General features: G+C 41.3%; 3 protein-coding genes across 4 annotated transcripts; 2 read left to right on the top strand and 1 right to left on the bottom strand.

The window, feature by feature from the left end:
* Nucleotides 1-22042: 22042 nt before the first annotated feature.
* On the top strand, nt 22043-35401 carry sc5d (sterol-C5-desaturase). The gene is made up of 5 exons (XM_079247204.1): nt 22043-22068; nt 22768-22985; nt 25693-25825; nt 25901-26001; nt 34558-35401. The coding sequence occupies exons 2-5, from the start codon at nt 22776-22778 to the stop codon at nt 35008-35010; spliced, it is 897 nt and encodes a 298-aa protein (XP_079103330.1). The 5' UTR covers nt 22043-22068; nt 22768-22775; the 3' UTR covers nt 35011-35401.
* Nucleotides 35402-35748: 347 nt separating this feature from the next.
* Nucleotides 35749-69355, bottom strand: plekhb1 (pleckstrin homology domain containing B1; the record flags this gene model as incomplete). Its single annotated transcript, XM_079247087.1, has 6 exons — nt 35749-35963; nt 48532-48622; nt 48701-48740; nt 48819-48921; nt 66758-66910; nt 69319-69355. 6 exons carry the CDS (start codon nt 69353-69355, stop codon nt 35830-35832), a joined length of 558 nt encoding a protein of 185 aa, XP_079103213.1. The 3' UTR covers nt 35749-35829.
* Nucleotides 69356-84206: 14851 nt separating this feature from the next.
* LOC306761399 (tubulin-specific chaperone cofactor E-like protein) lies at nt 84207-114153 on the top strand. 2 transcript variants are annotated; one of them, XM_079247532.1, is made up of 10 exons: nt 84207-84285; nt 84914-85029; nt 85126-85191; nt 91087-91225; nt 91302-91441; nt 96384-96565; nt 96708-96964; nt 97047-97173; nt 97254-97370; nt 111507-114153. In XM_079247532.1, exons 4-10 carry the CDS (start codon nt 91093-91095, stop codon nt 111868-111870), a joined length of 1320 nt encoding a protein of 439 aa, XP_079103658.1. In that variant the 5' UTR covers nt 84207-84285; nt 84914-85029; nt 85126-85191; nt 91087-91092; the 3' UTR covers nt 111871-114153. The 2 variants fall into 2 exon arrangements, with proteins under 2 accessions (XP_079103658.1, XP_079103659.1); XM_079247533.1 differs by lacking the exon at nt 84914-85029 and having other exon boundaries at nt 84231-84285.
* The last annotated feature ends 17898 nt before the right edge of the window (nt 114154-132051 follow it).

Raw genomic sequence — 132051 nt, forward strand, 5'->3', positions numbered from 1 at the left:
CTCATTTACACACAAAGGAAAATTAAAATAAATCAAAGTTAAATTACTGCCACCATTTTCTGTCATTAAAAAATATTTTTGTGTCTTTTTGTGGAACAATGACATCAGTAATTAGATAAACTTGGCATATGTAGTTGCCAGGCAACGGAGGACAGGAGCACTTCTGAAGGAAGCTGAGATGGTTTAACGTCTGCACCAAGATGTTGCATATCTTCTATAAGTCTGTTGTGGAGAGTGCAGTCAGCTTTGCAGCATCTGCTGGGGTAGTAGCATCAGAACCAGAGACTTGAAGAGAATCAACAAACTGATCCAGAAAGCTGCTTCTGTGCTTGGAGTAACTCTGGAGCCGCTGGAGCTGATTGTCCAAAGAAGAATGCTGCACAAGCTGATGAAGATGATGGAGGATTCTTCACACCCTCTCCACAACACAGTGATGAAACAACAAAGTGTGTTCAGTGAGAGGCTTCTTCAGGTCCGATGTAAGACTGAAAGATACAGAAGATCATTCCTGCCAGCAGCCATCAGCCTCCGGAACAAGACCTCCTCTAGTTAATTATTATCTACTACAATACTGAATATTTCACATTTCATACGATGTATGAGTTTAGCAGCTACGCAAAGATCTCCTCCTGAGATATGTACACTCTTTTCCTTAAGAAAGAATCTTCAATTCTAACTTGAATCCTCTGACTTGGTCTTTTTTCTCATTTCAACCAGATTTGAATTCTGTAACCTTCTGATCAATGGTTTAGTGTGTTTGCATGCCATGATTTCTGCTCTGCCCTTGACAAGCTGCACTCACCCTTCCTGATTGTGGATTGTCCTCGCCTCGGCTGCCCTCTATTTAAACACCTGCCCTAGATTTGCTTAGCGTCAGATTGTCTGTCTTTCCACAGTCTTCAAGTGTTGTTCATGTGTGTGACTCTGGGAAAAATACCTGGTCTTGACCGTGCCTGTCCCATACCACCGTCTTTCCTGCATCCTTTTTGGTATGAATCGACCACCTGTTGCTGAACCTTGCCCGATCCTGACCCTCCCTCTTGCTTGTTCCTTGGATTTCTTCAACTCTTGTGTTTTTTGGTGTGGACCCTGGACTGTTTTTGGACCTTGTTATTCTGGATTGTGGAGATGGCTTTTCCTGCTCTGGAGGACCACGCTGAGACTGCCTGTTCTCCTATCACCTGGTAAACATTCATATTTTGGTCTCTCCAGTGTCATCTCACTCCTGGATTTTTGGCTCACCTCTGTCTTTTGTGTTCCAGACCTACTGATGACCAGACTAAGCAAGAACACCATCTCTATTTCAATAAATCTGTAATACCTTTTTTTTTGTTTGAGCTTTGTGTTCTAGCTTCTTTACTTGTCCTCTGTCCTACCAGGGTATTGTGGAGGGGGATGTTTGTTTGTTATCCAAAATACCCTGAAGTTTTCTCCACATCCTCTGCTCCACCACAGCTCTGACAGGGTCCAAACTTCAGCCGAGGACAGAACCAGCCTTCCTGACCAGTTTGTCCAGATGTTTGAGGTCCTTGTTTGTAATGCTGCTCCACCAGCAGACACCAGCGTAAAACATCACCCTTGCGATGACTGTGACCCTATTGAACATCTGCAGCAGGTCACTGCAGACATCAAAGTTTCTGAGGAAGAAAAGGCGACTCTGTTTGCTGACCATTCTAACCCTGGTCCACAACCCCCCCCTCTCTTCCTCTCCATCAATACAGACTAGCTGTAACAATGGAGAGGAAATAGAGAATGTGAATGGCTTTCTGTGTGATGTGGATCTCCTGAAATCCAGAAACACTTCTCCCCATCCTGACATATTGTGGTCTTGATGTTAGATAATCCAGGATGTCAGGGAGGGAGCCACCCCCATATGTAAAAGTTTATCTTTCAGTATGGGAGGCCTGATGGTGTTAAAAGCATTGGAGAAGTCAAAGAACATGATCCTGCCCAATATCAGTAGTTGATAAACACAGATGGAGCAGCTCAGCGGGTTCATTATCAGCAGAGGTAGAAGCAACAGCTGCAGTGGTGGAGACATCAGCTACATATGTGGAGGAACCAGCAGTAAAGGTCCACTAAAGCGGATAGAGTATTGTTCGACCTGACGTAGTACTGGTTGAGGGGGTTGGCTCTGTCTACATCATCCTCTGTAGAATGACAGTTGTCCAACTTGTAACCAGTGATGGTCTTCATTCCCCTCCACACCTTCTTGATGTCTTTGTTTTCCAGTTGCTTTTCCACCAGATTGGCATGCTATAGAGACCTTTTAAGCTCCTGCTGCACATTCTTCTGCTTTTCCTTGTCCCCTGACTGGAATGCCCTCTTCTTTGGTTCAGGATATCTTTGATGGCACTGGTTATCCATGGTTTATTATTAGGATAGCACCTAACAGTCCTGACTGGAATCACAGTGTCTCTACAGAAACTCATGTATTCTGTGGCGGTATCAACACTCCTGTCCAAGTCCTGCTCCTCCAGCAGTGCAGCCAAAACAGACCCTCAGTGCACCCACTGCCTCCAGTGACCACTTCCTGAAGGTCCTGGTGGTAAAAGGAAGTTTTTATACAGAAGGATTGTATGTGGGTTGAACACAGACCATGTTGTGATCAGATCTGCCCAGTGGTGGAAGGGCTACAGCCCGGTATACTTCCTTCCAGTTTGCATACAGCAGATCTAGAGTCTTATCTCCATGTGGTGGACAGTCCACATACTGTACAAAATCAGTCAGGCAGGAAGTCAGAGAGACTTGGTTAAAATCTCCCGTATAACAATGAACGCCTCCGGGTGTTGATTCTGTATCCAAGCAACCGCCTCATGTATGACGTCACATGCCACTGCTCTGTGGGGGAATATAAACCAAAACATCATCGACGTATGGAATCTCCTTTGCCATGCGGTATGCTCCTAAACCAACGGAAAGCAGTTCAATGTCCGGACTGCAAACTTTCTCTCTGACTGTCACATTACGGAGATTTCCCCATCTCTCATCAAAAAACAACATCCCCACCTCTCCTCTTTCTGCTCCTCTTCGTGTCCCTGTCGGCACCCACAGATGTGAAGCCTGGTCGATCCACACGAGTCGAGCATGTGTGGATTTATTCAGCCAGGACTCCGATAAACAAATCTGTACAGCTGTTGGTTCCTCACAAGCGCCTCCAGTTCATTACACTTAAGCTGCAGCGCATTGGCGTTTCCGATTGTTATGCTGGGCAAGAAAGGCTTGTACCTCCACCTGTTCTGATTTCTCTTAGCCTTCCTCATTACTCCTGCTTTGCCTCCACAAAACGGCCTCCTCAGTTCAGCTGGAATTAGATGTTTTTGTCCGTATCCATGACCCATCTTCACTAGCTCCAACAGTCGATCTTTTGTATAAACATAAAACTCTGGACTTGGTGCACATTGCAAAAAGCAAAATACTGAAGACAAAAGGATACTAATACAAACACCGAGAAAATAAAAACAGATGATAAAAATGTCTAAAAGTGTCTAAAATATTTTTTAAAAAACTGAATAACGGATCAGAAGCTGCAAGAACTTGCTGCCAATGGCCCCGCCGGCTACTGCATAGCAATGCAACTTTTAAATAACATTTTAAATAACAGTCAACGTGCAAAACGAAACTAAAAAGAAGAAATTACTTCATTTTATCTACAATAAAACATACTAATACAAACATGTATGACAATAAAACCAGCATGACCACGACGTATGTTTACTTGAAGTTTTAGTAAGTCTAAAGGTTCAGGGTGTTCAAAATTATTATCAAATATCGGTTTAATGAGTTTACTCATAAACTTTATAAATATTTAATAAACTGGACTTGTTTAGATATAGATTTTATTTTCCACTCAAATTTTCTGCAGTCTGTCTTTAACTTTGACCTAATGGACATGATAAAGCAGTCAGCAAAGCCAGACCAATAATCGTTTGTCAGAGGTGATCTGTTTAGAGTTTGGACTTTGTGATAGAGTTGCACAGGAATCCACGGCCAACATAACGGGTACACAGAGACATAGATGAAAGCAGATTAATTGTCTACGTTAGACTGAAAAGTGTTCAACAACTGAAAGCCTAAGTAAAGCTGAAGGGATGAAGTCACAGGTGCAGCAGGAAAGAAGCTTTTTGTTAGTTTTTGTTAGTCTGTTGGAGTTTCCTCCAGAACATTCCAGGCCTCAGATGTTTAACTCATGGGTTTCTTTTCCCTTTGGCCTTAATATATCTACTATAAGCCAGGCACCAGTGCTATCTACCATAGGATCCCATGTGACTCTCCTTATGGGCTCCCTGTCTTTCTGCAGAATAAGTACTTTTATAAGTGCAACTAAACCAAGCACTGATATAATGGGTAAATTTGCTGCTGCGGGGTAGCAGAGGGCAAGGGCATAGCCATCATTTTAGAGGGGACAAATTGCTTCGATCTATAGAATGATTTATCATCCTCTTGTATTCAATCAATCACTCAAAACCTTATTTGTAGAGCACTTTCACATACCACGAGGTAACCAAAGTGCTGTACAGGTAGAAAAAAATAAATCAACATTAGTAGCATAAAAATAAAAACAGTTGAAAGACAATAAAATAGTTCAAAAGACAAAAAAAGACAGAAAAGACCTTGTGGTCCTGCTCTCTGGAGTTAAAAGTCAACGTAAAAATATGAGTTTTTAAAAGAGACTTCAATTGCATCCATTCTTAGCGGCTACAGAACCACATAAATACAAACAGCACAGGACCAGGGAACCAACTTTAGTTCTTTAGGATGATAAACTATCAAACTCTAAAGTCAAAATCTAAAATCTAAAGCTGCTAAACTGGTTGAGTTGACAGAGAATGACCCTGGAGCGTCTACAGGGAGAGTAGGCAGATTATTATGTGCCAAATGACGAGACTGAAAACAAAAAGTCTGAAAACAAAAATTAATCAGTTAGACACAATATTATGACCAATGCCTGATGCAGCGAATGAAGAAGGAATGGGTTTATTCCTGGGGGGTAAATTAGCAAAATTCAACATGGGTATTGCTTCATTAGAACAATGTTGCTTCCATAGAAGTAAAAAGTACCCATCCAAGTAATTACTTGAGTGAGAGTAAAAAATGATCTAGAAAAAAAACTAATGAAATGCTGTGTAGCCTGACATCTGATTTTATTAATCAAATAAAATTATTGAAGTCATTCAATCAAAATAATAACCAGCAGTCGTAAAACTCATTTCCTTTAAACTTTAACGACCACAAAACTTAATTAAATCTTTACAAATATAACAGTCAAAGGACAACAAATAAATTTATATTATTTTCTACCCATAAGTGAGTCATCTCAGAGCAGCCTAGAAACAGAAGACTAACTTTACTTGAGTAAGCGCCGCTTATTATTACTTTTAGAATAATACTCTAGTAAAAACATTTTTGCAACACAATAACTCCCAAGAGTACAACTGACCAAAAAGTAAATATAAATACCACTAAATATAATACCACTACAAGTAAATATAGATACCACTACCTCTGCTTTAACTAGCCAGCTTAGCTAATTTAATTGACATCTATTTGTCATCTTTTAAAATCCACATGGTGACAAAAACATTACAGAACGTCTCTGTTTCTGCTCAACAGCGTCTACATTCAGCACCATGAATCATCTGACGCGATTTGTTTAGAAGAAACTCTTAGTTCTTTGTCTCTTAGCTTGTCTGGTGAACATGTTAAAAGATGGGAATAACACCGAAGACAGGTTCCTCCATTACCACACGGTGTTTGTTATTAGCCGCCATAGCTTCGCCTGCTCGCGATGTGTTTAGGTGCGGCTAGGAAAAACACGTTTCAGCGTGTAAAAAAAGTAATCAAGCGGTTATAATGGCTGTTAAAAGTACGAGGGACAGAGGACAGAGATGTAGTAAGTGCGGGGGACATGTCCCCCGTGTACCCCGCGTCCGCTACGCCCATGGCAGAGGGCTACCCTCTGCTACATTTAATTATTCTTAAATGTTTTTTTATTATTATTATTATTATTATTATTATTATTATTATCATTATTATTATTAATAATAATAATGATAATAATAACAATAATAATAACTATTTCATGAAGATTATTATTGTGCCAATGCTGTAAGCACTGAGGCAGTCTGAGCCCATGGGACTGGTCAGGCTCAGCCCAAAATGGTTCCATGGGCCCCTGCTCCTGTGGTCTCACCACTCACAGGAGGGGCCGTGGGGGTCGGGTGCAGTGTGAGCTAGGAGGCAGCTGAAGGTGGGGACCCTGCTGTTAAAGCTGGGGTAGATAATCTTGCTCAGACTTTTTTTTTTTACTCTGGATGAAGTGGTTCCTCGTCCTGATAGTAGTCTATACATTCTGTAATCATGAACAATAAGAAATATAGTTAGACCCCTCAGTTTACTGTAAATCTGTAAAAACTCTGACCAATCCAAACGTTCAGACCCAAATGGAGTTGTTCATTTCTTATATTTCGTAAGCTTCTTCTTCTTCTCCCCTCCTCCCCCTCCAGCAGCACATACCTGATAGCCACACCCTGCATATAAACAGCGTGTTAGGATGAAAATACAAAGTAGTGAAGAAGAAACTCGGAAGGCAAACATGGCTGAGAAAATGCAGGAAGGATTTATTTGCCTTCTCCCGCTAAACAGCCAAGAAAGAGAACATTGTTGGTGGGAAAAAGCTGCGAATAAAAAAACTTTGAATCATGTAAGGAGCAGAACCAGAGGGGGAGGAGCCAAGACAGGGCGTATGGATCCTTGCTCAGGGGTAAAGTTGCTAGCTCCTCAACATTACCGACCCCAGCTTTAAATAAAGACCACTAGAATCGTTTAAAAAGACCTGACTGAGATCAACACTATATGAACCACTGCCACACTATGCATATTTTTATATATATAATGTGTGTGTGTATGAATACACAGTACAACTCTGCTGATTTCAACTTTTTTTAATAAAAAAAAATGTTGCACTGTGTCACTCTTATGCTCAGTTCATATTTCCTTTTATTGTATTTACTTTTAGTTCCATCTTGAATGTATTGCTATAACAACTGCTTTCCTGCAATGATAAATAAGGTTTTCTGAATTTTATTCTCATTAGAACTGACTTTCACACCCCTGTAGTAGTCCAGAAAGTAGTTTTATCCATGATGAACCTATTAGATTTACAGCAGAGACAGTGTCAGCCTCCTGAGCTGGAATTTGGCTACTGTACCCCAGTCAAAAATCTGTCACATGATATTAGCAGTTATGAATGCAATAAGGTTTTATTTCCATTTTAAGCTCCTGTGTGATAATTTCTCTCTTTTCATTGTGTTTTTTTTTTTTAAGATTTTGAAAACTGGAGCACTTTTAGTTGGAAGAAATCCTAATTTTCTATAAATGTTTAAGTTATTATTTTGTTTCTCAGACCTCCACTCAGTGCCTCTGAGAGGTACCACAGCGCCTTCCTGTGGACAGATGAAGAAATGCTCACTAAATACATTCAGTGACTATAAACTTGAATGAAAGTGATAGTGTGATTCATAATGTACAAAATTGCACTGAAGTTGGCTACCCAAATGAGCAATTTCAGCAATCAGTTGGCTCCAAGCTTTTTGTGTACTGAAAGCCTCTACCGGCAGGACTGAAAAAGCTCCATCTAAATTAGATAGTTATACCCACTGTGCAAATTGTTGGAATTTGAGTTGATCATTACTAATTGGTGTCGCTAAATGTAAAGATTTTAATTAGCCTCAGTGTAATTAACCTTTCAAAAGATCTAGCCTGTTTCTTTTTGACATATAGCTAAACACATAAGAACTGTGAAAATCATAATAATGGATCTTATTCTCTATGTCCTCCAGACCAAGGTGAATTAATCAAAGCACACTTGATTTATATACCCCACCCTTTCATTTCTTCTTAGTGCATCTCTCCTCCCTTCTCTTTGTGTTTCTTTGCTCTCTCATGCTGAGCCAGCTGGGGATTCATTTGTGATGCTGATTAATGATGAGAACCATATCCTCCACAACACAAATAAGTTAAAAGAGATTGGGGACAGAGAAAAATCATCAAGGCCCATTCATCCCAATCAATTTTCACACTATATCCAATTCATCCTCAGCTTCAATTGTGTAGTGTGTTCCACAAACACAAAGTGCCTGGTGCATTTGCTCTCGCCTCTAAAACCCTTTCTGGCACTCTTCACACTCTGTTGTACAGTCAATCATTTTTGCTGCTGACTGTACAGCTGTCTTGTATACTTTGTCTTTTTATGGTGTACTCTTTGTCAAAAGAAATACTTAAAGTCCTGGAAGGACTCAGGAGACTCTGGATATGCTAGTGATGTACAGCATATAATGTGTGATGCAGCCTGGAATGTAGTGTTGTATCCAGAAATAAAGGACTTGTGCACTGGAAGACTAGGAGATGAATTGAAACACAGTGCTCCGTTAGAAATCTGAGACTACAGATTCATATTTCTATGGAAACTTTGAATTTAATTTTAACTCACTGAAGCATGTGAAGTTATGTGATTAAACAACAGAATAAATTGTTTTTTACCCCATGCTGCTTATAACTGAACATTAAAGTACCCATATGTATTTTCAGAAGGACTGAAAGTACATTTGTCTTCCCATACAGTAGTGAACTGTGCATATTTGTGGGATTTCTTTTAAATCCAGGGGTGAGACAGACAGACAAACTTTTTTATAGACTAGAAAGTTTTTAGTTTTGGTTTTCTATTCTTCCCAAGCAGATTTTTATGAAGAGTTCTATTCATTATCAAATAAATAAATATAACATTTTGAAATATAATTGTAGTGAAAAAATATGACTATGAAATTGTCAAAATGGAAAACATTTTTGTTAAATATAATTAATTATTCTTAATTTTTATTACATATTTCATGAAGATTATTTTAGTGCCAATGCTGTAAACACTGAGGCAGCCTCAGCCCATGGTACCTGGTCAGGCTCAGCCCAAAATGGTTACCTGGACCCCTGCTCCTGCGGTCTCACCACCAGAGGGAGGGGCTGTAGGGGTGCAGTGTGGGCTGGGAGGCAGCCGAAGGCAGGGACCCTGGCGGTCCAATCCTCTGCTACGGAAACTACCACGAGGGATGTGGAATTTCACCGCTTTGATTCACAGCCGAGTGTGAAGTGGCTAGGACGGAAATCCGCACCTATAAATGAGACCATGGTCTTCAGCCAAAAAAGAGTGAAGTATCCTCTCTGGGTCGGGACTGAGGTCCTGCCACAAGTGGAGTTTGAGTATCTTAAGGTCTTGTTCACGAGTGAGGGAAGTCTTGAGTATGAGATTGACAGGTGCGGCGTCTGCAGTAATGTGGACTCTGCTGCAGTCTTTCGTGGTGAAGAAGGAGCTGAGCCAGAAGGCGAAGCTCTTGATTAACTAGTTGGTCTATGTTCCTGCCTTGACCTATGGTCACAAGCTGTGGGTAGTGAACGAAAGAATGAGATCATGAATACATTCGGCCAAAATGAGTTTCCTCCTTAGAGATAGAGTGGGAAGCTCGGTTGTTCAAGAGGGGCTTCGAGTAGAGCCGCTGCTCCACCGCATCGAGAGGTGCCAGTTGAGGTGGCTCGGGCATCTGATCAGGAGGCTTCCTGGACCTCCCTGGTGAGGTGTTTCGAGCACGTCCCTGCGGGAAGAGCCCAGTTAAGAGCCAGGACATGCTGGAGGGATAATATTTCTCAGCTGGCCTGGAAATGCCTTGGGATCCCCTAAAGAGCTTGCAAATGTGGGTGGAGAGAACAAAGTCTGGACTTCCCTGCTTGGTTTGCCCTGTGACCTGATCCCAGATAAGTGGCAGAAAATGGGTGATGGATGGATAGATTGATGGATAGATAGGGTGGATGTTTGAAAATCCCTGATATAATGATTCTTGGCAGCTCTCAGAGTGCAAAGTAAATTGTCAGGAGTAAAAAAAGGCTTTTCTGCCACTCAAGAAAATAGATAAATCTGCCAGCTATGTTTAATAGAAGTTTCATCAGTGCTCAACCAGTCTCTCAAATCAGTTATCTAAGATAATGGGTGCATGGGTTCATTACCTCTTTGTCAAATTAAATTTCTTTTCCTCCTCCAGGGAGATTGGATAGTGATTACAAAACCACCCAAAATGAGGGTCTAATGTTCTCACAGAGATTCTTAGAGAAGGCTTCATTGACGGCTAAATGAGTGTGCTTCATCTGAAGACCTCAGTTATGATCTGACCTGTTTGCATCACAAAGTTCAAGAGCTGCTACCCAACGCCAGAATACGACAGATTTATTTTGTTCCTTTTGTTTTTTTTCCATATAGCACCAAGCAACAAAGCCACATTCGTTGCTAATGTGGCACTATGTCACAGATAAATACACGGAAATAGTCGCCCCGCATTAATTTTTTATTGAGAAAGTCATGGGTAAGGTCTCATTCATTCATTCATTTTCTGAACCGCTTAATCCAAGGGTCGCGGGGAAGCTGGAGCCTATCCCAGCTGGTTTTGGGCGACAGGCAGGGTACACCCTGGACAGCTCACCAGTCCACCGCAGGGCAAGGTCTCTTTTGCTATAAATGGCGTTAATATAGGTGTTGCCAGCAGAGGGCGATCTGTGTCTTATGCATCAGTAGCTGACGCCAGCAGAAGAAGCGTAGTCAGGACGTGATGAGACCTGTGTACAGACCACACATCGAGTCCGCTCCTCTAAATCCTGTTAATTCTCTTTTTTGCAGGTAAGCTGGGTGTAAAATATAGGTAAATAATAGACAAGAATAGTTTTGTAAAATGAACATACAGTCTGAAAACACAAGTAATGGCAAAAACCTATGGTTCGCAGAGATGGTGTCATGTCATAAAGCTGTGTGAACGGAGATACTAGACTAAGTGAATGGCTAAGCTAGAGCGCACGTGGTCCTACTGCCGTCAGTGAGACACTGTAAATTCCGTGTTCTGCATACGTGTAATTTGGGTTCAAGCTACACAGTATTTTTCTGTGTGACCAAGAAGAGTGTAAAATGCTCTATGTTCAATGCAAAAGTAGTTCATATAATTCAGATAATTGATTTTCAAGCAATTTAGTTACTTAATAACTTAAGTTCATGATTAATGAATAAGATGATGAAACAGTGATTAAAACAATGGTTAAGAAGCAGAATAAAATTGATCAGAGTTCAGGAAGGTATTTGTTTACTGCTAAAATGTATGTTTTCATTTTGTTGATTATTGTGAGGCATGTGGTGAGAAAACTTTATAAAAAAAAAAGAGATGTGTAGTAGCAACATAAGTCTAAAAGAAACTTTCAGTGCTAATGTCATAGTGTGGTTGAAAATGCTAGTGTGTTGTATCTCAGTTGTTGTAGTACTGGACAGAAGAAGTGTAGTCAGGACGTGATGAGACCGTGTACAGACCACACATCGAGTCCGCTCCTCTAAATCCTGTTAATTCTCTATTTTGCAGATTTGCAAAAATAAATATGTTGCACGGGAGATGAGTTGGCCCATCATTTTCTGCAGTGTTACACTAAACAGACAGCTTCTCAGAGCTAACTTCCTCTGCTGCCGACGCAGCTGACATGCTATGTGTTCTCTCTCCTCTCTTCAGCTCGACCATTAAAGTGGCCACGTTGTTAACACAGCGATGTAAACACCACTGTGTGCTTCCAGCCTTGCTTTGGTGTGTGTGAGTGTGTGAGCCTGCAGCTGAAGAGAAAAACCGGAGCGGTCCACGGACCGGATGGCAAGTTTAAGAGCAGATATCTAAAGTGAGTTACATAGGTTTTGGCTACCGGGGCTAAATGCACAACATCTGGGGCTAAAGCCCTGGAAAAACCTACTGGCGACGCCAGTGCCACACAGACAAGGTATGTTTTATCAGTCTGTTTCCTGGATGTAAAAGGCAGCAGCAGAAACAAAAATAAAAGCTGTTTCTCGTTTTTTTCGTTTTGTGGAAGAAACGAAAAAACCAGAAACGGTTTGATTTTTCGTTTTTACCAAGAAAATGAAAATACCATTCTATATTTTGTTTCATTGGTGGGTGGGACTACGAAGCCCGCCGGTGCAGTGCCTTTCAAAATAAAGCTCCTGCTCAGACAGACATGGGAACTCTAACTTCAATCGTATTGCCTGTCATATGTATGTATGTATGTAAATTAAAGCGAATCTCTTACGCACCAACGGGAGTGTAAAAGATGAAAGATTAAGGTTGATTTATCTAAATGTATTGTCACCATGTTATTGATTCTAAATTAAAGCACGTGTTGTACACACGCAGATGGTTTACAAAGAAGTAAGCTATCTCTTGAGTGTGACACAGGGATTTATCTACACTTAGTGTGGATAAATGCTTAGGTTTTTTTTCTTTTTTTGCCTTAAATAATAAAAAAAAAACGTGCTTTTATTGTGATGCTGAATGAAAAAAACACAAATAAAGAAAACTGAATAAACAAGAACTCTCCTGACTTATAAACTTTTATTCAGTAAAAACTTGGAGTACAAGATGGTTGAGGAGTAAAGGGTCATGAAAAGAGTGTATTACCCATCCAGGCAGCTTCGGAGGAATAGAGTGACTTAGACTGGGTGTGCAACATGAAATAGGGTAGAAAGTCGGAATAGATAATGTCAAAGATATTTTATCGGAACAAGATGCTTACACTTTGCATGAACCTGCTAGAATCCATTTTACCAGAAATAGTGTTTGTCCCACAAGCTTTAAACCAATTTCAAGCTGATCTTTGTGATATGTGTGCCTTAGCCGAACATAACGACAGTTTTAATTGTTAACGGTCATAGACATGTTTACAAAAAAGGCGTGTCTTGGAGAAGAAAACCATGGGAGAAGTGGTGAGAGCTTTTGAAACGGTATTCAGAGAAAGCGGCATACCTAAAAAGTTACAAATGGATTCTGGTAAAGAATTTTTCAACAAAAGTTTCTAAGTTTTGATGGAGAAACAGAATGACGCATTTTGCCACAGCTAGCGATGTCAAAGCATCAGTGGTTAAGTGATTCAATCGCACTCTGAAAACTACAATGTGGAAATATTTTTCCGCCAACAAAACCAGACGCTACATCTTCTTACAAGATTTGGTAAGTAGCTGTGGTTACTGGATGGTAATCAAATCACATCAAAGTATAAAAATGAGCCCCATGCAGGTGACTGATGAGACCGCCTCTCAAGTCTTTCACAACCTGTACGGAGCCACCAATGCTAAAAAGGCTACAAAGATGAAATTCAAAAAGGGGGATCTGGTTAGAATATCGAAACTGAGAGGAGTTCTCCCAAGCGTACTACATGCCACAGGAGATTCCATATGTTGTTTTTAAAATAAACCACTTGTAATACTTAAGTACAGAAAATGTTGAATACTTTAGTACTTCTACTGATGTGGGGCACTTCAACTTCTATTCAAGTAAGTTCATTCATAGAGTACTTGTACTTTTACTTGAATCTTGATTTCTAGTACTTTATACATGTCTGTTTGTTGTTTTTGTTTATATTCCCCCCCAGAGTAGCGCCGACAGCAGCATGTGACGTCATACATGAGGCGGTTGCTTGGATACAGAATCAACACCCGGAGGCGTTCATTGTTATACGGGAGATTTTAACCAAGTCTCTCTGACTTCCTGCCTGACTGATTTTGTACAGTATGTGGACTGTCCACCACGTGGAGATAAGACTCAAGATCTGCTGTATGCAAACTGGAAGGAAGTATACCGGGCTGTAGCCCTTCCACCACTGGGCAGATCTGATCACAACATGGTCTGTCTTCAACCCACATACAAACCATGTGTACAAAATCTTCCTTTTACCAGCAGAACCTTCAGGAAGTGGTCACCAGAGGCAGTGGATGCACCGAGGGTCTGTTTTGGCTGCACTGCTGGAGGAGCAGGACTTGGACAGGAGTGTTGATACCGCCACAGAATACATGAGTTTCTGTAGAGACACTGTGATTCCAGTTAGGACTGTTTGGTGCTATTCTAATAATAAACCATGGATAACCAGTGCCATCAAAGATATCCTGAACCAAAGAAGAGGGCATTCCAGTCAGGGGACAAGGAAAAGCAGAAGAATGTGCAGCAGGAGCTTAAAAGGTCTCTGAGCCATGCTAAGCTGGAGTACAAAAGAAAGGTGGAAAAGCAAATGGAAAACAAAGACATCAAAAAGGTGTGGAGGGGAATGAAGATGTTATGGTGCCCTCTCTTGTGTGTGGCAGTGGTGGGCGTGCCTTGTGCTCATTGCTATGGATTACACCTGGTTCTCATTCAGACAATCAGCGGCAGACTACTTAAGGACGGCTCAGCCTACCAGTCTTCGCCAGATTGTTGTTTCACCCTGCGGTACAACTCTTGGCCTTGAGAATTCTTCTCAGTGGTATTTTCAAGTCGGCAACCTGTTTGTGTTTTTTCCCTTTAGAGATCCTGTCTGTCTGTTTCCCAAACTGTCTTCTGCATTCTTCTCAGAAAATATCCGGATCCAGAGAGGCCCAAAGAAATCTTGTTAGGAATTCTGAGCTGAGTCTGCATGTGAATCCTTCATATCTGACTTCAGCACAACAGAAGACCATCACTGGCTACAAATTGGACAACTGTCATTCTACAAAGGATGATGTAGACAAAGCCAACTCCCTCAACCAGTACTACATCAGGGTGGAAAATGCTCTATCCACCTTCGTGGGTGGCCCTTTCACCTCTGCTGCTGGTTCCTCCACCTCCGTGGCTGTTTCCTCCACATGTGTGGCTGCTGTCTCCACCACTGCAGTTGTTGCTTCTACTTCTGCTGAAAGTCCTCCTCATGAGCCCACTGAGCTGCTCCATCTGTGTGTATCAACTACAGAGGTTGCAGTTGAGCTCAGGACACTGATCAGGAAAGGCTGCAGGTTCAGATGGGTTATGTCCAAAGGCTCCTGTGCAGGGCAGCTAGCTACTCTTCTCCAAAGGCTATTTAATATGAGCCTTATGATGGAAAAACTCCCGGTTCTGTGGAAGACATCGTGTCTCATACTGGTGCCCAAAAAAGGGTGACCAGTGGAGTTGAATGACTACAGACCGGTAGCTTTAACATCTCACATAATGAAGACCTTTGAGTGGCTCTTTGTTCGTTGCATGAGAATCCAGTTTGCTGAGGATCTCGACTCTCTCCAGTTTACCTACCAGAAACACTTAGGAATTGAGGATGCAGTTCTTTACATGCTGCACCGGGCATATGCCGACCTGGAAGTGCCTGGTTCTTATGTCAGGATCATGTTCTATGGCTTCTCCAGTGCTTTTAATACCATCAGGCCTCCCATGCTGAAAGATAAACTTTTAGGTGTGTGAGTGGCCCCCGCTGACATCCTGCATTATGGACTATCTAACAGGGGTCACCAACTCTGGTCCTGAAGGGCTACCATCCTGCAGGTTTGTTTTCCAGGTACAATACACCTGACCCAAACCAATGGCTCATGAACAGATGACAAGTTTTTGGAGAACCTTTTCACTTGGATCAAATGTGTTGTACAAGGGAAACACTAAAACCTGCAGGATGGTCGCCCTCAAGGACTGGAGTTGGTGACCTCTGATCTAACATCAAGACCACAATATGTCAGGATGGGGAGAAGTGTTTCTGGAATTCTAGAGTGCAGCACTGGGGTTCAACAGGAGACTGTTTTAGCTCCCTTTCTTTTCACACTCTACACTTCAGATACAACTCAAGAGTGCTGCAACATACAGAAGTATTCAGTTGATACAGCTGTTGTGGCATGTGTGAGAGGTGGACAGGAAGGGGGAGTACAGGGACCTGGTAGAGGCCTTCACAGACTGGACTAACAAGAACTGTAATCTCCTGAACACTTTCAAGATCAAAGAGCTTGTGGTGGATTTCAGGAGATCTGCATCACACAGAAAGCCAGTTTGTATTGGTGAAGAGGAAATAGAGAATGTGAAGACCTACAGGTACCTGGAGGTGGTTCTGGACCAGAGGTTAGAATGGTCAGCAAACCGACATGTCTTTTCTTCCTCAGAACCTTTGATGTCTGCAGTGACCTGCTGCAGATGTTCTCACACACTCATCACAAGGGTGATGTTTTCTGCTGGTGGAGCAGCATTACAAACAAGGACTGCAAACATCTGGACAAACTGGTCAGGAAAGCTAGTTCTGTCCTCGGCAGAAGTAGGGACCCTGTCAGAGCTGTGGTGGAGCAGAGGGTGAGGAGAAAACTTCAGGGTATTTTGGATAATAACAAACATCCCCTCCATAATACCCTGGCAGGACAGAGCTGCAGTGAGACTGATCTCTCTTTGATGGAGGACTGAGAGGTTCAGGGGGTTCTTCATTCCAGCCACAATTAGATTGTTTAATATTAATCTTTCTTTTAATCTATTTATCTTTGTTGGAACAACCTGAATGTCCCCCCAGTGGGTGAATAAAATGTATATAGTGTGGACATTCAGGAACAGCCCATATCTTGTAGCATGTCTGTGATCTGTTTTCTACTAAACCCAAACTTTTTTCTACTTCAACTGGATGAAAATTCTCCAAGCTGATTCAGAAGGTGTAAAAGCTTTCACAAACCCCCTCCAGAAAAGCTTTTTTTTTTTTATCCCTTTGAGGAAGAATGACATGTTCTGCTTAGTATGAGCAATCGACAATGTTTTCAGGGAAAGAATAATTGCGTTTGATGAATTTAACAGAGATGAAAAAAGAACTCGAGACATGGGCAGAACTTTGTCTTGGATAAATACCTCAACCTTTAAAATTGGAATAACAGGTTTGTTAATTTTTGGTAGAAAGTGAACTCTTGCATTGAGTTCACTTTCAGCATAGAAGAAGACAAGCTATGAGCAGACTGTGAGCTAGGAGCATATGCCTACTGTAGAACAATTGTTTAGCACAAGTGTGTATGTTATGCCTTTAGTAATGTCATGTTTATCTTATGAAAAACTGATTTATGCATTTCCTGATAATATAGTCTCACAAAGTGTAATGATTTTCATGCGTTTGACCCACATGCAAAGAAGCTTGAGGGAAATACAAGATGTATTGAGAACAAAAAGTAAATACTGTGTGAAAATTTAGGTATGACACTGAAGTATCACTGTGGAGAGAGATCCTCCAGACTGTAGTTCTGTGAGGGATGCCTTGAGTAAGTAAGCAAGTAAACCCCTTTTCAGGGCCCATTACAGTTTGCATATGGTAATGGACTTGGGGTTGAAGATGCCATCATATACCTGCTCCAGAGAGCACACTCTCATCTGGACCATTCAGGCAGCACTCTGAGGGTCATGTTCTTTGATTTCTCAAGTGCTTTTAATACCATTCAGCCTGCTTTGTTATGTGAGAAGCTCCATAAATTCCAGGTGGATACCTCCACAACCACATGGATCTATGACTTCTTCACAAACAGACCACAGTTTGTGAGACTGAAAGGTTGTGTGTCTGAGATGGAGGTCAGCAGCACTGGTGCACCACAAGGAACTGTACTCTGACCATTCCTCTTCACTCTGTACACCTCAGACTTCCAGTACAACTCTGAGTCCTGTCATCTGCAGAAATACTCTGATGACTCTGCAGTTGTGGGGTGTATCAGGGATGGACAAGAAGCAGAGTACAGAGAACTGGTCAGTCAGTTTGTTAAATGGTGCGGTGACAATCATCTCATATTAAATAGCAGCAAAACAAAAGAGATGATTGTTGACTTCAGGAGGAAGAAGAATAAACAAAGCACTGTTTCCATCCTGGGAGAGGAGGTGGAGGTGGTGGAGGAATACAAGTATCTTGGAGTTCAGCTGGACAACAAACTGGACTGGAAATGCAACACTGACTACATCTACAAGAAAGGTCAGAGCAGACTGTACTTCTTAAGGAAGCTGAGATGGTTTAACGTCTGCACCAAGATGTTGCATATCTTCTATAAGTCTGTTGTGGAGAGTGCAGTCAGCTTTGCAGCATCTGCTGGGGTAGTAGCATCAGAACCAGAGACTTGAAGAGAATCAACAAACTGATCCAGAAAGCTGCTTCTGTGCTTGGAGTAACTCTGGAGCCGCTGGAGCTGATTGTCCAAAGAAGAATGCTGCACAAGCTGATGAAGGATTCTTCACACCCTCTCCACAACACAGTGATGAAACAAAGTGTGTTCAGTGAGAGGCTTCTTCAGGTCCGATGTAAGACTGAAAGATACAGAAGATCATTCCTGCCAGCAGCCATCAGCCTCCGGAACAAGACCTCCTCTAGTTAATTTTTATTATATGCTACAATATTGAATTTCCCCTTTGGGGATTAATAAAGTATTTTTCATTTCATTTCATTGAGGAATGCTACAAGTCTGGACCGGTGGTGGGGAATTGATGGAGGGTGGACAAGCTGCACAGAGATGATTGTTGATAGACCTGGATGGCTGCCAGCAGTGGGCAATTGACCAGAGGAGAATGTTGTTGCAGAGTTGATCTCTTAAGATGGACGTGAGGAACTTTATTTTAGTGAACGGAACAGGGAGCTCAGGAAAATCCAGTTGAGGAGGAGTCTGGAAAAACACAGAGAATAAGCAAGGTTTCACTAGGCTCACTGGAAATTAAACTCATACAGGTGGGCTCAACACTCAAGCAATAAAAGACTGGCAGCCAGCTCAAATATACACCAGAAGAAGACTGCAGATTTGCTGCAGGTGTGTAGAAGTGTGCAGCTGTGATATATCACCCTCCAGATACCGGTCCAACAGCACTCTCTGGTGGAACCTAAAAAACACACAATGAATACACAGAAAACAACCTGACACACAGACATAGAATGTAATGTTTAAAAGTACAGATTTGTCAAAGCACAGAATATGATTCACAGTATATGCTATATATTATGAAACTATGATTTTTAAACATACAATATATTATCATATCATATAATCTTTCTTTATTACTACCATTACCCTGTTATGTTTTATGTTCTCCATTTAAGAGTCTTTCATATGTGAACACAAAATCCTAGTAGCAATATGTAATTCTTCCTTTGAAGCATCTACACTGTCCTTTACACTAAATGGATTTTGATAAAGAGGGTAATATAGAGTTCACTTGCTATGTCATCAAGGTCTGTCATGATTTCATTCAGGCTTTCAAAGTCATTGTCCATTGGTGTGAGCACATGCTGTAAAACTGTATCACCTACAGATTTAAAGGTCATTCTTCTGATGCATGGTAACACACGGATGTGAACAGTCAGAACAGGACGAGCAGTGCTATAACAGTTGTCAGTAACTTCAGAAATAAATCAGAAGGGTCCTGATGTTAACCATTGTTAGACATCCCTGCCTCACCCACTTTCACTGGAATCTCTGGCTTTCATGGTGGCTAACAAATCTTTCAAATCCTCTTCAACAGAGGTCAGTTCAGTTCTGGAATCTGGGACCAAGGTGCAGCAAGATTCTCAAATTACCTGGCATGTACCACCCTTTTCTGCTAACAGGAAATTCAGAGCCATTCGGTTTTGCAATGCTATGAGATGTAAGGGTTTTAATTCTGGATCTAAATCTTTCATCTAACAGAGAGCTTTTCCAAATCCATGGCCACATCATTAGGGTATGCAACAGTCATATGGTGTTATCTAAAAATGTCTGTCCCCAGGTTAGGCATACCATTTTCTTTCCAGCATCCTTTTTAAGTCTGACTTTTATAACATGTGGGTGTTCAGAGAGTTCTGAGAGTACCTAAACTCCTGGAATAAGATATGCCAAATGACAGCAAACACACCACCTTGATGGCAAATAAATCGAACTTTTCCTTCCACACATCTAGTCCATGTTAGTGGGACAGAAGTGCCATGGTTTCAGGAAGCATGGAGGATAAAATTTTGCCATGTGTTACTCAGACCCAATGCTGTGACATTCACTTTCCACAAAGAAGTAAGTGCAGGTAAAGTATTGGCTATTAGCCACAGACCTGGCCTGCTAGCATAACATGCTGTGTTAACGGTGTCACATGGAGGCAGACCTGACAATGTTACAGTCCTGATAAGATCAGAGGACTAAACTGTGTTACGTGTAGACATTACCCCATTTAGAGATTGTGCTATTTGTGTTGGCACAGAAATGTCCTGGCTGTCGGATCAGTCATTGAGGGAAAATGATAAATAATTCTGGTCATGTTATCAAACTGTGGCTCTCTGTTAGGTGTGTGTCACAGCACAAAAACACAAGGATAGGCCATGTTGTTAGTAAGGAATTGGTAGGTGTGGATTGAGGTAACAATGAGAACACATATTAGTAACTTTATGTGCTACCTGGACTTCAGTCACATCTATTTGGTAAATTTTATCAGGTTTTTTCATGACTAACTGATTTTTCCTTAACTTCACCTGAAAGAAAATGTAAAAAAAGATGTACAATTACAGAAACTTCTGAATGCTTTATAAAGCCAAATTGATCGGCTTTTAAAGAGAATTGTTTTGCTATATTTAATGTCAACTAAATAAAAATTCTGAATGAACATCCTACAGATGAGGAGATTCTATCATTTTTGTCAGAAGTTGTAAATCTATTGATGTTGGAAGAAAATTATGTTTGCAGAATTCTTTCAACATAATCTGCGTTTCAGAGTTAATTCTCACTTCGTGAGATTTATTGAGACTGCATTATTTATGAGCAGTAGCCCCAGCTCCAAAGACTCAATGCAACAGTGGCTGCCCAACAGTAAGAGGAGGTGAGGTGATCCCAATGGCAGTTTGTCTGGTTTTAATGTAGAATAATCTGATTCAAAGCTTTGGGTGAGGTCAGAAAATCACAATGAAGCATCATTTCATTTGCAAATGTTTGGTGACAGCCCCTCCTGTAAACACTGAGACAGGTGTTTTAGCCTGAAATGGCTTTAATGTGTTAGCATGGATTGGTACATTTCAGTTAGTTAGTTGTGGATCTGTTCACCTGCTAATTAACACAAATATCAAACCAGCTAATCACATGGCAGCCTGTAGTCATGTAGACATGATGAAGAGAACTTGCTGAAGTTTAAACTCAGCATCAGAATGAGGAAGACAGGAGATTTAAGCAACTTTGAACGTGGCATAGTTGTTGGTCTGATTATTTACTGGTATTTTCACACATAACCATCTCCAAGGTTTCCAGAGAAGGTCTGAAGAAGAGAAAATATCCAGCGATCAGAAGTTGTCTGAACCAGAATGCCACATCAAGTGCTGCTCCCGAAAGGATGGCTTGGCAGGCGTCCGAGAGGCAGTGACGTGGCAGACCTGATGGGGCCATGCGGACAGCAGGCATGGCTCAGTAGGATGGCCAGGGTTCCAAGACAACTCAAGTATGATCTGGCATGTCGGGCTGCCAACTTGCTGCTCCGTCTGTGTGTGTGAATGCTGTGACTATGAGTTCTCTGTTTGGTTTTAAATCAGTTTGCTTAATTAGTAGAATGTATTTGTGTATACAACTCCTGAAATTGAGAAAAAACAAATCTGGATTACACCACATCATTCCTCGAGAGCTGAGAAGGTGGTACCTTGTAAGAAAGGTCAGCATGAAGCTAAAGGCCATGCTAACGCTTGGAGAGAGATACTGAAGCCAGAGGATAAAACAAAGATGGTGGCCCAATAACGTACGTTGATAGCAGATTATTAACTTTGTTCACATTATTTATCAATCAATTATGAAGAAAAGTGTTTTTGTGTGTGTGTGTGTGTGTGTGTGTGTGTGTGTGTGTGTGTATGTGTGTGTGTGTGTGTGTGTGTGTGTGTGTGTGTGTGTGTGTGTGATATATACGCGTTGTTCCACAGAAAACAGTTATGTGGGGAAACTTACGTTGAATCTGCATCAAAACTCGAAAGCGGTGACCTATCCAATATGGCGGCGACGCTGGCTCACTCTCCAGCGGCGTCTACGTCTTTTATGTCTATGGTATGTCTGCAAAGCCCCGCTCCCTTCGGTCTTCTCAGCCTCTGTAACGCGATGATCAGATGCTCCCATTGGCCAATCAGAAATCGCAACAAAGATGCTGCGATGACCAGCTCGTCACCAATTGGATTATTTCGAAATGACGTAATACGCAACTGCGTATTGATAAGTCGCTGCCTTTCAGCTTAGTACGTCCCCTTTGCCGCTGTTGCAGGAAACATCTGGACAAGGTACGTTTCTCTCCTGTTAGAAGTAGCTGGTTAAACGTCAGGCTAACACTGCAAGGATTAGGTCACCTATGATTATTAAATAATATATTAACAGTATTTTGTGTTAATCAACAAAATGTTTCACTTTCAGTGCCCCTCCCCCCCCCCCCCCCCTTTTTTTTTTAACTCTTAATGATTACTCCTAATTACTTATATAAATGTGACATAACTTGTTTTTCAAGTTTGAGTTACCCAAGTGTTTGGCTAAACTTTCCGTAAATATGCTTGTGTGCTCATCAATATGGTAAATGATATCGTCGTGGAAAATGAGATAGGAAATGGAGGTTGACCTATGGTGTAATGTTTCATATCACCGTGTTTGAATAAACATTGTCCCTAAGTTACACATGTAAACATGGATAAATCAACCATTACTGATGTCAAGCAAGCTTTAAGTGTCTTGCAGCTTATGTTTAATCAGAAACCCTGGAAGTTTCCTCAGTGGCTGAACCGTTGAGCTGTGTAAGAAGCATCTTACCATAATTTTATTAAAAATGTTTTCTCAAGGATTTTGCAAAAGTCAGCAAAACAAAGAGTTTTAAGAAAAGTAGAAACTTTTGAATTCAAAAGAAACAACGTAGACTGATAAGTAGATGGCATCGTGATGTGATATTCAACAGCACATCCGTTTGTTTCTCGTCCCTTGTCCATGATATCCAGATTCAAACATGGATCTCGTACTGAATGTTGCTGATTATTACATCCTGACTCCATACGTGTACCCGGCATCATGGCCTGAAGAAGGGGCCTTGCGACAGATCATCAGCCTCCTGCTGCTTACAAACCTCGGGGCTGCAATCCTCTATTTGGGCCTTGGTGTCATTAGCTTTTACTTCGTCTTTGACCACAACCTGATGAAACACCCACACTTCTTAGAGGTATGAAGCCTTTATATATGTTTCTGATTGGTCTGTAATAAACCACGCAATGCTCTGAATTTTGTCTGCTCAGGCTGGACAGATTTATTAGAACATCTGCCTGTTATTGAAGTGTACGTAGAATAACATAAATATAATTTTAATTTACTCTCTGCTGATTTTATTTTTTGTTCACCCATTTTATTTATGATAGCGGCCACTCCTGCAAAAACCCATCTATGTGTGTACTACATGTACAACATGTATGTGCATTTCAAATTCCACTTTGTTCAGGTGTATTCTGCCTCTAACCTGGTAGGTGCTGGGGTAGACTCCACCACCAGCTGTCCCTGCCTGAATTGCCATCAGCAGAATCTTTGGCTTTCATGGTGGTTACTAACTCACAGCGGTCAGGTTAGCTTTGGAATCTGCAACCTGCTGGTGCAGCAGAAGTCTCCGATCACCCGGCAGGTACCACCCTGCTGTGCGAGAGCCATGCAGTTTTGTAGCATTCCTGCCAAAATTTCAACGTTCCAAGAAATTACATAATTAGTTTGTTTTTTTTTTAACCTTCATCAACTTCATTCATTCATTTTCCAAACTGCTTAATCCAGTTCAGGATGGCGGGGAGCTGGAGCCTATCCCAGCTGGCTTTGGGCGAAAGGCAGGGTACACCCTGGACAGCTCGCCACTCCATCGCAGGGCCCTTCATCAACTTGCAAAGGCAAAATAATTTTTAACTGCTCTGCACTTATTGACCATGTTGATCAGTTTTGCAGCATCTGGATTGTTGTATTTGGTTACATTTTGATGGTCTTAGTGAGTTCAGAATCTTCATCCTTCTCCTGAAGAAGCTCACTGTTAGAAAGGAGAAGAATTGGCTTAAGACATGACAAGGTCACATCATTTTCTGAGGAAAGGGCATCTGTAAAATCCAGGAGAGGCCCCAATGCCTTTGCCAACAGCCTCAAGAACATCAATGTCCTGTCATTTCAACACCAGTTGCCTGGTTGACCTTTCAGCACCCAAGACTTGTGTGATGGCCTTCTCTTATTCACGGATCTGCTGTATCACAGCCTGCCTGGATCCCCATCTGTCACAAGTTTATGCTGATGAAGTCTGAGCTCCTCTTGTGCAGCTTTGAGAGCCCGTTGCCGTTTCCAGCTGTGCAAAAAAAAAAAGGCAACAATTTTCTTTTGCAGACTCTGTCAATCCTGCTGTCCCTCATGTCCCTTTGTAACATAAAACAAACAACACAACATGAATGGAAAAATCTGTCACTTTTGTAATAGTCAATAAAGACTATTTCAGGTCACACAAAGAGAGAGTGTTTTGCTGTCTTTGCAATTTGATCGCTGAAGGGCCTTTTCAACAATGGGTATGAAGGTCCGTGTGCACTTTCACCGACAAGAATATTTCTTTTGACAACACAGACATTTCCACAGATATTTCTATAGATGCACATGATCTGCACATGAATGGACCAAATCATGCTTATTACACATTGGTCTGAGTCAACTGTGTTGCAGCAGGAAAACTTCTAACAGCGTTGCACACCCCTTTTTAAGAAGGAAGTTCAGCTAATCAGATCAAGAACATGTTTCCAGTCTACAAATGAAAACATCTTTATTGAAGCAGTCAGGAGAAGAGGAAAACACATTTACTAATACTTCAGCAAAGTCAACATAAACTTCCTAAAGAGTGTTGTCGCACCTGAAACTCGTCTGCAGCTGATGGTAAGGTGTCCTCACTGATCTGAATCACTTAGCTTTGGCCAGAAATTTTTAGATGGCAGCCCAGCAAGATGGATTCCCTCCTCGTCGTAGTCTTGCCATTTTCACAGGGATCTAGTCAAATAAGCTGAAAAGTGTGTGGGGCAATTCCATGCAAATGTCAACCTCACCAGAAAAGTAACCATGTTTAATATAAAACCTATTTAAAATATATCTATATTTTAAATAGTGCTATATTTTTAAGTCAAAAATACTTTTGATCATAATAGTCAAGTAAAAACATGTTTTTCCTCACTATGACATGGAGATGTATTAATGTAACTGTTTATTTTTATTCATTTATTATCCTAACCGCTTAGTCCATTCAAGGGAGCTAGAGCCTATTCCAGCATCCTTCAGGTGAGAGACAGGGTACACCCTGGACTGGTCGCCAGTCCATCGCTGGGCTAACACAAAGAGACAACAACCATTCGCGCTCACACTCACTCCTAGGGAGGATTTAGATTAACCACTTGACTGAACATGCATGTCTTTGGATGGTGGGAGGAATTTGGAGTACCCAGACCCATGCATACGCAGAGAGAACATGCAAACTCCACACAGAAAGGCCACCGTTTGAACGACCCCCAAGCCGAGAATCAAACCAATGACCTTCTTGCTGTGAGGCCACAGTGCTAACCACCATGCAGCCCCAAAAAATGTGTATGTTCAGTTTTGTAATTCAGATCAATGGCTTGTCAATGTTGAGTTTATACTCAAATTTTCTATCTGAACCTAACATCCATAATGCTAGAATTGCCCTGTGACAGATTTAAATTCAGTGTTAATGGAGGCCTAGCTGCAACATAGTCAAGTGACAACATACAGGAACTACATTAGCAGCTCCCTTCATGATACAGTAAATTGATTAAAGTCCAAAGATTTCACAGCTCTCTGTATCTGACTGTATTCATGTCCTGTTGGCTTCCTGCATCACATATTGTTATCTTGTGTAGAATCAGGTAAGAAGAGAAATCAGATATGCAGTGACGTCTCTGCCCTGGATCAGCATCCCCACCGTGGCCTTGTTTTTCGCTGAAGTTAGAGGATACAGCAAATTGTACAACGATGTCAGTGATTCCCCCCTGGGTAGGTTATACGATCTGTATGGTTTGTCTTCTTGGTGGCGTTAAGCGTTGTTGCTGATCTCTTCTGTGTGTTCAGGTTGGCCAGGGCTTTTCCTGAGTATGATCTCGTTCCTGTTTTTCACTGACATGTGTATCTACTGGATTCACCGTTTCCTCCATCATAAGCTTATTTACAAGGTGTGTACGGCTTTGTGTTTTTTGTTTACACACACTAATACCACTGACAAACCAAAATCAGCATGTTTAACTTATTCTAACTAGAAGTAAACATACTAAAACAAGCTGATTAAATCCTGCCTGGTTGCATTTTTTTTCTTTTTAAAAAGAGTTTTTTTTTTAAGTTTTAAAGAACATAAAAAATGAACACATACAGTCATAGAGACACTGAGCAAAAACAGGGAGAAATGAAATTAGCAAAAATAGTAGGACGATGACAGGCTACTTCTCAAGAGCACAAAAGTCCAGATATTACACATAGAACAGAAATTATACATCCTGATAGGCACTACTAATTCCAGCCATCGTTGGAAATAACTTTATCCCACGTTTTCCACCCGCCTGATGTATTTGTACATGCCCTTGTTAACCAGTAGAAGGTAACCAATCACCGAACCTTATCACGTCACAAGGATTTCCAAGTAGAAAAAACTCTCTAAAATGACGCGTTTTTCGTCGCCATGGAAACCGAACGGAGAGCATGCTGGAACTCAAACTGAAACTCAAACATGCGTTTAGGTGATAAAAAAACAGTGCCGTTCACATGTCTGATGAGGATTCAACACTGTAACACTGTAGAAAGCTCAGAAAACTCCAAATACCATAATAGGACTCCTTTAAGTACTCCATTGGTGACACTTTGAATATCTTCCTGTACCATTGGTGGACAGTTGAGGGTCTGGACTTGATCCACTGAAACAAAACTAATTTTCGAGCCAACAAAAGTAGTAAATAGGAAAGTTTTTGTTGTAGACCTGAGAGAGAAACAGTCTCCTGACAGATTTAATAGAAACAAGTCGGGATCTGTTTGTACAGTGGCTTGCTCAAGTATTCATACCTCTTAACTTTCCCACATTTTGACACATTCCACACTACAAACATAAATATATTATATTCTGTGAAAGACCACACAAAGTGTCACACAATTGTAAAGTACAATGAAAGCTACACATGATTTTTTTTTTCCACAAACAAAAAACTGAAAAGTTCAGTGTGCAAAAGTATTCAGCCCCCCTGCGTCAATACTTAGTGGAACCGCCTTTTTCTGCAACTACAGTTGCAAATCTTTTGGGGTATGTCACCTACCAGCATTGCACATCTAGAGATGGAGATATTTGCCCACTCTTCTTTGCAAAACAGCTCAAGTTCAGCCAGATTTAGATGGAGAGCATTTGTGAATGGTGGGTTTCAGATCTTGCCACAGATTCTCGATGGGATTTAGCTCTGGACTTTGACTGGTCCATTCTAACACATGAACATGTATTGTTTTAAACCGTTCCATTGTAGCCCTGGCTTTATGTTTAGGGTCGTTGTCCTGTTGGAAGGACTTGCCCCAGTCACAAGTCTTTTGCAGACTCAAACTTCCACGATAGCCCTGTGTTTGACTCCATCCATCGTCCCATCAACTCTGACCAACATCCCTGCCCCTGCTGAAGAGAAGCACCCACTGAGCATGATGTTTGACAGTGGGGATGGTTAGGTTTCTGCCACACAACGTTTTCCATTTAGGCCAGAAAGTTCAATTTTAGTCTCATCTGACCAGAGCACCTTCTTCCACATGTTTTGCTGTGTCCCCCACATGGCTTCTGGCAAACTGCTAATGGGACTTCTTATTTCTTTTAACAATGGCTTTCTTCTTGCCATTCATTCATTCATTCATTCATTCATTCATTGTCCTAACCACTTAATCCAAGTCAGGGTTGCGGGGAAGCTGGAGCCCATCCTAGCAGTCTTAGGGCGAAAGGCAGGGTACACCCTGGACAGCTCGCCAGTCCATCGCAGGGCTTCTTCTTCTTGCCACTCTTCCATTAAAGCCAGATTTTCGGAGTGTACGCCCAATTGTTGTCCTGTGGACAGATTCCCCTACCCGAGCTGTAGATCTTTGCGATTCGTCCAGAGTCACCATGGGCCTCTTGGCTGCATCTCTTGTCAGTGCTGTCCTTGTTCGGCCCGTAAGTTTAGGTGGACAGCCGATTAGGTTTGCAGACGCGGCGTACTCTTTCCATCCATCCATCCATCCATCCATCCATCCATCCATCCATCCATCTTCTGCCACTTATCCGGGGTCGGGTCGCGGGGGCAGCAGCCTAAGCAGGGAAGCCCAGACTTCCCTCTCCCCAGCCACATTTGCCAACTCTGCGGGGGGGATCCCGAGGCGTTCCCAGGCCAGCCGAGAGATGTAATCCCTCCAGCGTGTCCTGGGTCTTCCCCGGGGTCTCCTCCCCGAGGGACGTGCCTGGAACACCTCACCAGGGAGGCGTCCAGGAGGCATCCTGACCAGATGCCCGAGCCACCTCAACTGGTTCCTCTCGATGCGAAGGAGCAGCGGCTCTACTCTGAGCCCCTCCCGGATGACTGAGCTCCTCACCCTATCTCTAAGGGAGAGCCCGGCCACCCTGCGGAGGAAACTCATTTCAGCCGCCTGTATACGAGATCTCGTTCTTTCGGTCACGACCCACAGCTCATGACCATAGGTGAGGGTAGGAACGTAGATCGACTGATAAATCGAGAGCTTCGCCTTCTGGCTCAGCTCCTTCTTCACCACGACAGACCGGCGCAGAGCCCGCATTACTGCAGACGCCGCACCGATCCGTCTGTCGATCTCACGCTCCATCCTTCCCTCACTCGTGAACAAGACCCCGAGACATTTAAACTCCTCCACTTGAGGCAGGACCTGACTCCCGACCCGGAGAGGGCAATCCACCCTATTCCAGCTTAGGACCGTGGTCTCAGATTTGGAGGTGCTGATTCTCATCCCAGCCTCTTCACACTCGGCCGCGAATCGCTCAAGCGAGAGCTGGAGATCACGACCAGACGAAGCCAACAGGACCACGTCATCTGCAAAAAGCAGGGACTCAATCCTGAGGCCACCAAGTCGGATCCCCTCAACCCCTCGGCTGCGCCTAGAAATTCTGTCCATATAAGTTATGAACAGAATCGGTGATAAAGGGCAGCCTTGGCGGAGTCCAACCCTCACCGGAAACGAATCCGACTTACTACCGGCAATGCGGTCCAAGCTCTGACACCTGTCGTACAGGGACCGGACAGCTCGTACAAGGGGGTCCGGTACCCCATACTCCCGGGGTACCCCCCACAGGAGCCCCCGGGGGACACGGTCGAATGCCTTCTCCAGGTCCACAAAGCACATGTAGACTGGTTGGGCAAACTCCCATGCCCCCTCCAGTACCCCAGAGAGGGTATAGAGCTGGTCCACTGTTCCGCGACCAGGACGAAAACCACACTGCTCCTCCTCAATCCGGGATTCGACTATCCGGCGGACCCTCCTCTCCAGGATCCCTGAATAGACCTTACCAGGGAGGCTGAGGAGTGTGATTCCCCTGTAACTGGAACACACCCTCCGGTCCCCCTTCTTAAAAAGGGGGACCACTACGCCAGTCTGCCAATCCAGCGGTACTGCCCCCGATGTCCACGCGATGCTGCAGAGGCATGTCAGCCAGGACAGCCCCACAGCATCCAGAGCCTTAAGGAACTCTGGGCGGATCTCATCCACCCCCGGGGCCTTGCCGCCAAGGAGCTTTTTGACCACCTCAGCGACTTCAGCCCCAGAGATAGGAGAGTCCACCCCTGAGTCCACCAGCTCTGCTCCCTCATGGGAAGCCGTGTTGGTAGGATTGAGGAGGTCTTCGAAGTATTCCCTCCACCGACCCACAACGTCCCGAGTTGAGGTCAGCAGCTCCCCATCTCCACTGTACACAGTATTGATGGAGCACTGCTTCCCCCCCCTGAGCCGCCGGATGGTGGACCAGAATCTCCTCGAAGCCGTCCGGAAGTCTTTCTCCATGGCCTCGCCGAACTCCTCCCATGCCCGAGTTTTTGCCTCGGCAACGGCCGAAGCCGCATGCCGCTTAGTCCGTCGGTACCCATCAGCTGCCTCCAGAGTCCCACAGGCCAAGAAGGCCCGATAGGACTCCTTCTTCAGCTTGACAGCATCCCTCACTGCTGGTGTCCACCAATGAGTCCTGGGATTACCGCCACGACAGGCACCAACGACCTTGCAGCCACAGCTCCGGCTGGCCGCCTCAGCAATAGAGGCACGGAACACAGCCCATTCAGACTCAATGTCCCCCGCCTCACCCGGGACATGTTCGAAGCTCTGCTGAAGGTGGGAGTTGAAGCTCGCTCTGACAGGGGACCCAGCCAGACGTTCCCAGCAGACCCTCACAACACGTTTGGGCCTGCCAGCTCTGACCGGCTTCCTCCCCCACCATCTGAGCCAACTCACCACCAGGTGGTGATCAGTTGACAGCTCCGCCCCCCTCTTCACCCGAGTGTCCAAGGCATGTGGCCGCAGGTCCGACGATACGACTACAAAGTCGATCATTGAACTGCGGCCCAGGGAATCCTGATGCCAGGTGTACATATGGACACTCTTATGCTGGAACATGGTGTTCGTTATAGACAATCCATGACGAGCACAGAAGTCCAATAACAAAACACCATTTGGGTTCAGAGGGGGGGGACCATGCCTCCCAATCACTCCCCTCCAGGTCTCACTGTCATTGCCCACGTGAGCATTGAAGTCCCCCAGCAGAACAATGGAGTCCCCAGAAGGAGCACCCTCCAGCACTCCCTCCAAGGACCCCAGAAAGGGTGGGTACTCTTAACTGCTGTTCGGCGCATAAGCACAGACAACAGTCAGGACCCGTCCCCCCACCCGGAGGCGGAGGGAAACTACCCTTTCATCCACCGGGGTAAACCCCAACGTGCAGGCACCAAGCTGGGGGCTGATGAGAATGTCCACACCTGCTCGGCGCCTCTCACCATGAGCAACTCCAGAGTGGAAGAAGGTCCAGCCCCTCTCGAGGGTACTGGTTCCAGAGCCCAAACCATGCGTCGAGGTGAGTCCAACTATATCTAGTCGGAACCGCTCAACCTCGCGCACAAGCTCAGGCTCCTTCCCCACCAGAGAGGTGACGTTCCACGTCCCTAGAGCCACCTTCTGCAGCCGGGGATCGGACCGCCAGGGTCCCCGCCCCTTGCTGCCGCCCAGCTCACATTGCACCCGACCCCTACGGCTCCTCCCGCAGATGGTGAGCCCACGGGAGGTGGGGCCCATGTAACCCTTTCGGGCTGAGCCCGACCGGGCCCCATGGGCGAAGGCCCGGCCACCAGACGCTCGCTCTCGTACCCCACCTCCAGGCCTGGCTCCAGAGGGGGGTCCCGGTAACCCGCGTCCGGGCAAGGGAACATTTATGCCCAGGTTTGTCATCGTCATAGGGGTCTGCATACTCTTTCCATTTCTGGATAATGGATTGAACAGTGCTCCGTGAGATGTTCAAAGCTTGGAAAATCTAACCCTGCTTGAAATGTCTCCACAACTTGATTTCTGACCTGTGTAGTGTGTTCCTTGGACTTCATGGTCTGTTTGCTCGCCAACATCCTCACAGAACATCTGTATTGTACTAAGATTAGATGACACACAGGTGTACTCTGTTTAGTCATTAGGCTAATATTCAATTATTCAGCAGTAATCAGGCAACTTCTGAAGCCAATTGGTTGGACTCAGAGAAAAGGGGGCTGGATACTTTTGCACACTGCACTTTTCAGTTTTTTATTTGTGTAAAAAAAAAAACAAAAAAAAAACTGACACTAACTTTTCTACAGTTTTACAATAAAATATCACGTTATAACGTGATTAGGTTTTGTTTTGGTTTTTTTTGTCGGTTACAGCTCTACATTTCAGTAATATTAGATACAATCAAAGCTAAACTGCAATAAACAGAACCACTAACTGTCACCAAACAACAGAAAGCAAAAATAACCCATGAAACTATATCTGGTGTGTCGTCATGTCATGTTGTCATTAGTAAAAACATAAACATACCATTCATCTAAAGATCTTAAGTCTTACTAAGTATACATAGTAATGTTGCCAATATTTTTCACAATAAAATCAGCAGACTGCCAAAAACATACTAAGGGATATCATCACTTGAAAAGTATATTATTTTTATGAGAAGGACAGGAGACCGTATGCTTGTTTAATTAGTGTGCTTAATAACAAGCTGTTCACTGATTTGTCAGTGCCTTTTATTTAGCAAAAGGTTGAAGTCGATATACATAATGATATTTAAAACACAGTGCCCAAAACACTTGCCCATTTGGTCAGTTCATTTTATTTAGAAAAATATTTTATGCAAATCCGTAATGCAACTTCAGTCTTTTTTCAAAATGGGGAACAAAAATATTAGTTTACTGATTATCTATTTTTTTTAAAGGGGAAATTAAATGCACTTTATACCCTATCGGAAACAGTTATATCACTTAAATTTTGGAGCTCCATGTTGACTGCTTCGGTTATGTATCATCCTTGGTTTTGCTGGTGTGAAGCATGTCAGCAGATGATGTTGCTCTTTGCAGACAGAAGAGCAGGGCTGCAGGTAGAGTCAGATTGGAAACTAGATTCTGAAATATATATTTTAAAAAAGAGGAATTAATTTGTTTACAAATGATGGACATGTTCCAGTGAAATTTAGTGACAACCGTGTTTACCGGCATAACTCCCCAGTAAATGGAAACCACTTTGGCGTAAAGAGGAGAAACGTGCTGGATGTGGCTCAACTTCTCCACATTTGTCATCATCACTTTGTCTGTTGGGTTTCTGATGCACAGATTTAACTGTTTAAAAAAAAAGCACTGAATTAAAAATACATAAAACAGCAGCAGCATGAATCACTCAGGGAATGGGAGTAATTAGCGTTGGCTATTTGCATCAACATCAGCTATTTATCAGTATTAGCCATTAGCTAGAACACAGAAATGGACATTTAGAAATCTACTTTTTATGAATATTTTTAATACTTCCATTTTGCTGCTGTAAAGTGTTCACACAGTCGGAACCTAATCCTTTTGTAAGTGTTAATGTTGTGGTTAATCCTGTCTTGAACAACCAAATGTTGAACAGCTATGTTGTGTCTGCTGCAGACCAACAGGCTGCAGACTAGCTGTTGACTAGTAAGTGTTGCCTCAAAAATGCAGTTGGTCCAGGCAGCTCCTTTGTCTTCTGATTCTGAGAGTTCATGTTGAGAAGCCTCTTCCATCCGGCTGACCACAGCTCCTACTGATTTCTGCCGGGGCAAGCAAACCCCACACAGACACGGGTGTTGTTGAAGATTAGCAGAGGGAGGAACTTCAGAGTTTTGGATGTCATAAAAGTGGAAATTTTAAAACAAGCTGGCTAGATAAATATACGTATAATCTGATTAGGTTAAAAAAAATCATATTGGTCAGGCCCTAGTTATTCTTAACTTTTCATTTACTAGAAAACAATTCTAAATATTCTTCTATAAAACTAACAGAAAAATGCAGAGAAACATTTGTCACTAGTCGCTTAAATGTAAAGAGGAAAATGTTCACAATTTAGGAACAGCAAAAGAAAGAGCTCTGCTAAATCTGGATGGAAACTCAAGGACACACGTGTCAAACTCCAGTCCTCTAGGGCCCGTATCCTGTCTCTATGCGCCAACATACCTGACCAAAATTAATACACAGGTTGACGAGAAGCGGCCGGATCCCTTTCACTTGAATCAGGTGTGTTGGTTGAGGAAAACAACAAAAACCCGCCGGATACCTGGAAGACTCCAGAGCCTGACTGGAGCCTGTTAGCGTAGTAGCTCTGACATGTATGATGGAGTCATTCAAGTCTTTGACACTAGAACGGCGACCAGCGGTCATTAGACCGCTACATTTAAACTTCAGTGAAATTCACTTCACAATTGAGGAGTCCCTGTATGTCAGGGTTTTGTTCAGGAGTGAGGGAAGGATGAAGCAGGACTTCTACAGGAGCTTTGGTGCAGTAATGAGTACTCAGCATCAGTCTGTCCTTGTGGAGAAGGAGCTGAGCGGAAAAGAGAAGATCAGGATTTACCATCCAGGAGGGGAGCCGGGAGAAAATGCAGGAAGGATTTCCCGACCCGGCTCGGTTTATTTACCTCCTCCCACTAAACAGCCGAGAAAGAGAAAATCGTTGGTGGGAAAAGCTGCGGAGTAGAAAAGTGCTCAGAGAGCACAAACCTCCACCGTGGCATTAAAATACTTCCTGGATCTAAACGGGGTTCTGGATCACCACCAAAATTAAATCAGTTCTTCCCTTTCACATTTCCAACAACTCCTCAAAATTTATGTAAAATCCATCCGTAACTTTTTTAGTTATCTTGAAAACAAACATATAAATGCCAGTAAAAACATAACCTCCTTGGCAAAGGTAAGAAAAAAGCGTTGGATCATGTAAGGAGCAAAACCAGAGGGGGAGGAGCCAAGACAGGGCGCCGCTTTCACATCTTGCTAGCTCCCCAACATTACCAACCTCAGCTTTTAAGCAAAATAGGTGTTTATACTTCAATCAGTATTTTTCTTTCATCCAAAAAGAAAAGGAGAAGGAATTTGGGTTCCTGGTCCTTCTTTATATTGCTATCTTACCGTTTCTATTAGTAATTCATAAAGAAATAATAATAATTATGAAATGAATTTATTTGTTTTCCCTTCCATCTCCAACAGCTTTTCCACAAACCACACCATGTATGGAAGATACCTACTCCTTTTGCCAGCCACGCCTTCCATCCAGTGGATGGCTTCATGCAGGGCCTTCCGTACCACATCTACCCCTTCCTCTTCCCCCTCCACAAACTCCTCTACTTGGCTCTTTACATTTTTGTCAACATCTGGACTATTTCCATCCATGACGGGGACTATCGCGTTCCCAGTGCCTTGACAAGCGTCATCAATGGCTCAGCTCACCACACTGACCACCACCTCTTCTTTGACTACAACTATGGCCAGTATTTCACTTTGTGGGACCGCCTGGGAGGCTCCTACAGGCACCCCTCAGCTCTGATGGGGAAGGGTCCCCTGGAACTGATCCGGAAGCTTCAAGCGGAAGGAAAATTGGGGGATGATGGCGTGAAGGTGAAAGGACATGCTCGCAGAGGGGTCACATATAAAGAGAAGTGACAGCTCATTGTTGTAGGTGAGACAATGTAATGCACCTTTAACCAGCAGGAAAACCTCTCAGACAATAATGCTCTGCCAAAAAAAAAAAAAAAGAAAAAAGAACATACTCTGAGACTTTGAAATCAAATCATGCCACATGGCTGAGTTCTTGTATATACACACAGTAAATGACAGAATTTAAATTTGATGTTTACAAAAAATCTGCCTGGTTTGATTGGCCTTTTATGGTTTGTCTTCTAGAAGTTTAAATCATCCTACTTTGGGATTATTTTGGAAATAAACAAGGAAAAATAATAAATGCATCTTACTTTATGCATTACAAGTTTGTTCTTGGTCCCATCCCATGGTCGTCCCAGCATTGGAAGTTTGCACAATTGTCATGGATCTGCTGACAGCTTGACATTTAAATCCTGAACTTTTATTTCACTAAACAAAACCACTTAAGGTCCACTTGTTTTCTCCACCCCTTCAGTTCTCAAAAAAAATGCACAAGCTGGCGATCTTTCATGTCAACATCTCCAAGGCAGATGGCCCGTTTCGCTGACAAAGACCAAGTCAAGCTACCGTTATTTAACTTACAAAGTGTAAAGGTCCAAAGATAAAAGAACATTTATTACAAAACTTCTGTCTTTAAAATACAACTATACAAGCAAAAGCAACAAAAAATATGAAGCTGCTTGCTTAGTTTCTTTGGTTTCAGACTTAGACCTGCATGTCTGTGGACTAGAGAGGAACCTTCTGCACATGCTCAGTAAAAGTCCAGCTCCTTGTTTTTTGCAGGCAGTTTGTGTTGTTGTTTTGTCAGTAATGTCAGTCATCTCAGCAGAAAAAGAAGGGCATCCAGAGGAAAGATCTCATGGCTGTCCCTGCTGCTAAGCCAACCAGAACTCCCAGACAAATGCTCTCAGCCACTCCATCAAAAGGGTCCCTCTGGACGACCACCTGGTGGGTTCCTGAAAGACAAGAAGAGAACAAAATCAGAGCTGGTTTATTTTCCAGAGGGGTGTTCCACAAAGCTGGATTACAGGAAAGCCTGGCTTATTATGATAAATCTGGCTCATTTAAGAGAGTTTGGTTCCTTCAGCATGGCTTATTGGAATGTCCCTTAAGTAACCATGGTAACTTATGTATCAGAACTAGCCTGCTCCAGGGCAGGCTAATGTTCAAGCTAAGCTTAGCTGTGTCGCAAAGAAGGTCTGATGGGCTGAAACAGACTCCTAAAATAAAGTTCCACCATGTAGAAAGCTTCACTCACTCATTTTCTTATAAAATATAATCAATGAAGAAATGCAGCTATACAGGGAGGGAACATGGAATTAAATTAAAAATGTGTTATTCATTAAAACAAATACATACTTTTAATTTTAATTTAAATAATTAAATTTAATTATTTATTAAATACCTGACCTGCACTGCCTCTGATTGGCTAACAGTAAAACTGGGGTCAGCTGAGCCCTGCCTGTGCAGGCTGAGGAGATTTATGGTGCAACAGACAGAGGGAGAGAGAGCGGAGGAGAGAAAGGGAAAGCTCATATATAGAGGTAGACGGAGAAAGATGTAGAGTTCCTTTTTGGTAACCATGGCTTGCCCAACAGGTTTTCTGGGAGAGGACCCCCACCAGCAGTGGCTTCGGTCTTTTTTTTGTTTTGGTAGCTACATTCCAACATATTTACAGGTCAACACATATCTGAGCTTCCTGCCACTCTGAAATATGTTCTTGTACTTTATTTCTACCTGCTGCATGTATGCTCTTGGCTATTAGAATTGCTTCTGTTGGCATCTAACAATGAGGAATTAATGTAGGTCACACACACATGCACATCCCCACAAAGGATAATATATTATAATGTATGATGACGGGAGTTGAGTATTGGGTTAATAAAGTAATTGGGGCCAGAATATTTCATACAGAGACAACAACATGAGAAACTACCAGGCTTATATAGCTTGACATGGATGTGTTGAAATATGGGGAAATAAATAAAAAACACATGTAGATCCAGTTATAAACTACAGAAGAGAGCTATTAGGATCCTTTCAAAAACATATTATAAATCGACTAATAAAATTTTCATATGCTGTAATGGTTTAAAATTTGTGGGTTTTGCATTTTTAGTTCAAAAGGTAGTTTTTTGGAGTTCTGAAAAACAAAGTTCCAAGTAGCATTAAATCAAGTTTTCCAACAAGAGAAGGAAATATTAATGTGAGAGAACTATTTATGTTTTAAATTTGTAATGTCAGGGAAAAAAGATGTGATGGGGTGAAGTCATAGAACTAACTTAGTACTGAGCAGAAATTGTCTAAGTCTCCAAGTTTGTTTAAACAATGCTTAAAGATGAAAATAATAAATGGTTATTGTGTGACATGGAATTATTTGTAGATGACTACAATTCTGAGATTTATCTAAAGAAATAAACTATAATTTTATAGGTAGTATGCAGCAGGGCCATTGCTGATTATCATTTCATTCATTTAGAAAGACATAAGGACATGCCAGGAGACCCATGGGACGTTTTATCCGTTTCCTGGGTGTAAAAGGCAGCAGCAGAAACAAAAACACAAGCCGTCTCTCGTCTTTTCCTTTTGTGCAAAAAACAAAAAAACAGGAAACAGTTAGATTTCTTTTGTTTCTTCGTTTTCACCAAGAAAATGAAAATACCATTTTATATTTTGTGTTATTGGCGGGACTACGAAGCCCACCGGTGCAAAGCCCTTCAAAATAAAGCTCCTGCTCAGGCAGACATGGGGAAGCTAACTGTTACAGCTGCCCCCAATTGCCCATCAACCCATATCCATTCAGCCTGGAAACCATCATCTGGCCTCCCCTTGGCTGGGATTGGATCCTCCACATCATCTGGTCTCGAGAGTGGCTGACCTCTGCTCCACTGTGGATTCGACACCTCTCCAATCCAGGATAAAAGAGCGCCAAGTTCTTCATTCTGGGGCAGCTGTGGTGGTTACAGCTTGCTCCCTCTGGGACTGGGTTTTTGGTGGTTGGTTGTTGCAAAGCCTTTTACGGCCTTGTCTACCGTTTTGTTGGTTTTTGTGTAGCTTCTGATCTTTGCTGTTTTTGACTGTTTAGTGACTTGGGTTTAAAGGTGTTTGATCGTTTGTGTTTAGAATTCCTTCTGTTCTAGTATTTGGGTTGGTTTTGGTCTGTATTGATTCCTTGATTCCTTTTTATTTTTCTATGGGACAATAAAGTTTCCCAATACACTTTTTCAGTCTGGCACAGTTGTTTTATGTTGTGGCTCTTACCCCTAGACCACTGGGTCGTAACACTAACTTTAATTGTATTGCCTGTCATATATATGTATTCTAAATTAAAGCACTTTTACACTCCTGTAGGTGCATAAATATTAAGGTTGATTTATCTAAATGTAGAGCTGTCATTCATAAAAAACAATAGTGGGAACTTATCACGTTATAATGTGACAGTTTTATTGTCAGAACATAAACTGTGTCATAACCTTGGTATAAAAGAAACGTAAAAAGTATCATTGATAGTTTTATTGTAAAAACGTGAAACAATTAATTTTATAATGTAATTAGGGTCCGAGCCATACGAAGTATGGCAGGGCCCCATAGTTGTTGAAATGTTTATTATTATTATTATTCTTGTTCATTTTATTGTCCCAACAAAGGCAATGCTGATGTAGTGACCTATTAGACCTATTGGAGGGAAATACTCTTTACTTAGACTATTCTCATCAAGAAGAAACATTTCTCTTATCTAAAATGAATGAGTCATTCCTGTACAGGGGAATGTGGGGCAGATACAAGTTACAAGGTCTATGCCACCCGCTGTGCGCAGGGAGAAGAGGCTTGTCTGTGTGATGCGTCTGGTTAAGATTTCAACCCCGGTCTGATCCGTCTGCCACATCGTTGCAGTCCTACTGTGGTTACATCAGTCCTCCCTAGAATATTTTGGGATCTCATTGTCCTTGGTATAGCTGAGGCTACGCCCTGTCCCTCTGCTCTGGGATCTCTGCTGCTGTTCCAGAGCTCCATGTGATCCGTCTGCCGCTGGCCCTCCTGCTGTCATCTTGACCTACACAGCCACCGTTTTGCCATTTAACATATTTTAGCCGATAGGAACCCAGCGTGACAAATATAATACAGTTTCTGAGACATTTGGCGTCGCTGTATGGTACAAACTTTGCTCAATGTTCTGTGAAACACAATCTTAATTTTGTCTTTTGGCTCTTAATGGACACGAGAAAGCAGAAGATAAAAAATTAGTTGCTGCATTAACTTATCTAGATTAACCATTTTAGAACATAAAACCCAAGATTTGCCTACCACTGAGTTTAGCCAGCGAAGTAGCCTAAACCCGCTTTACATTATATTTACGTAACTTTTTTCATCATAAACCATTTACATAAAAATAGAAGATAATGTTATCTTTTTAAAAAAAACAAACAATCTGCTAATTTCTATGAACAATCTTTAATAAAGCTTTTCATCCTGTAGCTACCTTATGAACAACATGTGCTTGTTCCACATTTTAAACTGGGTCATGCTTGGACATGGTGGTGGGCGATAGAAACGGTCTATGGCTGACTGGCAGAGGAGGCAACTCCTGGTCCAGAAAGTAAAAGTCCTGCTATGTTTTTGGATCTACCTGTACATTTAGAACAGGTGTTTCACTAACAGGCTCTTTAACCTGGCAAATAAACTCTGCTCATTAAATTCAGCTCATTTGGTGACTAGTGGGAACAACTGCTGGACAAGACTTTTACGTTCTGGACCATGAATTGCCCCCTCTGCTGACCTGCTGCTGTTCCCGAGCTTCATGTGATCCACCTGACAGCCTGTTGTTATCAAACCATTTTTTTAAGTTCCACTATTTCATTTGTTATACTCTGTGAAACAGTTTTTAAGTCAGAACCTGAACTAAAAAAAAAGTTAGTGCTGCCAGCGAACAAAACGAACCGTAATATAATACATGATCCTTGTGGAACGCCATATTTAATATTCCTGCACTCTAAAATCTTGCCAGCTAACTGTACATATGTTGTCTGTTTTTTTTTGGTCTGGCATCGAAACAAATGACTTGGATGATGGCCTCTCTGTGCCATCGCCCTCGACTCCTCCTCGTGTATGGGAGAGCCATCAGATACTGAGCAGGAAAGCAGCGTGACAACCGCAGTAAAACAGAGGTTGCTTCGGGTATGCATTTGCTTTGACTCATTATAAATTTGGTCGGTTTGATTTGGCCGTGCATGTATAAAATTCATTGCCATAATGTCACATTTAAGCGGTTAACATGCACTGTTTTTCAACACTCGTGATTTTTTTCTTTTATAAAGGCTAAACTGAGGGGAGACCAACATCAGCAGAGACCCAGTGGCTTCATGCACTTGAAGAGGACCAATGTGTAAAGAATAAATTGGTGGAATTCTTAAAAACATCAGAAAGACAAACATCTGACATTTTTGCTAAAATTACTAATACACTATGCATGCTCACTTTATCTATTGCTGATGGCCTTTCTCTTCTGAGACAAGTGGTGCAGCCTTCACATCACAGGCCATATGAAGCCAGAGAGCGCATTTATTCACACACACCATCTCTGCAATCAATCCACTCAAGCCAAACATTTAATTCAATCCAAAATAACTCTCCTGTTGTCCGAGGAACACAAAAGAATGCATTAAGCACCATCAACACACAAAATGCACCCCATCCCAGCGCAACTGCCGAGATCACAGGACTCACAGGGTTCTCTTATACTCAAGCCCTTTTCAGTGATGATAAATAAATGTTGTGTCCCCGCTTCTGGAAACTTCTTCTCTGATTGGTCACATTGTTGTACCTGCGTTGCATTCACTGAAGTCAGGAAATGAAAAAACTACCTTCTTATTTAATATTATAAGGCGGCTGAGTAATGTAAACTTATTTCTTCTGGGCTGAAAAATCATTCAGGGCTTGATGAGAAATGTTCGGGGCTCGGGCCGGGAATACCCAGGCCAGACGTGTTCTCAGCAGGCACACCACGCATCCAGTATTCATGTGTGATGGAGTAATGCTCCCACTGACAGGCTAACACCCTTAAAAAAGCAACAATAACCTGTTGACACAACATATAGATGGTATATACAACTGTATTTATTGTTAATTAGTTTTTAAGTAGCCTATCTCACGATGTAAATCGCAATGAGGTATTTAACTGAGTTTCACTTCTTTATAATTTTACTGCTGCAGCGCCTCAGCGAGGGGGAGAAACCTGACACCCACCAATCAGGCTGCTTGTCAACTCATTTGCATACTAAATGCTGATTGGTTGTTCACTGGGGGAGAAGGAGGGGGGTCAGGCAATGCAACGCTGTTCAACCGGCACGCAGCTCTGTGCAGAGGGAGAGAGTTTAGGTAGTTTGTGCAGTTTTGGCAGATTTTATTTGAGGGGGCAAAGTATTTGTTTAAGGGGGTATTGCCCCCTCTTGCCCCTGCCTAAAGCCGGCCTCGTTTGTCATGCTGAATGGCTTCAGTAACATTGTTATCATCTATTGCGTCTCTAGTTGGCTCACAGTAATTATGCAGCACAAAACATGCATAACTGACAGTTTCTTCAGATTGTCCATGGCTCGCCTCAAAGCTCTGAAACGGGCCTTTAGCATTCCAAAGGCACACCTGATTACGATGCAGTATTTCTAGTCTCAAATGGCTTGGATATTTTATAAAAAAAAAATTCCCTTTCAATCCAGATAATCAGTGGAACAGGCTGGTGGTTGCTTTATATTCATGTGTGCCATCTACAGCACCTAGACACTGAGGGAGGCCATGTATCTGTTCAAATCTCTCCACCAGTGAATGCCTTCCACTGTTGGCAGCTGCATATACTGGGGTCCCAACTGCAATGTTATAGCTTTACACACCTGCAGAACAATTTTTTAAACAACCTGTCTTGACAATCCAAATGCATTTGCAGTTTTATGTAATCTAGCCTCATCAGCTATCTCATGATGATAACGATGAGATCTCATGATGATCTCATCTCATGACAGTAGACTGTCATGAGATGCCTTTTATGCCTTTTATGTGTGGACAAGGTCTCAGTCCATATGGATACACCCAGTGGTGTGCAGGCAGGGTAGGCAGTGCCTACCCAAGACAAAAGGGATCAAATTAAATAATTTAACTGTAGTGATTTGATTTATTTTATTTAAAAAAAAAGCTTTTTATTTTATAATTACTGATCTTTAATATACGTTTTCTAATCACAATTTCTTAATGCCTGTCATGATTTAAAGTGCTGGCATTTAGTGCTCCTCATAATTCAATAAAAATAAAAACCTCAACAGCGCCCCCTCTTGGCCATGAAATGAAGCTTCATAAGTGACTCATCATTGCACGCTAATATGATCACGCCTTCTATTAAAGGCACAGCGCTTCTCTGCCTTTACCGCCCATAATAACGCAGTGGTGTGTGTTCGCGCATGCGCAGTTAGTTTCTAATATAAAGATTATGTACGTAAAAAGGCAGATCACTATGCTGCCTTTTTGCGTTAGGCAGCGTAGTGATCTGCCTTTTTACATTACTGTACTTTGCAAATCATCTATGTACGTTAAGAAAGAATTTGTGAATTGACCCTCTGGTCTGAAATTTGCTGGCGGGCTCATGGCAAAATGACTTCTCTTGAGAGGCTGAAACAGTTTTCACGTCTTTCTTTTGAGGAAAAAACGTAAACTTTTGAATGATCGGAGACCAACACCTGAGCTACCTGATCTTCAGCAAAGGAAGGGTCAGAAAATTGTTGGTACTTTTCAGAGTGAATGGTACAAAAGGAAGGATTGGCTGTGTGGATGTCCTAAGCTGAACGGCTGTTCTATTTTTCATGTTTGCTTTTTGGCGGCACCTCTGACAATGTCTGGACTAATGCTGGATATTGTGATTTAAACAACTTGCCCTGTGCCAAAGCCACACATGAAAAATCGGTGGTCCACATTCAGAGCCAGATTGCTCTGAAAACACTTGGTCACAGCAGAACTGACCTGGCTTTGGCTGAGCAAAGGCGGCTGGGCATTAGTATGCATAATGAAACAGTGAGGAAGAACAGAGAAATCCTCAAAAGTTTCATAGATGTTATGAAAGATCTGGCTTTCCGTGGGAACGATGAAACTGGAAACTCCTCAAACCGGGGAAATTACATTGAGCTGCTGCACCTGCTAGCTAGCAAGGATGCTAGTCTTGTTGCCCACTTGGCTTCATCCACGGTGTTTTCTGGAACTTCAAAACAGATTCAGAATGACCTGATTGAGGTGATTGCAGATGTTCTGAGGGACAACATAACAGAAGAAGTGGGTGTGGCACCGTTTGTTGATGCGGAGGTAGACGAAACCACAGACATCACAAATAAGGCACAACTCTCCATTATTTTAAGATACGTGTCTGGCAGTGAAGTGAAGGAGGCTTTTCTGGGCTTTGATGATGTCAGTGATGACAGGAGAGCAACAGCAATCGCTAACTATATCATGGGTGTCCTGGACAAGCTGGACTGTGCACACAAGTTGGTCGCACAAACATATGATGGCGCATCAGTTGTGGCATCGCAGCTAAACGGAGTGCAGGCAAAGATCAGAGAAAAAGTACCCGAGGCATTGTTTACTCACTGTTACGGGCACAAACTGAACCTCATCCTCTCGCAGTCTGCACAGGTGATCCCTGACTGTAAAGTCTTTTTCAAGACTCTGGAAGGCCTTGCTGCTTCTTTCAGCAGCAATCTGCTGGATGAAGTGGTCAGAAGACTCATTCCACGCGCAGCAGCGACCTGGTGGAACTCAAACTCCAGGCTTGTTCAAACCGTCTTGTTCCACTATGCAGAACTTCTTGAGGTGTTCAGGCTCATTCAAGACAACCCTGATGACTGGGATGGACCAGCTCTGACTTTGGCCTCTGGTTTCAGCATCTGGCTCTCCAAAGCTGCTTCCTCCTCATGGTGTTCGGCGCGGTTTTCACAGAGACAGACGCATTGTTCCGTGTTCTTCAGGCCAAGGTGATGGACATAGGGTTCTGCTCTCTACAGGTCAGAGCCACGATGAAAGCCTTGATGAACCAGCGCGAGTCTTTTGACTCATTTTATGCGCAGTTTCAGCAGCGGTGCAAAGTGCTGAACTTGGTGCACAGCGACACGCGCAGCCAGCGGCTGGATGGAGCCACGTCAGCTGTTTCACCGCATCCTGGATAACATCAACTTGCACATGGAGGCCAGATTCAAGAACTTGGGAGAGCTGGATTTTCTGACGTTAATCAATCATTGAAACTTTGATGAATTGTCAGCCAAATTCCATCCATCCATCTTCTGCCGCTTATCCGGAGTCGGGTCGCGGGGGCAGCAGCCTAAGCAGGGAAGCCCAGACTTCCCTCTCCCCAGCCACATTTGCCAACTCTGCAGGGGGGATCCTGAGGCGTTCCCAGGCCAGCCGAGAGATGTAATCCCTCCAGCGTGTCCTGGGTCTTCCCCGGGGTCTCCTCCCAGAGGGATGTGCCTGGAACACCTCACCAGGGAGGTGTCCAGGAGGCATCCTGACCAGATGCCCGAGCCACCTCAACTGGTTCCTCTCGATGCGGAGGAGCAGGGGCTCTACTCTGAGCCCCTCCCGGATGACCGAGCTCCTCACCCTATCTCTAAGGGTGAGCCCGGCCACCCTGCGGAGGAAACCCATTTCAGCCGCCTGTATACAAGATCTCGTTCTTTCGGTCACGACCCACAGCTCACGACCATAGGTGAGGGTAGGAACGTAGATCGACTGGTAAATCGAGAGCTGAGCCAGAAGGCGAAGCTCCTTCTTCACCACGACAGACCGGCGCAGAGCCCGCATTACTGCAGACGCCGCACCGATCCGTCTGTCGCTCTCGCGCTCCATCTTTCCCTCACTCGTGAACAAGACCCCGAGATATTTAAACTCCTCCACTTGAGGCAGGACCTGACTCCCGACCCGGAGAGGGCAATCCACCCTATTCCGGCTTAGGACCATGGTCTCAGATTTGGAGGTGCTGATTCTCATCCCAGCCGCTTCACACTCGGCCGCGAATCGCTCAAGCGAGAGCTGGAGATCACGACCAGATGAAGCCAACAGGACCACGTCATCCGCAAAAAGCAGGGACCCAATCCTGAGGCCACCAAGTCGGATCCCCTCAACACCTCGGCTGCGCCTAGAAATTCTGTCCATATAAGTTATGAACAGAATCGGTGATAAAGGGCAGCCTTGGCGGAGTCCAACCCTCACCGGAAACGAATCCGACTTACTACCGGCAATGCGGACCAAGATCTGACACATGTCGTACAGGGACCGGACAGCCCTTACAAGGGGGTCCGGTACCCCATACTCCCGGAGTACCCCCCACAGGAGCCCCCAGGGGACACGGTCGAATGCCTTCTCCAGGTCCACAAAACACATGTAGACTGGTTGGGCAAACTCCCATGCCCCCTCCAGGACCCCAAAGAGGGTATAGAGCTGATCCACTGTTCCGCGACCAGGACGAAAACCACACTGCTCCTCCTCAATCTGGGATTCAACTATCCGGTGGACCCTCCTCTCCAGGACCCCTGAATAGACCTTACCAGGGAGGCTGAGGAGTGTAATTCCCCTGTAATTGGAACACACCCTCCGGTCCCCCTTCTTAAAAAGGGGGACCACCACCCCAGTCTGCCAATCCAGCGGTACTGTCCCCGATGTTGACGCGATGCTGCAGAGGCGTGTCAGCCAGGACAGCCCCACAGCATCCAGAGCCTTAAGGAACTCCGGGCGGATCTCATCCACCCCCAGGGCCTTGCCGCCAAGGAGCTTTTTGACCACCTCAGCGACTTCAGACTTCAGAGAGTCCACCCCTGAGTCCGCCAGCTCTGCTTCCTCATCGGAAGACGTGTTGGTAGGATTGAGGAGGTCTTCGAAGTATTCCTTCCACCGACCCACTACGTCCCGAGTTGAGGTCAGCAGCTCCCCATCTCCACTGTACACAGTATTGATGGAGCACTGCTTCCCCCTCCTGAGCCGCCGGATGGTGGACCAGAATCTCCTCGAAGCCGTCCGGAAGTCTTTCTCCATGGCCTCGCCGAACTCCTCCCATGCCCGAGTTTTTGCCTTGGCAACAGCCGAAGCCGCATGCCGCTTAGCCCGCCGGTACCCATCAGCTGCCTCCAGAGTCCCACAGGCCAAGAAGGCCCGATAGGACTCCTTCTTCAGCTTGACAGCATCCCTCACTGTTGGTGTCCACCAACGAGTCCTGGGATTATCGCCACGACAGGCACCAACGACCTTACAGCCACAGCTCCGGCCGGTCCCCGCCCTTTGCTGCCGCCCAGCTCACACTGCACCCGACCCCTACGGCTCCTCCCGCAGATGGTGAGCCCACGGGAGGTGGGGCCCATGTAACCCTTTCGGGCTGAGCCCGACCGGGCCCCATGGGCGAAGGCCCAGCCACCAGACGCTCGCTCTCGTACCCCACCTCCAGGCCTGGCTCCAGAGGGGGGTCCCGGTAACCCGCGTCCGGGCAAGGGAACATTCATGCCCAGGTTGGTCGTCATCGTAGAGGTCGATGAGCCGTGCTTGGTCTGGTCCCTCCCCTAGACACCTGGCATAAAGCCCCCAACAACATAGCTGCTAGGATCTTCGGGACGCACAAACCCCTCCACCACGATAAGGTGACGGCTCAGGGAAGAATTGTCAGCCAAATTTGATGATGCAAAACTGCACAGCCTTGCTAAATATGGGAAGCATTTTGATTTTGTGAGCTAAAGGCCGACCTTATTGGCCTGTACAGCTCACAGATGACCAGAAACAAGTCACCTCATGAACACGACCTAGAACACTCTGTTCCAGAGGCTGCAAAACTCTTGAAGTTGGCGTTGACCATTCCAGCCACCACAGCATCAGCGGAGAGGTCTTTTTCAACCTTAAAACAGATCAAAACCTACAGCCGCAACAGGACAGAGCAAGGAAGACTTTAATCTCTCGCTCTGATATCGATTGAAAAGGAGAGGCTCATCAAACTGAAGGCAAACACAGAAGAGTTTTACAACGCTGTGATCAGCAACTTTGTCCAGAAGGACAGGCGCATGGAGTTCATCTTCAAATAAAGTAAGGTTAAACTCTTTATCTCCCTCCCTCTCTGTTGTCATGGCAGTGTTCACGTGTAAGCCATGTGCTGATTATGGTCCAACGTCACCTTGTTGTTTTATGGATCTAAAATGCTTTAATACTGACATGAATTTTTTTTAAAAAAATTCTTAAACCTTAATAACCGTGTAAATTGCATAACAAAGGCACGAGGATGCAGTAGAGTATTCTTGTTTTTGGTGTTGCGCTCGGGTATCTTTACATTAAATGTCTATCTGGGGTGTGGACCCTTGAGATACCGACGTTTCACCATCGCAGACAGCTCCGAGTTGTCAGTCTCTCTACTTATTGCATTTGGGATACAATCAGGCTGAGCTGTCATCAGCTGTATAAATGTGGACGGTCCATGCGGCTCAGTTGAATTTGCTGAGCATTAAGTTCATAAGTTTCTCCGTTATGACTTACGGGAATTCGGGGGATGTGGCAACTTGTAACTTGTATGTCGGAAAATTGAGCACTTCTGCTCTGAATTCTGTGTCCAGGTTGATTAAATTAGATTTCCTTTAGATGGCTGTGTAGAGGAAATGTTCTAAAAAATTGGGAATTTTTCAGGAATAATAGTTTTAAGTGCTGTTATATTACAAGCAATGATACAAAGCTTTGGCTGCTGCACTTGGTGCGGAAAGGCTGGTTTGCTGGATGGGTATATTGCCAGTCACAAATGGCTGTGCGTATGTATGTCCAGGCTCATGCGTGCTCGCTACTGTGCGAACGAGCGTGTCCACGAATTTAGAGCAGGGATGGTGCGCACAAAAATATTTTCACAAAGGCATATAATCATAATGTTATTTATCCTATTCGTTGTCATGACGTAAAATTACTGTGAGATCTGACGTTTTGTTAGATTAAGTAGGGAACTTTTATAAATGATCAATTAATTAAAAAAACAAAAAACAAAAAAAAAAAACATTATTGTCCTTTGCAATTTGCCACTGCCTACCTAAGCCTAGAACTCACGGCACGTGCCTGGATACACCCCCCCTATAACTGAGCCGAGTCTCCAATCAGACCAAGTCTAGTGGACTATCCTGATGTGAATGTACCCTTAGAGTTGAAGAGTTTGCATTTAAAAGTTCACTTGTGTATTGGAAGTGATTAAAGGAAGATTCTTGAGTCTTGCAAGTTCTGTGGACAATGCTATTTGCAGGTAATGATTTCTGGGAAACTTCTGGCTCTCCTGATAGGACTGTGTTCTTCTGCTTGAAGAAAGTCTGTTAACTTTAGTTGTAAATGAAGGCATAGTTCCTGGCTGAATCTTTGAGGGGAGAAGTCACTTTATTAATGAAGCAGAACATGATTCACTGCAGAGCTCATTTATAAATTTCTTTTTCTGTTTTTAACTGACCTCAAAATGATGCCATGAATTTAGTAAATTCCTTCTTCAAGCATGACAGAACAAACCTGGTCCTGCTCCAGGTGTGATGTAGACGGTGTGATAGCCGTTAAGTGGAACAGACTGATAGGAGTCGTCATACGGGTCGTAAGTAAACACCTACACAGGGGAAAACTGATTAGCATTTGGGATGAAAAGTTTTGCTTATTAGGTCAACCTGAAGAACAGAGAACTCACCGGGTTTCTCCTGGTTTCCAGCAGAGTTAGTTTCCAGGCTCTGGAACCAAAAGGTAAATAAGTGAGGAATGGACTTCTATAAAGGAAGACAGAAGCAGCCGGGATAACAGTAACTTACAGAGATTCATCTTCACTGTTAGCACACAGGTTGAGTGTAGAGCCATCTCTGAGGTAGACTACAACCAGATTCTCCCTGGGGTTTGTCTCTGGTGGAGTCATACCTGCACACAGAAAGCAAATCTTCTTGTTCCTTATTTGGAGTTTTGATCAGTGACCTCCAACCCCGGTTTGAGAAGGCCGGTTATCCTGCAGGTTTAACAAAATACCTGATTCAACTCTGCACAATTCTGCCATTGAGGCATTAATGTGTACACTCTAAAAGTTAATTTCTGTTCTTACTCAAATTACTATTGTATACTTTACTTAAGTCTTACTATCCTGTTGATTGAACTCAAGGAATGTGAGTAATGTACCTCTTTAGCCCAAAAGAGATGTAAGACTCAGTTCTTTTGTGTTAACTGGACTTGAAATTTTTTTTTACTGGAGGAATTGCTTGAGTTCAGCAGTGCACATGCGCAGTAAAGCACTGCAAGAAGCTTCTGGAAACTTTGCAGACTTGACCGTTGGAAGACTCCGACCTCCTCTTTAGGTAAGTTATTCAACTTAAATATGGTTTCATTCGTCATTTATGACTTTATTATTCACATATTATTGGGACAGGTGATTTTTTTTTTCATGTAGAAGGTCATAAAAATATTTGCAGACAAATTTTAATATTAACACAAGCAACCGGCTCCAGCTCCGCTTCCACATGAGAATCATCCAAAATGGATCATGAAATTGACCACATACCTTACAAAAAAAACATATATAATGTATATATCTAGTAGCAGCCCGCTCTAGCTCTTTAACACGATGAAAAGTGGGAAAGAGATGAGCCTCACCACGACATTCAAGCTAGCGGCTAACGCTAATGAAAACGTCACTTTTAAGCTCCAGTATGTAACTTAACATAATTTGTCTCGACCCGCTTTACAGGATTAGATTGCAAAATGGCGTGGAGTCGTCCTGGGTGGTTTATTTGGACCTAAACTTGACTCTTCAGTTTAATAAACAAATAAAGGGAATCAGTCAGTGCTTCAATGTTACTGCAGCTTATCGACAACTACTCGACAGCTAATTCCACTCAGACACGGTGGCGGTAAAGCGCAGATTTTCAATTCTCAGTGTGGAATGAGAGTCGCTACGGTGTTTTAGACCAAACGCGTTTTTAGCGTCAAAAGCGCTCATGGCTGGTCACTAAACTGCCACTTTTGTGTCAGAGCTCCTGCCGCATTTGCCGCTTGTCTGGAGCGAGCGGCAAACGCGGCGGAAAAGAGAGGGGGGAAAGCGGAGCTTTCCTTCCGGTCAGTCTGAATGATGGCGGTGCAGTAGAGAGATGGCATGGTTTTTATTTAATAAATAAAGCTAGAGAACGTCGTCGTAGGGCAGTGATAGTCACTGTTAATGCAATAACACAGCTGAGTCGGCGACACCCCCCCCCCCCCCCCCCCCTGTTTTGCAAGGAATGGTTATCCTAAAAATTGCACGGAATAAGGGTATTCTTATGTAACAGTATATGGTGAAAATACAATCATGCCTCCAGAATGTGGGTGTTTTTTTTTTTCATTATATATACGGAGCTACCGACAGCAGCTCTTTGGAGGAGTTCCAGCATTCCAACACACCAATAGCAGGGCTCATAAAAATATTTTTTTCTGTCAAATTATTAAATCTCTAGTTTTATGTGGTCCATTAAAGTCAAAACAAAAACTGGGAAATTGAAATTTGCTTTTTAGAATGGTGTCAGCAGTGGCCTTAATATCTGAGGATAAACAGGTTATCTTCAGACATTAAGAGCTTTAAAAATGAATTGAAAATTTAGAAATAAAGTTGAAGTTCCATTTTTAATATAACAGTAACTTCTGTAAATTCTCTACATATAAAGCATAGAAATTGGACATTTCATGTTCATGTAAAATTGATTTTGTCTGTAGTTAAAAAACTAAAACAGTTTATGTTGAGTGCGCTTGTGGAACTAATGTAAGCCTCACCTCCACTTGATATCTATGCATTTAGAGCTATGTTTGTAACTTTTTTTTTTCTTCTTTCAGATTGAAAACACACAATCAACACGGATGCAGTGGACATGTAAGTTTTGCAACTTAACTTGTGAAAAGCGAGGGCAACTCCTCAAACATTATAGACTAAAACATGGTGACTACACAAGAACATTGCCATTACCATGTCCTCATAAGCAATGCCCCTGCACATTTAAGTCTTTTAATGCACTAAAGGTACATTTATCAAGACTGCACTCACTGATTAGTGATCATCATATTGATGCAAGAAATCATGTGTTCCACTGTCAAGTTTGTGATTTCAAAGAGCCATGTGCAGAAAAGGATTTTTTTTTCACATTTACGTACACATATCCGAATGCGCCAAAAAGTGCAGTGCCCCTACCAGGATTGTGTATTTGCAACAAGTGTCTATTCAACATTTAATTCCCACAAAAGCAAGAACCATGATGGCAGACATATGGATGGGCAGTTGCCATTCAAGCCAGGGATTTTAACGCACACAGATACATTGAGTGAAGCTGCTAGAACTGAAGTGGAAAATGACATTCAAGATCAAATTCAAGATCAAGATGAGGAGGAGTTGGTGGCAAGTAATGCTAATGACTTGGAGGATCAGCTTGAGCACAATTTGGCAGCCCTCTTCCACAGAATGAGAACTGTTCTCAATATATCTGAAAGTGCTGTACAAGATTTAATCCAGCAAAATATTGAACAAGGCTCTCAAAGTTAACAGTGGTGATGTGCAAGGACACAACACATTCAGGGATGGTTCATGTTTTAAAGAAAATACTTTACTGCTGGAAGAACAATTTACCATTGCTTTGGGTCTCTACATAGATGACTTTGAAGTAGCAAGTCCACTCGGAACATCTAAAAAGAAGCACAAAATATGTGCAATGTATTGGGTACTTGATAATCTTGCACCAAGATTTTGCTCTTCTCTCAACTCTATACAGTCGGCTCTTCTTTGTAAGACAAATACTGTCAAGGCACACGGATACTCTGAAGTGCTTAGGCCACTCCTTCACGATCTAGTTCTTCTTGAAAAGCATGGAATATATGTTGAAAAACTGGGATCCAGTGTGAGAGGGACTGTTTTGTATATTGCAGCAGATAATTTGGCTGCTCATTCATTGGAAGGATTTCAAGAAAGTTTTGTCTCTGATAAAATATGCCGCTTCTGCATGGATACAAGGAAGGAAATACAAGATAAAGAAGTTAGTTCTGGTCACTTTTGCTTGAGAAAGCAAAAGCAAAGCAACTACATGATCAGCAGGTGTTGGAGGTTCAGCAAAATCCAAACATGTGCCCTGTGCCATAAAGGATTTTCCTTATGCACAAAACTAACCAGCCTCAGCCAGTGTCAAAAACATTTCAAGCAAGAGGGACCATTGGAGGAAATGGTCATGAAAACTGGAGCTTGATCAGACTGATTCCTCTGTTGATTGGTCATTATATCCCCGAGGGAGATGAAACATGGGAAGTTCTACTGTGCCTGAAAGATGTGGTTAAGTTGGTCATGTCTCCAAGGTTTACTGAGGAAATGCTCCATTATCTGGATTTCAGGGTGTCAGAGCATAGGTCTTTTCTTCAAAAGGTATTTCCTCAATACAGACTCCGCCCAAAACACCATTACCTGGAGGATTATTCCCATCGATTCAAGTATATGGACCACTTGTCAATGTTTGGACGATGAGGTTTGAGGGGAAGCACAAATTTTTCAAGAGAGTCATTCGTGAAGCCCACAACCTCCGAAATGTTCCCCTGACTTTAGCTGATAGACACCAGAAGATGATGGCCTACCACTTAGAGTCTGCTTCATTTTTCAAACCAGCATTAGAACTTGATAAAGTAAAGAGCATCCTGGTTCCTTCCCTCCCAGACAGTGTGCAGCAATATTTGTCTGCAAGATATACACCTCAAAAGACAGTCCTTTCAGCAACATCCGTTTTCATAGATGGGATTAAGTATGCAAGTGACATGTTGGTGTCTGTTGTTTCCTGTGCAGGCCTTCCAGAGTTCAGGCAGATTCATCAGGTTTTAGTTGTGGAAACCAGTGTTATGTTCATTTGCAGACCAATGTTTGCATGGTATCATGAACACCTCAGATTTTACGAAATCTGCAAAAGTAGTTCAAGCCTGCTTGTAATCCAGTTAAAGGACCTCAATGACATTGTTCCCCTCTATACCTACAGAGTGAAAGGCCAGCTGTTTGTTACTCTGAAGCGTTACATTTTGTGCTGATGCACTATTTTATTCTTTCAGAATTATGTACCAGTCTTGGCCAGTGAGAGTGATGGTTGGTGAAAATGACATTCGCAAGATAATTTTCCAAGAAAAGCCAACGGATGTGGAACAAGGATGTGGAAGAACTCAAAAGTGAGCTGAAAAAACGACTCAATCTGGCGTACGACTTCATGCTTCACTATGAAGACCCAGATTTCAACAATGCCTTCTGCAATGTCTCAGATATAACTGAGTTGCCTACAAGACCAACTCTGAAGATTGTCTCACTTGAAGACGTAATTATTAAAATAAAAAACACAAATGACGATGATGATGATGATGATCCTGAAGCTTTTTCGAATGTTGATGCCTTGTTGGATCTGATCAGATGTGTGTTTTGGTCAGTCTACTCTTTTCCTAAGTGTTACAATGTTTTGTTTATGCTTCGTAGGAACATGGTCCCACGCAACGTGTTTCGTGCCACGTTTGAACAGGTATGATTTAACATACTGGAGAATCACCCGATAAGAAAATCAAATATTAATAATTTCTTTTTACTTTTCCTATTAGTACAAGACTCAGAGGTTGCTGGGGAAAGTTGAAGCAGACGACTGCGACTATAACATGGAGGTCAGCGTTTTTCTGTCTCCTTTTAGAACGTTTCCGCTTGTTAGGATATTGCACAAAGCACTGAGCTGCTCAGACCTTTGTTCCTACCAAAGTTTTCCTCTTTTTTAAAGGAGAACACAGAAGTGCGTCTGGTGGGCCAAAACATTGATGGGCTCAACATTGTGGGAATGACTGTTCTGAGCATGAAAGAAAGAGGACAAGCTGAAGTCTTGATGGATGTCATCATAGCTGTCAACTTGTTCACCAAAATGGTGGTCGGGAAAATCATGTTGTACGTGAAGGCAACACCTAAATTAAGTGTGTGACACTGATTTTGTATATATATATGTTAGGGGTGCGACTTTAATGAGTTAATTAAGATTAATTAATTAACGCGTTTAAAAAAAAAAAAAAAGTTTAATCGCAGAACCTTTTTGTCAGAGCACAATTTCCTGGTTCACCAGTTATACTGATGCACACACTACTTCAGCTACTAACCTAGCAGCATTGGCGCTATATTTGGAGATGTTTCAGGCCCTTCAGTGAGTTTATTTAGACAAAACGAGCATCACGAGGAGGTGATCGCCTCTGCTGCATTGTCAGACTGAAGTTTATGATGTTTAATTCGTCCAGGTTTACTGTCCGATATCAATTTCAATTATTGAAGAGTCTGGATGAAAACAATTATGAACTTGAAATGACCGTAACATGTTGTAGGTTCCTAATTTAAATAAAAAGCTGCTGCTGTTAGCGAAAATAACACTTTAATTTTGGGTGTGTTCAGTTTTGGCCATCCATTATTTACTATTTCTTTTTTTTACTGTTTCAAAGTTAAATGAATTTATCCAGACATTAACAGAGTTGGAGTTTACAATATTAATCTCTTTTACTATTATTTAAAATAACTGCTTAAAATCCATTTAAATGGAAAAAAATGTTGCTTATATATATATATATATATATATATATATATATATATATATATATGTATATATATATATATATATATATATATATATATATATATATATATATATATATGTATATATATATATATATATATATATATATATATATATATATATATATATATATATAAAGCAGCAGACGAAAGACGTAGTGATCGATGTATCAATCCCCAATGATGGAACTACAAGGAAAAAGGAGCATGAGAAACTGGAGAAATACCAAGGCCTCAAAGAAGAACTGGAGAAGGCCTGGGGGGTGAAAGCAACAGTAGTACCCATAGTGACCATAATGATCGGAGCACTGGGGGCCGTGTCCCCCCACACTGGAGAAATGGCTCCAACAGATACCTGGTAAAACATCAGAACAGATGTCCAAACTTTTGACTGGTAGTGGACAAACATCGTGACTGCAGTTCCTCCCCAGCTGTCACAGGGTTTGTTTTGATTATCAGGTGTAACAACAACCACTTACTTTTAAACCCACCACAATCATCTTGTTATCACAAGAAACCGGTCTACCTCCGCACGAGGTAACGAGACAATTAACTCATTATCTCCCAATAACAGCTAAAAAAAACAATAAAAGTAAAGCACAGCTGATCTTCTGTACTTTGCACTGAGATGTTGCTTTATTTTTTCTGTCACTTGTGTCCTTTTAGCTATTTGCCAATTGGAGTCATGTTCCTGATGGCGAGCTTTGTTATTGAGATTGGGAACAACTGGGAGACGGCTATTAACCTTGGAAAGTTCGTTGGAGCCGTGTTGATTGGGTACGTTCTGTACACACATGCTGGTCATGCGACCACAGCTGCTTGTCACTGATATATTTTGTATAACTAACTTTCACACTGAAAGTTTTGCTCTTTGTCAGGCTTATCATCCACGGAGCAAGAGTTCTACCTCTGATCTATCTGTTATTGGTCCACAAAAACCCCTTTGTTGTCGTAAGAGGGGTGTTTCCTGCCTTACTGAGGGCGCTGATCATCTCTCGCTCGTAAGAGTTCTCTTAATCTCGATTAAACTTTACAAGATCACAGCACTATATACATTAGTGTGTGTATAATAAAGCATGTGGACATGGTAGAGATGTTCAAAAATATGTCTTCCCTTGTGTCTCCAAGCGACGCATCTTCACAGACTTACCAGTGTTGCGAGCGAGTCCTCAACATTAACCCAAGTATCACTCAGTTCATGCTTCCTCTTGGGATCATTATCAACATGGATGGAACAGCCCTTTATGAAATGGCTGCCGCAGTCTTCATCATTCAATTCAACGGCATCCCCATAAACAGGAGCACGGTATTCACCATTGGGTGTGTTCCACTTTTATTTTTGTTTTTTAACTCATTTGATATGGATTAGCATTGGTTTGACTAACAAGTTAAACCCAGCTGAAGTCAGAGAGTTTAGATCAGGTTTGCAGATGCCTGCTAGTTCAGTATTAACTAGCGGGCATCCCTGTGTAGTCTGACCGCGGCAGTCGCCTCTGTGGGACAAGCAGGAATCCCGGCCACAGGAACAACCACCACTCTCTTCATTTTGACCATCATTGGGGTTCCTGCAAATCACGCTTCCCTCTTGCTGGTGATAGAATGGCTGATGTGAGCATAACCTCCTTTCTTGCACATTTAACATCACATAAAAAGTAGCTGTTTTACCATGTTCACTGTGTTTCCAGCGATCGCTGCAGTGGAGTTGTTAGCGTCCTGGGAGACTGTTTTGGTGTGGCACTGGTTGAACATCTCTCTACTGAAGAACTGTTGAAAATGAACGATGTAAACAGTGACAGGTAAAGTCTTTTTTTTTCTTAAGCTCTTTTGATCCCGTCTAAAACACAATTAGTATCCGTCATGGGCTTGCCAGTAAAGTAATCTCTGATGGTGTCTGTGTACGTTTGACAAGAATAAAAATACATGTGCACATTTCTGCTACAAAATAGCACGCACAGATTGAGGTTGAAGCCTCCGAGCCCAGGTGTCTCCAACCAGCAAGTCAAAATTCAGAATTATGAGAAATAGAGGGGGAAATCTAAGATGCTTCCACAACTTAGGAAAAAAACCTATGTGGCTGTTTCTAGTTTTTCTTAACTAATATCTGAAATACCAATTTTGTCTGACTCTTAATTTCCGAAACTGACATCAACTGATACCAATGTTTTGGAGCAGGTTGTGCCAAACAAAAATATATACGATACATCTCTTAAATTTGATCATTTTGAGTTAGAGGAGACATCGCTGAAGAAGTATAATGCATGATACCTGCATGTTGTGTGAAGGTTATGTCACTAAAGAAGGACAAACTGATTCCAATAAAAGCCAAGGATGCATTTTAATGCTGACATAGACCGATAATCAGTTCGCTGATGATATCTCACAGCTCTACTTTAATGTATATACAATAATTAATATAATGCTCTTGTTTTAATGAACTTTGTTGATGCAAACAGTGTTGGAATGTGTTGTGTAACTTGTAATTTACAACTGTGTTTTTTTTTTCTGTCATTCAGCCTTGTGACAGCAATCTGTGATCCAGATGACTTGCAGCAGCCACATGGTCCTCTCACATTAAAAAGAAAGCCGCTTCACATTTCCTGATTCTCTTCCAGGATATTAGAAAAGTATGTTGTTGATATGTTTAAACAACCTGCTCAGTCAGTGTTGATAGGGTATATTTAGCTCAGTGGGTTCATTCAGTTGTGTATATAATTTAGCCTTTGGCGTTAAAGACACTGTCAGTGTATTTGCATACAATAAATATTTTAAAAATGTTTTATAAATCTTTATGACATAAATGTCTTTATCCATGTTTTATATATGTTAATAAAATATAATTTCAGTTCATTTGTTTTCATTTAATTTATTTTCCAGATCACCTTTGAATTGAGAGAGCAGTCAACTCAGTTTTAGCCCAAAATCAACCGAATCTCGACTTTGTCTTTCTCTATTAGAGGGTTTCCAAAAAATGTTATGCAGGAATTTATTCTTCGTAATTTCGTACATACGTAATTTCCTAAATGATCAAATTTTATTAAAAAAATAAAGTCAACAGTTTGTGTCAGCATAGAAGTACATACTAAGTAATATGCAATACTAAAAACAAATGTCTGGCATATCAACAGCATGAATGACAAGACGATATTATAGGGAGGTATGATCCAGATTTTGGTTCAAATTACCAAATTATTTGTAGCCCTTTATTTGTGCACATCAGTGTTTCTCTGGAGTGTTGTTTCAGGGAAAAACCTACAGGACCGCAGGCCTTAAAGGGGTGCTATTATGGTATTTCAAGTTTTCTGAGCTTTCTACAGTGTTACAGTGTTGAATACTCATCAGACATGTGAACGGCACTGTTTTTTATCACCTAAACGCATGTTTGAGTTTGAGTTCCAGCACTCTCTCCGTTCGATTTCCATGGTAACGAAAAACGTGTCGTTTTAGAGAGTTTTTTCTACTTGGAAATCCTTGTGACGTCCCGGGGGATAAGGTTTGGTGATTGGTTACCTTCTACTGGTTAACAAGGACATGTACAAATACATCAGGCGGGTGGAAAACGTGGGATAAAGTTATTTCCAACGATGGCTGGTGAGTTTACCAAAGAGAGACATCCTGCTGCATTCGTTGCTGTGGGTTGCTGTTTTCCACTTCGTTTTCAGGCTCTGATTCAGGTTCCAACATGTAGGACTGTATGCTATGTGTTGACATTGTAGTTTGTTTTTTTATTGAGGTCATATGAGCCTAATCCTTCTGTTTATGAGATGTTACAATGACGGTGAAAGCAGGTGCGGTGCGCGCTCCCGATGTAGTGCAGTGGCGGGAGGCGGGGCTTAATGCGGAAGAGTCTCAATCCACTCGTTTTGCCCGCAGGCTGATCTGACAGCCTACGGAGAGGGTCGGTCTGAAGTAAATAAAGCCATTTGTGACAATAACTCGATCAATCCCAGCCCTTCTGGTCTCAGAAATAAAAATAAATTAGCCTGAAATCCACACAATAGTTCCACTTTAAAGATCAGAGTTCAGGATCTATGGTTTAGATTGTTATAGTTGCATGGTTATGAAATATCATTAAATTAAATTTTTTCGGAAACACATAAGAGCCATGAAGGAAAAACTGAGGAAATGACTTCTTTAAAAGTCAAAGCAAGTTTCAATGTTAATCATATTTAATTTACAAATAAAAAGTTTAAATAGAAAAAAGACAAAGTACAAAACAAAAGTTGTTAAGAAGTGAAGAATTAGTGAGAATTGGGTTTGTAAATAAAAAAGTTTTAACATTCATCTAAAGCAGTAAAGTTTCAACTCACTCGCAGCCTTCTGGAAGTTTGTTCCAGAAACTTAGCGCTGCCACTGGGACTACGACGTAAACCTGACCCTAATGACTTCATGGATCTGGCTGGTTCATAACAGAATGAATTTTGAGACTAAAACGTTGAGTGAATGGCTGCTGTCCTGCAGGTTTTAAATGTTTGCATGCTTCAATTCACCTAAGTCAAGTCAAATGCATCTAAATGGGTGTTTTCAATTTCTCCAAAAGACTCAGTCAGGTGTGTTGAAGCTGAGAAACATCTAAAACCTGTGGGACAACTGTCCTTGAGGACCAGAGTTTGACACCTGGGCAATTCCATGCAAATGTCAACCTAACCATGAAAAAAAACTAACCATATTTAATATAAAACCTATTTGAAATATATCATCAAGGTCTATATTTTAAGACAAAAATACTTTTGATCATAATAGTCATGCAAATAAATGTTTTTCCTCACGATGACAAGGAGACGTCTTAATGTGACAGTTTATTTTCAATGTAAAAACTGTATGTCTTTCTAAAAGGCCAGAAAGACAAAAACAAAATCACCTACAGACATCATCTAACCTCACTTTTTATTAAGAAGGGTTGTTTTATCAATATGTACAATCATTTGTACTTTTTTATCTTCTTATTTGTAGCTGGAATGTGCTGTTATGATGCTTATCTATGGAACCGCTCATGTAACAACCATTACATTTTTCAAGGGAAAAGCTTATAAAATATCCATTTGGGAAATAATTTCAACCAAACCTTCCAAACACAGCTGACTTTTATAAAGATGACATATTCGCACCACTTTTCCACCCTGGTCTAATTTTTTTTATGTCCCTGAGCGTCACTGTTATTGATGTTACCATTACGGACGTTAACGTTACGGACGTTGCCGTTACGGATGTTACCACGGACGTTACCGTTACGGACGTTACCGTTACGGACGTTACCGTTACGGACGTTACCGTTACGGACGTTACCATTACGGACGTTGCCGTTACGGACGTTACCGTTACGGACATTGCCATTACGGACGTTACCGTTACGGACGTTGCCATTACGGACGTTAACGTTACGGACGTTAACGTTACGGACGTTGCCGTTACGGACGTTGCCGTTACGGACGTTACCACCGACGTTGACGTTACGGACATTACCGTTACGGACGTTGCCGTTACGGACGTTAACGTTACGGACGTTAACGTTACGGACGTTAACGTTACGAACGTTATCCATCAAAGACATAGGTGTTGACAGCTGCTGTCACTCAATTGTGCTTCCTGCTGCCGCGGTTTTAAGTGTCTCCTGGTCTTTTAACTTGTTTGTATACCTGTATGTAACGCTTAAATTAAATTAAGAGTGTTAGGACTAAGTATTGCAATGGATGGAATGGGTGAACAGAAGACCAGATTCGCTATGGGAGCTTGTGTGGTGAATGAATGAAGACAGGAGGCAGGAAAATTAAAGTTAAGGATAATTGTATTGCATTAAAAAACTAAATAAGGCACAGTTAAATTATATTTGTAAACAGGACAACCAAGAAATGAGACACACAAAAAAAACACTTTCAAGAAACCTTTTTTCAAGCTTTTTTTCCCAGTTCAGTTCAGTTGTACCCAAAAGGATTTTTTCCCTTTTGGATTTTTGTTCAGTCTTCTTATTACGATCCTGGTAGGAAGACGCAAAAGTTCAGTTTTATTTACGATCCTTGAGGGAAACGCAGAGTTCAGTTTTTAGTTACGATCCTTGGAGGAACCGCAAAGTTCATTTTATCAAAACTAAAGGTGTCCGGAGTTCGGAGAAAAGACATCAAAACAAAAAAAATTTTAAAAAGTCCTACCAAATCCAGCTCACCACCTCTTGAAGAGGATTCTGGGGGGGTGGTAAAAACCTGACCTAAAAGAAGGTCACAAAAAAAATCCCAATAAATATCAACCCATAAATCATATCAGTTACCAGTAACATTTTTTCAGTATTCATCACCTTATCAAAATATCAAATATAAATGCTCTCAATAGTTTGTAAACATATGACAAATAAATATAAATAAATAATTCAGTTGCGCAACATTCATTCAAAAGAAAAATCAAAACATTAATAGCACCAGTTGTAGCAGTGGCTAACACTGGCCCATTCATTTCTATTGCTCAGTTAACTTTTAGTTAGCACATTGCTAGCGCATTTTAAAACATAAATAAATAATCAACGGAAAGCGATATTGGTATAACACCAATATGGTGGATAGTTTAGGCCTTATACTAAAGGCACATATAATTCATAGTCGGCTTCTAAGTGTTATTAGTTAGTTTTAGACAGTTTAATAAGTGTAAACGCTGTCAGAAAACTTCTGGAAAACCGAAAGCAACTTCCGCCATTAATTTAACTTTTTTAAACGACTTTCGGCAAAATCAGTCAAAAGGATTTAGTTAAGGACATGATGCATAAACTCACCATTGAGTTTGAAAAGCTTTGGTTTAGTTTTCAGGGAGTTCTGGCGGAGTTTGTGGAGTCATCCAGCACACGAGTCCAGCCGTGGAGCAGGGCAATGGTGACAGGATGTTAGTGAGGCCGCAGCCATTTTTATGATAGCGCCACTTGTGGCAGGGCATGTGATTGCGGCGGGTGAAAAACTCCCAGATTATTTGGAGACATGGGTTACAGGGTCCCCCCCTGACCTCATGTACGTCCCTGTACATGGGCTGGACTGGCAACCATTTGACTGGCCAGAGGTGCGAGGAGGTCTCCCATCGCCCAGGATGGCAAGTGAAAGAACTTTGCCTAGTCCGTCAAAGATTGACTGCATACTGTTCAGCAGTGGACGACCCAGTGTGCGGTATTGAAGTCTTTGAGGTGCTCGTCTGGCTCGAGTTGAGCTTCTTAGAGGCTGTTCACCATTGGAGGTAGAGGCATCGGGATCCGGATCCGGAGGTAAGTTGGTTTCAGTTGCAGGTAAGTTGGTGCTCGGAGACTGTTCGATAGAGGAATCGTGTTCAGAGGTAGGTTCAGCAGGTAAGTCAGTTTCAGGTTCAGATGTTACAGCCTCAGATTCTGAGGATTCTGAGGGCTCTGCAAGTTCAGGTTCTGTCTCTGTTTCAGGTTCTGGTTCTGGTTCCTCTGTTGTAGGGTCGGCGGAAAGAACAGTGGACTCCATTTCTGGTGTAGTGGTAACATAGGAGGTAGTGCTGGTTGTGGCTCTGGAATGGTAGAAGCAGCTTCCAGCTGTGGGGTTGCAATGTCCACAGAGGTGGTAAATCGAACTGGTTCAGAGGTAAGTGGTTCGTACCAGGTTATTGGTAGGACTTCGTCATCGGACAAATCATTTTCTGGATCGGTTTCAGGTACGGCTTGGGTGACTGGTCTTTTGGCAGGTTCAGGCTGGATTTGAGAAGTGGCAGGTAAGTATCCACAGGGCAGCAGCAGATCACGGTGGAGAGTTCTTATTGGTTTATCAGCATGCTCGGGTCTGACAGTGTACACGGGTAAGTTTGCAGCTTTCTTGATCACCACATAGATGTTGGGTTCCCATTTGTCGGTGATTTTGTGTTTCCCTCTCAACCGGACATTTCGGACAAGAACACGATCTCCCACTTCCAAACCCGATGCAGTCACATTTTTGTCAAAACGTGTCTTGTTCTTCTGCATTGATTTTTCAGCGTTTTCGGATGCAAGCTGATAGCTCCTCTCCAAGTGCGACCTCAGCTTGTGCACATACTCTGAGTGGTTATGGCTGGGCTGAGACAATGGGAGGCCGAAAACAAGATCGACTGGGAGTTGTGGGTGCCAACCGAACATGAGCTCATAAGGTGAGAATCCGGTGGTGTCGTTTCGCGTGCAATTATACGCATGTACAAGTGGTTTGACAAAGTCTTTCCAGTGAGATTTTTCTTGTTCTGCCAGTGTACCGAGCATGTCCAATAGAGTTCTGTTGAATCTTGCAACTGGGTTGCCCCGTGGGTGGTATGGAGTGGTTCTGATTTTTTGAATTCCTGCCAGCGTACACAATTCTTTTATTGTCCGTGATTCGAAATCCGGTCCCTGATCACTGTGGAGTTTCTGTGGTATACCATAATGCACAAAGAAATTTTCCCAGAGACATTTTGCAACAGTTTTTGCTTTTTGGTTCGGGGTAGGTATGGCAACAGCGTATTTTGTGAAGTGGTCTGTTATGACCAGGATGTCTTTTATTTTGCTTTTGTCTGGCTCCAATGTCAAGAAGTCCATACAGACTAGTTCAAGCTGATGTAAAGTATGGATATTCACCAAGCGTGCAGCTCGTTCGGGTAGTGCTTTGCGCTTGACACACCTCTCGCAGGTCCTCACCTTGGTCAGTACATCATTGGCCATCCTAGGCCAAAAGAATCTGGTCCTTACAAGGTCCAAGGTGCGCTCACTGCCCATGTGACCCATCCGATCGTGTAAGCTCGACAGCACTTCAGCTCGACACTCTTGAGGAAGCACCAGTTGATATTGGAGCTGGGGGCCGAGCTGCCTCCTCCGTACGAGAATGTTGTTACGGAGCTCCAAACGATTCAGATCTCGTAGCAGGAGTGGCAACTCAGGCAACTGTTTTCTCAAACAGGGCGGAGGTGATTCACCAGTCTCCAACTGGGCTATGATGGGTCTGAGAACAGGGTCGGCTCTTTGCTTGTCGGCAATATCCAGTGGGCTCAGCTGATGGACAATGGTAGCGAACTGCTCGTCAGCAGCAAAGCTATCCGGAATGCTGTCAGCGGACATGGACAAGGAGTGAACAAGTGCGTAGTCAGGTGAGTCAGGAGCACTACATACAAGTTGTCGGTCGTTGAGAGCTTGCACAGTATGTTGGTCGATTGTAATGACATTGGGGCTTTCGAGGTGTTGCTCTGTAAATCTGAGGATTCGTTCTTTTTCTTTTTGTGACATCAAGTCAGATGAAAGTTCGCCATGGGGTCTGCGGGAGAGACCATCAGCATCCGCGTTTTGCCTGCCAGCCCGGTTTGTGGAGTCATCCAGCACACGAGTCCAGCCGTGGAGCATGTTGCATGTCAGATATAAGCAGTGACTTTTCTTTTAAAATGGGACACTTCCTGTTTCTAAGGGGTGGGGCTAATTTGAAATCCAATTATTGATATGCAGTTGTGTTCAGGATGGGACTGCCATCATATTTAGTAACTTTGGTGCAGATATGAATTTGTGCCTTACAGCGAGACATAAAACTTTAAGGCCCCAACTGACACCAATTTTGGTGCCATTTGTATTAAAAGCCCAAGGACAAGTTTGTTAAAATGCGTGGCATAGCAAATCACCAAAATGACCCTAAAAATTGAATCTTTTTCAATAGTAAAATTGTACATGTATATATATATATATATATATATATATATATATATATATATATATATATATATATATATATTTACATATATATATATATATATATATATATATATATATATATATTTACATATATATATATATATATATGTACACATACTGTATATATACATTGCTTAAACAAATAAAGGGAACATTAAAGTAACACGTAGATCTGCATGAATGAAACATTTTTATTAAATTCTTTGTTCTTACCATAGTTTAATGTGCTGAAAACAAAATCATACAAAAATGATCAATGAAAATCAAATGTATCAACCTATGGAGGTTTGGATTTGGAGTTTTACTCCAAATGAAAGTGGGAAAACACACTACAGGCTGATACAACTTTGATGTAAACAAGTCAAAATGAGGCTCAGTAGTGTGTGTGGCCTCTGCGTGCCTGTATGACCTCCCTACAACGCCTGGGCATGCTCCTGATGAGGCGGATGTTCTCCTGATGGATCTCCTCCCAGACCTGGACTAAAGCATTTGCCAACTCCTGGACATTGACATGATGTCCCAGATGTGCTTAATTGGATTCAGGTTTGGGTAACGGGCAGTCCATTGGGCAAGTGACTATTTTTGATCACTTCGTTTTCTTTCATATTAAGCATGAAACTTTTTTTTTTGTTAATGTAACAGCAGAATGGAGGTCAATTTCAGGCTAAAATTTCTAATTTCAAGGTATTTCATTGAGTGCCCTATATAGGGTTAATGTTACGTTCGCTAATGTTTAGCTAATGACAGCTAGCTTAATTGGATCGCTCCACACTTTTAATGTACAGAAGTTATAAACCAGTAAATCAGTATCAGTAAATATCTATTTTACTCACCTTTTGCTCCTCTCATTGTAATATTTGGTCCTCTGAGACACCCATCTTGAAGAAAATCAATAATATACATTTTCAGACCTCCCTTGCTCGCCTGTAGTGAAACACTGACCCTAAATCCAGTTATTTATTAGCAGAAGGCACTGACTTAATATATTATTCTTTTAGGTTTTGGAAAAAATCTCAGAATTCTGAGAAAAAAGTCAGAAATCTGAGATTAAAGTCAGAATTCTGAGATTAAAGTCAGAATTATGACTTTTCTCAGAATTTAATTTTATTTTCTTCAGTGGCCCTAATACTCTTCCATAGTGTTTTTTTGTAATACATTTTATTTTTCAAAACTGTATTTCTAGCCCCATAGGCAGCACCGACATGCAAGCGTTGTTTCAATGCATTACCATCAGCGGAACGGTTCCATAAAATGAGAACGCTTAAATGCTGTAAACTGCCTGGTCAAGTTAGAGGATGAATGCACCCAGACAGACATGTCTGGGTTACTTGCAGGCAAGCTGTGTATCATACACTTAAGTGTCATATGTTTGTCACAAAACCCACGAGAATGTGGGAATTGGCTGCTTATCCAAATTTAGTTTGTCTGCTGTTTTATTTTGTTTTTCATGTAAATTAGCTTCAATGCTAATAGTTAGCCGCTAAAGCTAATGTTGAAATCGCATGTGGATAATGAGTGTGTAGTGTTTGTGATGATCTGTTATCACAGCGATATGATATGGGAGTACATGTTATTTTATTGGTAACGATAAATGCGAGTAAATTGATTTAAACTAAAGCACATAATTTACTATCTGCTGGATGGCGTAGAAACCAGAGTATTGTGGGACACTGATCGACAATTTGTCTTATAAATGACAAGTGGCAACAACAGAACATTCAGCATGAGAAATTTAACTGAGATCCTGGTGATTGTAGAGCCGTAAACCAGACTTCATTACCCTACTTCAATAAGTAAGTCAAGGTTTATTTATATTGTGCCTTTCAAGGTAAAAATCACAAAGCACTTCACAACAAAACACAAGACATTAACACATCATGAAAAAAAAAACATCAAGAAAAAACATAAAAACAAATTAAACTAAGCAAAACTGTTGCTTCGTATTGTCATCACTGAATGATGAATTGCCTCACGATCAAGACCTGGAAGAACTCTGTGATTTTGTTTGATTATTTCCTGATATGATCCAGTTTAAAAAGAATAAACCTTCTTTTCCATGACCTTTTTTAATTTTAAATTAATTTTTTTTGTTTTGTTTTGTTTTTAATTTATTAGTTTATCTTCTGTTTCTAATGGACTTAGGCACAGCCTGGCAACACTGTTGGGATTTGTTTGGATAACTGGAGTCAAACGGACAGATGTGAGTTGACTTTGGGGGACAGAGGTAAACAAAAAGAACATCATCAGCCAGCAACAGCATCACATCATGTTGTTGGTTTGTGATGATGCCTTTGGATCACCACTGCAGTTCTTTTTTATTCTCTCCATAAATTCTCTCTCTTTGAAATACCTGATATCTTCACATGAATGTAAGTGAATGTATTTCTGTTTTTTCTGTTAGATTTTGTATTTTTTACTGATCGTTTTGTCTCTTTGCTGGTTAGCTCCTTTGTAATGAATAAAGTGGTGTGAATGTGTACCTCCGCATTCCAAACCAGACCGCACATCGATGCACGTGGTCTTCAGACGGATGCGTTGCTCCAGCTCTCGCCTGCTATTGCTCTTATAGAAGCAAAGACTCCCGTCCACCCAGAGGTCGCACCAGTTCAGCTTCCAGCGTTTCAGAACGGCAGCTACAGAAGAGACACATGTCAGATCAACATTCGTCTTCTAATGTCCTAAAAATCAAATAATCCCAAAGTTGATTCCTCTGAGTTAGCAGTTAATTAACAGATAAAAACTTAGTGTTCATTTTTGCATCTTGTCATTAAGTCTAATAGTTTGAGTTTTCTGTTGTTGGTCTTTTGGATGTTGTCTATTCTCCCAACAGACACCCCCGCTGATGATCCTTGTAAGCCACTTAAGAGACATGGCAAAGGACGATTAATGGGATTATAAAAGACTGAAGTTTCGTAACAGGTACTGGTTTCCAGAGCAGTCTCCGTGTTTAGTTAGAAATTCAGATGTGAAAACAAGATGACAAGTTATGTGAAAACAAGATATATAAAAATGTATATATACATATATAGGTATATATATATATATATATGCATATATGTATATATATATGTATATATATATATATATATATATATATATATATATATATATATATATATATATATATATTCATTCATTCATTTTCCGAACCGCTTATTCCAATTCAGGGTCGCGGGGAAGCTGGAGCCTATCCCAGCCAGCTTTGGGCGACAGGCAGGGTACACCCTGGACAGCTTGCCAGTCCATCGCAGGGCATATATATATATATATATATATATATATATATATATATATATATGTATATATATATATATATATATATATATATATATATATATATACTACTGTACTAGGTACAGATTGTATATAATTTACATACATACATTTACATATATACATGCATACATATATATATATATGTATATATATATATATATATATATATATATATATATATACATATATATATATATATATATATATATATATATATATATATATATATATATATATATATAAATGTATATATACATATATAGGTATATATATATATATATATATATATGCATATATGTATATATAGATATATATACATATATATCTATATATACATATATATATATATAGTGCACTACTAGTCTACTAGGTACATATTTCTCATCCACATTTTACTTTACGGAATTATACTAACTATACTTGTATAAACCTAGGCGAAAAAAAGCATTTTATGAAATTTTACTTGTTTATTTATAATACTTTACTCAGTATACTTGTAACTTTGCTTAGCATCTTAAATGTATGTGCTTAAATATAAAATACTTGTACATACCATACAATGTATTTGCAAATACCGGCTTTAAAGATGAAAATGCACATTAAAGATGTGTGTTTCAAAAACACACAAAATAATTATGAAATCATGTCCTTGGCTGGAAAACAAAAAGGAAAAAGTGTGCATTTACTTGTCAAAATGAAAGCATAATAGTCTTTCCAAGATCAAGCCTTTCTTTGCCAAAAAATGGTGAAGGGAAAAGTGCATCTGTTTGTAAAAATATGAACATAATAGTGCCTCAAACTAAGAACTGAAGTCATTTCTTATGGACAAAAAGATAAATGAAACATGCTTATCGTTTGAACCAAAAATAGTCTCAATGTACTTAATTTAAGTGTAACATAGTCTCTTTTTGAGCCAAGTATACTTTTATTATACTATCCTGAAGTATATACAATATTGTATATAGAAGTAAACTTCAAGTATACTGTCTCAGTTTTAGTATAAATAAGCATACTTATAGTATACTTGAATAAAGAACTTTTTGCTATGGGAATATAAGATGAGTCAGTTCCACAAATATCTTCTAATGCGAGCTTTACTGTTTTAGCACAGACTGTGTTCAGAGTTGCAGAATAAAGTCAGGGATCTTCTTGAGGAAAATGTTTCTGTTGTCTGGTTATACCAGACTGAAAATATGATGATATATCAGTTGCAGTGCTTGCTATCCTGTAGCTTAGTAATTAGCATAAAGTTTCCATCAATGTTTGACAAATCCTGCAAGAAATACCATAGTTTGGTGATTAAGTTGTAAAGAAGCAGAGTTAATTCTTCAATTAGCTTCTTTTTTTTTAAAGGAAATTACAAATTTAAGTATAGTTGGAAGTAGTTATATCTCTGCTTATTTAACTGGAATAATAATGGAAACGGCAAAACTTGGTGAGCTGAAGGTTTTACAGTTCAGGTGTGGAACTGTTGTTCTGTTGTTGGAGAATGACAACTTTAAGCACAAGAGCTAAATAATTTCAGAAATAGACAGAAAATAAGAATGAATGTCTCTTTCATGACCGCAAAGTAAAAATACATATTTTTAGTCAAGGAATTTGTCAATTTTTCTCAGATGCGGGAACCTGTTAGTTTTTTACAACATGTATTAAAAACAATGAAAATATATTGTACTTAAAGATATCTGATATTATATATATATATATTTTTTTTTTGTCATTATAAAGTTACCATCAAACAAACCAGAAATATTAATTTACTCACTCTGTCTCCACAACCAGCCTGACCTCAGCAATGCCATGTTTCTAAGATGTTCTCAATTTCAGAAAGAAGACAGTTTTATTGTTTATAAGATGATGTGATCCAGAAATGGACTTCTGTCTTCTCTTCTGTGTCTTTTTATCTTCCCCCTCATGCCTCAGACCTAGAGGAGATGAAGGATTTATCTGGACTGGGGCTGACTCACAGAATTCTTCTGGATTAGGAGACCCCGCCTTCCCATCCAGCTTTATCCGTTGGAAGGACGGAAAAAGCTGGATGGGAGGGCCAAAAAGGACACTTTTGAACTGACTTCTTGTCCAGAATCTCCCATTGTGCACCATACTATTTCACGTGCTGCAACACTTTCATGCTCATAAACAAACTTAACACTGATTTGTGTTGGACCAGGTTTGACAAGTTAATCCCTGTACAGTGAGAACATGAGGATTAGTCTAAAAATAGTTTCCACGTCAGTTATGAGACTTGCCAGCAGGTGATGCACAGTGACATTGTCTCCATTTATAGCAGAGAAACTGCTGGCATCTTCTGTATCAGCTGAAGCGCCAGGTTACATGTCATCAGCATTTCATCAGTTTAAATCAATTTAAGGTTTGGGTTAATTAGAATTGGCTTTATTATAGTAAGTGAAGAAATATATTCTTTTTTTTTTTTTTTATCTATCTGTCTTTCTGTCTGTATATCCGTATGTCTATCCGTTGTCTGTCTGTCTGTAGACATACAGCACACAGTATGCTTTGTGATTTATGGCCTGAAGTTAGATATCGCTGAAAGTCTTTGGATGTTTTTGCTCTTTCTTCCATTCTCTGTCCAGATTATCCCAAACTGCTTTAACAGGTCCTGGTTGGGAGAAGGATTTGTCCCTCCATTGGACCTATTGAGGTTCTGGTTCTGGGGAGGATCCGTCCCTCCATCAGATCTGTTTCCACTGATTTTCAGTCCTGTTCTTTTGTCATGATGTCTCAGCCTTCTTTTGTCTCTGACAGCAATGTTTCCATGGAGACCATCTCTGATGAGACTTTGGGGAATGTCGATGAATTAACTATATAAATCCAGAGGCATTGTATGAGGTGCTGTATAGGCCAAAATCTATTCTTAAATTTCACACACAGCGCTGAAATCATGCATATACAACTGAAATCACATGCACATACACATAAATTTAACTCTCACGTATATAAAAAAGTAAAGTCACACACACATACTATTAAAATCACACACATATCCATACAAGACACGCTGGATTCATTTGAATTAGTTACACATGTGTATGTGTGAGGTCATAGCAGTATGAATGAGAGATAATATATGTGTGTGTGTGTGAGCTAACAGTTGTATGAATCAGAGGTTACATATGTGTGTGTGTGTGTGAGCTAACAGTTGTATGAATCAGAGGTTACGTATGTGTGTGTGTGTGTGTGAGCTAACAGTTGTATGAATAAGAGGTTACATATGTGTGTGTGTGTGAGCTAACAGTTGTATGAATCAGAGGTTACATATGTGTGTGTGTGTGAGCTAACAGTTGTATATATGAGAGGTCATATGTGTGTGAGTCAATGAAGCGAACTTTTGTGTGAATGAGAACCTGCAGTGTGTGTGAGAGAGAGGTAATTTTGTTCCGGAAGAAGGCGGGGCTGCACCCCACTATGGAGAGGGCGCATGCGTGGATCAGGCCCTGTCGTAAAATGCGTAATGTAATGTCCAGTAGGTGGCAGTAAAGCGGGAAAGTTGCTCTCCAAACATCGACTTGGCAAATAAAGAAGAAAAGATATGGCTAACCAGAACCACTTGGTGGCTAACAATAAAAAAAGAATAAGTGAAGCGGCAGCTATCTTAAATAGCTTACTAACATCTCCAGATGCTTGCAGCAGTGTGGCTTCTGCTGTATCGGAGCAAACCTCCGTAACCCGCCGCAACGAAACAGTGGAAAGTGAGTTAGCCTCACTTTTTCGTGCTGGAGCAGCGAGTCGGAGTTCAGGGGGAAGGCAGAAAGGCGCGGCAAGACTTATTTTGTTATCTGTACTCTGATCTCCGATATTTGAATCCAGGGAAACATTTTTGTGTCTCTCCATGTCTGTCCACGGTCGAGCTTAAGAAACTGAGCTAAATAAGAAAACCATTGCCTCAGACACTCCATGAGTCCAACTCGGAAGTCCAACTAGCAGACATGTTGTTTGATTATTTTTCTTCTAGGCCCAAAGCTTTTCAGTATCATGAGACATTCCACAAAGATGTCATACTGCTTCCAAATCCACAGTGGGAAGTGATTTGCAAGCCCGTTTTGAAACATATTCTACATGAAAATGGTCACATTCTTAGTGCATTTGAATATTTCATAAATCTTGGGACCAGCACACTGTCTTACAGGAAATCAGAGATGGCTTTGGATCGAAGATTCCTCACAGAGTCAGGTAATCCATCATAACTGATTCATCATTTATTTTCCTAATAAAACAGAAACAATAACTAAGAGTGAAAATCATCATTATTATTTTATTACATTGAAAATGAGCATTGATTTTATTTCTGTACACTAATAAAGATATTGTGTTTTAAAGAGCTGTATTTTTTTTTTACTTCAGCTTTACATTTTACATTCAGAAGTCAGATGCATAAATGTGTATATGGTAAAGTTGTGTATTTACTTTAATTCAATTGCTATTGTCCTAAGTGACTGCAGCAAAGCTACAATTTGTTATATGTCATATGAAATGGCAAGAACATAAATAATCATTCCCTCCCACAGGTAAAAATGTACATAATCCTGCTTATAAATGTTTCCTGCATTTAGTTAAAAATGCATTGAAGCAGACTGGTTCCACGCCAGGATGTTGGGTCAGACGGAGCAGTTTGGACCTGCTTTATCCTTCTCAGCACCTAAGGAAATGAAAAAAGAAATTTTATTTTCTAAGCACAGTAATAATATCGTGCTGTCTATTTCTGTTTGCATGTGCAGCTTAACAGAGACAATTAGACCAACATAATAGATGGTAAGTGATGCTGGAATATATAAAACATGAGTCTATATTAGTCAGCAGGAAGCCTGATCAATGATACAAGATATCTGACTTCATGTTATTTATCTGTACAGTAACACAGCAGCCCACATCATCAACCAGAGATCTGTCATGTTGACGTAACATTTTTCACACTCCTAAAACAGGAAATCTAAATAAGCTAATTAATTTAGAAAAAACATTTGATGGTAAATAAAACCTCAATAAAAAACGCTGCTCTGTGAAACGCCGTGTGGTTAAAATGTGTGTGTGCTTATCTGCAGACCGGCCGGCAGCTGGACACTGAACGTACCGACCGGTTCAGTCAAAATCCGTTTCATTTTTTACAACTGTAACTTCAGATTTTTTTTAAAGTACATTTATTGTATAAAAACGGTCCAACACAGAATAAAACTGAGACGTATTAACATGAACGACATGCCTCGTTGTCAACGTGCTATCTGAACAGGCAAGGTGAGCAGACATTAAAAATGACGACTTTACCATTCAGAGACAGTTTGGTGTAAACGTGCTCCTTCCACCATCTCGGTATCTTCTCTCTCTCAGGCTCAGATTCCGGTTTAAACATAAATGCTGAATTCAGAAAGCTGCTCCTGTCAGGTTAACTTGCCATCACTAGCCACTAATGTTTGTAGCATGGAGACTACTGGCCTCGCCCCCCTTCTGACTCTGGACTTCCAGCGATCAATCAGCGAGCACCTCATTAACATTATTTTAATCCATATCTAGGTTGATAAAAATCTTGCATGAATTCTCGCAAGAAAAGTTTTGTTATGAATAAAGGGTCAGAAAAAGCACTTTTTAAAATTTTTTTGGTTTAATAAGCTTTTAAACAGTTATTAGAAAACCGTTAGAGGACAGTGGGCACATAAAAGACCAGGTTATGATACCTTTAACTGTAAGGAAAAAAGTAAGATAAGAGATTTACTTGTAACTCTCCCTCCACTCCAAACACACACTCACACACACAAAGCCTACAAAAAAGTTGCACTTGCCTTAAAAACAAGAGAAATAGTAGCACAATGTCTCATAAAACTTTTCATTTTCAACAGAGGAGGAAGGCCCATCAAAGCTTCAAAGCATCCTTGTGTTTGCAACTGGGGCAAGTGAGATACTACCACTTGGCTTTTATCCAACACCATCTATTGAGTTTCTCCATGAGGACAGTCAAGAATGCTCCACAAAACTGATGTTTCTGATGGCCAACACTTGTATAAACTGCTTGAAACTTCCACTCATTACTTCTTATGAAGTTATCAAGGAAAAGATGGACTTTGCTTTGGCCAACACTCAAGAATTTGGCAGAACATAAATGTTCTGTTCTGTGATGGTTTATTTATCATTTTACCTTTTGAAAAGATATACTACAAAATGTACAGACTCTTAGAAAAAAGCAGCATACTGAACTGCTTGTGTGCTTAACCTCTAAAGGCTGGTTCTATTAAACAGAGTTAATGTAGTGTTACACTGAAGTTCACTGTAAGTTCTATGAAACTCTAAGGACTGAGATACTTAAAAATACTTTATGTCAAGTTGATCAAACTTAAACATTTACATGTAAGCAAATTCCTTACTTTGTTTCCTTGATTTGGCACTTTGATAAGTTTTTTGTTTAAAAATTTTGCCATATCTTCATGCCCACATCTGGGCTTGTCTAAAACTGACCTATCATATTTCATAGTTGAAGAAAAATACAGAAAGCTTAATAGTATTGTTCAAGGACCATTTTTTGTTGGTCTCTAATATGCCTGATTCATAATGCTTTTGGATACACCTAGTACTGTTCCTTTCTCCATAATAATGTCCCAGGTAAAGATGGTTTTTTTTTTTGAGTATCAAATTGCGTAGTGGCAGCAAATTGCAAGGATCCTTGTAATTGCCAAATATTTTCCACTCCTCCTATTCTTGGAAGAAATCTTGTTTGGAACAATCTATAGCAATGTTAAAGAGAGCTTCTTGCACTATATCTCAAAAGAAGAGAGAGAAACTCTGGAACTTGCACTGAGTTCCTTTGAAGCCGTTGACAAAGATGACCTCCTGGATGTGCAAGATGCACATGATTGTCACCAACTTGCCACTGAAGACAACATTGCTGGACTCGTTTCACACTTAGCTCACAAGACCTTAATCCAGACACCAATGTTTGTTATTGAAAGCTGTAGGCCCATCCTAAAAACCCTGAAAGACACAATGTATCCGCACAAACTTGTGGAGATAATGGAAGAAAGGATTCCAACTTCAAAAATTTCCCAGAAGAGATGACCACCAACAACATGGCAAGACATCTGAAGAGGTATATTGGGGAATTGGACAAAGGCACATTAGAGGCTTTTCTGCGGTTCTGCACAGGGGCAGATATCCTCCTCGGGCAAAACATTACAGTTCAGTTCATAGAAACGAGCGCATTCCAGTGTCGACCTCAAGCCCATACAAGCCCATACAGGCAACTTCAACATACTGCCTGTTGAAGTTGCTTGTGAACAAAACTACCCAGACCTCCGCACTGATTTTGACATTGTCCTTAAAGTGCAGTCTGGGTAATGGATATTATATAGAACTGTTGGAAGTGCTTCTTAAAATCTGGCACTGGACCCAGACCACCACAACAATCTTACAAGTACTCCAAGTTTCTGTTAAATTGAGGAGTACAAAATTCTTCTTCTTAATGACATGGTTACAATGTTAATTAAGTAATTCGCTGTAAATGAACAAATAAACTTGGTTATATTAAATTGTTCAAACTAAAGTTTGACAGGATTTTCCTTATTTTCACTTTTTATTCAGTTAATTTGCACACTTGTATCAATACAACCTGCTCAAGGAGAAGATATGCACAAGGGACATGGAACTGTTAGCTGTGAGCTTCCGTTTATATTATTTAGCCAGAGAGTTTACCTGTGTTATTCTGGTAGCGGTTTATATAATACATGCTCCACCAGAGAAAATAAGATGTTGGACTTATTTTATGCGAATATGAATAATGGATACAGTTGTTCTGCCCTGCCTCCTTTAGGAAGATCTGACCATAATCTGGTTCTTCTCACCTCCACCTACAAGCCCATCGTTCAGCAGCAACCAGTCATCACAAAGACTATCAAAGTCTGGTCTGCTGAAGCTGAAGATGCTCTTAGAGGAGGCTTTGAGGCTACAGACTGGAACGTCCTCTGTGAACCTCATGGAGACGACATCAACGCCATGACTGAGTGTGTGACAGATTACATAAACTTCTGTGTGGACAGCATCGTCCCAACAAGAACAGTGAGGTGCTTCCCCAATAACAAACCCTGGATCACCAGTGACCTGAAAAAGCTGCTGAACATCAAAAAGAAAGCCTTCCGGGATGGAGACAGGGAGTTATTGAGGGCAACACAAAAACAACTTAAAACACAAACTAAGAAGTGCAAGGAGGACTACAGGAAGAAGTTAGAAAGTCAGCTCCAGCAGAATAACCTGAGGGATGTGTGGTCTGGAATGAAGAAGATCACCGGCTTCAAGTTAAAGGGGGACCAGCCTGATGGAGGTCTGGACAGAGCTAATGAGCTGAACATATTCTTCAACAGGTTCAGTTCACCCCCTACCTCCAGCCCAACAGACCACACACCCTCCATAAGCCCACTGCTTTCCTGTCACGCCTCCAATCTGTCACCCTGCAGCTCAGTCATGGACCAGAACACAGCTTCATCTCCCTCCACATCAGGACATCCTGAGACCTCCACCTTGTTTGTCTCCTGCAATCAGGTTAAGAAGCAACTTGAGAAACTGAACCAGAACAAGGCTGCAGGTCCAGATGGTGTCAGTCCCAGAGTTCTCAAGACCTGCTCAAAACAACTATGTCCGATTCTGTAGCACCTTTTCAACACCAGTCTGAGACAAAATAGAGCCCCAGTGCTGTGGAAAACCTCCTGCCTTGTTCCAGTGCCTAAAAAAACACAACCAGCTGAACCAAGTGACTACAGACCAGTTGCCCTGACATCTCACATCATGAAAGTCCTGGAGAGACTCTAAAGCCTGTTGAATACTCCACGAGAAGCAAGAACTGAGTTCTTGTTCTTGAGGCTGCAAGAACAAGAAAAAACGTCTTGTTCGGCAGGTCCATACATCCTCCACGAGAAGCACGTCTGCAGCGGGGAGGGGTCACTGTGGGGGCCAGATGTCTGCTTTATGTGCAATGAACCCGGTTGTTACCTCCGCTGAGGAGGTTGTTTCCCCGGCGTCTTTTTGCTCAAGATAACTTAAAAGGTTACGAACAGATTTTTATAAAAATTTCAAGAGTTGTTGCGAATGTAAAAATGAAAAACTGATTAAATTTTGGTGGTGATAAGGATCACCGTTTGGATCCAGGAATTTTTTTAAAAGGATTCTTTAACATTGTGCTTGGCGGAGGTTTCCGCTCTCCGCTCTGTTTTTCTAGTTTCATATTTAACGAGCAGCTTCGTCCGCGGCAGGGCGGGTCGTGCACGCGGCTGGATCCAAGTGTTTTAATGCCACACGTAAAAATGTTCGTACTTTCTCACCACCTCGATCAGCTGTTTTATCAAAACAATCCGTTTTGCCGGCAACAGTAAACACATGGAAGCAGCAACTCCGCTTCATGCTTTCTCCGTGTTAACCACGCCCACCTCCAATGTCCAACCAATCACACGATACTTCTCGCAGCCCTTCAAGAAAAAAGTTCTGCCAGCCTGGTGTGTCAAGAACTGTCCTCAAACACGTCCGCGAGAACAAAATGACGTCTTATTCTTCTCGGAGCTTTGAGAACAAGAGAAAAGTTCTCGCTTCTCGTGGAGGATGGAACAGGCTTTACTGGCTCACCTCAACAAGCAAGTAAACACCTTCCAAGACCCATTAGAGCAGGGGTGTCAAACTGCAGTTCTGGAGGGTCGATATCCTGCAGGTTTTTGTTGTCTTTGTGCTCCAACACACACCTGACCGACACTCAAACAGGTTAACAAGAAGCTGCTGGATCCATTGATTTGAATCAGCTGTATTAGTGGAGGGAAACAACCAAAACCTGCCGGATTTCGGCCCTCGAGGACTGGATTCTGACACCCCTGCATTACAGTTTGCCTCCGGAACAAGACTTCCTCAAATTAATTATTATTATATACTACAATATTGAATTTCCCTTTGGGGATAAATAAAGTACTTTTCATTTCATTTCATTTCATTAAGTATTCTTTTAATAGCGTTAGGAGAACCAACAGCAAACTGTTAAAGTAAATGGACATTCTATTTGCTTGGATCTGCTTTAAAAGCACATTGTTAAAAGTTTGAAAAGAACTGCTCCTTCCAGTTAAAAAGGTAAACACAGCCTGTTTAATTCAGTCATTCATGTTTTTTTTGCTGTCTTGTTCATCTTTGAAGAAACACATTCATGAAAATGATGCTGTTTGTATTCATCAATTGCATCACACTAGCTGCTGGCACAATAGTTTAGATAAAAACTCCCATATTTAGTACAAATCTTTGCAAACAAAAAACTTGGTAAATAAATCATTACAGTAGTAAGCAATAATTTTATTAATTTACCATACAACCTAAATGCTGAAATAGCATATCTTTGGATATACTATATCTGGACTACCTGGGACTAATAAAACAAAGTCAGATTACTGAATTAATATTCCACCACAAATAGAAAGGATTATTACATCTTGAGAAATTGCTAAAAGTCTTTAAACAATTTCACAATGATCAGCAAATTAGATAATATTCAGTTCCACCGTGTCTTTGTAATGGGACACAGTAATTTTAACAAATTATGTAGTGATTTGAAAAAATTTCAACACAATGTTCACTGAAATAGTGACATATTAATTTCAGGAATGCAACACTCCATTATGAGTGAAATGAACTGACACAGCAACAACTAAAAACATATGTTTTTAGCTGTTGCTGTGTTGCAGTTACTATATACTGTATATACTAGATAATTGTAGATAAATTCGCAACATGTTGAGTTTTCTTTTCAGGTTACAAATTAGTGACTTAGACCTGGACAAAAGTAGTATGTCTGTAATAACATTTATACGAAATTATCAGGCAACATAGTTAAAGACAAGTGAACAAAGAACCTCCCAAATCCTGAAAATATTTGAGCTTGTGGTATGTTAGTGGGAAATGTATTGTCTGACTCTGACATGATCATATTACAGAGGTCAAACACATTTTCGTCACATGGAATGCTTGATAGGAACTTGCATGCCTGTTTGAAAGCATTAAGATTGTTGTGTGAAACGACAAAATCTTCACAATCCCACAGCTGTGGTGTAGTAAACATCACTTCAGGAATACCGCTGGGTACCTTGTCATTCTTTCTTGACCTGATACAGTAACTGTGCGAGACTGCCTTGATCTTATCCAGCTCTTCCTGAATGGGTTGGAGTGGTGGAGGAGAAGGACATAGGAAAAACAGAGATGGCTTAATTTCAGTTTGCATATGTTGGCTTACATTGAAACAGTAAAAAAAAAAAAGAAAGAAGAAGCTGATCCTGAACCAAGACAAACACTCCAGTTCTTACATGTACTCTGAATTTTTGCTAAATTGAAGAGAACAACATTATTCTTCTTAATGACATGTTTACAAGTCATTTAAGATGTGGGATTTCCCATGCTTAAGCCTTTATTCTGCTGCCATGTTCATTTTAGAAGAAACAGTTTCATGAGACCTCCCGTGGGCTCACCATCTGCGGGAGGAGCCGTAGGGGTCGGGTGCAATGTGAGCTGGGTGGCAGCAAGACGTGGGGACCCTGGCAGCAAGACGTGGGGACGTTGGACCCTGGACCCTGGACCCTGGTCCAATCTCCGGCTGCAGAAGCCGGTTCTAGGGACGTGGAATGTCACCTCTCTGGTAGGGAAGGACCCTGAGCTTGTGCGTGAGGTTGAGTGGTTCTGCTAGATATATTTGCACTCACCTCGACGCATGGCTTGGGCTCTGAAACCAGTACCCGCGAGAGGGGCTGGACCTGCCTGCACATTGGGTTGATGAAAGGGTAGTTTCCCTGTGCCTTCGGGTGGGGGGATGGGTTCTGACTGTTGTCTGTGCTAATGCACTGAACAGCAATTCAGAGTACCCACCCTTTCTGGAGTCCTTGGACGGAGTGTTGGAGGGTGCTCCTTCTGGTGACTCCATTGTTCTGCTGGGGGACTTGTGCTCACGTGGGCAATGACAGTGAGACCTGGAGGGGAGTGATTGGGAGGCATGCCCGCCCTCTGAACCCAAATGATGTTTTGTCATTGGACTTCTGTGCTCGTCATGGATTGTCCATAACAAACACCATGTTTGAAGATAAGAGTGTTCATATGTACACCTGGCATCAAGACTCCCTGGGCTGCAGTTCGATGATCGATTTTGTAGGCGTATCATCGGACCTGCGGCCACATGCCTTGGACACTCGGGTAAAGAGGGTGGCGGAGCTTCAACTGATCACCACCTGGTGGTGAGTTGCCTCAGATGGTGGGGGAGAAAACCGGTCAGATCTGGCAGGCCCAAACGTGTTGTGAGGGTCTGCTGGGAACGTCCAGCATAGTCCCCCGTCAGAGCGAGCTTCAACTCCCACCTTCAGCAGAGCTTCAACCATGTCCCGAATGAGGCGGGGGACATTGAGTCCGAATGGGCTGTGTTCCGTGCCTCTATTGTTGAGGCAGCCAGCCGGAGCTGTGGCTGTAAGGTCGTTGGTGCCTGTCGTAGCGGTAATCCCAGAACTCATTGGTGGACACCAGCAGTGAGGGATGCTGTCAAGCTGAGGAAGGAGTCCTATCGGGCCTTCTTAGCCTGTGCAACTCTGGAGACAGCTGATAGAGACCGACAGACCAAGCAGCATGTGGCTTCGGCTGTCGCCAAAGCAAAAACTCGGGCATGGGAGGAGTTCGGCGAGGCCACGGAGGAAGACTTCGAGGCGATTCTGGTCCACCATCCGGCGGCTCAGGAGGGGGAAGTAGTGCTCCGTCACTACTGTGTACAGTGGAGATGGGGAGCTGCTGACCTCAACTCAGGATGTTGTGGGTAGGTGGAGTGAAAACTTCGAAGACCTCCTCAATCCTACCAACACGTCTTCGAATGAGGAAGCAGAGCTGGGGGACTCAGGGGTGGACTCTGGGGCTGAAGTCGCTGAGGTGGTTAAAAAGGTCCTTGGCGGCGGGGGTGGATGAGATCCGCCCGGAGTTCCTTCAGGCTCTGGATGCTGTGGGGCTGTCCTGGCTGACACGCCTCTGCAGGATCGCGTAGACAACGGGGACAATGCTACTGGACTGGCAGACTGGGGTGGTGATCCCCCTTTTTAAGAAGGCATGTTGAGGGGATCCGGCTTGGTGGCCTCAGGATTGGGTTTCTGCTTTTTGTGGTTGACGGGGTTTTGTTGGCTTCATCTGGTCGTGATCTCCAGCTCTCACTTGAGTGATTTGCAGCCGAGAGTGAAGCGGCTGGGATGAGAATCAGCACCTCCAAATCTGAGACCATGGTCCTCAGCCGGAATAGGGTGAATTGCTCTCTCCGGGTCGGGAGTCAGGTCCTGCCTCAAGTGGAGGAGTTTAACCCCTTAACTGTCGGCGGCCTGCCTGTGGGCCGTTTTCCGTTTTTCTTTTTATATCACGCTCGTACAATATCTTAAACGTTTCCTATTTCAATAAAACTGCGCATGATGCACCGGTAGGCTCTTCCCTTCTGATTGACCCCATTTTTGACCAACTGGATTGATCCGTGGTCGTTCCTTAGCCAGTAATACCCAATGAGTGTCAACCTAGGTGGTCTGACCATCACATACGTTTCCGCTTCCAGACCTCGCCCACCAGCTCTGATGCCAGTTCTGACCCCACTGCCGTGAAGCCAATAAAATTCCCGTCACAGTGATGTGCAGTCTGTGTGTGTGGGATGTAAAATGGCTTCAGGGGGTCCGTGCATAAACATTTGTGACAACGTGCGTACTTGAGTGTGTCCATGCGCAAAAGCAGAAGAAGCCTTTTTTGTCCGCTTTTTCTCTGTATGAACAATTGCAAAACACACCAAAAAGCGGAAATACACCCGCGAGGAGGTGGTGGAGCCTAACCCTAACCCTTACAGCGAGGGACAGTGATATATATATGCAGCTACGGTGTCTTTATAAGCTGTTTAGATCAGTAACTCGGTTGTTTCTGGGGCGGGGGAGGGGGGGGGGCTTGTTTACTTTGTGCGTCGGGATGGGGGGAGGAGGGGTGGGGCCGCCCACGTTGTTTTCTTTCCGTTGTTTCTTACTGTTGGCGTATTTCCAGTGGTTCTGTTCAGTCTGCTAAAGACGTGAGACCTGGTTTATTAGAAAACTTGGGGTCTCGGCTCTAAAACGTAAGACTCTGGACCGGAACCGTTCATGCGGGTGTCATTCAGTCCGAGTTTGCGTGAAAGCAAAATGAGAAGCGATGAAAGAGACGCAACAGTTCAACACCTCTATTTCCATCCAGTTGTAAACATTTGTTCATAAATACAAAATCATAGAAAGAAAAAAATAATGATTTATCTGCGTGTGTGGACCGCTTTCATACTCTGTGTGCGCATGCGTGCAGCGATGCGTGTCTGTTAGAACATACACTTATTACAGTCGCAGTACTAATATGAGATAAAAACTTCTTGTCTTTATTAATCTGTCATCTGATTCAGAGTGGAAACCCAGCAGCTCTTCAGATGGAGGACCAGCTCCTTCCAGAGGAAGACTACATTCCTGCCCTTCAGACCACCAGGACTCCTGCTCATCATAACAGCTACATATTCTGCTCTCCTGCTTTTTTACTTTACTTTTACAAACAGTCTTTATCAGACAGTAGTTCAAATCTAATGTAAATATGTAAATTCTACTGTGTTATGGTGTTTTTATAATTACATTTTGTTTACATTACATAACATGGCATTATATTGTTTACATATATATAAATGATGACTGTAAAACTTATTCTGACTCTTTTATAATAATGTACATTAGAAAAAATTAGCTTTTAGTGTATTTATCCATCACCTGGTGAATTTCAATAATTCTGATAGTAAATATGAATAAACAACAAGATTCCTTTTGATACGATACCACCTTTCATTAGAGTCTCATTGATGACTGTATGTTGAAGTGTTCTGGAGTTATAGCTTATTGAAGTTGGAGTCTCCAAAGTGGCCATTTGGAGACTCCAAATGGTCACTTTGGGGAGCGCATGAACATACTTACAGTAAAGCCCTCATAGAATAATAATTGTGGCTGCTATTGTCACCAAATTTTAACTGGTAATAGGAAAGGCTTCAGGCTACAGCTACATCTGATTTTCCAGTTCAAATCACCATCTCTCCATGTGCAGCATGTTGACAAAGTAGAAGAGAAATTCAGACGAGGGAAAAATACCCTGAAATTTTCTTGTGTTCCAACTTCAATAACTTTATGCTGGTTACAGTTACAATAAATTTGAAGGCTCAAGGTGAAACTTTAGAGTGTTGTCTTTAAAAAGAGACCATGCTTTTGAATGTACTCCAAAGGGTTCAAGAACAGCGGCTACTTTAATTTGGGTATGTCTTTTTCAGGCGCAATTGGCATTTTGGGGGGTGACTGTTGAGGTGTTAAATATCTCGGGGTCTTGTTCACGAGTGAGGGAAGGATGGAGCGCGAGATCGACAGACGGATCGGTGCGGCGTCTGCAGTAATGCGGACTCTGCTCCGGTCTGTCGTGGTGAAGAAAGAGCTGAGCCAGAAGGCAAAGCTCTGGATTTACCAGTCGATCTACGTTCCTACCCTCACCTATGGTCATGAGCTGTGGGTCGTGACTCGGAACGTATACAGGCAGCTAAATTGAGTTTCCTCCCCAGGATGGCCAGGCTCACCCTTAGAGATAGGGTGAGAAGTGCGGTTATCCGGGAGGAGCTCAGAGTAGAGCCGCTGCTCCTCCGCATCGAGAGGAACCAGTTGAGGTGGCTCGGGCATCTGGTCAGGATGCCCTGCATAGGCTGCTGCCCCCGCGACCTGACCCCAGATAAGCGGCAGAAGTTACCCAGAATAAATTATTATTCAACCTTGTGAAATGTAATTCCACACGATCTGCTTTCAATATTTTGTCAGTCATTGCAACCGTATGCCAAACATAATACGGGAATAGTTGCTGGCTTTCTCTTGAACATGGTTGACTTTTTCTTTTATTTACATTTATTCATTTTATCAATATAGAGATACACTTGTACAAAGTCTGCAATTCAGAAGTTACCCAGAAAAACACTTAAAGAACGTAAACCTCCTCCAAGGCCTTTAAAAAGTTCCTGGATCCAAACGGTGATCTGGATCACCACCAAAAATAAATTAGTTCTTGCTTTTCACGTTTCCAATAAGTCCTGAAAATTTCATGAAAATCCGTATCCGTAACCATCGTATCCATAATTCATAACTTTTTAAGTTATCTTTAACACAAACAAAAAAAGCCGATCGAAACATAACCTCCTTGGTGGAGGTAATCATGCTACCATTTAAAACTCTATTTGTTAAGCAGTATTAACATTATTTATCAACCAATTATGTAGAAAATGTTTTGTTTGTGTGTAATATACACGCGTTGTTCCACAGAAAACAGTTATGCAGGGAAACTACTTTGACTGCAGCAAGACTCGAAAGCGGAGACCCATCCAATATGGCGGCGACGCAGGTCCACTCTCCAGCACTGAGACATCTATGTACATGAGATGTCTATGAGAAATGTCTCATTTCACTGACAGTAAGCGCACTTCGTTGTGTGCAGACGACGTAGAACAGTTCGTCGCCTACGCACAGAACCTGAATTGTGACACAGCCATAATGTCTATAATCGTGACATCACGTGCCCAATGTTTAAACAACGTCACTTCCTTCAGGGCGTGTCTTAATCTGTCAAACTAACCGAATAACAACAAAAACAAACACAAGGCTGAGTGGCTTCCGGACACGGCGACTTCTCCAGCATGAGGCAGGTAAGTCGGTGTGAAAAGCGACAGATGTTGATCACTTTGACCCTCAGAAACGTTTTTCTCTTGCCGTTGTGACATTCTGTTCACCTTTGACGAGCTGCAATAAACATTATCTTCTGCTACTTCAGACATTGTGGCAGCAGTAGCGTTCGTGTCCGAGCAGTTTGTTTTTACATTCATAATAACACTTTAAAATGTCCATTTTAATCCAATACTTAAGGTTTCACTCGGAGCTGCATTTGCAAACAAGGCTTGTTGATCAGCAGCCAGCTGAGCACTCCTTCACCCAAAATTAAGATGCGCTGATTTAAAATTCTATCACCTATTATCTTTGATGGCTATGATAAGATATGTGATGTTATGTGGATGGTTTTAGGTTGGTTTTACACCCTATACACTTCATTAATCGAAACAGTTTTCCTGGATGACGCTAAAAAACGAGTTGTTGCTCCTTATCTGCACTGATGAGGGCAGTAGTGAAGCGGTTTATAGTTATTATTACTAAAGCTACTTTCCTGTTCTTTGTCCGTCAAGGATCTAGTCAGGAGGACATTTTCTAAGAAGTAAAACTGTAAACCCAAATATAGAGAACATAATGTGTGTAGTTTTGAGAGCATGCCTCATCTTTCAGGAAGCCTGAAAAGATGACATGAGAGCACTTCAATGATGCCCAGGCACCATAACATCAGCTGTTATCTCAAACCTGCCTGGACCATAGCTGTCTTTAATTTTCATTTTTTCATTCAGGTAACTCAGGTTTTTTTGCTTTAACACGAACTGCTTGTGCATATTATCCAGGCCATTCTAAATGAGCACGCTTATAGTTCTCCTTTTCCTCTGCAGGGATGGGATGGCATGTGATCTGAAGAGCTTCTAAAGAAATCTTTTCTTTTCTCTGCGACGTCAGAGGTAAGAATAACAGGATCTGTCTAACAAGAGACTGAAAGATCAGAGTCTGGATGTAACATGCAGTCAACACTCGAGGTTGACTGAGTTTAAGGTGATCAGACCCCGTTTGTCAGAAATGGAAAGGCTGATCAGGCCTGAGTAGAGGCACGCGACTGCTGTGTTTGGACAGAGAAACTCAAGGTTATTTGTTCGGTTATGTGTGGCAATATTAATGACCTGAAGACGGATAAAAAAATATTCATTTACAAACCATATGAAAAAAAAAAACGAATTGTATGAAAAGCTATTGGCACCTCAGAAATGTAAAAGTAATTCAATTCAATTTTTTTTTTATATAGCACATTTAACCCAACCTCTGTTGGCCAAAGTGCTGAATGAAATTAAAATCAAATTAAAAGTATGCATACTAATGATATAAATAAAAACTATCTTTTGGTTTAATAGAAAATACTATGGGGAAAACAGGTTAAAAAAAAACAAAAACAATAAAATCTAAGTAAGAAAAAAAAATCAGTAAACAACCAATCAGTAAACAACCAAACAAGTAAACTTTTGCAAGCCACTACGTACATATGTAGTGGCTTGCAAAAGTATTCATACCCCATAAACTTTTCAATATTTTGACACATTACACGCCACAAACATATTTATATTTTGTATATTATCTTGGAATTTTATTTGAAAGGGTTAGGGTCACACAATTGTCACACAACTTAGAAAGCCTTAAACTGGAAGCTGGACTTCATAATGGCATAAAACATCAACGTGAAATTCACTGATGAAGCAGGTTTCATCATTGACAAGATTAGTTTTATTAAATCACTTAATGGGTTGATTTTATCACGAAAAGATGTGATTTCTGTAAACAAGTCAGTAGTTTGGCTTCCAGTCCAGTGATTTTTTTCCTTTTACATGGACCAACACTCACAAACACGAGAGGAATCTCTGATGATTATGTATTTAGTGGTCAAATCAATCCGATTTGTTTTATCCTACAACAAACAGACAAAAAGATTAAAGGAACCAGCTGTTAATCCAGATAAGATAATAAGATAACTGTTGTAAAAATACAAAATGTTTGTTAAAGAATTGTGTCTCAAAAGGCTGCTGCATGATGCAGAACATCAGCATCCATCAGTTTTCACCTCTTTAATACAAAAGTTCAACAATGGTTTCAAAATATTTTCATATTTATTGCTGAGTGAATGACTTTCAGACTGAAATCTGCTTTCTGGTGGTAAAATATTTAACTTTTCAAGGGCTTTCTCACTATTCCCAAATTATTTTAATTTTATTCCACATCAGCACCTGAGCTGTGAATTATCAGTAGTCTGCAAAATGTTGCACCTCCCAAGAAGAATAAAGCTCGTACCCCCTCCCGCTGCTTCAGGAAAGTAATGAAGTTTAAAGGGGACATATGCAAAAATCCTTTTTTTTTTCAGAATTGTCTCCTGTGGTATTTTAGGTCATGAACAAACAAAAAACTCCTATAAAAAACAACCGCAGGGCATGATAAGGGTTTAGTGACCTTTGAAATTAAATCTCTAAAAAGCTTGTTTTGAAATCTCCTCTGTTATGACATCCAAAACGATTCATTTCCTGCCTCTCCTGGTCTTCAACCTCTCACCATGTCTGTGTGAGGTTTGCTCGCCCCGCCAGTCTTCAGCCCGTTTTCAGTTGACAGAAAGCAGCCAGATGGTCACAGCTCTTACTGTCAAGGAGCCTCCTCTACATAAACTCCCAGCGTTAGAGGAATAAAGCCTGTTCCATCCTCCACCAGAAGCCATAACTTTTTTCTTGTTCTCGAGGCTCCGAGAAGAAGAACGTCATTTTGTTCTCGCGGACGTGTTTGAGGACAGTTCTTGACACACCGGGCTGGCAGAACTTTTTTCTTGCGGGTCTGCGAGAAGTATCGTGTGATTGGTCGGACATGTGAGGTGGGCGTGGTTAACATGGAGAAAGCATGAAGCGGAGTTGCTGCTTCCATGTGTTTACTGTTGCCGGCAAAACGGATTGTTTTGATAAAACAGCTGATCGAGGTGGTGAGAAAGTACGAACATTTTTACATGTGGCATTAAAACACTCGGACCCAGCCGCACAACAATAATTATCACAATAATTATAAAAAGCAAGCAGCAGGAAAAAAAACAGGAGTTTTAAGAATATTCAAATTACATTATGATAAAAATTGCCCTATATATACTATATACTATAGTGAGAAGCAAAAGTATAAAGATAATCAGTGAATGTAAAAGGGATTGCACAATGCTTGTAAAAAGAAAAACCTATTGTACAAAGAGTACATAAAATACAGAACCAAAGATGCAGAAAATAAATACAAAAATAAGTTAACTAATATTATGAAGAATTGCAACAAAGAAAATTATAATAAATTATTAGACAGCAGCAAATATAATATTAAAAGTATATGGAAGATATTAAATAAAATTATTAGAAATAAATCTCAACAGAGAAATTACCCACAGTGTTTTGAAGAAGATGGAAATACCATCAGTAACAAAGATGATGTAGTAAATAGTTTTAATAAATTCTTTGTCAGTGTTGGATCAAAAATAAATTCAAGATCCACCCACAACTATTAATTATACTATACACATAAATCATAACACAATGTTTTTAATGCCTGTCGATGAAAAGGAGGTCATTGATATATTCCATACGTGTAAAAACAAGACATCTGATTGTCACGATATTAATATGAAAACAGTGAAATATGTTATCGATGCAATTTCAAAACCACTTACTTACGTATTCAACTTGTCCTTACAAACAGGTCAATTTCCAAATAAGATGAAGACAGCCAAAGTCATCCCACTGTTTAAGACTGGAGAAAAGCACTATTTCACCAATTATAGACCTATTTCTCTTCTCCCACAATTCTCAAAAATTTTGAAAAAATATTTAATAAAAGATTAGATAGCTTAATTAAAACCAATAATCTACCTTCACATAGTCAGTATGGATTCAGAAGCAACCAGTCAACCGATTGAACTAACAGAGGAAATTACAAACTCCCTAAATAAAAAGAAACATGTAGCAAGTATATTTATAGACCTCAGAAAAGCATTTGACACAATAAATCATGAAAGATTAATTGATAAATTGGAAAAATATGGTATAAGGGGATTGGCACTGGAGTGGGTGACGAACTATCTGACTAACAGGAAGCAGTTTGTGGAACTGGGTGAATATCAGTCATGTTGTTTGGACATTGAATGTGGTGTACCACAAGGGTCAGTTTTGGGGCCAAAACTATTTGTAATTTATCTGAATGACATATGTAAAATATCTCAATTGCTCAAGTTTATCTTGTTTGCTGATGACAAAAATATAATTGGTTCGGGTGATAATCTGAAGAACCTTATGGACATGGTCAACACAGAACTAAAAAAAAAAAATTAAAAATTGGTTTGATAAAAATAAGTTATTATTGGACTTAAGTAAGACCAAATTTATGATATTCAGTAACAATAAAATAAACCAAAGTGTAAAAATAGTGATAGATGGTGTTCATATAGAAAGGGTTTGTGACATAATATTTTTAGGGGTAATAATTGATGACAAATTTATCTGGAAGTCTTATATTAAATATACATTTGCAATAAGCTATGAAGAAGCACATCAATAATGGCTGAAGTAAATCATTGTATAAACCACAAAGCACTCCACATACTGTTCTGTTCGATGGTCTCATCATATTTGACTTACTGTATAGAAGTTTGGGGTAAAACTTATAAAAGTTCACTGGAGCCACTATTTAAACTGCAAAAAAAGAGCAGTTTGAGTAATCCATAAAGGAGGTTACCTTGAATGTACAAATCCACTTTTCATTCAGTCTAAAATATTGAAATTACATGATTTTATAGATTGTAAGACAGCAGTATTTTTATATAAAGTCAAGAAAAACTTACTGCCTTGCCACCTGCTATCAATGTTTCTGAGAAGAAGTGGGGGGTTCAATTTTAGAGACAGGTCAGAACTTAAAATAAGGCGATATCGAACAACTAAAAATAGATTTAGTTTAACAATTAGTGGAGTGAGACGCTGGAACCGACTGAATGTGGAGATGAAACAATGTCCAAACATCATCCTATTAAAGGAAAAATATAAACAGAGTATATTCAAAAGGTATGGGAATGAGTAGGCTTAATATGCATTTGAAGGTAGCGCATGGATGTGCTTGGCAGATTATGTTGTAGTATTTAGGCACAGATGATTGTTAATCGTAACAAATATGATGGAGTACTGTTCGTTGTTATGTTTTGGATTGCATGATCATGGATAATGTAGTCTGGGGTGATTATGTGTGAGTTAAGATCTTGTATGCCCTATAATGGGGGCTCGGCTAATATGCATGGTCTGATGTTTGAAGCTGTAATTCTGTATTTACATGTGGATTTATCCTTGTAGTTAGTGGGATCATATGATGTGCAACACTGACAATCAGAAAAAGGGGTAGGATTTAATAAGTTTTACACTTCTTCCTACTCCTTTTCGAATATATAGATTGTTCCCTTGTATATTTTTCTTTCGTCATGTGTGACCTCTTAATTTAGTTTGCTTTGTTGTTTTATATTCATGATTGAGTTACAATCTAATTACTGTTCGAAATAAATAGAAATAGGTAAATAGCATTTTGCCTTGTTGATCAATGTTTTTGTTTGCTTTCCAATCAGATGACCCAATGTCACTGTTTCTTTTTTCATTTTTATATTTAATTTAGTCATGCATATCTGTACAGTGTTGTGCATATTTTGCAAATAAAACATGTTTGACTATACAGTTGTGCATTTTCTAACTTTTAGAAATGAAAGAAAGATAAATAATTAAACTAGCATGTAATCATAATATTATCTTAACTATTTGTAATAGAGTATTAATATTTTTGCGTTTTGTGTTATTTATGTCAGACAATTAGCTAATGGTTCTTCTTTCCGATGTCTTCTATGATCTAACAGCATGTGGAGGGGCTGCTTTCCATCCAGATAACCTGACATCACGATTTTTTCCTTTTTTTCTCATTTTTATATTTAGTTTTAATTATGAGTGTTCTTATACTTGTTTATACATCATACAGTGTTGTGCATAATTTACAAATAAAACATTTTGAATATAACTATAGTGCATTTTCTAACTTTTAGAAATGAAAGAAAGATAACTGATTAAACTAACATGTAATTGTAATATTCTTCTGTTTGTACTGAAACGATAACTAAAACAGAAACTCACTTCTCCATTTCTCTGGCTTACAAAGACCCATCCTGTGCCTGTGAATGTTATGATTCTAGATTTAAACAGTCTGCAGAACAGGATGATCCACTGTGCACTAGTCTTATCTTGAAAAATAGAAATTGAGAAATGACAGGGATTTTTGACAAAGTAATGTTGTGATTACTCTTCACTCGAGATGGGAGTCTTACAAATAATGCAATAAATAAATACATTATGTGAAGCTTTCTGTGTGCTTCTGGTACACCTGCAATGAACAGAATATAGGAATAATGTCGCAATGCCCCATTGTCAGCTCAGCAAAGGGAAGATGGAGTGGCGAGATGGGCAGAGCCATCGTTTGCTCAGCTCCTGCTTGGCTCTCTTCCTCTCCCCCCTTTGCAGATGAAGCATTGCCAAAACAGAAAAAAACACATGAATTAAAAACTTTCGAAGCAACGCACTCAAACTATGAACAATGTTTGCCAAAGAAGGGCTCCAGAGTTTAATTGAATTATCAGATAAATGTTTCAGATTGGGAAGGAAGTGCATCATATCTCCCCTTTAAAACTAAGCCTTTATAACCAGCTTTAGAGAACGAAGGTCAAATAAAGCTAACATGCTGTTTTCTTTGTTTTCCTTGTTTCTGCATCCATGCTCACCAAGAGAACCATGGAGCTGTCCTCTGATGAAAAGGAGGTGCGCACCTTCATCCAGGCCCTCAGTGAGAAGTACAACCCAGAGGATTTCCCCTATGGCCAGGGAGTGGTGGTTCTGCCCAGCCCCCCAGGATCCCCCGTTAAAGGTGAACAGTGATCTGTGGTACATGTGAAAATCAGTTATCTGGCAATGTAACCTGACCTCAGGCCTCTGTGCTGCAGATTGCCTCTTCTTACCCAGCATCCTGGTTCTGAATGACTGTGGGATCAGTAAAGCTGGCGATAGGTCCATCATTGCAGCTTTCTGTGCTCATGTGTTGGAGCTGGACCTGTCCCATAATCAACTTACAGACTGGCGAGAGGTGAGTGTCCACAGAAATTTAACAAATTTGTCTAAGTCTGGTGCCAAAACAAACATTTTTGACTGCAGCAACATTCACCATTTGCTGTTAGACACACACAGGGAGAGCCATGATGTGGCCTATGATGCCATGTTGGACATGTAACCAAATTGCAGTACATTACGTGGAATAGTACCGCTGACTGCAGCGTTTCCCAAACCATTAAAATGGGGTGGAAGGACCTCAACATCAACCAGCTGGAAATAATGACAGACAGAAAATAATGTCCTGGGGTGTTGAGATGAAAACAGTCCAGCCAGGAGCAGCCAGAATGTTTCTCTAGCTCCAGCGTTGTACATCGTGTCCATCATGGAATGTCATGTCCATGTCTATCATCTAGATGCAACTTAATCTACGTCATTGACTTTATAATGGATCGAAAATTCTTTGTTGGGTTTATTAACGTCAACAGATCATCTGGGATCTGGACTTTAAGAAGACTTGGAGACACTGAATGGAACTTCCTCCCGAGGACATGCACAAAGATAACTTTTTCTTAACTGAATGTTTTTTCATTTATGGAAAATAAGTCCATGATGACATTTGACGTGATGTGACTCCACAGCTAAGCGTATGTATGATCTTATTTGTAATCATGTGATGCTGTGAATGGAAGGGTATCTCGTACACCTACAGACATATATCACTTTGTCAGTCCTTTAAAGTGTCCTGTTAATACAACTGTCTCTGTTCCTTGCAGGGAAGTTTATAAGTGACATGGACACAAAGAATCTCCTTCTACTCGCTCTATGATTGGTTAGGGATTACAGAAATCAGGGACCAGATTTATCAGATTTAGAATTCATCCTAAGAACATTGCTAAGACCAAAAAAAAAAAAAATTAAAATCCCTCCCTTAAAGCTGTACTTAAAAGTTGCTTATCAAGTTTCTCATCACACTTTTGGGGAAGTGTGAGACGGAATCATCAGTGTCAGAGCTAAGTTATGAGCGTACAAGCTGGGATTAATGGGATTTTAGATGACGTCACTTCCACTGAACTGACCTATGACTGAGTGGAACCATTTATCTAAGAATATGGAAATATTTCAGAGAGACATCGTGAACGGTTAAATGGACAATGAGAGTGTATTAGACATTAATCAACAAAATTATACCAAATATAAACATTGGTAATGATTAAAAAATAAATGTATCCTTATGTAGTTTCTTAAAAAATATGTACAGTTTTGCCATTTTGCCAGTCCTGATAATGCTGGACCTATTTGCAGGTCTTACAGTCAACCTCTTCTCTCCACACTCACTGAGTGAATGGTGTCATGGTGGATGGGCAGTTGACCTTTAAGGTCTATATTGCCTCGGTTGCCCATACTTGCCGATTTGCTCTATACAAGATCAAGAGAATCAGACCGTACCTGACAGAACACACAACAGAGCTTTTAGTCCAGGCTGTGCTCATTTCATGCATCAATTACTGCAGTTCCCTACTGGCAGGTCTGCCTGCATGCTCGGTTAAACCTCTGCAGATAATCCAGAACGCAGCAGCACATCTGGTCTTCAACCAACCCAAAAGGGCTCAGGTGGAGAACTTAGCCCAGTTCTTTGCAACAATATTATGGTATTTATTTATGTCGGGGGGGACATACACTACATGTCAGGACTGGACTTGCAGCACCTTCCTATGATGTCCTCTACTGTGTGATTTCAAGCTTGTGTTGTTCTCACTCTCATATGCAAGTCATTTTTGGGTTAAAGCGTCAGCTAAGTGGCAATATAATAGAATAGACTAGAATAGAATTATGGAAAAGATAATAGAGCAAGGCTGCACGGTGGCGCAGTGGTTAGCACTGTGGCCTCACAGCAAGAAGGTCACTGGTTCAATCCTTGGCTGGTTTGGTCAGTGGCCTTTCTGTGTGGAGTTTGCATGTTCTCCCCGTGTATGCGTGGGTTCTCTCCGGGTACTCCGGCTTCCTCCCACCATCCAAACACATGCATGATAGGTTAATTGGTTACTCTACATTGCCCCTAGGAATGAGTGTGAGCGTGAGTGGTTGTTCGTCTCTCCGTGTGGCCCTGCGATGGACTGGCGAGCTGTCCAGGGTGTACCCTGCCTGTCGCCCAAAGCCAGCTGGGATAGGCTCCAGCTTCCCCGCGACCTGGAATTGGAATAAGCGGTTTGGAAAATGAATGAATGAAAAATAGAGCAAATCAATCATAAGTATTTCAATAAAAAAAAAAAAAACCCAGAATGATCAGTAAACAAAAATAGGAAACTGAAATAGAACCAAGAAATATGTAAAAACACTTGCAGTGTTTGATTATCAAATGTATATGATAATCAAACATTGAAAAATCAACTAGGGAACGAACACTTTAATTGACAAGCAGTTTGAAAGAAGTAGACTCCAGGAATTGATGGGTTCACTGGGGAATTCTACACATGTTTAACCAAAGATATAGCACCGATATAATAATAATAAGATTTACATTTAAATATGTTTTAGAGTCAGGACAAGTTCTAAAAGTAGTAGTAGTAGTAGTTGGAAGCTGTAAAGCTCGGGTAAAGGTTCTATCCAATGTGAGTTAACTTTTTAATAATTTAAAGATATTAACAAGTATAATGACAAACATAATCAGAAAAAATATATCATTTAAATAAAATTAATCAAACCTGACCAAACAGGTTTTATACTGGGAATTTAGGGTGCTAAAAAACATTAGAAAGTTGTTAATTATGTCCTGTGCCAAAATAAATTTAAACACCAAAGTGTTTTTGAGTATACATGTTCAAAAGGCAATTGAATCCAAGTTAAAGAATGTCATTATGACTTTTTTCCTTATAAAGAGGAATAAAGCAAGGTGATTGTTGGAGCTCACTATTTGCTATAAGTGTAGAACCTCTAGATGGTCTCTCAACGCAATTGATCAAATTTTCTCAACCCGGAGATCGGGCAGAGGGGAGCCCGCATATCCTGAGGGGATGCTTCCGGCTGGATACGTTCAGGACTCATGGGCCAGGTGGAGACCGACGTGTCTGGCGGTTCTGTCCTCTGAGGATGTGGAGGATGTTTACATCTTTGGATTATTGGTGATAGGGATTCTGCTGATTGGTGCAGGTGGAGTCCTGATCTACCTCATGACCCGTGAGATTCTGGCAACAACTGGCAGGCTGCCAGAATTCTGTAACGGTATGGGCCAAGCTAGCAGTGCACAGACTCTTGCGTTGACCGGACTCGACCGTAAGCAAGATGCCAGTCTGGTCCATACTGGACATTTGGCTGAGGTTCCGGAGCTGGTCCGCAGAATCGATAACATGGAGAAGATGTCTGCTAGGATTGGTGGAAATTGACCCCCCCATTTGGCTGTCTGGAGCTGCCTGCCTGAGAACGGCTATGGACTCAAGGCCAAGGGCAAATTGTTTTCCTCGCCTGGAACCCAAACAACAATCATATCTGGATTTGGCTTCCCAGTGGCCTTGGGCCGACGCAACCCCCCCTGAGAACGGAAGAAGACATGTTCATAGACGCTCTGCTGCCCCCCCACCCCACATGACTCACCGCCTCCCTGGACTTTGTGTGTCTTGTTTTAGGTTGTGCTTCAGTGTATGAGGTTTTTTTCTCTGTATGTCCGGAGTTACATGACCTTTTTTTTTTTTTTTTACCCCTCGACCCCCCTATGATGCTAATGTATCTCTGTTCTTATTTTGTAAGGCAGCGCTGTTAAAAAACTGGCTGCACGGCCTAAGCTTAAGCTTGGTTCTGCATTACTTGTCACGGTCGAAGACCGGGGTGGAGGGGTGGACCCAAAAGCAGAACGCACAGAGGGAGGGGTGAATAAAGTATTTATTTAGTTACTCTGATCCTGTTGGTCTGGTCCAGGGCCAGGAAGAGCTTTCTTAGATAACTGGAATTCCGATGAGTGGAGGTCGCTGGGATGTGGTCTCTGGTTGTGGTGGTTAGTCTGGGTTTGAGGCAGGGCGAGCAGGCAGGCATCAGCAGTAGGTGAAGTTTGGTCAACGAAACAGATCCCGATCCAGGGAGACAACTATGATGATCTTGATGTGCTGAGGGGGGCAAAAAATAACAACATGAAAACTCTAGCTATGAGCCACAAGGTAAGTACTGAACTGGCCTGATTACCACACAGAAAAGAGAGACAATCTGGCGAAGACTGGAGCTCCAGCTTGTCCTTAAATAGCAGGATAATCAATCAGGAAGACGAGTTCCAGGTGGTTGTAATTGAAGCTCCAGACTCCGCCTCGAGTCCCCATGGCAACCTGCACAGACTCAAACAGCAAACCATGACATTACTCTTTTGTCATTAATGTTTTTTTGATTTGATAAGATGGGGTATGCACCCACTGACTTTAATGGAACAAATAGAAGTGGTAAAGATCAATGTTCTACCAAGTTACTGTTTTTTCCAGTTCCTCCTGTTCTCCAAAGAAACCTTTACAAAATAGGCACATATGATTTCAAAATTTATATGGCAAAATTAAAAAGACCAAGAATAAGGTATACATTACTTTGAAGCCCTAAAAAAATGTGGTCTAAATTCCCCTAATATTAGGAAATACTATAGTAATACCTTTTGTAACAAAGAATTCTTAAAAAAAACAAAAAAACAAACCTACAAATAGAGTATTAGAGTAATGGTTAAAATAATATTTTAACCCATTAAATCCCCCCCTTCCCCACCCTGCCCAATTCCTATTATTTGTTGTTATCTGTACAACCTGCCGCCTGTAATTGTTTGGTTAGTTGGATGAAAGCTCACCCTTCAGGGGATGTCAGTTTACTTCACCTAGCTGGAAAATAAACTGAAACAAGTTGTAAAATGTTCAGGTCACACTCCACCGTTTGACGTCATCTATTTATTCTCAGAGATGATCTACAGGTCCATATTTTATTTAAATATTTATTTATTTGCTTTTTTTTGTTTCCAGATCAGCACCATCGTGTCCAACATCCCTCATCTGGACTTCCTCAATTTGAGTATGAACCCTCTGAGTAGCATGGAGCTGGAGCCCAGCATGTCTGACGTTTTCTCCAGAGTTCGCCGACTTGTCCTCATCAACACACAAGTCAGCTGGGACACTGTGCACACACTCACGCATCACACACCGGAGTAAGTATGTTAGTCACACACACCAGTTTATGCTGTGGTTTTTTTGTTTTCAGCAGCAGAACAAACCTCCAGTATGTCAGACATGAATGTTGTACCTGACATTTCTGATCCTAACATTCCTCATCTTCACCTTTATGTCCAGGCTGATGGAGCTTTTCTTATGTCTTAATGGCTACAACACCGTGTCAGAGTCGCAAACACCCTGTCCGTCACTGAGTCTGCTGCAGATCACAGGCAACCAGCTGCAGGACTGGGCAGAGGTCAGGAAATTTGGCCTCCTGTATCCTAGTCTGAGCAAACTGGTCTTGGCCAATAACAGTGTGAACTCTGTGGGAGACACCAAGGAGACACTAGAGCGTCTGTTTCCCAACCTTCGCAGCATCAACCTCAACAATGCAGGTCTGGATGGTGAAGATTCTTACAGTTTTAAGTGTTCAGTTCATACTTTTTCTGTGAAACTCATGATTTTCTTCCTGCTCAGGGCTGAGGAAATGGGAAGACATTGAAAGGCTGAACTTTTTTCCTAAGCTGGAGGAAGTCAAAGCAAAAGGGATTCCTTTATTGGAGTCATACAGCACCCAGGAGCGACGGAGCCTGCTGCTAGCACAGTAAGTCACATGTTGCATTTTTATTTACACAATTAATCACCCACATACTAAATGAATGTTTGGACCCCTGCACCTGCCAGGCTGCCATCTGTAGTGGTCCTGAATGGGAGTGCCGTCTCTGATGGAGAAAGAGAAGACGCTGAGAGGTTTTTCATCAGATTCTACCAGGACTGTCCAAAGCAAGAGCTTCCTGAGAGGTAAATTATTTATCACTCTGCAGTCAGAATGACTTCTTTTTATGCTTCTGCATGAAACTTTACAAATACAGGACCACGACAGCGTGGTCAAAGGTGGAAGAATGCAAACAACTGTTTCCTAAAAATACTCCTCCTTGTCTGTCAGCAAGTATGATTTCAGCCTAATACTTCAACAAGAACAGATGCAGCTTTTTCTAGTTGAATTTCTTCGTTAGACAACTTCAGTGTTTTTGTTGGCCTCTCAGCTATTGGTGAACTTAAGGAGGAGACTTCAGGAGGAAACTTCTGTGCATGCCCCAGTGCAGACTGGGGGCATGCACAGATCAAAACTGATTTAACTCTCATCCATCTTTTCTTGTTCATTTGGCTCAGGAACTGGAAAAACTTTGGTGAGGATTAGCCTACTTGATTAATTATTACTACTGATCTGTACCAGCAGCATTGTCAAATAGTCAAGCCAGTGGAAACAGGTCAGGCACTTGTTTTCTTCCATAAAGCTCCATACATTCCACTTTATTATTAATAATTAATCAAGCTATTTTATGTCACATAAATTCGCTCCCTTCACGTACCAGGTGAGGGCGCAACATGGCAGGACATGGTAAAAATCAGGACCATGACATGCAGTCATTAGTTTCTATACTATAATCAGTGATAATTTTGTCAACTGGCTGCAATATTTTTGTACATACCAACACGTAGTTTGATGAGTTAAATTACTGTAATATCTCTCATAAAATAGCTTGATCGTCAATGAATGACTGAGGTTAGTCTAAGCCAGTGTTTCTGAAATTCCAGTCATCAGGCCCCCCTGCCCTGCCTGTTTTAGACATGATCCTCCTCCAGAGCACCTGAGTGAGATTATTGAACTTCCTCATCAAGTCGTTTTCAGCCCGGTAACGAGCCCTTTATTTCATTCAGGTGTGTTAAAGTAGGGTTGCCTATAAAACCTGCACGGCAGGGGGGCCTGAGGACTGGAACTGAGAAAACACTGGTCTAAGCCATCTGTGAACGACTAGTTTTGTCTCATGTCAGGTCCTGGATGTGTGGCAGAAAAGTTTGAATTTAGATCTGAATTTACATGGAGAGAACTGAAACTGAACTAGGAAAATGAACTAGAGAAAAAAATGTTTCACATGCAAAAGTTTAAATTTTAATTGAATACACATTAAAAAAAAAAAGCAGATTCAATTTCAAATACAGTCATTCAAATTTAAATTTTTAAAGCAATTACTCATGTTCAGATTCAAATTGAACAATTCATATTCAAATATAAAGAATTCAGTTTCTTTATGAATATTATGTCTTGATGCCAACGTTGCCGGTTTAGTTAATTTTCACATCTAAAATATCTGCGGCTTTTTTCTGTCATCATAGCCACCTGTAGAGGACTGAATAGTGGGTTTCTATTAGCAGATGGATAATCCTTCTAAGTACCTCCATCAGTCAGAGGCTTGGATCTCAGCAGCTGTTTGCACCGGCTCCATCACTAAGAAGTCACACTACACCTGCTGAGCTGTAACTATAGCAACAAGCAGCACATTTTCAACATGTGGTAGGATTTTTGGAAGTACCTCGTAGAAATGAAATAAAATATTTGCCAACACATCTCTTTAGTGGCAGCATTCCACTTAACCTCAGCAGAATGTCAGGGAGTGGTTTCTGATGGAAGGTGTAGTCCCTGGCTGGGGGAAAATAACCTTTAGGAGACAATGCCACCAGTCTCTCCCTGCTCAATGAGCCCTTTGTGGTGGGAATTCTCTGATTGGAAAACCGATACATCAGGTAGCATTCTCTTTTATGTATACGCCTACACCGTCAACCTCAAAATTAAGATGACAGATTGATTTGTGTTCCGATGTCTTCTCGCATCTCTCTGGCTCATCACCAGTTAGTTACTGGTTGCATTAAAATGGAGCTCTTTAAAAAGCATCAATTTCCCTTTGTTTTTAGACGTCTTCTTCGTTGTTTTGATGTATTAATCCAATGTTTGAGCTTTTTTTGTTTTTTTTTCTTTTTGTTGTTTTATGTTGGTTCTTGTGTTCAGTTGGTGCCAGAGTCTGCGCGGGTCCGGGGTTAGGGATCACCTTGACTGCATGCGGGTGTTATGAAGGTGTTAGACATGCTCAGTAAATGGCAAACACAAAGCTATCCCGTTTCCTGTCGGATGGGGCCCTGGCCTGACCGCTCTGAGAGATCAGAGCACGGGGGGTTTGGAGGGGGGATAACAGCAGGTGAACAGCACCACAGTCCCAAACATTAAACCAGACGAACAGGCACTGAAATACCTCGGCAGGTAGATAACAGCAGCAGAAAAACTTAGATTAGTTGGAAATGGGGTAGATGCAGTTGTGGAACTAGGAAACAGAAAGACAGAATTAAAAAAAGAATGTGAGAGAGAGTCTGAAAAGTAGAGTTAGGGTTTGTTTTGCTGAACATCCAGCAGGTTTGGAAAAGCTAGTCAGGTTTTATTTTCTTTTTTACAAAAGGCTGAGAGTGATCTGAGATAAAACTCCAGCAAAGATCTGGGCTAGATTTTCTCCAAAACCTTTTTTTCCCCTTCTTTTTCTTCCCATTACCAAAGAATGCTAAGAGGACAGTCATGATGCTGACTTTTTGTCATCTACAACTTTATCAGTCCCATTATACCACACAGACCATTTTAAATGAAGCCTCTTAAAGTATCTTAATGGCTTCTCTGAGAACGGTACTTTGTGCGCCGTGGCCATACAGGAGATTTCCCATCGTGGCCACAAGTTTCAGGACAGGGGACTGGCTATGTGGAGGCGGTTTGGGGAGGGAAGTAAAATTGCTTTCATTGGCCCAGCTGTTACAGTGGCTTTGAAAGCTACTTTTCTCTTTGATTTTATTTAATTGTTCCTGAGTCCTTATCTGGAACACACGTTCCCCAGAGATTACTGAGTGCTTTCTCACAAAAAGCAAGAGGCAGACAACTTGGTGTTTATCTGCATTACATAAGGTTTGGTTTTATTATGCTTAATTAGATTTTCTTCTTACAGAAAGTTACAATTGAAATTCTGATTTTTACGTTTTTATCCTTCAGTTTTGTATTGTATATTTTCTTCATTATTTTACTCATATTTTTCTTGTTTTATTGGAGGTTTTTTTTTTTAAATTGTAAAACTAATCTTTATTCTTGATTCAGTTGCAGTTAGAATAATTTTTGTTAAATCTCTACTATCAGAGCAGGTTGTATTTCTATGCGGTGGAGCTTGTTTGTTTTGACACCTCTTTATGGAATCTACTGATGTAGCTTGGGTTGCTAGACATGGTTACAAAACAGACATTTTATGGCACGTTTGCACTCTTTTTTTCTTTGGTTCTGTACAGTTTCATTCAAACAAGTTTACATGCGGCCCTGCGATGGACTGGCGAGCTGTCCAGGGTGTACCCTGCCTGTCGCCCAAAGCCAGCTGGGATGGGCTCCAGCTTCCCCGCGACCCTGAATTGGATTGAGCGGTTTAGAAAATGAATGAATGAATGAATGAAGTTTACATGCTGTCATCCAAACCTTATTTTTTTAAATAAATATTTTTATTGCATTTTCTTAAAAAACAAAACTAATAAAATTTCTCACACGATAGAAAAGAAAAAAAATTTAAATGTGAACATAGGTATGGAAAGTAAACATAGTAAGTAAGTAAGTAAATATAATTGACAGATGATTGATTAGCAGACACCATTCAGCCTCTTCTATCTTATTCTACTGCAGCAAGACAAATTAGCAGTCAAGTGATATTCCAAGGTAAGCACACAAGCATAGCAAGAATAAAAATGTGTCTGTGAAAGAGTGAGCACTTCAAACAAAATAAAAGAGGTTCGTGCTGACCTTTGAAATCCATTAAGCAGAGAGAGTGACAGCAAAGGCCCCATATGCTGCAAATAAGGGTCCCAGACCTTATAGAAAGCATCTATTTTGGAGTGAAGCACAGATGAGATGTATTCACGAGAATATAGTCCATTGCAATGTTGTGCCAAGATAGTTTTTTTCTTTGGAGCAACTTGTTTCAGAAGAGTAGAATGTTTCTTCCCACTGAATACACTTTGATAAAGTATGATTGTATTGCTCCACACAAAATACAATATAAGGTCATATAAACGCGAATGATGAATGTCCAAATATGGAAAATGAAAAAGGAGAATTTAAATTGAAGGTCAAAGCTTTAGAAAATAAAATCAAATTGGCCCAAAATAAGTGCAAATGTGCCATTAATAAAATCAAAGGGCTTTTTCCACAAGTTAAAATGCAAATGAAATAAAGGGAAAATGCAACTAAAATCCAAGCTCATCTGTTCACTCAAAAGCTGAGAAAAATCTTGCAATTTTGGAAATAAAGAAAGGATTAAAGAGAAAATATGCATGGGCTGAAAAGGAGTTACATTTGCATAACAGACAAGAACAGCTGTTGATGAAGAATGACACGCTGATGAAATGACAAAGCTAATCATTACAAAATCACAAAGCTGTGTTTGCAGTAAATCAAAGTCAAAGGTTTCAGATGCCATGAACTCATACTGTGAAAGGATGTGCTCAAAACAACAACTTCCCACCTGAATCACCGCCTCCCTGGACTGTGTGTGTCTTGTCTGAGTTTGTGCTTAAGTATACGAGGTGTTTTTTTCCTGTCTCTGCAGACTGCGCCACCTAGAGGTGCGTTCCTGAACTTTTTTTTTTCCCTCGACCCCCTATGATCCTAACACCACTGAACTTGTGCCAATATTGCAAATTGAAGTAAAATTCAATCCAAATTAAACCACACAGCCAGCAGTGAAGCATAAAGTTTATCACTTACCTTACATAAAACAGCCCAGAGGTCCTTCTTACGTGTTCTAAAGGTAATGGCTCCTGAAGATCTTGTGACCAATGTTACACAAACTGACAAGTCACAAAATACTTTGTGCTGGATATTATGAGAATAAAAAATTATGACGCTCCTGATGCAACAACATTTTTCAGCATTTCCAAAAAGGGAAATGCCCATTTTTGATGGTAACCCACTAAAATATCCTTAGTTTATTAAAGCCTATTGACTTTGAGTTGAACTGATCACCAACAAAACAAAAATAGACTCTATTTCCTTTAACAGTCCACCAAAAGACGTGCAAAAAAGCTGGTGAGGACCTGTCAGCACATTAAGTCAGATAGAGGATATGTGAAGGCGAAAGCTCTATTAAGAGAGCTCTATGGCAATGAGCAAAAGGTTGCAGCTTTTTCATGGCTCCTTTTAAAATGGAAGATGTGAGGACCCTCCAGGAGTACTCCATCTTTGTGTGCAGATGCTGCAATGTTATTAAAAAGATGTGCAAGATAAAAATGACCCTGACACTCCCACAAACATGTTGGAACTTTAACAAACTGGGAGACCCCTGAAGGTGCCACACATTTGCTATAGATTTAGATCAAAGGCTGCATCACTGAAATACAATAATTTGTACATCCTATCCAGAAAGGATCTTGGCACCAGCAAAAGGGAATATTTAACTTCTCAAATTGCAGTGTCATACAACTACATGGGGTAGAATGAGCACAGTTGCTACTTTGAGTTAAAACAGGCTGTCCAGGGTTTCCTATATGTCTCAAATTTAGAACTTGTATTTCTCAGAAAGAAAGGTCAGATGCTCCATCACACATATTTCTTCTGTGATCTCTTCCCATTCTAAGATGGGGACTCTTTGCTGAACCATTTTCTGGTTATTGCTTTTTTGCAAATGACTTATAAAATTTGTAATAGGTATCTTTTATGTTTCTTTAAATTGGCTGACTGTTTCCCTAAATGAAAGAGACTGAAAGAACAGTCTATATCTGAGCCAATAATCAATCTGATTTCATTGATCACATCCCCCAAAACACTGAAAGTGTTGGACACTCCCATAAAATGTGAAAGTGGCCTGATGAAGTATTGCCACACATGTCCAGCAAGGACAAAGCTCAGGCCTGTTGGTTTGGGGGCCTTTGATCTTTGGTGTCATGAAGATATTTTTCCATGCAAACTCTCTCCGCTAGCCCCGGAGCTTGAAGTGGATGACTGTGTTTTACAGATTTCGAGCCAGTCCTCAGTAATCTTTGCATTAGCCTCCTATTCCAATCTTGTTATATATGGTGGAGTGACACCTGTCCAACTGCAAGGATGCATGTAGCTTGGAAATCAGTTTACCAGTGGCTTTACCATTGTGTGCCTCCATAAACATTTTAATCATCAGTTGGTGGTATCTGAAAAAGTTATGTTTATCTAGATTAAAACAGTTTTTAAGTTGTTGAAAGGTCATTAATCCTTTATTATCTGTTATTATTGAAAATAAAATTATTCCTAAATGAGTGTTTAAGTGTTCAAATCTACTGTCTAATTTAATAGGGATGAAATCTGTGTCATGTGCATGTATTTGTGTGTTTTGTTCAAATTCTCTTTCATTCAGTACATTTTTCCAGATGTTCAGTCAAACTTTTAGGAGGGAGAGTACTCGTATTATTATTTTTAAAAAGTTTATGTCTCCTATAAATGTGGGGTGAGGGAAATTTATCTGTTCTTGTTCTATAGACTTCCATTTGGTGTAATAGGGGTGGTCACACCAGCAACATCCATCCAGCCATCCATTTTCTGCCGCTTATTCTGCGTCGGGTCGCGGGGGCAGCAGCCTAAGCAGGGAAGCCCAGACTTCCCTCTCCCCAGCCACATTTGCCAACTCTGCCGAGGGGATCCCGAGGCGTTCCCAGGCCAGTCGAGAGATATAATCCCTCCAGCATTTCCTGGGTCTTCCCCGGGGTCTCCTCCCAGAGGGACATACCTGGAACGCCTCACTAGGGAGAGGTGAGGCGTTCCAAGCATCCTGACCAGATGTACAAGCCACCTCAACTGGCTCCTCTTGATGCAAAGGAGCAGCAGCTCTACTCTAAGCCCCTCCCGGATGACCGAGTTTCTCACCCTATCTCTATGGGAGAGCTTGGACACCCAGTAGAGGAAACTCATTTCAGCCACCTGTTTATGAGATCTCGTTCTTTCGGTCACGACCCACAGCTCATGACCAGGCTCCTTCTTCACCACAACAGACCGGCGCAGAGTCCACATTACTGCAGATGCCACACCAATTCCGCCTGTAAAATGCAATGAAAAGTACTTTATTAATCCCCAAAGGGAAACTCAGTATTGTAGTAGATAATAATAATTAACCAGAGGAGGTCTTGTTCCGGAGGCTGATGGCTGCTGGCAGGAATGATCTTCTGTATCTTTCAGTCTTACATCAGACCTGAAGAAGCCTCTCACTGAACACACTTTGTTGTTTCATCACTGTGTTGTGGAGAGGGTGTGAAGAATCCTCCATCATCTTCATCAGCTTGTGCAGCATTCTTCTTTGGACAATCAGCTCCAGCGGCTCCAGAGTTACTCCAAGCACAGAAGCAGCTTTCTGGATCAGTTTGTTGATTCTCTTCAAGTCTCTGGTTCTGATGCTACTACCCCAGCAGATGCTGCAAAGCTGACTGCACTCTCCACAACAGACTTATAGAAGATATGCAACATCTTGGTGCAGACGTTAAACCATCTCAGCTTCCTTCAGAAGTACAGTCGGCTCTGACCTTTCTTATAGATGTAGTCAGTGTTGCATTTCCAGTCCAGTTTGTTGTCCAGCTGAACTCCAAGATACTTGTATTCCTCCACCACCTCCACCTCCTCTCCCAGGATGGAAACAGTGCTTTGTTTATTCTTCTTCCTCCTGAAGTCAACAATCATCTCTTTTGTTTTGCTGCTATTTAATATGAGATGATTGTCACCGCACCATTTAACAAACTGACTGACCAGTTCTCTGTACTCTGCTTCTTGTCCATCCCTGATACACCCCACAACTGCAGAGTCATCAGAGTATTTCTGCAGATGACAGGACTCAGAGTTGTACTGGAAGTCTGAGGTGTACAGTGGGAAGAGGAATGGCCAGAGTACAGTTCCTTGTGGTGCACCAGTGCTGCTGACCTCCATCTCAGACACACAACCTTTCACTCTCACAAACTGTGGTCTGTTTGTGAGGTAGTCATAGATCCAGGTGGTTGTGGAGGTATCCACCTGGAATTTATGGAGCTTCTCACATAACAAAGCAGGCTGAATGGTATTAAAAGCACTTGAGAAATGAAAGAACATGACCCTCAGAGTGCTGCCTGAATGGTCCAGATGAAAGTGTGCTCTGTGGAGCAGGTATATGATGGCATCTTCAACCCCAAGTCCATTACGATATGCAAACTGGAATGGGTCCTGAAAGGTGTTTACTTGCTTGTTGAGGTGAGCCAGTAAGAGTCTCTCCAGGACTTTCATGATGTGAGATGTCAGGGCAACTGGTCTGTAGTCACTTGGTTCAGCTGGTTGTGTTTTTTAGGTACTGGAACAAGGCAGGAGGTTTTCCACAGCACTGGGACTCTATTTTGTCTCAGACTGGTTTTGAAAAGGTGCTGGAGAATCTTTTTGATGTTCAGCAGCTTTTTCAGGTCACTGGTGATCCAGGGTTTGTTATTGGGGAAGCACCTCACTGTTCTTGTTGGGACGATCCACACAGAAGTTTATGTAATCTGTCACACATTCGGTCATGGCGTTGATGTCGTCTCCATGAGGTTCAGAGAGGACGTTCCAGTCTGTAGCCTCAAAGCCTCCTCTAAGAGCATCTTGAGCTTCAGCAGACCAAATTTTGATATTCATTGTGATGACTGGTTGCTGCTGAACGATGGGCTGGTAGGTGGAGGTGAGAAGAACTAGATTATGGTCAGATCTTCCTAAAGGAGGCAGGGCAGAGCAACTGGATCCATTATTCATATTTACATAAAATATGTCCAAGATCTTCTTTTCTCTGGTGGAGCAGCTGACAAACTGCTGGAATGTTGGTAAAGTTGCAGAGAGGGAGACGTTGTTGAAGTCTCCGGAGATCGCCATGAATGAGTTTGGATGCTGTGTTTGTAGCCGAGCAACAACGGAGCTGATGACGTCACAGGCTGTGTCTGGTGCGGTACCAGGTATTATATAAACCGCTACCAGAATAACACAGGTAAACTCTCTGGATAAATAATATGGACGGAAGCTCACAGCTAACAGTTCCATGTCCCTTGTACATATCTTCTCCTTGACAGTAGCTCTCCTTGCAGTGCTGGTTAACCAGGTTGTGCCAACTCCCATGCCCCCTCCTCCCCAAAGAGGCTATAGAGCTGGTCCACTGTTCTGTGACCGGGACGAAAACCGCATTTCTCCTCCTCAATCTGAGATTCGACTTTTCAACAAACCCTCCTGTCCAGGACTCCGGAATAGATCAGGGAGGCTGATGAGTGTGATCCCACTGTAGTTGGAGCACACCCTCTGATCCCCCTTCTTGTAAAGGGGGACCACCACCCCAGTCTGCCAGTCCAGAGACACTGTCCCCTATGTCCATGTGATGCTGCGAGAACATCAATCCATCCATCCACCCATCCATCACCCAGGACAGCCCCACAGCATCCAGAGCCTTAAGGAACTCCGGGCGGATCTCATCCAACCCCGGGGCCTTGCCAGCAAGGAGCTTTTTAGCCACCTCAGCGACTTCAGCCCCAGAAATAGGAGAGTCCACCCCTGAGTCCTCCAGCTCTGCTTCCTCATCAGAATACGTGTTGGTAAGATTGAGGAGGTCTTCTAAGTATTCCATCCACCGAACTACAACGTCCCAAATTGAGGTCAGTGTCTTCCCATCTCCACTGTACACAGCTTTGATGGGGCACTGCTTCCCCCCCTGAGCTGCCAGATCCCCATCTGTATCTGGAATGGCCTTGATGTCATCCAGAAATGTCTCCATGGCCTTGCTGAACTCCTCCCATGCCTGAGTTTTTGCCTTGGCGACAGCCAAAGCTGCATCCCGCTTAGCATGTCGTTACCTATCAGCTGCCTCCCAAGTCCCATAGGCCAAGAAGGTCACTCTTCAGCTTGCCTCATCCCTCACGGCAAGTGTCCACCAACGAGTTCTGGGATTACCGCCACGACAGGCACCAACAACCTTATGGCTGCAGCTCCGGCAGGCTGCTTCAACATTAGAGGCATGGAACACACCCCATTTGGACTCAACGTCCCCCGCCCCACTTGGGACGTGGTTGAAGCTCTGCTGAAGGTGAGAGTTGAAGCTTGCTCTGCCAGACGACTCTTCCAGACTTTCCCAGCAGACCCTTTCGACACGTTTGGGCCTGCCAGACCTGAACGGCTTCCTCCCCCACCATCTGAGCCAACTCACCACTAGATGGTGATCAGTTGACAGCTCCGCCCCCTTCTTCACCCGAGTATCCAAAGCATGTGGCCGCAGGTCCTAGAATACGATTACAAAGTACATATGGACACTCTTATGTTTGAACGTGGTGTTTGTTATGGACAATCCGTGATGAGCACAGAAGTCCAACAACAAGAACACCATTCGGGTTCAGAGGGGGACCATGCCTCCCAATCACTCCCCTCCCCAGGTCTCACTTGTCATTGCCCATTTGAGCATTGAAGTCCCTAGCAGAACAAGGGAGTCCCTAGAGGGAGCACCCTCCAACTTCCCTACCAAGGACTCCAGATAGGGTGGGTACTCCTAACTGCTGTTCAGTCAGAAATTTTATTCTTGTTTTTTTCCGTGCATATATAAAGAATGAAATCAATTTATTCCAGTTTAATTGTTTAGGGGGCATGTCTATCGGCAGTGATTAGAAGAGAAAGAGCAGTTGAGGCAGTATGTTCATTTGCACTGCTTCTTTTATATTATTTATGCTCAATGGCAGCAGCAGTGCCCATCTGTTTAGGTCTGTCTTTATGTCTGCTGTGATTGTAGTATAATTTTTGTCGTAAATGGATGTCAGGTCTTTCAGAATATTAACACCTAGATTGTTAATTGTTATTTTCCCATTTAAATGTACATAGTCTTGAAATATGGTCTGGAGGGTTATAGTTAAAGATAATGGTATGTGTGTTGTGTAGGTTTATTCTGTTGCCTGAATATGTGCCATGTTTTTCTAGGATAGATAGCACCCTGGGTCGATTGAACTCAGGACATGTAAGTGCCAGAAGAATGTTGTCCACGTATGCACAAATTTTGTGTTGAGTCTCTTAGATAAAAATGCTTGTTTTGTTATTATCTTCTCTGACTGGTCAAATCAAACGTTCAATGAATAATGTGAATAGGGCAGGACTAAGGGGCATCCTTGCCTGCATCCTCCTTCAAGTGAAAAAGGTTTAGTTAGATTCCCATTTATTTTCATTTGGGCTGTGGGCAAGCAATAAAAGGATTTCAGACATTCTATAACCTGAGAGTTAAAGCCAAACTGCTCTAGAACCAGATAGAGATAGTCCCACTGAACTGAGTCAAACGCCTTCTCAATGTCAAGGATTATAGCTCCTGCTTCTTTGACGCTTTTTCTCATGCTGTCCATGAAGTGCAGTGCACGTCTCAAGGCCTGTGTTCGTCAATTTTTTTTACAAAGCCTGTTTGACCTGAGTCAGTTAGTTCTGGGATTATGTTTTCCAACTGTTTTATCATTATAGATGCAAACAATTTATAATCTATATTTAATAAGGCTACAATAAGATCAAACCCATCTGGAACAATCCCAGCATCCTGCAAAATAAAAAGATGATAAACTTCCTTCAGTGGAAGAAGAAAGAAGTAAAACAGAATGTGTTGTAATTACTTCACATCATGAAATCCGTAGCACTAAATTCTTAGAATACCACCAACGTAAATCTATTATAGGCAAGAAATACACTCCTGATCAGTTAAACTTACAGCTACCTATCAGGACTGCAGAATTGTTAAATCTCAAGGCCCTGAAGATATATATACAATAAAAAAAAAAAGAAATATATATATATATATATATATATATATATATATATATATATATATATATATATATATATATATATATATATATATATATATACACAATATTATTGAAGCTAGAAGATTCCATCTCCCTCCCAACTTCAAGGAAGCAGACTTATCTATTAACTTTAATCAAAATCAATGGTCACAAATATGTTTAAGCACATTTGAAATTATTAAAAATGCTAACATGCCACTAATAGAATTCAAAATTCTGCATAAAACTCATTATACAGGACAAGGGATGTTCAGGATAGGTCTGTCACAATCAAATATCTGTTCACATTGCATTGAGAACTTTGATTGACAGCTACTATCATGCCTTGTGATCTTGCCCACCTGTCCAGATATTCTTGCTTCAAGTATATAAAAGAGCTGTCAAACTGGTTTAAATATAATATCAGATAGGGGAAGAGTGCTGTCCAATAGACCTGGGTCTGGGCTAGTTTGGCTGGGGGAGGTGCTACTGGTCCTGGGGGATGGGGGTGAGATGCTGGGAGTAGTGAGTGCTGGTCATGGGGGCCCTGACTGGGGCGTTCCTGTCATCTCACACAGGGCATGTTGGAGAGAGGGATATGGGTGTGTGGGAGTGAATGTATGAAGTTGCAAATGGAAAGTGAGAGAGTGGAGGGGAGGTGATCAGGGGAGGAATTAGGGTTGAAGAATTTAGGTAAGATCTCACATACAGGCGGCTGAAATTAGTTTCCTCCACAGGGTGGCCGGGCTCTCCCTTGAAGATAGGGTGAGAAGCGCGGTCATCCGGAAGGGGATCAGAGTAGAGCCGCTTCTCCTCCGCATTGACAGAAGCCAGTTGAGGTGGCTCAGGCATCTGGTCAGGATGCCTCCTGGACGCCTCACCAGTGAGGTGTTCCGGGTACGTCCAGGGGGGAAGACCCAGGACACGCTGGAGGGATTATATCTCTCATCTGGCCAGGGAACGTCTTGGGGTCACCTCCACAGAGTTGGCAAATGTGGCCTGCTTAGGCTGCTGCCCCCTCGACCCGACCCCAGATAAGCTTCAGAAAATAGATGGATGGATGGATGGATGGATGGTCCAGATTCTTCTGAGACAGACACACCTGGTATCTGGACACCATTTATATCTATGTGCAGTAACTTATGTCTGTATATTACATATGGCACATATTGGCAATTTTTTTCATATTTACTTGAAACAGTACAGATTTTTCTAAGACAGAAATATTTCCTAGAGAAATGTCAGGATTCTGGCACATATTTGGAACTCATATGACAAAATTCAGACACATCTGGTATCTGGATACAGCATGCAGTATCTTATGTCCGTATATCACCAGATATGGCACATGTTGACCACTGTGGATATCTACCAGAAATGGTCCAGATTCTTCCGAGACTTAGAGAAATTTCTCCTACAGATATGTTAGGATTCTGGGATTCTGGCCCTTTTCAGTATCTTGACCCCAAACATTTCTGGATATGACAGCAGGTCATATTCGGAACTCATATGACACCTGGTATCCAGACACAATATATGATATATATACTCATGCATATACGTGTCATCTTATGTCCGTTTATCACCAAATATGAATCAAATCTATATGCACCAGAAATGGTCTGAATTTTTCCGACATTTAGGAAAATGGCCCAAAGAGATGTCAATGGATTCTTGTTTTCCTATCTAACTTTCCAATTCTTGGCAGTTGTCCTTTGGTTATACCCATCTTGTCAAAAGGCTGTGGCCAAAGTTTTTCTAAGGACATAGACCATTGTGGACATATGAAAAATGGCATATTGCACCCTGTTGATGTCAGGGATAATAGGAAAATTAGCACAGAGAGGTTCGGTGCTAACCGCCATCATAGCTCACTGCCATCATGTGCCCCTCCCCACAAAACCTTAAAGTTGAACAAACAAGCAGTCAGAAAGCAGCTGAATAAATGAGTGTTAAGGCTTAACTATGCTCTCTTTATGTGCGTAAAAATTTAAATAGATATCTGTGCGAGAAGTTAGAATGTGAGCTGATCTATAAATCTGATTCACATACATGATCATATAAACAGCAAAAGAAACCAGAACAAATTTTGAAAGGAAAGCATCGTCAGACATAATAAAAACCAAAACCTGTGGATCTCATCGTGACAGAAAGACTTCAGTTTCAGCAGATAGTAAAGACTTTAGGCATGACATCACCATGAAAACATCTCTATCGCACACAATGGTGGACTTGTACACTTTCATTTAAGTAATTTACTATCAAAACTGTGACAGGATCTCTGCTCCTTCCCAGGTACCACATACTTGTATCCAGATATGGTCATCTAACCCCACTGGCAGAGGTAGACCTGAGCCCCCACTGCATCATGGTGGATGTTCGCTGGGGTGAGCGGGTGGAGGCAGTCAGCCTCAACCTGGAGCAGACAGTGGGTGACCTGAAGAAGCAACTAAAAGCTCTGCTACAGGTTCCCACCAGTGGGATCAAGCTCTTCTATATTGACCGAGAGATGTGCTCAGTGTTGGGACCCGAGGAGCTGAAGTGCAGCAGCCGCGCCCTTCATTCCTACAGCATCCGCGATGGAGATGAGATTCTGGTGGTACCTAAAGCAAAAATGTGCTGCAACTCCTCTGGATCTTTGAGTCAGGAACTTCTCTAGTTTTGGATGAATGTAACTTGAGGGATCTTTCCACATGCTTGTTGAAGAAGTTAGTTAAATCCAAGTGGCAACTTTTTCTTTTAGGCCAGCCAGTGTGTTTCAAAACATAGAGTAGGATCAGCAAAGGAAAAAAAGCTTTTTATACAGATCTATGCAGCTTATAAACAGAAATGCCAAATCTTGTCTGTGTTCATTGCAAGCTGCCATGGGACAGCTTGCAAAGAGAGAAGAAAATCTCCCACACCAGAATGAGTAATGGTTGACTGGAGTTCCACATACATTCAAATACTACAAGTATACATTTTTATTCCTAAAATGTCTTGAAATAATACATTTTACATCCCATAAAACCAAACACATACGAACTGCTTAATAGAAAACAGCTCCCAATGTGACGGACTGAAATTGCACACTGATTTTAAAACTAGAAATACTTCATAAATGAATAATCTGTGATCCAGGCCTTGTTTGCAGCCAAAACAGCAGCGTTATATGGAGGGATGTTTAAAGACTAAAGTATAGTTGGAAAAAGGATTTATGATGAGAACTGAATATAAAGAAGGCCAGTTCCACAATTGTTCATGGTGTTTATTTTGTGTTGATAGATGTTTCTGAGTTTCTTTAACTATAAACTAGAAGAGCTGCAGCGTTTTATGTCTGGGAGACTGCAGGCAACAGGATTTTCACATATATGTTGTGCAACAAATGAACAATTTACATGTATTTTAATGTTTTCCTTATTCTGGCAGTCTCATAAGCTGCATTTCCAGTACATTTTAATGAAAAATAAAAGCGATATTTGTACATTTTGACAAACAGCAATTTCAATTCGCAGGTGTTTCCATTGAACCGTGTTTAGCATATAAGCCTCAAGTCTCATAAAATCTCGTTACTCTCAACAGATTTTACGAGAACTGCGGATTATGCAAGGTAGCCATGTAGCATTATTTTGGGTTCCTCTATTTGCTGCAGAGAGTTTGCTACTAGTTTAAACACATTTAAACCATCTTTCATTGCTTATTAAAAAGTTTATGTAAGATTTCTTTGCCCAGTTGCTCATTTTACCAGGACTAGACTTACACATAACTGGTTAAATATCCTGGAATAACCCCTGACCTGAGTAGGGTAACACAGACCACACGGCCTCGTCTTCGTCTAGACGCCCCACGGGAAAGATGAGACAAGTCTGAGGGTAGCTCAGGTCTGGACAGAAAAAAAAGTGGGGTTGATGCTCAAGTTACCACAGGTCTTCGGCTGTTGAGTCTATGAATGAAGCAACTCTCTTCTTAAAGAGGTAGCTGAGAAGTGTTGAGACCCTTTCCGTATGGTAACTGTACACCTACTGCTGTGTCATGGAGACTTCCGCTGCATTTAGGTTAGAATGGGTTCACCCAGCAGGGTCTCGCCTCGGTTTCTGTTACATGTCCCTCACAGACATGACTTTTCTGTTCATTACACATCTAAATAAAATAAACAACTATAGTAAATTAAAAGGAAACGTGTGGCTGAAGATAAATAAACAAACTGATTACTGCTTCAAGTCTGTAAATGGAAGTAAATGCAGATACTTTCTGACAAATGTTCCCTCATTACACAGTTTGGTTCGTCCTGAGCTGTTCTCCAGCGGAGGCAGTTTACCCTGATAAAAGGTGCATGTTTACACACAGCTTCACACAGATCCCATCAGATTTTTGTGCCTCCGCTCTTTAGATTGTTGTAGAATTATACTTGATTCTACAAGATTTCAGTGACGTTTGGTTTACTTTCTCTCTGCATACAGAGCTTTCAGAGTGTGTGATGCAAACATGCTTCTGTTGTAGTGTTGTTAACATGCAGTGCTGCTAAATGTGATGTGTGTGTGGTCTGTGGTTGATTTTGATTCATAAAACTCAGCATGATGTGCAAATCCAACACCAATAAACTGACAAGCATCATAAGAGCTGAAATACTTTGCACCTTTCTCAGATGCTTATTGTCCCATAATTACCGGCTTGCTGTGAGAGTTTGATGTCTGACACACTGGGTGAGAAATGGTCTGATGGCCACTCCTCACACAGGAATATTTAGTTTACATTTGGTATGTGTAGTAGATAACTGGAGATATCCTTTGTTTTTCTTGTTTTTTTTCTTTTGCTTTTTTTTTTAGCATTTAATATGGGGTGATAATTGGGTGCACAAGTGGTGGGAAATTCTTTGTGTTGATTTTGTTTTGGTTTTCATGGTCTCTGTTTATTTTTGATTTTATCATTGTGTAAAATATGTGTCATTTCAGGGGAATTGTTGATGGGCTTTAACATTTATAAAATGTTAACATTCACCCTTACATCTCTCCTTCAATAAACATAAACAAAATTTCAGTCTTTACATGTGCAAAGCTGGTAGACATTTGATTCCTTTATTTCAAAAAGTTGTCACAATAGTGACACAAAAAAGAAAAAAACAACAGAGCGCTCTACATGTTCGAAAAGGAGTAGGAAAAAGTGTGAAACTTATTAAATCCTACCCCCCCCCCCTTTTTTTTTTTTTCTAAATATCAATGTCAATACATAATTTAATTCTCACAAACACATAAACCATGCCTATCAATCCAGATAGTACATAAGCAGCTATAGATGTTAAGCCATGCATGTTAACTTAGTCACATGTAAAGAGCAATCAAGATGTTAATGGAAACACAAAGACAACTCACACACACACACACACACACACACACACACACACCCCAGACTACACTATCCATGATTAGACAATGCAAAGTGTTAAGTCACAGGAGCTGAAAACAAATGCATGTTCCCCTTGTTCCACTTCATAGTTCACCACTACTTTGTGGCAAATACTACTATGTGGGGACATGTGGAAAAGTTCAAGGGGTATAAAAAAAATGATAGTTAGTTTTCTAAAGTTAGTTTATAGTTAGTTGACTCATCTGAGCTAAATTAGATTCAAAGAAAAGAGTTAAAAATAATATAATTATCATGACATTTACCCAATTAATGAGTTTTAGCATCAGCCAACAGCTGCTGGTATTATAGGCATCTTGTTCTCAAAGTTTTCACTTACATGTTAACTAGACCATTTCACCAGCTCACAGTATGGAGCAGGACATTGATCATGTTACAGGCATACAAGTGATCAACATGCACTGCTCTGTTTTGGAGGCAGAATGCTTGGCTGTGGAGAAGATGCAAATCAGAAGACCTTCTGTTTTTGGTCAGGGGTGTTTCAATTGAACTACAGTGTCCATTCCATATGTGTCAGGTGGTGTTGTGTTTCTGGGGCATTCCCACTCATTTCCCCTCTTTCCCTTCACATTCTGTTCTAATCCTGTGTCAGATACCTGTACCACCCACATCCACTTACCCCTTAACAAACTCTCACCATCAGGTGGTCCTTAATGGATACTAAGGAGGCATGTGGTCATGCGGACAATAATTCATACCAATACAGTATGAACTATTAAAATATTTTTAACTTGTTTTAAGTTAAATCATACAGTAGGTTAGAAAATCATTTTAACCCTTCCATGCATAGTGGACACATAGTGGACATATTTCCCTTGCATATGCATTCATGAGGATGGTATTTTTGTAAATAAACCACTTCAGTGAATGTTAGTGAGTCATCCAATGCGTTTTTACTCACTAGAGAATAAATAAATATATTATATAATTGAACATAATGTTATTACTCAAGTTTGCCTTTTCAATAAATCGGAAAATAAAATGATACAGCTATATTTTATATTAGATTTACATAACATAATTATGATTGTATATTGTATAAATATTTTATGTAATACATTAAAATAAATTATGAATTGTGATAAATTCTAAATATCACTATCACTAAACAAAAAGTATTGTATATCTCTATAGTGGTAAAATACTACTGGACTGTAAATACTTTTTTTTTTTTATTAATTCATGCATGAAAGGGCTAATGAGCTTTAAATCTGATAAATCTAGTAAATCTGTCCCCTGACTTTCACTGGCAGCTGTTGTTATTATAGGAAGGATAATTCCTGAAGACTTTACCTTTTACTTTTAACATAGCCTAAATGAGCAAATTGCCAAATTTTTATGTGAAATATTTCAACATTGCTGCACAGTGATGGCCTCACAGCAAGAAGGTCACTGTTTCAAGCCTCAGACCTGAACGGTGACCTTTCTGTGTGGAGTTTGCATGTTCTCCACTTGTATATGTGGATTCCCTCTGGGTACTCTGGCTTCCTCCCACTGTCCAAAGACAAGCATGTCATTGGTTAATCTAAACTGTCCCTAGGAGTTAGTGTGAGCGTGATTGCTGGGATAGGACCCAGCTTCCCTGTGACCCTTAACTGGACTATGTGGTTCAGAAAATGACAGATTTGAACATTTTACCAACTTCCAGTTGGATTAGAACTGCCTTTTCTTTGGGTTACCATTGTTGGGGCTTGAGGGCTTGTTCAGTTTTTGACTCTATCATCAACAGATGTCCATAGATAAGTGTTGAAGATGTATGTTAGATTTACCAAGTAAACCAAAGTTTGGGGCACCACCTGTCAAGTCAGGTACAAAGATACTGAACAATCCCTCAGTCTCAAGAGTCAGCAGTGAAGGCTGAGATCAAGCACTGGCTTTGTCACCAGCAATCTGACACAGACGAATACAAAATAGTACAGACAACTTCCGTTTACAAATTTATTATACAGATTTTCATCAACAGGTTAAGGTCAATCGGTTCAGTCAATTTGATTCAATCAAATTTCCTATGCTAAAATATTGTCAGTCTAACTACAAAAATTTATGTATAAAATGGTTAAGACAATGAGACATTAAAGTTATTTGTGTGTGTGTGTGTGAAAAAAAAAAAAGAGAGGGGTTAAAGTGGGGATCACTTTGGCAATGAGCTTTAAAATATGAGGCTAGCTGTAGTTACAAGCTAGGTGGTCTTTGTGCCTGGGGCTTTTAAAGTCTCACTGTGTGTTCAGACCAAACGCGTTTTGAGCGTCAAAAACGCTAAACGGTCGACGCTGGTCATTAAATGGCCACTTTTGTGTCCAACGCCCAAAACGCTCCCAATGCGTCTGCCGCTTGTGTGTCTGGAGCGAGCGGCAAACGTGGCGGAAAAGAGAGGAGGGAGGCAACGCTTTCTTTCCGGTCAGTTTGAATGATGGCGGATTCAGGTTTTATTTAATAAATAAAGCTAGAGGACGTTGTCATAGGGCAGTTAGTCAGTGTTAATGCAACAAGAGCCACACTCAGCAGAGAGCCGCCGCCGCCCCCAAACAAAGCGTTGCTAGGCAACGTATCCTGCTATGTTGCCAAATCAGTAACATTCAGCTTTTTAGCAAGGAGGGGTTATCCTAAATATTGCACGGAGTAATCGCATCTCAGCCCCGTGTCTGGGTTCACCACAAGAATCCTCCAAGAGCTGCGAGCTGATCGCTCTGATTGGTTGACGCCCCGCGTCGAGCGGCCAAAGTTCAGCTTTGTCCATCTCTGGCTTTTGACACACGTTCCGCGCGGAACGTACGTTGAGCTTAAAAAATTTCTTAAATTTTTGGTGCGTTCCGCGCCCAAAACGCGATGCGAGAAAGCTTGACGCCCCCTTGACGCGCCTCCCCATAGACTTTACATGGAAACCTGCCGCTCTTGACGCTCAAAACACGTTTGGTCTGAACACAATGTCAGTTATGTCGGTGAGAGACAGTGCAGTAAAAGTGGGCCCTCAGCCTATTAGAGGGGCCATTGTCTTACACCCCTCTTTTCACACCTAGGTGTGAATGGCTGGGCATGTTGGGATTCGTAGTGAGACTCAGGGCCCCTTTGTTTTCTGAGCCATACGGCCGAAGGCTTTGTGAGGTGGAACGGGCCCAACACCATGCTTACTCATGATTTCTGACATTGTGTTCTCAGGGCTGTTATGGTTGTCATAACAGCAGTTTATAATAAAAATCTTTGTATTTTTGAAGTAAGATCTCAACAACAATAAATAGCTGTTAGTTTTGACACATAATGTTATAATGAAACACAATGTTGTTTTCCACTGAGTGCCAAGGAGGACTATGGGAGGAAAGTATAACAGTAAAATTAAACAAATGAGCTGATGATTCAAATCTGGATCTTTACCTGCTAAATCAACGCCTCTCTGTTAAATGCACAGCAGTGTGTCCATGACCATGTGTTTTATTATTATTATTATTATTATTTTATAAGTAACATCCTGTGTTACTAAGCACTTACCAGACTAAGTGAGGTCAAAGACCCATATGATGACGACGACCATGGGCGGAAATGTCCCGGACATGGGTCACTGGGGCCCCCCCTCTGGAGCCAGGCCTGGGGGTGGGGCAAGAGAGCGAGGGTCTGGTTGCCGGGCCTGTGCCCGTGGGGCCCTGTCGGGCTCAGCCCGATAGGGTTACATGCTAGGGGACCTCAATGCTCCTGTGGGCAATGACAGCGACACCTAGAGGGGAGTGATTGGGAGACATGATCGGAGCTGTGGCCACATGCCTTGGACACTCGGGCGAAGAGGAGGGCGGAGCTGTCAACTGATCATCACCTGGTGATGAGTTGGCTCAGGTGGTCGGGTAGGAAGCCCGTCAGATCTGGTAGGCCTAAACGTGTTGTCAGGGTTTGCTGGGAAAGTCTGGCAGAGTCCCTGTCAGAGCGAGCTTCAACTCCCACCTTCAACGAAGCTTCAACCATGTCCCGAGTGAGGCGGGGGAAATTGAGTGCGAGTGGGCTGTGTTCCGCATCTTTTTTTGTTGAGGCAGCCAGCCAGAACTGTGGCCGTAAGGTCGTTGGTGCCTGTCATGGCGGTAATCCCGGAATTGGTGGACACCAGCAGTGAGGGATGCTGTCAAGCTGAAGAAGGAGTCCTATTGGGCCTTCTTGGCATGTGGGACTCTGGAGGCAGCTGATGGGTACCGATGGGTGAAGGGGGATCCGGCTTCGGCTGTTGACAAGGCAAAATCTAGGTCACGAGAGTAGTTTGGCAAGGCCATTGAGAATGATTTCTTGATGGCTTCGAGGCGATTCTGGTCCAGCCATCTGGCAGCTCAGGGAGGGGGGAAACAGTGATTGGGGCGGCTTTAGCTCAGGAGGAAGCGCAGTCATCCTTCAACTGGAAAGTTGGGAGGTCAATTCCAGGCTTCCCCTGACTGAATGCCGAAGTGTCCAGGGGCAAGACACTGAACCCCAAGCTGCCCTCCGATGTGCCTATCGGAGTATGAGTGTGTTGTATGAGTGTGAATGGGTGAATGCGACAAGTAGTGTAGTAGTGAAGCGCTTAGTATATAAGTACAAGTCCATTTACCATTCAATACTGTGTACAGTGGAGAGGGGGAGCTGTTGCCAAAGGAGACTGTAGACTGCATGGCAATCTATCGAGTATATCTATAAAGACAGCAATATTCCAATAATATTCTTAATAACAACTTACCAGTTTAGAATCACCAGTTTGAATGATGTAAAAAAAAAATGACACACAGTATTTGTGCATCCTTTTCAGTATTTTTTACATTACACTGTAAAAAAAACTTAAATAATTTAGACATAATTAGATACAAAATTTTCACTGTGTTTTCTTACACATGTCACCAAATGCAACAACAAATGCTTAGCAATGCTTTAGGGAACAAATACAAATGTTTCAACTGAGAAGCTTTGTTCTAAGTTGTAAAATGCATTAAAACATTCAGGACATCTCCTGTATGGATGTAAAGAACATGGTAGGTATATTAATCCTGTCTCTTCACCTGCACAAAATGAACTCTGGCAGGGAATGTTAACTGCAACTGCACATTGTCAGCATGTGGACATTAGCAGAAAGTTTTTTAACAATTAGTCAAAAGGAAGATTTAAAAAAAAAAAAAATCTCTTATGCTTGTGGGAATATAATCCAGCTTCAGTCATAATCCATCATCCTACAGACAAGAACGAAAAGTTGCTTGTGGGGATATTCATTGAGATTGATGGATATGGTTGCAATATAGGGATCAATCCTTGTACCCTAATGTGTAAACAGGACCTGCATGGTCTTCCCTAGAACTGATCCACCTTGGTGTGGGTGGGGGTGGGTGGTAAACAGGGCCTTTTGTATGCTGAGGGGAAGGAGTCGTAAGAGTAAGAAGGTTTGGGTTACTGGAAGGAGGTCTACCATTGTTGATGGAAAGGAAGGAGGGGAGGGCGAGGCCGAGCCAACTGCTGGGCATAGGGAGCTGAATTAGAACAGCCCATTCCAGAGATTAAGTGACTTCTGAACAGAGCTCAGTGGATATCCAGTACAAGACCTTTTTGTGAAGGTCAGGCTTGATGGATTCTCAGAACTGTGATGTACTTTGTCCTTATTCCCACACAATACCCTCCTGCTACATAAAGGGGGGGGGGGGGGGGGGGGGGGGGGGGGGCGCTGGAAGAAGTGGTTAATCTTAAATTTTCTTTATTACTATTGGTGATTTGAATGATTAGTAAATGGATTAGATGTGATGTAAGGCTGCATATTTTTAAGGATCATAATTGTGAATACACTTCAGTGTTGTGTTTATAGTCTATATATACTATATATATATATATATATATATATATATATATATATATATATATATATATATACATATATATATATATATATATATATATATATATATATATATACATATATACCAGTGGTTTCCAAACTTTTTCTGCAGGGCCCCCTTTTCGTTAACGACAATAATGTCGAGCCCCCCCACCCGTCACATGGACCACAGAAACATACTAAGAAATGCGTATTTAGTTTTAGTGGCTGTATTGTAGGTAACTATAATTAAAACCGTGTCAGTAATATTATCCATTCTTCTGCGTAAGTATAAAACATTTTAAACCAGGGATCTGCAAACGACTTTAGGTGAGTGAAGTTTACTATGCTGCTTTAGTAAAACAACTTTTCTATATATGATAGTTTATTTCTAAAATAACCTGCAGGCTTTTCTTAGTGTTCAGGATAAAATGTACCCAAGTGGTGCTGTAACTTGTTTGGCTTCATACTTCATTATACCAGATGACAGTATTTTGGTACATGCAAAAGACTGCATTGTCATTATTACCCACCATTGATTATTATTATTATTACTGGTCAAGCAGGGACAGATATGTTCCATCTTAGTTTGCTCTCTTTTTTTTATTACTTGAAGTCTCTTTTGTACATTTATCGTAATTTCCTATGAGTACTTTTACAAATTCATCCAGTGTAAAAACTCCCAAGTTTTATTTAGCCTATATATATATATATATATATATATATATATATATATATATATATATATATATATATATATATATATATATATATATATGAATGTGAATTGTATAAAAAATGGGGAAAGGTATCTATGGATGTTGAACTGTGATAAGAAAAATTAAATAAAAAAAACAAAACAACATACAGTGACTTTGCCAATGTTGGAGTCCAACATTTTCTTCTTCCTCTTTTTCCTTTGGTTGTGCACTTAAGGGAATGTCACCATTCCAAATTCTATACCCTTACACTAGGCAAGTTAATTCAATCTAACAGTTGTCAGTCCTTGTACCTTAATGTGACGTTATGTTAGAAACAGGGCAGGTAGTCCAGCAACCACTTTATCCTGTTTGGGTCAAATAATTTACCCTTACCTGCTTTATAAAATCGCGGAGATGGCTAATTTGTCTCCTGCCTTGGTGTTTCATAATTTATTTTAGCTGATTTATCAACAGAGGATTGAATTGTAGCTGCCAACGGCCACACACTCAGCCTCACATGTTAACAGTGCTACTGATTGTTGTTTCTTTGTTTCCCATGAAAGGATATAACCATCCTTTTGCAGACATAAACAATAGCCTGTGGTGCTCTTTCTGTTCTCAGGGTTGTTAGCCCAGTGTGTATCAGATAGGACTATTTGACTGAACCGGTTTGTAGCCAGAGCCAGACTTAGCACCTGTTCTTTGACGATCGACTGCCTAAGCAAAACCAGTTCTATCCTGGCACCAAGAGAACCACTTCACATTGTGTGTATCACATTAGCTGGCCACAATATGAGCGATGAAAGTTGGCCAGACAAGGTGTTCCATGGCTCTATGGTCATCCGTGGAGTGGAGAAACTGGACAAAGCTGGTGTTCTGAATTCTCCCGAGAGGGCAGTGTTGTTCATTTTGAGACAGATATTACTAAAGACAGCTGAGTCAGTACTTGGTCCTCAGAGTTCCTTATTTGGCAATCTTGTAGATGTGTTTGTCATTTCATTGCTGTGGCTGTGTCTCAATTCAGGGGGTGTTTCAGGTTCTCCACATTTCCAAATGTGCATGCTACATGGGCGAAGAAAAACAACCTTTGATGTTTCCATGACAGTAAGATGTTTTCTGTTCCGCCCAGTCAGACTTCTGCACCTGTTGCATCAGAAAAATCCTCTAATATGTCCAGGAAAGATATGTTTTTTTTTTTAACTCAATTAAATGGCAGTGTGTTATATACATTGAATTATAATTTCGCACATTTTAAATTATTGTTCCTTACTTCAGTCTCCAGTTATCTGAGTGACTGTCATAAATTTAGCCTTTTCTTTAATGAAAGGGGACAAAGACATCTGAGAATGACTGGAATGAAATTTATTTGTGGTTATTGGACACAATACCACCGTCCTCTCAGCATTCTCTGCGGGAAAAATATGTGTGTGTCATACAAATAAATAAACGGTCTGGCTGGTGTGGTACCTACACCAGCGCTCTGCTGCTCATTCTTTTCCATCAGAAATTCTGGGATAGGAGAGGGCTCTTAGAATACATCTCTAGTACCCTTCATTTTAAGCTAATCCGGAGCCAAACGAAGTGCGGATGTGAAGGGTCGACTTGAAGACAGCACTTGGCGCGCCACTATGGCGCATGCAGCCAAAGAGTCCACACTTGGAAGTGTGGAAAGATGAACGGAGCCTCCGTGACATCACCTATAGGTTTCTGAAGAGCTGAATTGAAGCTCGGTGGGCGGTTCCTGCCATCGCCATCTTGGCAGGGCGATGGCAATCTCGCCCGTGTCGTTTTGCCTGAAAAATACAAATATGGGCAAAGAGGTAGAGCTGAGAGGGGGGCTGTGAGGGTCATGGTAGATGACTGACATCGAGCGAACTCCGAGCTGCCTGTAGCTAAGAGCTAACCCAGAGATAACAGGAGATAATAGGAGCTAACCAGCTAAAGGAGGTAAGTGGGGTAAAGCTAAGTCACATTGTTAACCAGCTAAAAACCGCGGTTGTTCTACGTTCTTCTGACTTGAAGCGGGAGATTGGGTACCTGTCAATCAAAAGGACATGCCCCTAAATATGCAGAATTTTGAGATTAAATTACTTTAAAATGGGCGAGTTAGAAAAAAATTTACTCTTCTCACAGTTGAAGGTAAACCTGACCTATTAAACGCAAAATAGATGTTTGAACCAAGCTGTAAACATGTTTATTTCTGCTGTAAACATGTTTATTTCTGCTGTAAACATGTTTATTTCTGCTGTGAAGTTGGTCTTTTTAACATGGGAGTCTATGGGGATTTGCTCTGTTTTGGAGCCCCTAGTGGATGAAGGGGGAATTGCAGTTTTATGCACTTCCACATAGGCTTCACTTTTAACTGCCGGAGGCTCCATCCATCTTTCATATATGGTCTATGGTGTGTATATAAATAAACATAAATAAATAAACTGTCTTGGTGGTGTGGTACGTACGCTCTGCTGCTCATTCTTTTTTTATCAGGCGTGCAATGAATTCTGGGATAGGAGAGGGCTCTTAGAATACATCTCTTATACTCTTCATTTAAGCTAATCTGGTGCCAAACGAAGTGCGGATTTGAAGGGTCGACTCGAAGACAGCACGTGGCATGCCACTATACAGCTGAAGAATCCACAGTTGGAAGTGTGCAGAACCTGAATTCAGAAACACCCAGGGTCTGCACACTTCCAAGTGCAGATTCTTAGGCTGCGCAGTGGGTTATAGTAGCGCCAAGTGCGGTCCCAATTCAAGAAGCTCCTTCAAATCCTCCCTTCAAATCTGCACTGTGTTTGGCTCCAGATTATCTTAAATAAAGACTACCAGTGCTTCTTGACTCAGGTTCTGCACACCTCCAAGTGCACATACTGCATAGGCAACAAAGAGTTCTATGTTGTCTGCACACACCTAAGTGCGTTTACTGTCAGTGGTCCAGTCCTCCGTTGCCTAGCAATTACATATGCCAAGTTTATCTAATTACTGATCCCAATCTTCGACAAAAAACAATAATATTTTTGAAATGACAGAAAATGGCGCCAGTAATTTTAATTAGCCTCATCTTCATTTTCCTTTGTCATGAAATTACAAAAATGAGGAGGAGGCGGTTTCGATGAGCTCTCCTCTGGCTGATATAACATCCTGTCAAGCTGACGTTCATTTAAAGGGAAAATAATCCTATATACAGTCATCGTCATATATACCCTCCCATTAAAGAAGAAGAAAAACAGCTGCCTGGGAAACAAGCTGAAATTAACAAAAGTAATAATAAATAAAAGTTTTATGAATATCATAAAATTTTTTAAAAAGCAAACCATTATAATAAAATAGCATATGTTACATCAACCATAAATTAATATATACATATTTTTTAAATCTTTTGATGTTTCCACTCCAGCCAGATGTTTTCTGTTCCTCCCAGTCAGACTTCTGCACCTGTGGACAGGTATTCTGTCCCACTGTTCTTCAGAAAAATGCTTTAATTTGTCCAGGACTGATATGTTTGTTTGTTCTTTTTTCTTTAACTCAATTAAATTACAGTGTCTTATATACACTGAATGATAATTTAGCACATTTTTAATTACTGTTCCTTATTTCAGTCTCCAGTTATCAGAGTGACTAATAAATTCAGCATTTTCTTTAATGAAAGTGGACGAAGACATCTGAGGACGACTGGAATGAAATTTATTTGTGGTTATTTGACACGATGCCGCTGTCCTGCCAGCTTGTCTGCTGAAACTAAGATGTGTTTGCATATACATGAAAATAAATAAATAAATGGTTTGGCTGATGTGGTACCTACACTAGCGCTCTGCTGCTCATTCTTTTCTATCAGGTGCGCAATGAATTCTGGGATAGGAGAGGATAGGATACATCTCTTGTATCGTTTGTTTAAGCTAATCTGGAGCCAAACAAAGTGCGGATTTGAAGGGTGGACTCAAAGGAGCTTTTGAATTAGGACAGCACCTGGCCACTATGCAGCCGACGAATTCACACTTGGAAGTGTGCAGACCCTGGATTGAGAAACACCTAAAAGCGATGCATCCTATGCGCCCCCTCTTATCCCAGAATTCCTTGCACTTCTGATAGAACAGAATGAGCAACAAGTAGGTACCGCACGGGCGTGCCCGTTTACTAACTTATTTATTTGTTTTTTTATGTATAGGCTAAACACACACATATTTGTCCCTGCAAAGAAGCAGGGAGGACAGCGGCACCGTGTCCAATAACCACAATGAATTTTATTCCAGTCGTCCTCGGATATCTTTGTCCACTTTCATTTAAAGGAGTCATCACCCGGAAATTGCACATTTTCGAGTTAAAACGTGCGTATTAGTGTTGGGCGGAAGTGCTAACATCCCCGGAAGCCTTTCTGTTGAAGACGGCCGGGTTTTTACGTCTGGACGCTTTGTTCGCAGCAACCCTGGCCACAACACTGAAGTCTCGCAAACGCATTGTTTTTATTTTCTCCCCGGAATGTCGACATCCCGGGGAGCTATTTGCATTAACCAGCCCCTTTTCCAGCCTAAATACACCTGCTGGACCTGCCTCAGTTGCTATTGGCAACAAGCTGTGTGAAGATGTGCGAGCAGCGATCATGTCCACTGCTCGGTTGTCTGTTACCAAAACCAACATCGGAAGTTTTTTTTCTCTCCCTTCATCAGTGGATCAAACTACCAGGGACAGATGGATTACATTATTTTTTGCTGATAATGCACCTGCATCTCTGCCGGCTGCATCCTCTGTTTGTGCCAAACATTTTGCTAACATTTGGGAAAATACAGGGTGAAGATGGCATCAACTCAGTTGGAAAGATGGGGAATTGCAGATGTAAGCGGCTCAGCATCAATGCAGTCGGTAAGTGTCACTACGGCTATAAAGTTCTGCTTTGTTGTGACAGACATGACATGAGCTGAGGACGATGAGGCTAATGCTAACGGCAATGCTAACAGGACGAGCCTGGAGGTTTAACGTCCTGCGGCGTACAAATGAGCCCCAGGTTTTATTTTCTTATATCCATCCTATGCTCTGCCACATAAATGTTTGTAAATGACTTCTCTATTTATTATTTTTCACGCCTGTTACCACACAGTAAGTACTCATGATGGATGTAGGCTGCTCTCCCCAACATGACATGCAGTTGTAATAATCATAATGATAATTTAACAAGGTGACCGTCATGTAGTCTGATGTTGGCACCTATAGGATATCGGCAGGGAGGATATTTTATTTCCAATCCTCGTCCTGCTTCTGACATCTTTACGTCATGTTTGTAAAACGGGAGCTGTGCAGCTGGATTAATACCTGCAGCCGCAGCCTCTGTGGATATGGCGGTATGACTCCTGGTATGATGGACTGAAAGATATGTTTTATTTTATCTACATGCAGTGAAGACACAGTGGTTAGGGGAAATTGTGTCTGTGTATAACTGTGAGAAATAAAATAAGTGTGTTTTTAAAATTCTATGTTAATATTTCAGTGTGTGAAAACCTGTTTTATTAGTTCAGCTTTTTAAAAATAAAAGTCCGCAAAGCACTTTGTGTTGCCTTTGGCATGAAAATGCTTTATAAAGTTTGATTTAATCTATTTCTATTACAATATTTGATTACTCTTAAACTGCAGCTATTTACACCTACAATCTATTTATGTGATGATCTGATATTTTTATAACTTGTACTTGCAGGTTTTAGTCCAGCACATCTCACGCCACGCGCAGCACCAGCGGTCTACTGATGTCTAAAAGTTGATGTTGGAGCAGACTGACCCTACAATACAGGCAACAACTGGAACACAGCTGTCATCAAGGACTTTCCACCCTCTCTTCAGAAATACAGGTTTGTCGTTTGTTTGATTCATTTTACATCCAGAAAATGATAATAAATCAAACACATATACATTCTTAATGGAAGCTAAGAGGCACTTTTATTGCTTGTTCTGATGTTAGTATCTGGTTCTGTGCAGAAAAGGAACCCAGACGACAACAGTGAAGGTGAGATCTCAGCCAGTCAGATGATGATGAAGAGTGCTGTGGAGGCTTGCTCATCCGGCTCCAGAACCACAAGAGTCCACATAAAGCCCAGAAAACTCAGCTACTGTGTTAACAGAATCAATAACTAAAAGTGAAAATGATCCTTTTTTTTTTTTTTTTTTACATTGAAAATGAGCATTGATTTTATTTCTGTACACTAATAAAGATATTGTGTTTTAAAGAGCTGTATTTTTTTTTAACTTCAGCTTTACATTTTACATTCAGAAGTCAGTTGCATAAATGTGTATATGGTAAAGTTGTGTATTTACTTTAATTCAATTGCTTTTGTCCTAAGTGACTGCAGCAAAGTTACTATTTGTGATATGTAATATGAAATGGCAAGAACATAAATAATCACCTTTTACAGCCATTTGATTAGCTTTATTTCTGAATTTGTTGGGCATTGAAGAGAAACTTGACTCTCATTCCTTCCGACAGGTAAAAATGTACATAATCCTGCTCATAAATGTTTCCTGCATTTTGTAATGAAAAAGCGTTGAAGCGGACTGGTTCCACGCCAGGATGTTGGGTCAGACACGGAGGAGTTTGGACCTGCTTTATCCTTCTGAGCACCTAAGGAAATGAAAAGAGAAATTTTATTTTCTAAGCACAGTAATAATATCTTGCTGTCTATTTCTGTTGGCATGTGCAGCTTAACAGAGACAATTAGACCAACATAATAGATGGTAAGTGATGCTGGAATATATAAAACACGAGATATTAGTCAGCAGGAAGCCTGATCAATGATACAAGATATCTGACTTCATGTTATTTATCTGTACAGTAACACAGCAGCCCACATCATCAACCAGAGATCTGTCATGTTGATGTAACAACATTTTTCACAATCCTGGCTAAAACAGGAAATCTAAATAAGCTAATTAATTTAGAAAAACACTTGACGGTAAATAAAACATCAATAAAAAGCGCAGCTTCGTGAAACTCTGTGTCATTAAAATGTGTGTGTGCTTATCTGCAGACCGACCGGCAGCTGGACACTGAATGTACCGACCGGTTCAGTCAACATCCGTTTCATTTTTTACAACTTAAACTTCGGATTGTGTTAAAAAGTACATTTATTGTTTTAAAAAACGGTCCAACACAGAATAAAACTGAGACGTATTAACATGAACGACATGCCTCGTTGTCAACATGCTATCTGAACAGGCAAGGCGAGCAGACATTAAAAGTGACGACTTTACCATTCAGAGACAGTTTGGTGTAAACGTGCTCCTTCCACCATCTCGGTATCTTCTCTCTCTCAGGCTCAGATTCCGGTTTAAACATAAATGCTGAATTCAGAAAGCTGCTGCTGTCGGGTTAGCTTGCCATCACTAGCCGCTAATGGTTTTAGCATGGAGACTACTGGCCTCGCCCCCCTTCTGACTCTGGACTTCCAGCGATCAATCAGCGAGCACCTCATTAACATTATTTTAATCGATGTCTAGCTTGATGAAAATCTCGCGTGAATTCTCGTGAGAAAAGGTTTATTATGAATAATGTGTCAGAAAAAGCTGTTTCAAAATTTTTTTTTGTTTAATAAGTTTTTAAACAGTTATTTAAAAACCATTAGAGGACAGTGGGCACATGAAAAGACCAGGTTATGACACCTTTAAGAAAAGGTTGAATTTATAACAGTCACTCAGATAACTGGAAACTGCAAAAAGGAACTTGGCACACTAAAAATGTGTTGAATTATAATTTAGTGATAAAAGACACTGTTTTGTCATTAAAATTGAGTTAAAGAAAAAAACAAACAAATCGGTCCAGGACAAATTAGAGCATTTTTCTGATGAACAGTGGGACAAAATACCTCAAAGGAGTTTATGGAGTTTATAAAACAGTTTATGAGTAATTTAACATATAGTATTTAATTATATTTGTTTGGTTTTTTAAAAAAAATCTTTCTCTTGAACCAGAATTATAAAATAATGTAATGATTGTCATAAAATTTGTAATTTATCATTACTTTTGTCAATTTCAGCTCATTTCACAGGCAGCTGACTTTCTCCTGGTAGGGTATGAATACATTTGAGGATGACTGTGTTTGTGTCTAACAAGGATTATTTTATTTACTGTAATTAATGTCAGCTTGACAGGATGAGCTGTCATCCAGAGGAGAGCTTTCCCAGCCCGCCTCCTCCTCATGTATGTCATTTAGACACAAACGTAAACCTAAAATAAATAAGAAGAAAATTACTGGCACCATTTTTCGTCATTAAAAAAATATTGTTATTTTGTGGAAGAATGGCATCAGTAATTAGATAAACTTTGCATATGTAGTTGCTAGGCAATGGACGACTGGAGCACTATGCATAATTCTTATACACTACATAGGCTGTCTTATATTACTGACAGTAAGCACACTTCAGTGTGTGCAGATGACGTAGAACACTTCGTAGAACAGACGTAGTCTGCGCACTTTGAAGTGTGCAGAGTCTGAATTGAGACACAGCCCATGTGGATCAGGCAACGCAGCGGCATTGTGTGCGTACTTGAGCTGTAGTAAGTCGAATAACTGTAATTTTTAAGTTGAAAGCCTTTACTTTCTGTTCTTGGTCATGCCAGTCAAATTGAGTTATTTAATATTGTTACGACATATGTGTCGAAGTTGAACTGTTTGGGCTTATGCTAAAACTATGCTAAAGCTGCTGAGCTAAGTGAAATTGGAACAGCTAATCTGTTTTGATTGTAATTTATGTTCTTGTAAACGATATTATGATATGGATTCCATTTATCTCTTTATCATTTCAAAACCATACATACACATACCTACAGTTAATTACAGTACACACCTGTGTAGGCTCACCTAACCTATACCGAGGTGTGTATCTGTATTAGCCTGATTGCCATCTCTAAGAGTACTATTAAGTTGTACTGAGTCAACCTCCCATTAAAGAAAGTGGAAGCATAACCTCTGCTGGGTTCATCGCACTCTAACTGGAGCTCACTGCAGATGAGGGGTTCCAGCAGCTACAATGGATGATAGCTGCAGCTGGCTACAAATGGAGCTTTGAACACTGGTCAACAAATTAGTTTAACACAGTTTAAAGAAGATTTCTGGGTACCATAAATGGAGCTGAGACGCAGCAGCAACAGACAACCCAAAAGAAATCCACATTTCCAGATTCTGTTCTCGGTGACCGGTCGGCAAACCGAACCCCGCCACGGTTGAGTCCACCCTGCTGCCCATGGTGGTCAACACTTCATTGGAAGCTCAAATCAACAGCATGGAATCTGGTAAGTGTGGTTTATTGCGTTACTTATATGTAATTTTAGATATGCTAAGGGTGAATTGTTTAAAACTTGTGTCTTATGTTAGCTATGCTAATATGCTAACAATAGCCAAACAAACTGGTCACGTGAATTACGTTTTGCCAGTAAAGAATGAAGCTTTTCCTATAATTGTTAGCGTCATTCTTATGTTAAATAATATGGAGTATGAAAACTAAAATTCCTTCATGTTTTTTATGAACAAAATTGACGTATTGCCGTTGCTGGGATTGTAATAAACTCCAGCTGTGGCATGCAGCTCACCTTCACCGGGAATCCAGTTCTTCTCATCTTCCTTGTCTTGCAGGCCAGGTAAACAATGTAAACAACAGCTGGACAATTTCTGTCAACGAAGTGGTTCGAAGCCGTTATGCACTTTGTTAAAAGGTTCTCGTGACCATGAATAAACAGAGTTTGTTGACACACTTTGTTGTAATTGCTGTTTTAATTATTTATGTGATGAACAGTTAAATGAAAGCGGGACTTGAATGCTGAGCTGCTTGAGAACCTGGACAGGTCAGAGGACAAACTGCAGGACAACAGGGTTCAGTAGGATGGGAGATTCATGACTGGCTTGCTGGCGAGCCTTACAAGAATTACTTTAATGAAGGTCCTTGACGCCATTGTGCATTCTTATAAAGTTTTGTTTTTATTAGCGTGTTTCTTTCAGAGTTATTGTTCCTGGTGGTCACTGAAGATGAAGTCTAATTGCTATTTTTTATCTTTCCTAATTTTATCAAGGTAATGTGAAAAACCAAAGCTTATTCCTTGAAGTCAATTGGTAAATTTAAAAGAAAATTCCAAAAAACAAGATATAAGCGAGTAAAAAGTATTCACAACATACAGTAGTACTGGCAATGTGCATTCAGGTGTGTTGGAGAAAAGTTGCATCTAAAAGTTGCAGGATAGTAGACCTTCAGGTCCGGATTTGGGCACCTCGGTGTTAGCATGCTAGCAGGTGTGATTGACTGAATTAACTGGCCAGGCCAGTGTCTCAGTCAACAATAATAATAGTAGCAGGTGAATAATAAATCAAATGTTAGCTGTGATCGTCATCACTGCAGCTCAGCATTGACCAGCCACTCACTGTCACTCCTCTGCAGGGTAGATATATATATATATATATATATATATATATATATATATATATATATATATATATATATATATATATATATATATGTTTGTATTTATTAAATCCAACAGGCAAGTGCGTCCAAACCTTTGACTAGTGCAGTACAAGCTCAAGAAATCAGATGTATCAGCCCATCTTCGTCTTTCCCTACTTTGTGTCATCACCATTTACCTAAACACTAACCTGAGATCACAAAACTTACTCAGCCCAGTGGGTCATCTGCAACTGCAGATTCTTCCTCGCTATCCTGTGATGTTCTCTTTTACATGCTGGTTCAGGGTATTTGACCATTTACACAACAAGACGCGGGAGGTATAAAAGCAGCCTCTGCAGACAGGTCTTGGTGCTGTTTAATGGGACCCTTAGCTTGCACTCAGTCCATATGCCTTTCACACATCTTGCTCCTTGCCTCTCCAGTTACATCCACTGTCCTCCACCAACAAAGACCCAACTGACTGCCTTCTCCTTCCCAGACCCTATCGGCATGGATCCACTGGAGATTTCCCAAC

Source organism: Telmatherina bonti (assembly GCF_933228915.1).
Source record: "Telmatherina bonti genome assembly, chromosome: 10".
In the NCBI taxonomy this organism is placed as follows: domain Eukaryota; kingdom Metazoa; phylum Chordata; class Actinopteri; order Atheriniformes; family Telmatherinidae; genus Telmatherina; species Telmatherina bonti.

Coding starts and splice junctions, on each gene's coding strand:
- sc5d (XM_079247204.1), top strand. CDS start 22,776: ATGGATCTCGTACTGAATGTTGCTGATTATTACATCCTGACTCCATAC. Junction 25,826..25,900: donor TGTCAGTGATTCCCCCCTGG/GTAGGTTATACG, acceptor CTGTGTGTTCAG/GTTGGCCAGGGCTTTTCCTG. Junction 26,002..34,557: donor ATCATAAGCTTATTTACAAG/GTGTGTACGGCT, acceptor CATCTCCAACAG/CTTTTCCACAAACCACACCA.
- LOC306761399 (XM_079247532.1), top strand. CDS start 91,093: ATGGAGCTGTCCTCTGATGAAAAGGAGGTGCGCACCTTCATCCAGGCC. Junction 91,442..96,383: donor AACTTACAGACTGGCGAGAG/GTGAGTGTCCAC, acceptor TTTTGTTTCCAG/ATCAGCACCATCGTGTCCAA. Junction 96,965..97,046: donor CATCAACCTCAACAATGCAG/GTCTGGATGGTG, acceptor CTTCCTGCTCAG/GGCTGAGGAAATGGGAAGAC.